The sequence below is a fragment of the Acinonyx jubatus genome, chromosome B3 (genome assembly GCF_027475565.1).
Source record: "Acinonyx jubatus isolate Ajub_Pintada_27869175 chromosome B3, VMU_Ajub_asm_v1.0, whole genome shotgun sequence".
NCBI lineage: Eukaryota > Metazoa > Chordata > Mammalia > Carnivora > Felidae > Acinonyx > Acinonyx jubatus.
The window spans coordinates 30,797,609-30,937,662 of NC_069386.1; the positions used below are offsets into that span (position 1 = coordinate 30,797,609).

A 140,054-nucleotide genomic window follows, 5' to 3' on the forward strand; every position below is an offset into this window, starting at 1 on the left:
TGTGGGACTTGAGCTCACGAACTGTGAAATCATGACCTGAGCTGAAGTTGGATGCTCAACTGACTGAGCCACCCAGGCGCCCCAGTTTTTTTTTTTAAATTTTTTTTAACGTTTTATTTATTTTTGAGACAGAGAGAGACAGATCATGAACGGGGGAGGGGCAGAGAGAGGGAGACACAGAAGTGGAAACAGGCTCCAGGCTCTGAGCCATCAGCCCAGAGCCTGACGCGAGGCTCGAACTCACGGACCGCGAGATCGTGACCTGAGCCGAACCGACTAAGCCACCCAGGCGCCCCAGTATACGGTTTTTAAAAACATAAATGATAACAAAACTAGATATTCTGTCCTGGAGAATCTTCCATATCATGCATGTTGTCTTGTATGGGTCTATTATAATTTATGTAGTCACTTCCAGGTTATTGGGATTAATGAGATGCTGCAAAAAAAAAAATCACTGAACATACTGTCATTTGTGTCAGCTTAACTGAAGCATGAGTTTCTAGAAGTGGCATTTCTGGGTCAAAGGTATACACTTTTTTCCCTAAAGATTTTACTTTATTTTATTTTAATTTAATTTAATTTGTTTTAATTTATTTTTTAAGTTATCTCCACACTCAATGTGGGGCTCAGACTTACAACCTTAAGATCAAGAGTTGCTTGCTCTGTTGACTGAGCTAGCCAGGTACCTCCAAAAGTATATACTTAAAAATTTTTTTTTAAGATTTTTTTTTTTTTTTGTAATCTCTCCGCCCAATGTGGGGCTCGAATTTACAACCCTGAGATCAAGAGTTGCATGTTCCACCAACTGAGCCAGCCAGGTGGCCTTATGCTTTAAAATTTTTGACAAATATTGTCAAAATTCATTTTTAGAGATTTATTTTTTAACTAAAATTCACGTTCACCAGTAATGAATATGAGTGTCTGTTTTTAATCCCGTGGCCAACACAGTGTTATCAAATATTTCATGTTTGCCAATATGATTGGGGAACAAATGTCTGTCATTTTAGGGTTTTTTTTTGAAGTTTTATTTACTTAACTAATCTCTGCCTTCAATGTGGGGCTCAAATTCACAACCCAAAGATCAAGAGTCACACGCTCTTCCGACTGAACCAGCCACGTGCCCCTCTGTCATTTTTGTTTTAAGTTATATTTTTGGGGGCACCTGGGTAGCCAAGTCAGTTAGCGTCCAACTCTTGATTTTGGCTCAAGTCACGATCCCAGGGTTGTGGGATCAAGCCCCGCAGTGGGCTCTGTGCTGATCATAGAGCCTGCTTGAGATTCTCTCCCTTTCCCTCAACCCCTGTCTCCCGCTTGCATTTTGTCTCTCTCTCAAGTAAAAAAAAAGTTATATTACAAGTGAGGCCAAGTATCTCTTTATAGTTTAAAATTCATTTGTATTTTCCTGTTCTGTTAACATCTCATGTTCTTTGTCCATTTTTATTAGATTGTTGTTTTTCTGTAGGAACTCTTTGCATATTAAGGAAATTAACCTTTTACCTATGTATCATGTACGTACCTAGGTATCATGTACCTATGTATCATGCAGGGTTCTGACAGGAAACAGATGGCATTCTTTTTTTTTTTTATTTATATAAATAGATATCTATAGATCTATATATATATAAAGAGAGAGAGAGAGAGACAGAGAGAGACAGGGAGGGAGGGCGGAGGGGCAGATAGGGAGAGAGAGAACCCCAAGCAAGCTCCACACTGTCAGGGTGGAGCCTGATGTGGGGCTTGAACTCACAAACGGTGAGATCATGACCTGAGCTGAAATCGGGTGTTAGACGCTTAACTGACTGAGCCACCCAGATGCCCCCAGATGGCATTCTTAAATAAGTTTAATTTGAGGAAGGTTTAATACAGGGATTATTTACAAGGGCATAGGCAGGGAATAGGGAGGAGCTAGAGGGATAGTTCAGTTGTCTGAAGGACGCTGCTGGAGGGAACAGCTGAGCCCCAGGGAGAGAGCTGCATGGGGAGGGAGGTCTGAGAGGACACATCCCCCATCTTCCATTACAGCTTAATTTCCATGTACCCAGCTAGAAAGCAGAGGGCAAGCGAGCCTGTGGGGGAGGCTCCTGCAGGTCGCCTTCCCATGACAAAGAGCAGCGTAGAGAAGGGTAGAGAGGGGGATCTGCAGGGGCAAAATGGAAGACACATTCATTGCATGTCTTTTGACTTTATGATTCATTTACATGCAGAGATGATTTACTTTGGGGGCGCCTGGGTGGCTCAATCAGTGAAGCATCTGACTTCGGCTCAGGTCACGACCTCACAGTTCATGGGTTCGAGCCCCGCATCGGGCTCTGTGCTGACAGCTTGGAGCCTGGAGCCGGCTTAGGATTCTGCGTCTCCCTTGCTCTCTCTCTGCCCCTCCTCCGCTCATGTTCTGTCTCCCTCTCTCTGTCAAAAATAAATAAACATTAAAAAATTTTTTTTAAAAGAAATGATTTATCTTTATTGTAGCAGAATCAATCTTTTAGAGCTTTTGGACTTGTGTCAAATTTAGAAAGGCTTTTTCCACTCTCAGATTATTTTCAAGAATCCATTAATTCCATTTTCTTTCGGCCTTTTACGGTTTTATTACCAACATGTAAATTTTTGATCCGTTTGAATTTATTTTGGTGTTAGGACAGAGGGAGGTATCTGGTTTTTTTCAACATCATTGATTCAATGGTTGAACCATTGATTCCCACACTGGTTGGAAACGATGCTTGGTAATAACTTGTATGAATGAGTGAATCGGTAGTATTGCTGAAAGCAAAAACTCATTGTTGTATCACTTGCTACACAGCGCTAGACCTCCGCCATTATCCCTTGGCTCTGTCTGGGGTTCATCTCCAAAGCCCTTTTACACCCCTAGTGTCCTCTGAACCTCCAAAGTGGACATAGTGTGGGGTCCACAAGAAGATGTAGGTCCGGGGGTGGCCCAAGAGCACCAGTGGGCCAGTGGGGAGTGGCGGTAGGCATGGGCACGCCTATCGAGCACTAGTCCTGGGGGGGTGTGTAAGAGGCTGCGGATGGGGTGGGGGGCACCTGCTCTCGGTGGGTGGGTGCACGCGGGAGAGTGTGGGCCTGGAGTGGCCAGGTAGATTTACGTGCGTGAGTTTGCCAGGTGTGTGTTCAGGCGAATCAGCACACCAGCCAAGTATGTGCGTGCTTGCAGCCAGGCGTGTGTTCGCAGGTGTGCCTGCCATCTCCTGTGCCCTCCGGGCCACAGGAGCTGCCCGCTCGCGTGCCTGAGTCCTTGCCTTGAGAATCGTGAGAATCAGGAATCTCTCAGTCCCCAGATTAGCGCTTCCTCCGCAGTAGGGGTGGCCGTGGGGAGGTGGCTGGCAGGGTAATTAGGCAGGTTTGGGAAGGATGTGTTTGCTCCTCCTGCTCACAAGCAGTGGTCGCACCTGAGAACCTGGAGACCTGGACCTGTTGGCCAGGGGAGCTGAGACCCGGCCCAGAGCTCTGGGCGGGGGCGACACGGGGAAAACAAGTAGCTGGGGCGAGATCCAGGCGGACCTCAGCTTCCATCGCACATCAGACAAGGCTGCGCTCTGGGCCGCAGCATCCGCACACCCAGGCCAGGAGGGCCCCGCCGCAGGGATGGTCTCATGCAGTCCACACCTCATGCACACACGGCTTCTCGGTGGGGAAACCGGTGCCTAGATGGGGGTGCTGTCCAGAGCCTCAGGTGGCTAGCCCCCCTGGTGTGAACCCTCTGACACGTGCTGCTGGGTAGGGACAGGCAGAGTGGGAGAAGAGCGCCCCCCTTCCCTCCACCCTCCTCCCTGGCCTTAGAGAGCCCCTAGTCTGAAGGAGGAGGCACTGGACCCACCCGGAATGAGGGGGATGTGCGTGAGAAAGTTGGGGTTGTAGGTGAAGGAACTGCTCTACAAATGAAACCCTGTATGGTGGAAGGACTTTTGAGGGAGAGCGAGAGCACCCTTGGCCCCCCAGCAGTGGGCGCTATGCTCTCTCGAGGGATTTCTGGGGCGCTGGCCTCATCGCTATCTGCAGTGTAAGTTCTGGCTGAGCTGGAGCCTTCTCTCTCTCATCTTTCCTGGCTCAGCCCTGGGCCCCCGACTATCCCTGGACTGGCTTCCTGCACTCAGTCGCTCACTTAGTTGGTCAACACTCATGGAGACTGCTCCAGCCGGGCCACACACTAAGGGACACAGGGATGAATGACAACGGAGTCCTGGGCTCCTGTGGAGGGGGGCAGGGATGCCTTGGCCAGAGCAGTACAGGAAGCCAGTCCAGGTGGTAGGGACAGAATGCACCCAGAGGAAGAGGCCTGGAGCACACAGAGGCCCTCCCCTTGAGCAGCATGGGGGTCTCCAGGCTTCCCTGGAGCAGGCGTCAGGGTGGTGGCGGCCTGTCCCACCGGGAGGTGAGTTTCCTTCCGGCAGCTCCTTCTCACGCAATGGGCCGGAAGGGGTTGGGGGCCTATTGTTCCCTGGCACGCCAGCACCCCCAGCCCTTCCCAGCTTCTGGGCGGGGAGGGGGGGGGGAGCAATGGAAGGAAGTGGGCTGAGCCCAGACCCTGGCAAGACCCCAGTGAGAGGGTGTAGGGTCCCGGGAATGCTGGCTCACACATGTGTGCCTGGCATACGCACAGCTGCAAATGCAGCATGCGTGTCATGGTTTAGGTCTTGCCCCGAGACCTCACTTCCCAGCATTCCTGGTGTGTGTGTGTGTGTGTGTGTGTGTGCTGAGCATTGCCTAAATAATACCTGGCACTTTACCCACTGTATCTCATCAAGCCTCCCAGCAGCCCTGTGGGGTAGGATTGTCATCCCCAGTCGCACCATGGGAAAAGCTACACTCAGAAAGGTTATACAACTGGCCCAGGGGTGAGCTGGGATTTGGACCTCTCCTTGTGAGCCAGCCTCCTGCCTTATCTCCTTTCCCTTTCCCAGGCCCTGCTGGGGATTGGACTCCCATCATCAATTACCTGCCCAGAAGGAAGTGGGAGGTGCAGACATGAAGGGGCAGTGTGGGGAAACGTATGGAGTATCACTGTGTTATCCTTCTAAAACCAGAGAAATCTGCTGGCCCCCAGGGCCCCCAGGGAGAGTGCAGGTGGCCTCAGAGAGGACCAGAGATGGCCCCCCTCGTTAGTGCAAGGTGAGGGCTTTGCACAGGGCAGTCTCCTTCCCCCAAAGTTCTCCTACCCTTGCACATCTTTGAATTTTGGCCCCAACTCCAGGGGGACCCTGCGAACCTGGTGTTATGTCATGGTAGAGGCATAACCAAAGTGCAGGGGCTTGGGGGCTAATTTTGAGGGAGGGCATCATTGCAAGGTGGGGCACTCAGGTGAGGGTGTGATGAACTCTGCTGGCAGCCCCCTCTCGGGCACAAGAGCCAATAGCAAGGATGAGGCGGAGGACAGACTCAGGGACTGACTTTCTGAGCCAGATAAACTTTGGAGTAGGAAAATCTAGCCTCTGCTTGGTTTCCCAGACGTGCACCCACCACCCTGGTTTCAGTCTGCCCTGTCCCTCAGATTTCTTTGTCAACTGGAAAATCTTTCCTTGGGGAGCAAGTTGCCTTAGGACTGAGACTTATCTGGGCAGATCTGGGTTCATTTGCATCGGGACCGAGGAGATCCTGGGAGAGAGGTCACCCTGCTGACAAAAGGATCAAGGCAGGACCACCTGGCTCAGCATCACTATAGCCCCTTCAGAGATGAGTTGAGCTGCCTTGGAGTAAGAACAGGGATGGTCCTTCTCCTTTCCTAATCAGAAGGCCCAGTCTTGGAGTATCAAGGAGAATATGGTTGTTCTGCACTGAGGGTGTGAGGAGGGGTGGGCCAGGCAGGAAAGTGACAGGTGGGAGTTCTTGTGCCATCGTCTCTCCAGCGTGCTGTGACCACTTGGATCAGACGTGAGCAATTGCTCCAAGGTGACCCAATCACTGGCTAACCTGTGACCTCTCACCCATAAGGCCTCGGTGGAAAAGATGGCTTGAGCCCATCACATTCCTCTCCAAGAACATGAACTAAGACCTAGTAGGTGGATGATACTTGAGATAAAAGGAGTTGGGGATCTGACTGGACATGCTGGGAGGCCGAGGAGTCATTTCACTTTCCCCCTGAGGCAGAGGCGGGGTTCCCACTGTGTTCACCAGAATTAGCCCTCCCCTGTGCACTGCCCCTCCAGGTGTGCCGGAGACTCATGGGATTTTGCCCACAGCCTGAAGTGAGGCTGGCAGAGCAGGGATATTGTTCTTGGCCCTGGCTTCAGGTTTACGGTGCTGGAGAAGACATCAGAGGTGGTTGAAGACAGGGGTCTGAGGCCCAGAGATGGGGAGGGACATGCCCAAGGTCACCCACACCTGGAACCTGAGCTCGGGGCTCCAAACCGTCCCACTGAGTGCCCTTTCCAACTCTCCACGGGGTTCACTGATCAAACTGCATTTCGAGAGCCACCCTGTTCCAGCCAGACAGTCCTGGCTAAGTTGGGGGCGGGGGGGAGGTTGAAGAGGAGCAGGCAGGGAAAGAGGCTCTGCACAGGTGACACAGCCCTGAGTTCCTCTCCCACCGGTTCCAGCACATGCTTTCCCAGGCGTGGACTCCTTGTCTCCAAGCAGGGTATAATGGTGCCTACCTCCTAGAGTTGAGAGAACACCTTGCGGTGATGTGTGTCCCACACCTGCCCAGGAAGGGGCAGGACATGACTGTTCCAATCGGCCTCCAGCCTGCTGTGGGGGGCAGGGATGATTAGCAGGGGTGAGGGGTTGTGGAGTCTCTATGTCTAATTCCTCCAACTTTGGCTCTGGCCAGAGGTGAGCCCTAGGCCAGCCTGGGTGAGTTAAAGATTGGCCAGGCATGCGTGAGAAGCTCAGGCCAACTCCTGACCACAGGGAGCAGGACAGGGTGGTGACCGCTGAGTGACCTGTGAACCTGAAAGTCAGCTGGGACCTGGCTGGAATCTCAGATTGGCAAAGTATGGCACTGTTTGTTGCTTGATGGGGTCTTCATGTGTGCCACAAGGGTGCATCCATGGAGTTTTCCACGAGGGAGAGGATCTGAAGGATTGGACCATGTTACCCTCAGACTGGGGCTCCCAGAACAAGGCAATGTTTCCTTCTTTAGACAAGACCATGCTTCTTGAGATTCCAGGGCTGGGCTCCACCCCCATCCTCAGACCCGGACTCTCAGGGCAGGCTCATTTCCCCCTCAGAGTGGAGCGCCCCCCCCCCCCCCGCCCCCGCCCCCGGGGCTGTGTCTCCTCCCCTCAGTTTGGGATGTCCAGAAAAGTCTCAAGTCCCCAGGGCAGGACTTTGTAGTCCTCCTCAGGCTGGTGTTCCCTAGGGCAGAGCTGTGCCTCTTCCATCTGATAGGTGAACTGAGTTTTCTCTCAGATGGAGGTTCCTTGGAGAGTTTGCTTTAGGTTTGAGGACAGGTGTGGGCACAGTTGGCTGGAACCCAGGTGGGGTGCATCCTCCCTTCAGGCTTTTAGCACAGACTCCAGCTGATTTTCCTTCTTAAAATGTATTAACCTTTTCAAAGCTACAGATGACCACAATTGTTTCCAGAACGTTGGGGGCCGTTGTGCCATTGGATGAACACTTCAGAAATGAAGGTCTGGCTCATTTTCATCTCGTCTCATCTCGGAGAATTGTAATTTGTAGGACAGATGAGGCTGAGTTTATTCCAGAAAGCAGGGGGTCATAATAGCTGGAGGGGCACAGCCATTCTTTCTGTGTCCGACCTCCTTCAGGGGCCCGCCCTGAGGATTCCTCCATGATTTTCTCTCTTCCATCCCACTCACACCTGGGTGGGTACTCTGGAGTCAGTTGGTCCCTTCAGGCATAAAGGCGCGTCCCTGGAAAGAGCCTGGGGCCAGAGGGGCATTAAAGAGTCAGGTGGCCATTCAGGTGTGTGGGGGAAGGGGGAAAGCCCAAATCTCAGCATCCCCTAGTTTCCTGTTTCTGTTTTTCAATGGGGAGGGGATAAGAGATGATGAACAGCTTTCTCTTTATGTAAAGAACAAAGCAAACTTCTTATACACTTAGAACCTAGGGCTCTTATGAGATCAACTAATCCAACTCTGCCTCCATTCTGCAGGTGGAAACACTGGTGGTGAAATCAGGGGGCACCGGAGTGGAAAATGGGGGCTCCACCCCCAGAGCTATGTGGAGAGATGGAAAGGCCTGGACCTTTGTTTAATGTTCTGGCAATATATTATTGTGTTATTTGTCTTTTTTTAATTGATAAACTTTCATTTTTTTATTTCAGAGAGAGAGCTGAGAGGGGCAGAGAATCTTTTTTTTTTCTTTAAATGTTTATTTTTGAGAGAGAAAGACAGAACATGAGTAGGGGATGGGAGAGAGAGGGGGAGACAGAATCTGGAGCAGGCTCCAGGCTCTGAGCTGTCAGCACAGAGCCAGCCACGGGGCTTGAACTCACAAACCATGAGATTATGACCTGAGCCAAAGTCGGACGCTTAACCGACTGAGCCAGCCAGGCGCCGAGAGAGAGGAGAGAGAGAGAGAGAGAGAGAGAGAGAGAGAATATCTTAACCAGGCTCCATGCTCTGCACTGAGCCCAACGCAGGGCTCAATCTGGGATGAGCCTGGGATCATGACCTGAGCTGAAATCAAGGTTGGAAGCCCAACCAATTGAGCCACCCAGGCGCCCCAGATAGGCTTTAATTAATTAATTAATTGATTAAAGCAGTTTTAGGTTTAGAAAATGAGCAGAAAGCATGGAGAGTTCCCACATACCTGCTTGCCCTGCTTCCAGTTTCCCTATTATTAACATCTTGCATGAGTAGGCACATATTTTGCAATTAATGAACCAGTATTGATTCTTATTATTAACTAAAGTCCATAGTTTACATTAGGATTCACTTTATGTTGTACATTCTGTGAGTTTTGACAAATGTATAATGCCATGTATCTGCCATCATAGTATCACATGGAATAGCTTCACTGCCCTAAAAGTGCTGTGTTCTACCTGTTCATCTCTCCCCCACCCCCACACCTCATCCCTAAACTCCTGGAAACCATGGATCTTTTCTTTGTCTCCACCATTTTTCCTTTCCCAGGATATCATACAGTTGGAATCATAAAGTAGGTCACCTTTTCAGATTTGCTTCTCTCTCTTAGTGATAGGCATTTAAGCTTCCTCCCTGTCTTTTTGTCACTTTGGTAGCTTATTTCTTTTTACTGCACGCAATATTTCATTGTGTTACTTGCTTTTTAGAAAAATTGTGGTAGGAGGGCCTGGGTGGCTCAGTCGGTTAAGTGTCCAACTTCAGCTCAGGTCATGATCTCATGGTTCCTGAGTTCGAGTCCCACGTGCTGTCAGCACAGAACCTGGAGCCTGCTTCGAGTTCTGTGTCTCCCTGTCTCTCTGCTCCTTCCCTGCTTGTGCTCTGTCTCTCTCTGTCTCTCTCTCTTACTTAAAAATAAATAAAACATTAAAAAAAAATTAAAGTCCCCTAGTATTGTATTACTGTCTATTTTTCTCTTTAGGTCTGTTAGTATTTATATATTTAGGGGTCTCTATGTTGGCTGCATAAATATTTACAAGTGTCATATCCTTTTGTCGGAATGACTTCTTTATCATTATGTAATGACCTTCTTTGTCTCATTACGGTCTTTGTTTTAAGCTCTTTTTTGTCTGATGTGATCCCAACTTTCTTTTGGTTTCCATTTGTATGGAATATCTTTTTTTCATCCCTTCACTTTCAGTGTGTGTGTCCTTACATCTGAAATGAGTTTCTTGGAGGCAGCATATAGATAGTTATTGTTTTTTTTTAATCTGTTCATCCACTCTATGTTTTTTGATAGGAGAATTTAGTCCATTTACATTTAAAATAATTATTGATATGTAGTGATTGCCATTTTGTTAATTGTTTTGTGTCTCTTTTGTATTTCTCCTGCTCCTCTTCTTCTTTTGTTCTCTTCCTTTGTGATTTGATTATTTTCTGTAGTGGTGTATTTATTTTTGTTTTTGTTTTGTTTTTAAATAGGTTCCACACCTAACATGGGGCTTGAACTCACAATCCTGAGATTAAGACCTGAGATCAAGAGTTGGATGTTCTACTGATTGAGCCACCCAGGTGCCCCTTTTGTTTTTGTTTTAATTTTGAATATAACATTTTATTTAACACGCTACACCAAAAATATAATTTCACCAATATACAAAATTGAGATATTTTACATTTTTTGTACATCTTCAAAATCTTGAGTGTATCTTACACTGACAGCACATATCAATTTGGATTAGCCACATTTTAAGGGCTCAATACCCCCATTAAACTAGATTGTATGAAAAGAAATTGGCCTGTACCTTTCTTTTTTTTAATGTTTTTTTAAATTTACTTTTGAGAGACAGAGAGAGATAGAGTGTGAGCAGGGAAGGGGCAGAAAGAGAGGGAGATGCAGAATCTGAAGCAGGCTCCAGGCTCTGAGCTATCAGCCTAGAGCTTGACATGGGGCTGGAACTCATGAACTGGGAGATCACAGCATGAGCTGAAGTTGGACACTTAACCTATTGAGCCATTGAGGTGCCCCAGCCTGTACCTTTCTATTGTCTGGTCTTACTAATGTACTTGTGGACAAACATTCGAATGTCTGCTACTCTCCAAACTCTATATTCTATCATTACAGATTTGGACCAAGATATATTACTAGCAGAATTTATATATTAACAAAATTAAACAGTGTGAGACCAGTACCACATCTGATACTAGATAAATTGCAACAAAAATGTCTACCATGTGAATGAAGTTTCTTTCAATTATTTATCCATTTATAGGTATTAGCACAGCTAACAGTGAGTGGACAGTCTTGTTTGTAGTACTTACCACAATTACTCATTTTCTGTATTTTTTTTTTTTTTTTACTTATAAAAAATGTGTGTTGTATGTGTGTGCATCTGGTTGTGGAGTGTTTAGATTCCTTTCTCTTTATCTTTTGTGTATCTACCATAGGGTTTTGCTTTATGGTTACAATTGAATGACCATTTATATTTATATAACAAATTATTTTTATAACCATCTAGGTTTCTAAAAATCATTATTATAGCCATTCTAGTATGTATGAAGTGGTATCTCACTGTGGCTTTGATTTGCATTTCTCTAATAATTAATGATGTTCAGCATCTTTTCATGTACTTATTGTTCATTTGCATGTTTGCTTTAGAGACCTTTATTCCAGTCTTTCTCCCATTTTTAAATTGGGTTGTTTGTTTTCTTGTTGATTTGTAGGATTTCCTTGTGTATTCTGGATATTAATCCCTTATCAGATATATGATTTGCAAATGTGATTTGCAAATCTTTTTTCCCATTCTATGGCTTATGTTTTTACTCTTTGATAATTCCCTTTGATGAGACCTGGGCTCTTGCAGATAACCTGAGGACTTCTGGGGAACTTGTCCTCCCCTAGCTGTAGATGAACAAATGAAGGTCTTGTGAGAAGTCAGATGTTTTGAGGATGGGACATGAAGTTCCCCCCATTCAGCCATCTGGGTTTGGTCCACAAACCTGGGTCCCTTCCTTCATATTCCCTTCAAGTGTTCAAAGACTTGGGTCAAACAGGAAAGGAGAGAAGAGAGCAGTGAACAATGTACCCTCAATGATGGAGGAAACAAACCTGGGCCTACTCATAGTACTCAAGACATTTGATACTGATACATGCTATAACATGGATGAACCTTGAAAACATTACACTAGTAATGTATAGTAAAGTGAAGAAGCCAGTCACAAAAGACCACTTGTCACAAAAGTCACAAAAGACCTCTTGTTGTATAATTGCATTTATATGAAATGTGCAAAGTAGGAAAATCTATAGAGACAGAAAGTAGATTAGTAGTTGCCTAGAACTGGTGGGACTCGGAGGAGGGTTGGGGAAAATGGGGAGTGACTGCCAGTGGGTATGAGCTTTCTTTTCCAGTCAATGAGAAGTTTCTAAAATTGATTATGGTATGGTAGTACAACTCTGTTGCAATTTGTGGTTTATGAGAAATAGATGTTGGTCATATGAATGACCAAACATATTTCTCATATATATTTGGTCTTTGTCCACAGATCCTGGCTCACAGCTTCTCAAACCCTTGGAATTTCCTAAGTGTCGAGAGTGATGAAGGTGTCTTTTGTTTATATATATGTATATATTAAATGTATATATATTATTATTGTATATAATATATATTAATATATATTTAATATATATAAAAAGTATATATGTATTTTAGAGAGAGTGAGTGAGTAGGGGATAGGGGCAGAGAGAGAGAGAGAGAGGGAGAATCTTAAGCAGGCTCCATGCTCAGTGTGGGCTCAACCCTGGGATCGTGACCTGAGCCGACTGAGCTACCCAGGCACTCCATCTTTTGTTGCATTAATGAAGGTAACTTTGGGAGATGGTTTCCAGGAGGTCCAACCATGTGATTAGAGTGTTGGATCAGTCTCACTCCCTGATCTCTGGGGAGGGGAAAGGGGCTGATGGTTCAATGAGACAGTGGTCAAGGACTTAGTCAGTCCTGAGTATGCAATGAAACTTCCATAAAATCCCAAAAGGACTGGGATCAAAAGCTTCCATGTTGGTGAACACCCAGAGATTGGGGAGAATGATGTGCCTGGAGAGGGCATGGAAGTTCTATACCCCTTCCCCAGACCTTGCCCTGTATATCTCTTTGTCTGGCTGCTGATTCCTATCTTTCATCATATCTTTTAATAAACTGGTAAACATAAGTAAGTGTCTCCCTGAGTTCTGTGGGCCACTCTAGCAAATTAAAGAACCTAAGGAGGGGGAGGTCATTGGAACCCCAGTCTGAAGCTGGTTGGTCAGAAGCACAAGTAGCAGCCTGGGGCTTGTGACTAGCAACTAAAGTCAGGAGTGGGGGATGGGGGGCAGTCCTGTAGGATTGAGCCCTTAACCTGTGAAGTGTAATGCTATCTCTGGGTAGACAGTGTTAGAATTGAGTTGAATTCTTGGACACCCTGTTGGTGTCCAAGAATTGCTTGGTGTTGTATGTGTGGGGACCCCCCATGTTGAAACTGGATCCAGGAACCCCCTGAGATCTGTGAATATACTAAAAGCCATTGGATTGTCTACTTTTAAGAAAGTGAATTGTATGGTATGTATATTATACCTCAATAAAGCTTTCATTTAAGAAAAAGGCAAAAAACAAGGGCTGGGGACCCATGGGTGATCCTCACCCCTCCCTCTGCCTTGGCATGCTGGTGTCTTCACTTGATGGAGAAACGTGGCCGGGCCTGGACGTGCTCACAGCGGACGTGCTTCATGGTCAGTCCATAGATGGGAGTTAGGTCTACTTTCACACCCGCTGGCACGCTGAACTCCAGCTGCTGCAGCAAGATGGCTAGGAAGAGGAAGACCTCCCACTTGGCCAGGACCTCCCCTATACACCGGCGCTTGCCCAGGCCAAAGATCATCACCTTCTCACTTAAGATCTTGTTGATGGCAGTGCCATCAGCAGTGAGGAATCGCTCTGGCCGGAACTCAAATGGATCTCCCCACACCTTTCTGCAAGAGGAACAGAGGAGATGGGATTTCTGGGTGGGGGAAACCCTGGGAGGAAAGACCTGGGGGAGACTTCTGTTGATGATACAAGTGTTAAAATAGGTCGAGAGTGATGAAAAGAGAGTGGAGAAAGCGGCCAAACCGTATTTTGATGCTTATTTCTTTTACAAATCTCTCTCTAAAATGATTGGCCTTGCAAATGGTGCTTTTTAATATTAGTTTGTTATTTTAAAGAAATAATGCTTCAATTACAAGAAATTAAAAGAAGGAAAATGTTATCTCCATCCTACTCAATATATAAGGGGAATCAACAGTACATCCTGGTTTATGCTTATTGCTTTGGAGGAATTGTTGGTAGTATCCCTTTTCACACTCAGGAGCGCCCCCGTTTAGATGGTAAATTATATGGTCCCCCTACCTACAGGCTAGAGTGGGATTTTCTAAAGAGAGGTCACCAGGCCATTGCCATCAGAATCACCTGAGGTACTCCATTTTACCTACCAAAGTGGAATCTTGGGGGATGAGGCACCCTAATCTAACCAACCTGCTGGTCATTTCCTATGTGCACTATAGTTTGAGAAACATGGACCTAAAGTCTGTTACTTAGAACAGACTATGTATAGCAATCAAGGCCCCATTCCTCTATTATATAACCAGTTCCCAGGGGGACAGACAGCCTTCCTGACTGCTGAGCCTCACGTATTTTTTAGTGGGAGATGTATACTCACTGGTCATGATTGATCTGCCACTGGTTTATGAAGACAAGGTGTTTCTCTGGGATGTAGAAGCCATTCAGTGTCGTGTCCCTTGTTGTGCTGAGGAAGGAAGAGGGGGCATTCAGGCTCAGGGCAGGAAAACTGGGGCATGTCTTTGGGAACTATTCTCTCCTACTTCCGCCCCAGCCCAATAGCTTGCTCACCACAGTCTCCATACCCCACACTGGGAGGGAATGTCGGGTGCAGGGAAGTGGTGAAGTTATCCTTCCCCTTCCTCAGCGCCTGTTTTTCACCTTCAGCCGAGCAAGTGTTTACTAAACTTTTTTGTGCATCTGGCTGTGCACTTGGCCATCCTCTGGAGCCAAGAAGAAGGCAGTCTGGGCCAGCCCTGCAGGAGTTCCCAGCTTGGCTGAGGAGTCAGACCTCTTGCTCCAGGAATGACTAGACCAATATATGGGTAGAAGTAAATGTTCACTAACTCTCTTGACATTGTGAAAAATCCCGGGACATTATCAAAGACAAATGGCTGAAAGTTCTGCAAGATATCAGAGAATGAATCTGTGCCAGCCAGTTGAGTCAAGAAAGCCTGCTAGGGAAGGGGAAGTTTGTGTCAGGATGGACCTTGGGCAAGCACAGGATTCTGGTAGCCAGAGAAGAGGGTAGATGGCATTCCCGGCCCAAGGTCCAGCATCAGCAGGATTGGAGGTTGGCTTCATCGTGCTGGTGAGGTCCAGTGAGGCCAGCCTGGCAGGGCTGAGAGTACTTGCAGGGAGGGAATGTGAGCAGAGGTGAGTGAGAGCTGAGGTCAAGAATGTGACTTTCTCCTGAAAGTGGGGTAGTTTGATCAGGCTTGGACTGGCTGGGGGACAGACTAGAGGCTGAGGGTCTGTGAGGAACTTGGTGACATGGCCAGAAATGAGATGCCGAGATCTGAGCCAGGGCCAGGGCTGAGAAGATGGGAAGAAGAGACATGGTGAGGACTTCAAAGGCGGCAGGGCAGAATAAACAGATCTTACCTGTGGGGGACAGTGAAGGGGATGAAGGAGGAGTGTCGGAAGATCTCCAAGATGGAGGCCTCCAGGTAGGGCAGCTGGAGTCTGTCAGACAACCGGGGCCGCCGTGCCCTGCCAACCACTGTGTCTGTAGAACACGGAAGACCAAACAGGGCTTAGGGCCGTCCTGATTGCTCCATAGCATCTGCGTCCCCTATTATGTCCCCTATTACATCCCGTTAGGCCCATAACGGCCACGTGTAGATCGAACAAATCACCTGGGGATCCCAAGGCTTCTCTCAGCCAATGCATCTCTGCCACGTACCCAGCTCCTCCTGGATCTTTCTCTGTTTCTCAGGATTTGTCACAAGGTACATAAGGCTCCAGGAGATGGCTGTTGTCACAGTGTCAAATCCTGGGCAGCATGGTGCAAGGTAAGGAAGTAACAAAGCCAAGAACAAGAAACCGGCATTCCCCAAACACCCAGCATGAATGTACCAAGCATTGCTTTCTCTGCCTTCTTCCCCCCTACCTTCTCCACCCCCTCCATGAGTTTTCTGAGGGCAGAGACAGATCTTCTCACCGCAAATTTGGTCACTGGTTTTAGAATTCGTTTCTGGAATTACAGGGACCCAGACTTCCAGGCTAGAGAACCCTTTATTATTCAGGTAGGGAAACTGAGGCCCAGAGGCAGAGAGGGGTTTGGTTGAATTTCCACTGACAGTTGTTGGCATGGCCTGGACTCAGACCCTGAACATGGGCCAGGTGTCTGCGTGTCCTGCACCCATCTGGTATGTGGTTGGCAAGTTATCTGATGGACTCAGGGGCTGAACAAGTCTGTGGGTGGACAGCAGGCAGTGATGGATGGAGGAGCAAGGGTCTGACTCCTACCGGCCCCAAAAATGTCGTTGATAAGGCTGACGATCTTCTCGTGAGGGATGTGGCCACCATTAGCTCTGGAGCCCTTCTTACAGTGCTTCAACAGGGCGCCTGCGATGTCCTGGATGTTGTTCTGTGAGGACACAAGCTTAGGGACAACCCTGGCATTTCCAGGGCCAACCACTGAACCTTGCCCCATTCCACATGGCACCTCCCCCTGGCCTCTAGGCAGTAAGCTGGGCTTACAGTGGGAGCTGGTGGCAGCCCTGGGGACCCTTCCTCCCAATAACCCCAAGGGTCCAGTTTCCAAGGAGGAGGCTGGGGTGAGTACTGGGAAGCAAAGTGCCACCTGAGCTGGGGATTAGCCTCTGTCAGCATTCAGATTCCTGCAGAACAAAAGCCTTCTTAAGACAACAACCCCCCACATTGCAGGACTCTGCCAGGGGCCCATTCACAGCCAAATATCTCTGGGGCTTCAAGCCACCCTGAAAGAGAGGCAGGAGGGATGAGGAAACTGAGGCCAGAGAGGGAAAGGGATTGTTTCCAGGTCCCACAGCTAGTCCAGGGTGTTCCAGAGCCTTCCTAGGCCTTGGCAGCAGCATATCAGCTGTGTGTGTACCTTGAAGCTGAGTGAGAGGCACGGCACCCAGGCCCTGCAGCTCCAAAACCCTGGGCTCACCTCGTCAAAGTCCTGGTAGTGCTCCTGGATAATTTTCTGCAGGAACTGTACCAACTTCTGGTTGAAGGCCTTGAATCTCTGCAGGCCTGGGGTGGGGATATATTGAAGGATGGGGAAGAAGTCCACAGGGTTCCCGGAGGACGCATTCTCCACGAATATATTGCTGCTGTGTATGAGGCTGAGCTTTTCCTCACTGTCCTGAGGAAAGTGCTGCCCAAAGCACATGGCACCAATGACATTGGCCACTGACAGCACCACTTGGCTATGGGGATCGAAGCTCCCAACCTCTGCCATCTGTTCCTGCAACCTGCTGAGGAGGGCCTCGGCCTCCTTGCTCACGTGGTCTTCCAGGTAGCAGGAGGATGCGGAAGCCGGGTCTGAGGCAATGGAGAAGGTGTTGAGAGCGCTCTGGGCCAGGCGCCTGCGGGCGGCCCACACTGGTCCAGAGTCTGGGCTGAAGGTCATGCTGTGGCCATCAGTGACCAGACTGAAGCTGTAGAGGTTGGGCCGGCCCTTGAAGTCATCACCCTGCTGCACCAGGGCCTGCCGGATGGTGTCCAGGCCACTGAGCACCAGCACGGGTGTGGAGCCGATGCGGATTTGCAGCACGTCCCCGTAACGCTGGCTCAGCCTTGCCAGCACCAGATGTGGGTTCTTCCTCAAGGTCAGCACGTGCCCGAGCAGAGGCCAGCCCCAGGGCCCTGGTGGACTCTTCAGGCCTTTGGGAACCTGAGGCTGCCAGGCCCTGACCACCCAGAACACCAGGCAGAAGACAAAGGAGGCCAGGAGAAGCTCTGTGGCCGTTGGGGATATTGCCATCTGTATCAACTACTGGGGAAGAAGGAGGAGCCAGGTTGAGCATCAAGATGGAGCCGTTCACTCGTTCATTCACTCACTCAGTCAATAAACACTGGCACATGATTGGTACTTGGCTCCTAGCTAGATGCCAGAAAGACTTAAGTGTATCCACCGTAGGTCCCGTGTCCCAAAAGCTCACTCTTAGAGCATCACCGAATCTGAGGCCTGGAAAGGAGACTCAAAATTCCCAACCTAAGTGTCTGAACTCTTACCCCTGATGCTCCCATCTGCCCATCACCTCAATTTCCAATTCTGAGGCTGGAGTGGAGGCAATTGACGACTTCAAAACAGGGAAGCACCCTTGCCAGCCCCCAGTTCAAGGTTATGCTGGACATTATGCCAAAGGGTCCCTGCCGATGCTGACTTCCTGCCAATACCTCCTCCTACCCAGGGAAAGGGGAACAGCTCCCACCCAGCAACAAACACTGAGGGGGCCAGGGTCCCAGGGCTCATGCAAATGACTGGTGATGCTTCCTCCCCTGGGGCATTCTTTACCAGATCAAGGAGAGTCCTTCCTCTGAGGATGAGTCCCCACCCTCTCACAGTCTTGGAGACTGAGATTGGGCTGCAACCAAGCCACAGCCAGGGCTGCCCTCGTGCCAGGTGGGGACCCCTCCCCATCTCTCCATTCTAATCAGAGATGGCCCAGTCCAAGTTGCTAATTTAAAAATGGAGACAGAAAGAAAATTTAAAAATAAAAATGGAGAGGGGCTTTTGGGTGGCTCAGTTGGTTAAGCTTCCAACTCTTGATTTCAGCTCAGGTCATGATCTCAGGGTCGTGGGATTGAGCCCCGTGTTGGACTCCACACTGAGAATGGAGTCTGCTTTGGATTCTTTCTCTCTCTCTCTCTCTCTCTCTCTCTCTCTCCCTCTGTACCTCTCCCCCACTCTCTCTCTCTCTAAAGATAAATAAATAAATAAGTAGAAACTGAGGTCTGGAACTGGTCAGGGTGGACCAGAACTCAGGCCTCCTACACCTAACTCAGGGTCTATTCCTCTCCATTCATTCCCAAGATATTTCCCAGGGACTGAGAAATGAGCCCAAGAAAGGTACCTGTAGAGGCAGGTGCTTGAGATCAGCAGGGTTATGGAGTCTGGCACGGAGCTTCTGTTTCTGGGTGAAGGGCCTTTTATAAACATCACCCTCTGTCAGATTGGCCTGGCCATCCTGGTCACCTGATATCAATGTCATCAAATGAAGTCAGAAGGGTCAGCCCTTGACCTTGGGCAAGGATCCCTCAGCTGCACCGACTACCCAGGGCCCAAGGCAGGTCTTGTCATGTCCCTGGGGAGGAATGTCCAGCTCTTTTCAGGCTCCAGGGTCAAAACGCTTTTTTCTCTCAAGGGCAGGTCAAGGTCTAGGAGCAAAAGACCCCTGGGCTGTTTCAGTCTCCTCTCCCACTGCACCCATGAGGAGGCACCCTGCCTGGGCACTTGGTCCAGGCTGATCTGCTCTTCTCAGGAATGGTGATCTGTAGCACCCTTCCAACAAGCTGCAAAACCCCGTAAGAAATGGCCGTGTTCCGGCCAACTCCGAGTTTCAGCCCAAATCTTTAATCTGAAAAACATTTAGGACCCTGCATTCTGAAGGGTGACCCCTTTGCCCTCCTCCCTCCTGGTAAGAGATGATAAGAAATTTAAAATCAAATGAAGAATATCCATGCTGTGGGCAGTTCCTCATGGCAACTGGATTCAAAACAGTCAACGCCATTTAAAAAAAGGTCCTTTTCTAGAGTGAAGAACCTGAAGAGACAAAGCAACCAAATACAATATGTAGGGGCATCTGGGCGGCTCAGTTGGTTGAGTGTCCAACTTCAGTTCAGGTCATGATCTTGCGGTTCATGAGTTTGAACCCCACATTGGGCTCACTGTTGTCAGCCTGTCAGTGTAGAACCTGCTTTGGATCCTCTGTCCCCCTCTCTCTGCCCCTCCCCCACTTGTGCTTTCTCAAAAGTAAATAAATACTTTTTTAAAAAACAAAAAAAATGCAATATGTAAAATTTCACTGGACCCTGGATTTAAAGGAAAAAAACATTTTTTAAAAATTTTACAGAGTGTGTGAGTTGGGAAGAGGGGCAGAGGGAAAGACAGAGAGAGAGAATCCAAACAGGCTCCACGTTCCGTCTCCACGCCCAGTGCAAAGCCTGATGGGGGGCTCGATCCCATGACCCTGGGATCATGACCCAAGCAGAAATCAAGAGTCAGACACTCAACTGTCTGAGCTACCCAGGCCTCCAAGAAAAAAATTTTTTAAAGCTACAGAAGACATTTTTGGGACAACTGGAGGCACATGAACATAGATTGGAGATTAGAAGATATTAAGGAATTAACGTTAATTTTCTTAGGTGTGAATGTAGCATCGTGGTTGTGTGGCAGGGTATTGTAGGAAATTTTCTTAGGAGATTAATGTTATGGTGTTTGGGGGTGAAGTGTCATGATTTTTGCAACTTAAAACATTTTTTTTTTTACATTTATTTTTGATATAGAGAGACAGAGCACAAGTCGGGGAGGGGCAGAGAGAGAAGGAGACACAGAATCCAAAGCAGGCTCCAGGCTTCGAGCTGTCAGCACAGAGCCCGATGTGGCGCTCAAATTCACAAACCTTGAGACCATGACCTAAGGTCAAGTCGGACACTTAACCAACTGAACCACCCAGGCGCCCCTGATTTTTTCAACTTTTAAGTAATTCTGTTAAAAAATGTCTAAGGGGCCTCTGGGTGGCTCAGTCGGTTAAGCTTCCAACTCTTGATTCTGGCTTAGGTCATGATCTCACACGGTTTGTGGGACTGAACCCCACCTTGAGCTCTGTGTTCACATCAAGGAGTCTGCTTGGGATCGTCTCTCTGCCCCTCCCCTGTTTATGCAGTATCTCTCTCAAAATAAAGAAATAAACATTAAAAAGAAAATGGGAAAAAAATGTATGTCTCTGGGTGTATGCATATAGAGAGGAGAGACAGTAGATATGGCAAATGTTAGCTATCCAAGGTCCTAGGGGAAGGTATGTGGGTGTTCACTGACTATCAAGGAGCTTTAAGGTAGCAAGAGGGCTGTTGCTTGGTGAGGATTTCCATCGTGATTCGCTCTCCTTCCCTGGGGAAGGCAGGAGGAACTCTCCATCTCAGAGCGCTAAGTGAGGAGGGTCCAGAGGACCCAAGGTTTGAAAGTTGGATACCTGTTGGGGTCCCTGGGTGGCTCAGTGGGTTGAGTGTTTGACTCTTGATTTCGGCTCAGGTGGTGATCTCACTGTTTGTGGTTTCGAGCCCCCGCGTCCGACTCTGTGCCGATGGTTCAGAGCCTGCTTGGAATTCTCTCTCTGCTCCTCCCCACCTCAAAATAAATAAACTTTAAAAAAAAAGGAGGGGAGAATGGCGTCTCCTTCTTGGGCCAAGAGTCCAGGTGGGTTGGACAGTGGTGAGAAGGACTGTGCCATTTGCATATTTATCACATACTTTATAGAGCTTGATAGTTATGGACTCAGTTGTTCTAAGAGCTTTTCACCTATGAACAAAAAACATTCTCAGTCATCCCATGGAATCGAAATTAATACTGTTCTCGTATTACAATGGAGTAAGAGAGGCACAGACAAGTTGTGTAATTTGCTCTACGTTCCAGAGGAGTGTATTAGAGCTGAGACCCAAACCTTCAGAAGACTGTACTCTGGACCAACATGTTATACACCTGCTGGAAACGTGTCCCTGGATTTGGGGGAGCAGCTGTGATGGTGAGGGCAGCAGAGGGCAGTCTGCATGGCCAGAGTGGGGTGCAGTACCAGGATATGAGTCTCCTGAGGGCTGGGTAGACATCCTGAAGGGATTAGACATAAGCTGCATCATGGGACCTCACTGCAGAAGGGAGGGGACCTCAGCAGCCACAGGCTGCAAATGTACCCTGTGAGAGTGAGCTGGGGGCGGGCAAGAGGTCAGCCAGAGAGTCCATGCACTACTTAGGGACTCTATGATATGGAGGACAGTTGGGACTCTAAGGCACCCGATGCAAAGCTGGCAGTGGAGTATCTGCTACAGATAAGGGCGTCTTTAGCCAAGAGAGAAGATAAATAGCACCCAGCAAATAAAAAGAGATTGGCTTCTCTTCCAGCACTTTCCCTCTTTGCCCTCCCTGGTGGAGAGGCCAGTAAAGAGCAGGGCAGGGGAAGGAAGGAGTACAGAAACAGAGCAAAACTCTCTCCTTCTCATGGGGTCTGGCCAGGTCCCCAAGAGGCTGGGAACACACCCTAAATTGGACGTGAGAAGCAAATTTTGATTTAAAATTTTTTTTTAATGTTTATTCATTCCTTGAGAGAGATAGACAGCATGAGCAGGGGAGAGGCAGAGAGAGGGAGACACAGAATCCGAAGCAGGCTCCAGGCTCTGAGTCCAATGCAGGGCCCAAACCCACAAACCGTGAGATCATGACTCAGGCCGAAATCGGACGCTTAACTGACTGAGCCACCCAGGCGCCCCGTAGCAAATTTTGATTTAGATTGAACTGGGGAAAGCTGTGTGGTCAAGCTGGGCCAAGGTCAAGAAGTCTGATACAACTGCAGAGAGGGTTTGAAGATCCATGGCTGAGAGAAAGGAAAGCTGTTTTCTGTCTGTATCTCTACTGGGTTTAGCTTGCGCAATAAAAACATCAAGGTTTGGGGCACCTGGATGGCTCAGTCGGTTGAGTGTCCGACTTTGGCTCAGGTCCTGATATCAAGGATTATGAGTTCGAGTTCCTCATTGGGCTCTCTGCTGTCAGCGCAGAGCCCTCTTCGGATCCTCTAGTCTCCCTCTCTCTCTGCTCCTCCCCCATGCTTTCTCTCAAAAATAAATAAACATTAAAAAGAAAGATTAAAGTTTGAGGTTAGGCTAAGTTTTACAGAAAATTAAATATTTCTCTCTTTCTTTCTGTGGGTGTCTCTCCTCCTTCCCTCTTGTCCTTCCTTCTTCCTTCCTTCCTTCTTCCTTCCTTCCTTCCTTCCTTCCTTCCTTCCTTCCTTCCTTCCTCACCCCCTCTACCTTTATTTCCCTCTCCATCTCTCTCACTCTAATTCTTTAATTAAAAAGTCATACTTTATTCGGATCTCCTTAGTTTTTGCCTGATGTCTCCTTCTGTTCCACTATCCCATCAAGGAAGACCCCATATTACACCGAGTCATCGTTAAGCTCCCCTAGGTTGTGACGTTTCTCAGAGTATCTTTTGTGATGGCCTTGACAGTTCTCAGGAGTACTGGTCTGTTATTCCACAGGATGCCCAGTGTTGGAATCTGTTTGATGCCGGGGTTATGGGTTATTTGTAGAAGACCACAGAAGAAAAGTGCCATCTTTGTCACATCATGTCAAGGCTACATATTTTCAGCTTGGCTCAGGATGGTTGATGTTGACTTTGATCAGCCGGTTGAAGTGGAGTTTGTCAAGTTTTCCATGGTGAGTCACTCCCCCCCCCCCCATCTGTACTGTGCTCTTTGGAAAGAAGTCCCTGTGAGCAGCCCACACCTACAGAGTGGAGAGTTATGCTCCCCCCCAACCTTGAGGATGGAGTATCTACATAAAATATTTGAACTTCTATGCAACAGGCTATCTTATTTTTAATGAAAATCTTAGAACTTTTAATTAATTATAAGATCCACACTGAAAAGTGTAGATATTGTGTACAGCTTGATGAATTTTTACGGATTTAACAAAGCCATGTAACCAGCCCTCAAATCAAGAAACAGAACGTTACCAGCACCCTAGAAACCCCCTTGTGCTCCTACCCCGAGGGAAGCCATCACCCCAACTTCTAAGACTGCAGGTTAGTCTTGTCTGTGTTTGTTATTTTTTAAAAAAATTTTTTTAATGTTTATTTTTGAGACAGAGACAGAGCGCGACTGGCGGAGGGGCAGAGAGAGAAGGAGACACAGAATCTGAAATAGGCTCCAGGCTCTGAGCGGTCAGCACAGAACCTGACACGGGGCTTGAACCCACAAACTGTGAGATCATGACCTGAGCTGAAGTTGGACACTTAACCAACTGAGCCACCCAGGTGCCCCTGTGTTTGTTCTTTATAGAAATGAAATTATGCTGTGTCTACTCTTTTTTTTTTTTGTCATGGAATATTTAAAAAATGTTTTTAAATGTTTATTTTATTTTTGAGACAGAGACAGAATGTGAGTGGGAGAGGGGCAGAGAGAGAGGGAGACACAGAATCTGAAGCAGGCTCTAGGTTCTGAGCTGTCAGCATGCATGAACCTCGAGATCATGACCTGAGTCGGATGCTTAACTGATCGAGCCACCCAGGTGCCCCTGTCCTGGAATATTTTTAGTTAATAGATTTTCTTTAGAGAAAGGGAGAGGGGCAGAGGAGAGAGAGAAAGAGAGAGACAGACAGACAGAGAGAGAGAGAGAGAAAGGAGAGAGAGAGAGAGAGAGAGAGAGAGAGAGAGAGAGAGAGAATCCCAAGCAGGATCCACGTTCAGTATGGAGCCCAATGTGGGGCTCGATCCCCCAACCTTGGGATCGTGACTTGAGCCGAAATCAAGAGTCTGACTCTTAACTGACTGAGCCCCCAGTAGATTTTATTTTTTATAATAGTCTAACTTTATGGAAAAATTGAGTGGAAAGTAGAGAAAACTGCCATATACCTCCCTACCTCCACTCCCCCTTTCCCCTATGATCAACACCTCCCATTAGCATGATTTGTTACAACTGGTGAATGAATACTGATACATCAGTATTAACTAAAGTCCATTGTTTACATTAGAGTGCCCTCTGCTCTATGAATTGTATGGTTCTATGAATTTGTTTTTACTTTTTCTATTATGGTAAAATATAAAATAAAAAACCATAAAACTCATTCCAACCACTTTTAAGTGTCTAACTGAGCAGTCAGTGCGTACTCCTTTGTATCTACCTTGGTCCCTTTCCATTCATTTATGAGATTTATTCACAAGTTGGATGTGGCTGTAGTTCGTTCCCCTTGCTGTATGCTGTCCCATTATAACATGAACATGCAATTTATTTATCCATTCAACTGCTGATTGATGTTTGGGTTGTTTTCCATATCGGACTATGATGAGCCTGAATGTTGAGAGCGTTCTTACACATATTTCTGTATGTATTTCTGCTACGTATAAAGCCATAAGAGGACATGCTACATCATAGGCTAGACATAGGTTCCGTGCTAGTGGATTCTACCAAACAATTTTCCAAAGTACTTGAACCAATAGGTACGTCCACCAGCTGTGTGTGAGGGTGCATGCTTCTCATGCACACACCACCATGGACTACTGTTCACATTTTTCATTTTGTCCATTCTGGAGAGCGTATTGACTACTTCCCTTTCTAAAATCCCTTGATGTTTCTCAGATTTCAGGATAAAAACCAGACTCCTTTGCTTAGCACCGAAAGGCTTCAGGGGCAGCTGTTGCTCACCTCTATGGCTCTGTTTGCTGTCATGAGCCCCCAGCCTACCCCCAGCCCACCTCCATTGTCTTTCTCCATATGTTGATCCCTTTGCTCGAAACTCACGGCTACCCCGTGTTCTCTGGCCAGTTCCTGCTCATCATTCTATACCCTGCTGAGCTGTCACCACACTGCTCCTCTGAGTTCCCCCAGGTCTTACACTGCTCTCCTTGACAGCTCCCTTCATGCTGTCTCCCCTTTGGACTGTGAGCTTAAGGGTCGAGGTAGCCTCTGCTTTTCTCCTTACCTCTAGTTTCCGGCACCAAAACTGGCACACAACATGTATTCAGAACAAGATTTGTTGAATCCATTAGTGTTCACAAGTAAGAGTGCTAACCTGCACGAGAGCTTTGTGAACACTCTGCTTTGGGCATTTCCTGCATCAGTTTTATGGAAATTTCAAGTAATAATCCTGACAGTTAAAATTTGCCGAGCACCTACTATCGCCCAGGCTCTGTGCTGCATACTTAATGTTGGCCGTCTCTGTTTTAGCTTCACAGCAGTCCTATCCTGACGAAAGGATTCCAGGAAAGTGCAGAGTGTGGCTAAGGTTAAGGTGAGGGGAAGGGTGAAGGGCACTCCTCCATCACTCAACAAATTTGTTCAGTGCACAGTCATCAGCCTGGTTGGTGGTCAGGACTTAGCAATTGGCAGCCTCTTTTCTGCTCCTTGTGGGATGAGTCCTTCTCTGTGCCTTTCATCATCCCATTCTCACTTCTGCCATGGCTCTGGCCACAAGGAGCTGTAGTTTTTGGCTGGCCCGTCATCTCACCCAAACTCCAGCAGAGACTGTGGGCCCCTTGAAGGCAGGGGCTGAGTCCCATTCATCTCTGCACCCAGACCTGGCAGAGAAGGAGACCTTGCTAGACATAGGTGGATAATGAAATCTAGGGAAGGGGTCTCACGATCTATGAGATATGGATCTGGAGCTTCAGTTCTGGACATCTAATCACCTGCTGCATGGGTCCATCCAGGGGCCCCCGCCCACAGCACCCTTATCATGCCCACATGAATCATGTCACCTCCCTGCCCACACACCTTCCCTCTGGATCATCAGCCCAGCCAGAAACTCAGGAATCCTTCACCACCAGCTGGATTCTCAAGATCCTACTGCCTAAATACCTCTTAAGCCTTGCTCCTTTTCTCTGTTACTGTGGCACTGTCTGCAGAAGGCTGTCCACACCACTTCCTGCCCTCGCTTTTGCGGGAATCTCCTACTTGATCTCACTGCCTCTAAGCCAGTGCTGTCCAACAGAACTTTCTGTGGTGGTAGAATGTTCTGTGTCTGTGCTATCCGATAGGGTAGCCACGAGCCACATGCTGCTATCAAGCACTTGAAATATGGTTAGTGCAACTGATACTGAATTTTATTTTTTTATTAAGTGTTTATTTATTTGAGAGAGAGAGAGAGAGAAAGAGAGAGAGAGAGAGAGAGAGAGAGAACGCAAGCAGGGGAGGGGCAGAGAGAGAGGGAGAATCCCAAACAGGCTCTGCACTGTCAGTGCTGTTACTGTAGAGTCTGATGAGAGGCTCAGTCTCATGAACAGTGAGATCATGACCTGAACCAAAATCAAGAGTCTGACGTTCAACTGACTAAGCCACCCAGCACCCCTAACATACTGAATTTTAATTCCATTTAATTTAATTTAATTTAATTAATTTTTTAATTTCATTAAATTAAATTAATTTATTTTAAAATTCCATTTAATTTAATTTAATTTATTTTTTAAATGCCATTTAATTCTAAATGGAAGTAGCCGCATATGGCTCAGGGTTGCTGTATTGGCCAGCACCCTTCCTAGCTCCCTCCTCGACTCATCCCTCCAGTCTGAGCTCCATACCACCACCCAAGTGAACTTGTTGAATTGCAGGTCTGAGCGTGTCACATCTCTATTCAATTTTTTCTTTAGTAATCTCTCCACCCAACATGGGGCTCAGACTCACGACCCAGAGATCCAGAGCTGCATGTTCCACAGACTGAGCCGGCCAGGTGCCCCCAAAGCCTTTAGTAATTTCTTAAGACATTTGAAACAAATTTCAAACTCAGTTCAGCATGTGAGCCATTTTCTGCTCACTCCTCTCCTCACTTCCCACCGTCCCCTCCTTCTTAGGCGTCTTTCCCACCAGTTCAGAGGGACCATTTATCCTTCTTGTTGTCTGCCTCTGTGCTTTCACACATGCTCTTCCCTCTGCCTGGAACACCCTATCCTCTTCCAACCACTTCTTCCCCATCCAACAAACACCCTCCAGGAAAAGCATTGCTTCCAGGTTAGAAATGCTTACTTACATTACGATATTGTGATGCGTTAATGACGAAGGATTCTCATCTCTCCGGTAGAGCAAATCCTCCAAACCTTAGCTCCAGCCCCACCTCCTCGGGGCCAGCCTGACCCCTTACTCTGGTTCGGATCCTCCTCTTTTGGGCCAAGCTCTCCATGGCACTAATACCCCGGTGTCACATTGCTTGGTTTCATTCTTCCTTTCTAGACTGGACAACTCAGTTTTTAGTACAGTGTCTGTCATTAGCGGATGTTCGGCCATATTTATTCAGCATAGATCATGCTGCCGGCTCCTGTTCTGGGAGAAAACGTACAGCAGTGAAGAAGACAGGCCCCCTGCCTTCACAGAGGAGACTGACAACAAGCAGGCAAACAGAGGAATGAGATCATCGCAGACTCACTGAAACTCCTCTTTGTCCTCCAGACCCACCCCCACCCCCTTGTTCTGTGCACGGAGAGGTTAACCACTGCAGACTATATCAGTGCCCCCCTCCCACCACCATCCTCTGGCTCCTTGTTGGGTTCAGTCAATGGGAGGCGCTGGCCTGAGATGGGAGGGTGGCAAGAGAGTGAGGCTGGGGTGTTTTTTCTCACACAGCCTAGCAAAGTCGCTACAGTAGGCCACAGCTTGACAGCCACCTCTACTGGACCTTGTTTCATACACGAGACAACACAAATGGTCCACAAAACCTTTTCCTTTCTTTCTGAAGGTTTTATTGAAGATGCGTTGTTATCGTTCACCAGTCTTCCTTCACCAGATGGAGTCCTAGAATTTACCAGATTTCTCCAGATCTCATTAGCCAGAATCATAGCACAGATCTGTGTTTAGTCCAGTCACCAGCAAGGCAACTGGAGCCACAAGGAGTGGTTCAAAGCAGCCAGGACACAGTACCCGCGGCTGGGGGGCTAGGGTCAGCCTCCTCCAGACGCACATAGCTCTGGAAAGGAAGAGGAAGGGTACTTGCACAAAACTGGGGCTGGGGGCGGTGTGAGAAAGGAGGAAAACTCAAGGTGGGAAGAGTGGCTACTGGGCGCCTACAAGAGGCGGGGCAGTTGGGAAAGGGTTGCTAAATTGGTTGAGGGGCCTCTCACTGGCTAGCGGTGCAGCCGGGCTGTGCCCCATAGGTCTGAATGAGACCTCCTCCTTGGCAGAGACAGTGAGAGGTCATCCAGGAACATCTGGCTGACAAAGCAGAGGCCTTGCTTTGATAAGAGGACAAGAACATTAGCTCTCAGCAAACCTCTGTGTTTATTCAAAGGGCATCTCTAACGGGAGATCAGAGCATTTCCCTGAGTGTGCTGAACATGCCCTTTAGCTAGTCAAACATTTCCCTGCAAGGCTGTTTTCACAATGCACTGGCTTGGCAAACATCCCCCAGCAGTAAAGGCAACTGCCAAGCTGAGTAGAATTAGTCAAGCTCTGCTATGTAATATGGATCTAAATTAATCATATCAGATGCCATTGAAGGAAGAAGAGAAAAAGGCGAAAAGAAGGGCTGCCTTAATCTCCACTGCCCTCCAGAGTTAGCCCGGAACCCCTGGGCACCTTCCCCCACCCCCAGCCTTCTCTGTGCAGTGTCACAGGGTCCGTACCTTCCCAGCCTTTCCCCATCTATCAAAACATGGAGATCTCTTGTCCCGATCCTGTAGAGGTCTATCTCTGTGGAGGGCCCCCACAGAGCCTGCTTTCTGCTGATTATTGGGGGGGGGGGGGCCTGGTTGTGGCCCTGTTGAGAGGAGCCAGGAGGCTTTGAAACTGAAAGAAAGTGAGGACTTCTGGTGATCACGGCCCTGTGGCCAGCAGTGTGGCCTTGCCCAGATGCTGGCCCTGGACAGAAGTGAAGGGAGCATACAGTAGGATGCCTGACCTGGGCCATCTCTCCTCATCTCTCAGCTTTGCTTTCCCCTGAATGGACGTCATTCTAAAGTAGGCCTTCTTTAAACATGGCCACTGGTAGCCCCAGACTTATTTTCTAACTAGCTTGGCCACCCCTGGCAGAAAGAGAACTTCTCTTTTCCAGCAATTTCTTAAAAACATCTGTAACGCTCTCACTGGCCTCAGTCATGTGCCAGACTGATGGCCAAACCTACTGGCTAAGAATAGAAGTGAGGTAGTCCTCAAGGGACAATCAAAGTGGTACTTCCAGAAGAAGAGAGAATGGACGCTGGGCACACAAAACCCCTCAGATATCCGCTAACACTGGGGTAATCACATGACTTATGGTCCAAGCCACGAGTCTCTGAGAGGAGAGTGAGAGAGGGCACTTTTAATAGTCATACCAGTTCAATAGGTTTTGTGGGAAAGTGTTGTCACCCAAACTAGAGTAGCCAAGGGCCAGGGAGCCAGGGGGCACTGCCCCATCTGAGACCTGGATCCTGCAAACCAAGTCTGTCTGGCTGTCGGGGCACAGGTAGGAGAGGTGAAGGTGCTTAGGGTTCAGAGCTCAGTGTGGTCGAGGGCGAAGACACACTGGGAGGCAAGTCCCGGTGCTCCACATCCACTCACACCCTACTCTTGTTCCACAGCCTCACCCCAACCTCCCGCTACTGTGCCTCGTTGGTACTATGTCCCCTCCGCAGGCCAGGAATACCCCTCCTCTACTCTTCTTATTCTACCCTCCAGCAGAGTCCCCTTACCGGCCCCCCACCCCAGGGTCTCAACTTTTTCTCAGCTCCTGGAGCACTTCCAGATTCCACACAGGCTATGTTTGGGGCATCAACCTCGTCTCCACCGTGGGGTAGGGGTTTCTTGTGAGTCTTGCTGTCCCATCCCCCTACTACACTGCCTTCAGCAGTGCTGACCAAACACTCTTGGCTGGACCAAGACCCTCAGCCCAGAGCCCTTTCCCTCTCCTCACTGCCCCCCCTGCCCCCATGTTCCTGGTATCAGACCAATCGATTGCTAGGGAATCCTAGCCAAAGATCTTCTCACGCAAAGGCATGTAAACTTTGACCCAGGATGGGCTGTTCAGCTCCATGCCAAGGCTCTCTAACCACCTGCCTTGCCTCCCTCTTTCTCTGCCTGGTGATTTGGAGGCCCCTTTGTCTTGTGGGCTATTCACTGAGACAGGGCTTGCTGATGAGAAGTGCAATGCCTCCTGTCACCCCAGTGCTCCAGACTCTTGTCCAGGAGTATGGGGAAATGGGGGCCCCTGATCCAGGGGCTGAGTCTGTCCACCTTTGGACCCCTGAGGCTTTGCTGGTAATCTGGGATAATAAATCATGGTGGGTAGAGCCCTGGCCAGGAAGGAAGAGGCCAGAGTTCTGGACTCTGATTTGCCACATGTCCTTGGGCCTTCGTTCTGGTGTCAGTCTCTCCAGCTCAAAGTGCCTGAGAAGTGGGAAAGAAATTGGCTTAATTAGCTAATGAATTTCTCTGGGGTCAAGAGCCCCTTAGAGAATGTGAGCAAAGCATCTTCTACCAAGAGGAGTTTGCTGGCTCCCTGGTCAGGAGCCCCAGCAGACAGTCTCCATCCCTGATGAGCAGGCTGCCATGATTTTCTAGAGCTAGGGCATTGGTGGGGATTCTGGGAAGCCAAAGGGAGAGACTGGGTTGCAGAGCAGGATAGGGATCTGGGGGTGCCTTGCTCTTTGCTCCCTTGTCAAAGTTTCCACATGGGTTCTTTCCACTCTCTGTTGCTCCAGCTCCAACTGAGATTAAAGGACAGACCTTTACTGGGTGCCATGAAGCTCCTCAGGCTGAGCCAGCGGTACAAAGGTGGAATGAATGGAAGGATGCTAGGCAGAATGGAAGCCCATACCTCCCTTGTCTCCTGCCTGTCCTTTTGCTTAAATTCCACTATTATAGCATTAGGGCTCAATATCACCCAGGTAGGGGCGTCTGGGTGGCTCAGTCAGTTAAGTGTCTGACTTCGGCTCAGGTCATGATCTCATGGTTTGTGGGTTCCAGCCCTGCATCAGGCTCTGTGCTGACAGATCAGAGCCTGGAGCCTGCTTCGGATTCTGTGTCTCCCCCTCTCTCTGCCCCTCCCCTCCTCATGCTTTGTCTCTCTCTGTCTCTCAAAAATAAATAAACGTTGGAAAAAAATTTAAAAAAATATCACCCAGTGGATCTAACTCCTTTACCAATTATTAATATCTTGCAAGGCCTTGACTTAGCAATCTGTTTCTCCCAGGTTGGTGTTTGTCTTGTGTTAGGGCATGGAGGCAGGAATGACGAGTTGGGTTGGGGTCCTAGCAGGGGTCAAGTGTTCTGAGAATCACCACGGGGGAGGGGGAGTGTTGGAAGCACAGATCAGGAGACCCCAAACTAGCTGTGGGGAGGATTTGGGGTGGGGTAGGGGCTTCCCAAAGAAAGTGATGTTTTAGCTGAGATTTCAAATAGGGGAGATTAGAAGTAGAGGTGGTCAGGCCAGGTAGGTTCTGCTAAAGATTCTGGGGTTTGTTCAGATGGGGGCTACTGAAGGGGCATGGTTGTGACAGAATGAGATTTTCCATTTTTGGAAAGACCATTCTGGATCTAACAAGCTAGAGAAGGAATCGGAGGGAGCCACAGGCAGGTGGGAACCAGGTTTGGAGGCCATTTTAACAATAGAGAGCAATGCTGGGGTCCTGGCCAAAGACACACAGCAGGGCTGGACAGATGTCGAGGTGGAGAAGTGTGTCCTCCACATAGTCTATTCTCAGTACAGTAGCCAGAGCGATCTTCCTTGTCTCAGACCCCACAATGTGTCCATCTCACACGGAGGAGATGTTTCTAGTGCCCCTGGTACTGCTCCCTCCCAAAGACCACCGTTAGGGTCCTTTGAACTTGCTGTTTCCCCAGCCCCGTGCACTCTGCTTCCAGATACCGGTGCGTCTTGAGCCTTGATTCCACACACCTGTCTCTGCTCAGTGTCATTCTCTCAGTGAGGCCTTCTCTGATCACCCTATTTTTCTTAAAGTGGGTTCCACGCCAAACATGGGGCTTGAACTCTCAACCCCCGAGATCAAATGTCGCATGCTCCACCAACTGAGCCAGCCAGGCGCCCCTGACCACCCTATTTTGAATGGCAATTTCCCCCAACGTGATTCCTACCCCTTCTCTTACTTTTCACCCTCTGACATTCTTTGTGCCTTACCGACCCCACCCCACTCCCGGGGCCACCAACATAAGTTCCATGTGAGAAGGAGCGGTGTCAGTTCTGTTCACTTTTATATCAGTCGCCAGCATCCAAAACAGCGCCCGCCACATAGTAGGGGTCTGGTAAATATTTGTCCAATGCGTGCGTGAGTAGAGCGCAAGGTGAGGGAACCTCAGAGGGGAGGAGGCTCTGGTTTTGGTTGGGCCAGGGGATGGCGGTGCCATTGGCTGGGTTCGGGAGCACGACGGGGAGGGCGGGTGACGTGATTAGTTTGGGACAGGTTGAGCTAGACACGCAAATACAACTTTTTCTCCCTGCACATTCTATGGAGGGAGGCTTGGCAAGGGCGAGGACAGCGTTCGAGGCAGCCAGCCAGGCGTTGGGTCTGCGTGTCTGCCCCCAGGCGTGGGCCACAAATACGGACACACGCAGGCGCCTGCTTGGAGGCGAAAGCCCAGCTCCGCACGCAAACCTGGGCCCTTTGCACCGCACCCGCCCCCCAATCCGGTCGTGCACCCGAGGCTTCGCGGCTACTCCCGCTCCACCCTCACCTCCAAGCTCGCTAGGGACTGGCTCTTTAAGAGCCCCGCCCTCGACTCCCCGCCCCCTTCGCGTGACTTTGCCGGTACCCGAGCTTGGGAATTGGGCTGTTGGGTGGTTGCGCAGGTCTCCGAGCCCTTCTCACGCAACTCCCGGGCATCGTGCCCCCGGCCAGGTGGGGCAGGGATGGGCCGCGTGACCTCTGCCCCCTGGAGGGATGTACCAGACACGTGCACGCTAGCCTGGGGAGGCATCTGCGCCTGGCGCCCGGCTCCTCGGTCCCTGGGCCCCCTCCCCTGCCCGGCCCGAGGGTCCTCCTTTCCTCCGCCATCGGGAGCTAGCCGCGCAGCCCCAGTCGCCTCCCGATTTCTCCGCCCCGCCAACATGCTAGCAACCCCGGGAGTCAAGAGGGAACCTCGAGGGCGGGTGGGTCCCGGCTGGAAGTACCTCTGGTTTACAGTATTCCAAAGTGGCCCTAGAGCTAGTGAGAGCCAGTGAGCCCTCAGCGAGACTGACACCGGTTTCCATGCATTCCTGCCGGTCTGTCCGGGAGCTGAGACTTCAACTAGTCGCCCGGGCTCTGGGGGCTCTTGGCGAACGGAGCCAGCCCATCGGCGCCTCTGGCCTTCCGGCCCCGGTAACCTCGAGGCTGGGGTCGCCGCGCTTCTCACGCGAGCCCGAGCCCGGACTCAGTAACCCGGGGGAAAGAGGTCATCACACGGCAGCCTGGCCCCGCCTGCCGGGCGCCTGTCAACTAGTAGCGAGGGGAGGCACTTGCAAGCACTTGCAAGTTCCAGTGCATGCAAAAATTAGGGTGAGGGGTCCCCGCGCCCGGGGATGGAGGTCTCCCAATACCGTGTCTTCGGGGTGTCCTGGGACTTCTCCTTCAAATTCCCACCTCAGCGGGGCTCTGTGCTGTCCATGGGGTACCTTGGAACTGGGGTCCCAGGTGTCCCCAGCCCTCACCCCTTTACGTGCTGGCACTAGGATGAGGAGTGCCCATAGTGGGTTCTTACCAGTCCCTCTGAGTTCCCCCAATCCTGTCTTCTCCCCCACTTATTATCCCCCTTTCCTTCCCTTTCCCTCCCTCCTTTCCCTCCATCCTAGAGAGACCACTCCCCCCCCCCTCAGCCCGCCCTTTCCTCTGTCCGAGCTCCAGAGGGCGTGGCCAAGCGTGCAAGCTGTTTTATAAAGGTCGAAGTGACTTCACCCTCATCCTGAAGGTGACAGGTCTAGGAGTCTTCCCTGATCTTCTTTGGGGTCCTGGCTTAAGAGACCACGCATCTCAGCTGAGTTCAGTACTCCTCACAGCCACAGGTGAGTGCTGGGAGCTTATGGCTTTCCCTTTCCCAACAAAAAGAAAATTTTGATGCCTCCAGGTTTTCCTAGGTGGCCACCGGTCTAGCAGCTCAAAAAAGGAGGCTAAGAGGATCCTTGGTGACCAGGCTCTCCAGCTCCGTAGTGGGAAAACTGAGGCCAGGGGGAAGGGCAGGCATTGCCCAAGGTCCCACAGCTGGTGCCAGAATTCTAGATATTAGATGGCCCCCCTCCAAGGACTCCAGGATTTAGTCTCCAGCTCCATTCCCACTGACTCCCTGAATGCCTTGGGGCTTCCCCATTAGGGTCACCTGGGAGGCTGGGATACGGACACAACTGTGAAAAGCTGGGATCATGTGCAACCCTTTTGTCAGGCAGTGTGATGAGAGGGCTTCTTCATGGGTGGTCAGAGTGGATGGAGGGGAAGGTTGGGTTCTTACCAGCTGTACCTTGCCTTGTCTGTAGGCTACGCCTGGCTGTCTCTACCCTCCCAAGGCATGGCTTGTTAGAGCCAAGATGTGCTGGCCAGTACAAAAGATGCAGATCTGAATAGGAGTCCCGGGCACTGCCCCGGGCCTTCCCTATCTCATTCATTGACTGCCTTCTCTGGCTTGTACTGGGCAGGGGCAATCAGTGTGAAAGACTGCCAGCTGTAGAGAGCTGGACTATCAGTCCCTGAAAACTCACCAATCACATCTCTCTTGGCCTCTTACCATCTCACTAAGGCTAGAGGTCCTTGGGGCACCTGGTGAGCAGAAGGGAACACTGTGGCACACCAAGGCTCGTCCCTCGTTCACTCAGAGTCAGGGCTTGAGTGTGCTTTGAGATCCAGCTTCTCCAGGGGGCTGCCCTAGAGAGATGGCTATATGGGTAAGGTAGGAGCCAGACAATCTTCCCATCCTGGGTAGTTCTCCTGTGGGGAAACCTCACTAGTCAGACCGTGAGGTTCCGCAGGTCAGATGTGGGTTTTCTTTCTCTGGGATCTAGCTGGGCACCCTGAACCGGAGATCATATCCTACCCCCTCTCTCAGGTGATATAACTGGAGCCCAGAAAGACAAAATGACAAGTCCAAGGCCATGCCATGGAACCTGGAATACTCAGTCTCCTCATCTCCAGTTCAGGGCACCTGGCAGTTACCCCAGTCAGAGGCCAATATCTTGAGGAGAATCCTCCATGAATTTGCACACCCTTTCTAGAACAAGCCTAGAGAGAAAGTATTATCTCCACCTCTGTTAAATCTAGATTGATTCCTAATTTCCCTTATTCCAGTCTAGCATTTTCTTGCAGCCCTTATCTGGTGGGGGCTTTCCATTTTATTCTCTGCTCTCTGGTGACTGGTAAGTGGGGGAGGCTGAGACTACTCATTTATTGAGAACTGAGCCCAACAAAAACCCTGGCCTGGACCTCTGTGACCAGCAACCTCAATGTAGCTTGTCTCCAACTGCTTTTAAACTATGAGTCAGTTGAACTCAGAGAGCTGAGGCTTAGTAGTGTGGCTTAGGCAGTGGTCTTCTAGTCCCTTCTCCCCTCCCAAGGTCTGGTCTGGCAGGATTCCCTAGACCCTGGGAGTGAGCAGTAAAAAAACTGAGGGTTCTGAAAAACAAAACAAAACAAAACAAAATGAAACAAAACAAAACAAAAACACCTTTTCATTGATTAATCTGGCCACTCTTCAAAGGGAGGTTTCTGTCACAGGAGCTGAAAACTTCCCAGGGAACTTTCCATAAGAAGTCTGAGTCCTGGCTCTGTCGGTGAGTGCTGGGTGACTTTAATCAAGTCAATGACCCCTCTGGAGGTCAATTTCCCCAAATGTGAAATGAGGCAAAAGAAGCCCACGATCTCTAGCTCTCCTGATGGCAGTGTTTCCCCAAGTGTGGTGGGTAGTATTCAAGGGGATTGGGGGTGACGTATATTGATTATGCGCTTAATTAGGGGGAAAAATCAAACCTGTTCTTTCATGCAGATGTCTGTGTGTGGAATCATGCTCAGTGGGTAGATTTAAAGTTGATTTTAGCGGGGTGTCTGGGTGGCTCAGTCGGTTAAGCATCTGACTCTTGATGTCAACTAAGGTCTTGACTGTAGGGTCTTGATCTCACAGTCGTGAGTTTGAGCCCAGCGTTGGGCTCCACGCTGGGCATGGAGCCAACTAATAAAAATTGTTTTTCTTCAGTTGGTCTTAGAAAAGCACAAAATAAATAACAGTACAGGTGCCATATGGGAATCACAGACTGATGTTTGGAAAACCCATTCAGACTGGTGCAGCGGGATTCTGAAATTGGGAACTTGGGAGTGTGGATCCAACACTTCCTGACGGTGTGACCTTGTACAAGTTACTTACCTTCTCTGAGCCTCACTGTGGTCTACCTTATAGGTGGTGGCCAGGACTGAATGAATGGCAGTGAAATTCTTGGCACATAGTGGCAGCTCAACAAACAGCTTCTCTCCTCTCCTCCTTTCCTTCATGTCCAGTTGGCTGTTCTGGGTAGGAAGATTTCCCCTCTCTTTGACTAGCATGCTGACACTTTCGGACGCTGGTTCCTCACATCCCCCCTTCTGATATCTTCATCTTTTCTTCTCGCCCCACCTCTCAGCAGCCATCTTGAGATCTCTACACTGATGATGTTGTCTGTGTTTGGACTCTCCGTCCCCATCTCGGCCACAGAGCTTCTCCTGGCCTCCTTTGTCTTCTGCCTGGTGTTCTGGGTCGTCAGGGCCTGGCAGCCTCGGGTTCCCAAAGGCCTGAAGAATCCACCAGGGCCCTGGGGCTGGCCTCTGCTCGGGCACGTGCTGACCTTGGGGAAGAACCCACATCTGGTGCTGGCAAGGCTGAGCCAGCGTTACGGGGACGTGCTGCAAATCCGCATCGGCTCCACACCCGTGCTGGTGCTCAGCGGCCTGGACACCATCCGGCAGGCCCTGGTGCGTCAGGGTGATGATTTCAAGGGGCGGCCCGATCTCTACAGCTTCACTCTGATCTCTGAGGGCCAAAGCATGACCTTCAGCCCAGACTCTGGACCGGTGTGGGCTGCCCGCAGGCGCCTGGCCCAGAATGCCCTGAAGAGTTTCTCCATTGCTTCAGACCCGGCTTCCTCATCCTCCTGCTACCTGGAAGACCATGTGAGCAAGGAGGCTGAGTACCTCATTGGCAAGTTCCAGGAGCTGATGGCAAAGGTTGGGCACTTTGACCCCTACAGATATGTAGTGGTGTCAGTGGCCAATGTCATCTGCGCCATGTGTTTTGGCCGGCGCTATGACCATGATGACCAAGAGCTGCTTAGCTTAGTCAACCTGAGTAATGAGTTCGGGGATGGCGCTGCCTCTGGGAACCCTGTGGACTTCTTCCCCATCCTTCGATACCTACCTAACCCTGCCCTGGATTTCTTCAAGGACGTGAATGAGAAGTTCTCCATCTTCATGCATAAGATGGTCAAGGAACACTACAAAACTTTTGAGAAGGTACAGGCTGGGGAGAGGTGGGTGGATGGTGGGGAGCAGGTAGGGTTGGGGCCAGAAGGTCAGAGATAAATGGAGCAGTGGGGGGGGGGTGTCTGGTAGGCTCTCAGGGACCTTCCTCCCTGGGGTTTTGAGGCCAGTGGTACAGTGGACTCCATCCTTGGTGGGGAATTGGAACTTTTCCTTGGCTAGCCTTTCTTTCCTTCTGTCAGACAGCAGTATTTACTGAACAGCCAGTCTGTGCAGAACCCTAGGCCAGTTGTTCTGGGGACCAGGGAGAGTTAAAAAGTTGATCTCCTGGCCTCATGGGAGAGAGAAGGTTAAAGAGCATGTCCAGAGGACACCTCTGTCTCAAGTGTCTCTTGAGTGGGGGCCGCCAGTACTCTGGGCAGGAGGGAGCCTTGAAGAGGTGTGGGAAGCTGGGACGGCAGCCTAGGAGTACAGAAGTCACCTCTTGAAGGAACCAGGCCCAGATGGAGAGGTAGCTCTGGGTTTGGGATCTTGTTCATCTGTGGGCTTTCCCCACCCAGGGTCACATTCGGGATATCACAGACAGCCTGATTGAGCACTGTCAGGACAAGAGGCTGGACGAGAATGCCAATATCCAGCTGTCCGACGAGAAGATTGTTAATGTTGTCTCAGACCTCTTCGGAGCTGGTATGAGCTACCCCATTGTCATTTCCTGTGCCCAACTGCCCTGACCTGCCAAGCACTTTATTTTTTTCCCCTTTGTTTTTCCCTGGTCAGGATTTGACACAGTCACAACTGCCATCTCCTGGTGCCTCATGTACCTAGTGACGAGCCCCAATGTACAGGAAAAGATCCAGAAGGAGCTGGGTAGGTGGTGGCTTCCTTTAACAAGACAGAGGGTCTTGCCTCTTCCAGGCAGCCCCTTCATCCATGGTCCTTTATGTTCTACAGATACAGTGATTGGGAGGGAGCGGCAGCCCCGGCTCTCTGACAGACTCCAGCTGCCCTACATGGAAGCATTCATCCTGGAGATCTTCCGACATACCTCCTTCGTCCCTTTCACTATCCCCCATAGGTGAGGCCCCATGCATCCACTCCTCTCTGATCCTGGCCCTTCCTCCAGACCATGTACCTGATCAGGGCTGGTGGAAAGGACATGTATGGGGGGCAGGGAGATCTCTTTGTAGCCCTGAGCTTGACTGAGCTTCCTTCCTCCCCAGTACCACAAAAGACACAAGTCTGAGTGGCTTTTACATCCCCAAGGAGCGTTGTGTCTTTGTGAACCAGTGGCAGATCAACCATGACCAGTAAGTTGAGAGGAGGCAGGGGAAACCCTACCCTGTCCCAAGCTGTCCCTGGGCCACTTGCCCATCTCCTACTCTTTGGGGCTGGGGTTCAACCCACTTGATGCTTCGGAGCCCCCAGGCTACCACTTCAGCTGCCTGTCTCTGATTACAGGAAGCTATGGGGTGACCCATCTGAGTTCCGACCAGAACGATTTCTCACTCCTGATGGCACCATCAACAAGGCACTGAGTGAGAAGGTGATTCTCTTTGGTTTGGGAAAGAGGAAGTGCATCGGTGAGACCATTGCCCGCTTGGAGGTCTTTCTCTTCCTGGCCATCCTGCTGCAGCAGGTGGAATTCAGTGTGCCACAGGGCACGAAGGTGGATATGACCCCTATTTATGGGCTGACCATGAAGCATGCCCGCTGTGAACACTTCCAAGTGCGGATGCGCACTTAGGGGTCTGAGAGCCCTGCAGCTTAGACTCTATCTACCTGGCCTGTCTGGGCAGCCAGGCCAGGGGGCTGACCTGGGGTCTGGGGGGGGGGGCGGTCTAAACCTTGGCCTGAAACTCACAGATATTGGTCTGGCTGAGTTTTGCTGTCTGGGCTGCAGGCAAGCATGAAGGATCATGCCTGCCCCCCACCCTGGACTTGCTCCTTTGCATATTGACCACAGACAATGGACACAGCAGGGGCCAAAAAAGGAGCAGATGGAGCCTTCCAGAGTTGTGCTTGAGGCAGGAGGCTTGGTAGGGTTAGGAAGTCCTCAGGCCCCTGGAGACCTTGAGGGAATTCTCTAGAATCCTCTAAACCCAGTGGCTGGCTGGCTTTCTGTGGGGACTGACTGGTTTGAGAAACATTTAGAGCAGGCAACATCAGGGCCTGTCTAATCTCTTTGACAATTGGGAGCTGCCAAGAGTGAAGGGAAGAGGCAGCTTAGGCACAGAGGTGGTCTCCCAGATTGAATAAGGCTGAGCAGTCTAACCACATGGGTCTGGGATACTGCGATGCCTTCTTCTGTTCTCCCTGCAGGCAGGAACAGGGCTGCATCCTGGCCTCGCAAGGACCCTGTTCCTGTCCAGGAGGGGCTGGGGGCTTGTGCCTAAGAGGAGCAGAAAACAGAGGGAGTGCCCAGATTCAGGCACCTGAATCAGGTCTCTATGCCCAATATTAAAATGCCTTTAAAAAATGTTTATATGCAAGAAGTTTTATATTTTAGCCTGCATTGTACTGGCATGCCTTCATTTATCACACGTAAGAGCTTAAGAACAATTTATTGAGTGCAATAGAGAACATTGTAACCCAAGTATCCAGAAATGTGTAAGAAATTTCTACTTAAGCTAAATAAAGATATTATGCAGAAGTCCTATGGTGGAAATGTTTTGAATCTGGAATGAAGCCATCACTCCTCTATATGCCCACTTTGAGCCCAGGCTCATGTTGGATTTTAGTGTGGGAGAAAGAAAAGGAAAAGGAGTCAGTGAAGAGGTGAAACCATGGCTCTCAGGAAGCTTGCAATCCAGTTGGGGCACAGGACTCTATCCCTACACTGTCTTCCTCCTTCTCTAACTGATCACACGTTGATGAAGTACATTCTGTAGACCGGGCACGGGGGGTATAAAGCAAATAAAACATGGTCTCTGCCTTCAAAGTCCTCCCAAACTGGTTGGAAGAACAAACTGACAAACACATCATGTAATTCATTGTGATTTGGGCTCTATCAGACAGATTACCCAGGAAGGTAAGGCTCAGAGCTGGGGCTCGTTGGGTGTGGAGAGGGGCTGCTGCACATCTTGGGGCTATCTACGCAGATCCCTCTTCAAAGAACGAGAGGCAATCTCACTTGGGTCTCATGGCATTAGATTCCCAAGTCCAACAGGGAAGACTCTAGTCACAGTGTGGGGGGAGAAGGAAGGTTCTCAGCTCAGAAGCTGTGGTCTGCTCCTCACTTAGTCATGCCCAGTTTAGGTCCTGCTGCCTTATTGGAACCCAAGGCTGGTCACAGTTGGAAAACGAGGCCTTTGGTCATTGGGCCCCACAAGCAGGCTGTGGCCCAGATTTCAATACTGAAAGTCCCTGTCCATTTGGGATGTCAGAGTAGTTAGTGGTGCCCAGTATGGACACAGGCTGGACCCACATAACCAGGAGCTGTTCTGACTGACGGACTGAGGGATAACACATCTTAGGATGTGACTTCCAGCCTAGCTTTTGTCCTCAAGCAACCAGCAGTTGCTATACAGTAGATAGAGCCAATGTACCAAAAGCTTCAGGCTACTGCAAGGGACAAGCTGAAATCAGCTGGAGCGAGCCTGCTTATGTAGGGAAATGAGGCATTTGGTGTCCAATCTTACTTGTATTGACTCTTTTTTTAATTTTTATTTTTAACATTTTTATTTATTTTTGAGAGACAGCATGAGCGGGGGTGGGGGCCAGAGAGAGAGGGAGACACAGAATCCGAAGCAGGCTCCAGGCTCCGAGCTGTCAGCACAGAGTCTGATGTAGCCTTGAACCCCCGAACCTCACAGTTAGATGTTGGACACTTAACCAGGACTGAGCCACCCTGGTGCCCCTTATTGACTTATTTTTTACTTAAAAAATAACTCATATTGTATGCTATAACATAGATGAGCCTTGAAAACATCACATTAAGTAAAAGAAGCCAGACACAAAAGACCACATGTTGTATGATTCCATTTATATGAAATGTCTAGAACATGTAAATCTATAGGGACAGAAAGTAGGTTACTGGTTGCTGGGGAGAGGGCTTGGGGGAAATGGAAGGTACAGGCATTTCTTTTAGGGGTGATGGAAATATTCTGGAAATAGATAGTGGTAAGAGTTGTATAATGTTGTGAATATACTAAAAACCACTGAATTGTGCAGTTTAAAATGATTAAAACAGTAAAAAAGAAAAAGTTTTCTGACTTTTGTTCTAAAAGAAAAGTGAGAGACATGGGGATAGCATATGAAAAACAATTTATGTAACTGTTCTCAGTAATCATATTGCTAATGGTAATATTAGTATTTCTTTTTGAGACTATAGTTTAATGGGGGGGGTAAAATAAATGAGTAATTAATAATGAAGATATCTAAATTCATCATCCTCATGCATTCTCACTCGTCATGCATTATTCATGTACCCTCAAGACTTAGTATTTTTGGCATGAAAAAAAGAAGGTAGAGATATAATATAGAAAATGTTAAGTATACATATACGTATATATGTACATATACAAGTGACTCTTGAACAATGTGGGGGTTCTGGGTACTGACTCCCATGCAGTAAAAAATCTGTGTATAACTTTGACTTCCTCAAAATTTAACTACTGATAGTCTACTGTTGACCAGAAGCCTTATCCATAACATAAACTGTCAACGTATGTTATATGTATTATATAGTGTATTTGTACAATGAAGTAAGCTACAGAATAGAAAATGTTATCAAGAAAATCATAAGGAGGAGAAATACAGTACTCTACTGTATTTGTAAAAAACAAAACAAAACTATGTATAAGTGGACCCACACAGTTAAAACTCCTGTTGTTCAAGGGTCAACTGTGTGTGTGTGTGTGTGTGTGTGTGTGTGTATGTGTGTGTGTGTGTGTGTGTGTGTGTGTATTTCTACGTGTTAGAATCAATGACCAACTCATAGCAATGAGCATCCCCGATGCTTAGATTACCATTCAGGTAATCTCCACTTCTTGGAGAAATGCTGGTTACAGATTTGAGGCAGGAAACAAAAAATGAGCCCGGAACAGCTGCTCATACCAGACAGCAAAAGCCATAAAGACTACCAAGAGTGGATCATTCTATTCAGGAGCCAACTGAAAAGGCTCCAGCAAGCCAAAGATAGGGCAATTTGAGTGTCAACAACAATAATGGCCATTGATTAAAATCTATCAGATGTGTTTGAATCCACGAGTTCATAAGCATCTATGTATCTATTTTTTAATTAGCTGGCTACCTTCAGAGGAACCAATTCAGTATTTTAACAAGAGAGAAACAAAGGCAAAATATTAAGTATTTATCCTACCTTTCCTATATGACCTATACCTACAGACAACCAAATAGTAGATAAGAAGCATCTCTTAAGTATTCCAATTGATAAATGAAAAAGAAATAATAGATGTCACTACTTTACAGCCACCAACAAATTAATGGACCTGGGCATTGCACCGAACAACTGCTAGCATCCTAAAAATGAAAGAAAACCAGAATATGTGCTTCCTGATGAAAGAACCCAACACTGCTAACCGTATTGCCAGAGGGATTGAACAAAAGTCTAATAACTTAGCTTTATCCAGCTTCCAGCTTGCAATTAATATAGAAGATGAAGAAACATGCTAGACAGAAACATAAGTGTGCAATCAGTAAATTTCAGACCTTGGGATGCTACAGGTCTGAAGGCCTGGGGTATTCAACAGAAAATTTGTAAGGGAAAGAAAGAATTGGAGGGAAAACTTGTAAATTAAAAGAGACTTCAAAGATGTATAGGGGTGTCTAGGTGGCTCAGTTGGTTAAAGGTTAAGTGTCCTACTCTGGATCTCAGCTCAGGTCTTGATCTCAGGGTCCTGAGTTCAAGCCCCATGTTGGCCTCCATGCTGTCTACTTAAAAAAATATAAGTGTATAGAATTTTAAGAAATTAACAGGGATGCTTGAGTGGCTCAGTCAGTTAAGTATCTGACTCTTGATTTTGGCTCAGGTCATGATCTCACAGTTTGGGAGTTCGAGCCCTGTGTTTGGCCCTGAGCTGGCAGTGTGGAGCCTGCTTGGAATTCTCTCTCTCTCTCTCTCTCTCTCTCTGCCCCTCACCTCTCTCTCAAAATAAATGAATAAACTTAAAAAAATACAATAGGATCTGTTAGTTCCATTTATGGGTATTTGTTTGAAGAAAACAAAACCCCTAACTCAAAATATACATTCCCATGTTTGTTGTAGCATTACTTAATAAGGGCCAAGATATGGAAGCAACCTAAGTGTCCACTGACAGATAAATGGATAAAGAAGCATAGTTTCACCTATAAGCAGAATCTAAAAAACAAAACAAGCAAACAAACAAAACAAAATCCAGACTCATCTGTTCTCTCCAGAGAGAACAGAGTAGTGGTTGCCAGACAGGAAAGGGGTGAGGGGTATGACGTGGTGAAGGAGAATATAATCAATAACATTGCATTGACTTTGTATGGTGGCAGAAGGTAACTAAACATTGTGGTGACCAGTTTGTAATGTATACAAATGTTGAATTACTGTCTTTTACACATGAAACTAATACAATATTGCATGTCAGTTATACTCCAATTAAAAGAAAATAAATAATCATACATTGCTGTGGAAATGCAAAATGATGTTGCCACTTTGGGAAATAGTTCCTAAAAAGGTTAAACACAGAGTCACCATATAATCTAGCAATTCTATTTTTAGGTGTATACCCAAGAGAATTAAAACATATATCTACACAAAAACTTGCATATGGATGTTCATAACAGTGTTATTAATAATAGCTAAAAAAAACCCTGGAAATAATTCAAATATTCATCACCTGGGGAGTGGATAAATAAAATGTGGTATATCCACGCAATGGAATATTATTCTGCCATAAAAAGGATTGTATCAGAAGCATTTATACATGCTGTAGCATGGATGAGCCTTGAAAACATTAAGTCAAAGAAGCCAGACCACATATCACATACATGCCACATATTATATGATTTAATTTATATGAAATGTCCAGAATAGGAAAATCCATGGAGACAGAAGGCAGATCAGTGGTTGCCAGGAGCTTAGGGGTGGGAGGAATGGGGTGTGACTGCCAATGGGTACAGGATTCTTTTCTCATGGTTTGTAAGATCGAGTCCCACATCAGGCTCTGCACTGACAGAGTGGAGCCTGCTTGGGATTCTCTCTCTCTTTCTCTCTGCCCCTCCCCTGCTCATGCTCTGTCTCTCAAAATAAATAAATAAACAGTAAAAATTTTTTAAGAAAAGGAAAAGAAAATAATTATCAATAGGGATTTAGTAATGCCATCTTCTTAATTGGTTTCTGACTATTGTTTTTAATGTTTATTTATTTATTTTGAGAGAGCGAGGGATGGGGGGGAGAGAGAGGGAATCCCAAGTAGGCTCCTCGCCCACCGCAGAGGCTGACTTGGGGCTGGGTCTCATGACCTCAAGGAGATCACGACCTGAAATCATGGCCTGAGCTGACATCAAGAGTTGGACACTTAACCAGCTGAGCCACCCTGGCACCCTTCTGGCTATTTTGTAGTTCCCTTGTGTTTTTCTTCCTCTGTTTCTGCCTTCCTTTGCGAATCAATGATTTTCCATAGTGGTATGCGTTGATTTCCTTCTCTTCATTTTCTGTGAATCTTACTGTAGGTTTTCGATTTGTGGTTACCATGAGGCTTACATAAAACATCTTGTAACAGTCTATTTTATGTGGATAACAATTTACTATTTTTTTAGCGCTTTTTCTAAATTTATTTTTTGAGAGAGACAATGAGGGAGAGAGAGACAGAATAATTGGGGGAGGAGCAGAGAGAGATGGGGACAGAGGATACAAAGCGGGCTCTTGCACTGACAGACTGACAGCAGCAAGTCCGACATGGGGATCAAACTCACGAACCACGAAATCATCACCTGAGCTGCCCAGGTGCCCCTACATGGATAACAATTTAACTTCAACCACATACAAAATCTCTATTCTTTCTTTGACTCCCTGCTTTTGTTTTTTTATGTCACCATTTACATCTCTTTATATCGTGTATCCATTAACAAATTATTGTAGCTATAGCTATTTTAATCACTTTGTCCTTTAACCTTTTTCTTTCTTTAATTCCAGTAGAATTAAATGTAATTAGTGTTATATTAGTTTCAGCTGTACAATGTAGTGATTCAACCATTCTATACGTTACTCGTTACTCGGCAGTCATCACGGTAAGTGTATGCCCTTTTAACCTTTATACTAGAATTAAGTGGTTGACACATCACCATATTACAGTATTAGTGTTCTGAATTTGACTATGTGCTTACCTTTAACCAGTATGATGTCTATTTTCATATGCTTTCATGTTACTAACTAGCATTTTTTGTTTCAGCTTAAAGACCTCCCTTTAGCATGTCTCGCAAGGCAGGTCTAGTGGGGGTGAATTCCCTCAGCTTTTGTTTGTCAGGGAAAAATCTTTACTTTGTACAGGTTTAACTTAAAGTAGCAAAGCTGGGGCGCCGGTGGGGGAGGAGGGGACTCAGTCAGTTAAGCGTCTGACTCTTGATTTCAGCTCAGGTCCTGATCTTATGGTTCATGAGTTGGAGCCCCACATCGGGCTCTGCACTGACAGTGTGGAGCCTGCTTGGGATTCTCTCTCTCCCTCTCTCTCTGTCCCTCTCCCACTCATGCTGCCCCTCTCTTTCAAAATAAAAAAAGTTAAAAAAATAGCAAAGCTAATGTGATATACATTACTTAATAATATGTTTATAAAATCAATCATATTTTAAGATTAAAAATGGAAACTTTAATATTGTCTTCCAACATTGTAGGGTATGACTAAATCTTTATTTTTTTAAAATTTTTTTTTCAACGTTTATTTATTTTTGGGACAGAGAGAGACAGAGCATGAACGGGGGAGGGGCAGAGAGAGAGGGAGACACAGAATCGGAAACAGGCTCCAGGCTCTGAGCCATCAGCCCAGAGCCTGACGCGGGGCTCGAACTCACGGACTGCGAGATCGTGACCTGGCTGAAGTCGGACGCTCAACCGACTGCGCCCCTAGGTTATTTTAAATAAAACAACAAGGAGGGCGCTTGGGTGGCTCAGTATGTTAAGCATCTGACTTCTGCTTAGGTCATGATCTCCTCGCTCGTGAGTTAGAGCCCTGCCTCCGGCTCCGTGCTGACAGCTCAGAGCCTGGAGCTTGTTTCAGGTTCTGTGTTTCCCTCTCTCTGTCCCTCCCCTGCTCACACTCTGTCTTTCTCTCTCTCAAAAATAAATAAATATTAAAAAAAAAAAACAGTTGGGTGCTCAACTGACTGAGCCACCCAGGCACCCTTCAGCTTTACCCTTCTAGACTTCCATAACACATACTGTCAAGTCAAAAACTGCAGATTAGTGCTGTGCTGTTCTTGACCTAAGAGTTAATTCTCTACTGGTTGATGCCTTTATTAGAGATTATTAGTGTGGCCCACAGGGCAATAAGGCAAAGTAAGTCTTGTTAAAACTCCCTTCCATATGTTGGGAGAGGCAAGTGGGTGCTGCCCACTGAGCCATCTACAATGGCTCGCAGAAATTTGACTCTGCTGGTCAGGTAAGGTCTACCCAGTTCAGATAACTCTCTCCAACCAGCAGCAGTATCTGGTGGAGTTCTATAACTTGGGAACTTGGGAAGTCTTTGAGAGGATTCGGTGAGTAGTAAATTCTGTCGCTGAATGATTATTATTTTCAGTTGCCACTACTGTTATTGTGTCTACTTCTTACCTTCATAGTTAAATTTCCTGAAATTGTCCACACTCACTGCTTCCACTTGCTCATCTCCCATTCTCTCCTGATCCACTGACATTTGACTTTTGGCCCCTTCACTCTCTCATAAAGCCCCTGTCAAAATGACCAGGGACCTCCTAGTTACTAAATCTAATGGACATTTTCAGTCTTCCTCTGATTCAAGCTCGTTGCAGTACTTAGCACTGTTAACTATTCTCTTAAAGTTCTCTCTTTTCAAAAAAAAAATGATCACTTTTCTGGGTCTCTTTGGCATTACCCACTGCTGAGTTTTCTTTTGTATTCCTAGTTGCAGCTTCTCAATTTCCTCTGAATCATTCTCTCTTTATGTGTATCTCTTAAATATTGGTGTTCGTCAGAGTTCTGTCCTTGGCCCTTGACTATTCCCTTGCTGTATGCCATCCCTGGACCACATCATCCATTATTGGGTCTTTAAGTACCACCTGGTTATTGATGACTTCCAAATCTTTTCTATCTCTCCCGAGCCCCAGATCCACATTTCCAATTTCCTACCAGATGCCTCACAGCAGGCCCACTCCTAACACACATGGAGATCCCTGAGCTGTTTCTCTTTTCTTCCTATCCCTATTCTACCCCACGCTATGAGGGGTTTCTCAGATCCACATGGGGGAACATTCCAGCCTGAATTTCTAAGCTCCATCCACACCCCTCCCAAGCAGCCACATTTTTGTCTACTCCTTGGGCCTAGGGGTATTGCACAATGGCAGTGAGGTCCACCATCAGGATGACCTGGGCAAGATGCTTATCTATGGGCTGAAAGTGGACTCAGGCCATTTGGAAAGGAATTTGGGAATCTTAGGAATGTGAAATACAGCAGGGCTGAAAGAGGGGTGTGTGAGCTCTGGGTAGTCATGCCCTCTTAGCCCCAGAGAGGAAGGTTTGGCTTAAGGAGTTCCAGAGTGTGGACCATCTAAAGCGTGGAGTCTAGCGCAAGGCTCCCAATTTCCCAAGTCTCAGGATTTTCACTGCTCCCACACACCTTAAACTCAACATATGCAGACCTGAATTTATCCTCTATCTTTTCCCCCTTTTCTCTTATCGCCTACCCACAACCTCTTCATCCTCTTCGAGTCCATATCTGAGCAAATAGCACTGCCAAACAATCTTTTGCCTTACCATAAAGCTGGCGGTTGATCTATCTCCTGAGCATCTTTATAATTTGTCTGTGGTCACCTCATCAGCCCCACTTGCTGGTGCTTTACCATGGCTTTTCAACATTTCTTATCTGAGTGTACCCAGTTTTCATTCAAGTCCATGTTCCATAATACAAGCCTGACTAGGATACTCTCTTGCTTCAAATTCTTCATTTGTTTCCCATTGCCCTTAGGATAAATCCAAACTCCTTATGGCATAGAAGGCTCCTCGGAATCTGGCTCTGCTTACGTTTCCAGATCAATCTGTCATCACTTCCTCCCTTTACATATACGTTCCATTCAAGTTGAGCGACTTGTATTTCCCTGGATGGGCTGTGATTCACTCACATTTCCTTGGCTTTCTATACAATTCTCCCTTTACTGGAATGAACTTCCTATATCACCTAATAATTCCCTTTTCATTCTGTATATCTCAGCCTAGATATTATATCTAGAAAACCCCATGCTTACTGTTAGCACCCCCTCCCCTACTTCCTTGTTTTGGGGAATTATACAGTATATAGCCTTTTGAGTCTGAATTTAAATTAACATAATGCATTTGAGATTCATTCATTTTGTTCATATATTAATTTTTATTGTTTGCATGGGTCTACCATAGCTTGTTTATTCATTTCCCAGTTGAGGGACATTTAGGTTATTTCCAATTTTTGTGTACCAGTGTTTATGTGAATACAGGCTTTAATTTCATTTGAGTAAATAGGAGCGCCAGGTGTGTGGTTAAGTATGGTTCCAATTAAGTTATTCAAAATTATCATTAGTGGGGCTCCTGGGTGACTCCGTTGGTTAAGAATTCGACTCTTGACTTCAGCTCAGGTCATGATCTCACAGTTTGTGGATTCAAGCCCTGCATTGGGCTCTGTGCTGATAGTGCAGAACCTGCTTGGGATTCTCTCTCTCCCTCTCTGCCCTCCCATGCTTGCGCTCTCTTTCTCTCTCAAAGTTAAGTAAAACTTGAAAAAATAAAATTATCATTAGTAACACACAGATTTTAATATATTCGATGAATTTCCATTGTTCTCATCGATGCTCAGTTGTCCTACTTTTGACCAGTTGGAGCTTCTTAAGTTAGCTTCCAAGTTCTTTTAGCAAAAACCTAGTAGTCTGACACCTTCCGTGCTTTCTTGTACCACAAGATGTTCTGGGTATACGGTATTTCTTGTCCGAACTAGTGTTCAATTTAACACATGGAGAGTTAATCTGTATAGCTGGTGGTTGTAGCAAAAACAGGGTGTTTGGAACAGTGTTACAGCAGGACTTCCCCTCTCCCCTAATTATGTAAAATTATAATCTTTAATTTGAATTTATTGTATAATTAATGAACACCCCCACTTCTAGATCCTATTGAGAGAACATACCTCTTGTGTAAAACTGGATATGCATTAGTGTACGAACCATCAGAGCAGAAGGAGAAAGATGAAAAAGGAAAGAACTAAGTTTGGCTTTGGAGGAGTAAACCTTGTCAATTTCTGTGTGATTTGGCTTCGGATGGTGGTCGGAGGCTTGGGGAGGGAATGGTGGTCCTAGGAGGCTTTGCTATCTAACATTAAGCAAAGAACTTAATGTGCCTCTAAAAGTATGATATTTTAGCCACCAGCATCAGAACTCCCTGAGGAGTTTGTTAAAATACAGACTCCTGGGGGCACCTGGGTGGCTCAGTGGGTTGAGCATCCCACTCTAGATCTTGGCTCAGGTCTTGATCTCACTGTTTGAGATGGAGCCCCGTTTCTGGCTCTGTGCTGACAGCTTGGAGCCTGCTTGGGATTCTCTCCCCCTCTTTCTCTGCCCCTCCCTGGCTCAATTGCACACACTCTCAAAATAAATAAACTTTAAAAAAATCTTTTAAAATACAGACTACTGGATCCTACCCCAGAGTCAGTGAATTAGACTGAGAGTAAGACTTAGGAATGTGTATTTTAAACAAACTTTGCCCAATGCCACTGGTTTGTGGTTTCTGAAAGAACTCAATGAAAGCAACTTCTCTGTGCTCAGGTCAGGAAGGGAAACAATCCCTTTCTCAGAGAGAATCTTTGTGGTTCTCAGACAACCAGCCCTAGAGAAAGAAGAATGAAGACATAGTTTAGAGAAAACAAAGTTCCCCTTTACAATTCTGAATGTATCTGCCACTCCAGTTAGGCCAAATGAGAAACTCAATGTGTAAAAGCATTAAAAGATGGGTGACTGATCCCTCCATGAGGTTAAAGTTCAAAAACAATACACTGTTTTTGCTAAGCAGAGCAATTCAGCAGAGGAATTAAGGCAGTTGATCTCATTTCCAAAGTTTAATGGCTGACCAACTAGGGCTTCAGATCTTACTAAAAGCTTCCCAGTTTGAGCTCTAGGCAGTCTATGCAGGGGGTCTTGGGACAATTCTTTCATTCAACAGACACTTATTTTAGCACCTACTCTTGGCAAGCACTGTGCAAGATGATGGGGCAGCAGAGAACAACCACATGACTGAAGGCTGATGTGGGGCCTCCAGATTGGGTGGAGGCTGGTAGTGCAGGAGGTGAAAGAATTCACCCAAGGCAGAACAAAGGAGATAGACATTTATTGAATACACTGCAAGAGAGCAGCGGGCAGGACAGCAAAGGAGAGACTGTCCGTCAGAAGGCAGTGGAGGAGGGCTGTACTTAAGGGGGAGGGAGTGAGGAAGTATGGCAACATATAGAATTTTCCCTTTTTGGTACCTGTGCCTGGTTGCAAGTAGCCCATTAGTCAGCTAGGGTCTATGGCTGTTTTGAGGTTGGTTGCCTAATGTGCCTGTTTGCATTCAGCTGGGTGGTCACCTTGTACCTTACTCAAGTTTCCATTGCTCAAGCCTGTTGCCTAAAAGTGGCCTCTAGGACTGACTTCACCTGTGAATTTAAAAGATGGTTCTAAGTGGACTATAGAACACTTAACCAAAAGAAGGCACAAGAGAATTAACCACCTTTTTTTTTTTAGGAATACCAATCATGTTCAGGTGCAATTTTACAGCAATTTTGTTAAGTTATTATCTCCAGTTTATCTCAAGTTACACAGCTGTCATAAAAAAACACAAAAGGTAGGGGCATCTGGTTGGCTCAGTCAGAGGAGCATCCAACTCTTGATCTTGGGGTCATGAGTTCAAGCCCTACCTTGGGTGTAGAGATTACTTAGATAAATAAAACGTTAAAAAATTATATATGTAAAAAACAAAAGGTAGAGCTAGAACAAAACTCAACCCTGAGTTTCATACAGCAATGGCTCCCAAATCTGGGATGTGCAAAGAATTGATTGTAAAGAACGTTTAAAATAATATATATACACATGTCAGAGCTCCTCCAGACCTATGAAAACTGAATCTCTTGCGATGGGGGGAGGGGAAGGCACTCCCTGGAGAGAGAAAATTTTATTAAATTCCTCAACTGATTTTGTAGAGCCGTGTTTGGAACCACTGTCCTACTCTTTGCTACCTGCCCAAGCAGTGGTTCTCAAACGTGGCATCAGGTTTTAAGATGACCTTGCAAACTTGAAAGGTCTAAAATCCCTCATTATACTCAGTCGTGGTCTTAAACGCCTACTTTTTTTTTTTTTTCAAAACCAATACCAATGCTCTAAAACGCCACAAGGAGAGTGGCACTTACCCATGTACCAAGTACTGGGATGTGTGTGTGTGTGGGGGGGAGCGGCACTCAAGTACACATTGGCTAGCACTAACTCCCAAATGAGTTGAAGCAGATTCCACTCCGAAGATCAACCGCAAGGGGAATCGGTTTCCTTTAATCCGTTGCGGGGGCCTACTTATTGCGTTCCACAGTTACAACTGATCAAACGCCGACGTCCACGCCACCAGGCACCCCCTCCTCCCCAAAGTCCTCAGCTCTTCTGCGGCGATAAGCCCGAGGGGTCTAGAGGGAAAGCTGGAACTTTTCATCACAACTGGGCCGGAAAGTAGGTCAGGGCCCCAACTCCAACCAGGCCCCTACCCCGCGTGAGCAGGCGGGGCTCGCAAAATGGACGCCCAGGCGCGGTTCCGGAGGCCGCAGCGCGGGAATTCGCCGAGTTCTTCCAGGCTCTCAAATTTCCCGGGAGCTCCGCCCCTCAACTGCCTGCCCTCCGGTTTCCAAGGCGTCGCGCCGGAAGTGACCTCACGGCGGTGGCGTGGAGACGCGGGGCGCTTCCGGCGGCGGCCGCGACTGTGGGGGTGGGTGTGGAGAAGCCCCTTATCAGCCTCTGGGTCTCCTCGTGTTGCGGGGTCTCCTTGGCGCGGTGTGCGGAGGCGGCGACAGGCAGACGGCGTTGGAGGTGGGAGCGGCGGGGCGGCGGGGCGGCTGGGGTACGGGCGCTCGCGGGAGGGGGCTTCCGGGGTTGCCAAGCGGGTTTGCTTTTAGGCTTCGGGGTTCCGGGCCTTGTAGACTTTTATAGAGGCGGGCGCGAGCCGGGGGCCAGGTCCTAGGGGTTGCCTCAGGGGGTGTGGTTTGAGGTGGGCGGCGGAGGGCAGCAGGATTCTAAACAGCCCGGGAAGCGTGGGAGGGGGGAGGCATTAGCGGCCTAGGCTGTTGGTTTAGCCTCGTTGATGGCCGGGGCAGCTAGCCCACTCTTTGCTCCATGCCTCAGTGTCCTTTTGCACAATGGAACAGCGCGGGTGCAACCTCCGTGACTGATAGCCTGAGGACAGAGGTGAACTGGGATCTGAGAGGGAAAGGTGGCCGAGAAGTTAACGATACCCGCCGGGGCGCAGCCTCTTGATTCTTTCCAGCTGTAGGTGTTAAGCCTGAGCTTCTTTACCCTTTGTGTGCTGTTGATTGAATTTATCAACATTTGGCTTGTTAAGTGGTTCAAGTGTTCCAGCGTGTGCGAGGCGTAGTCCTCGCCTGGTTGGCGAGTTGGCTTTCAATGAATCTTCCAATTCCAGAGCTAGGAGGAGTCCTAACAATCCTCTCCTGTGGTTGCGGATGAGGAACTGGAATGGTTTTTCTACTCTTCCCTAGCCACAGACTACAGTGATTTCGGTCCGCTGTCAGGTATCGGTCTAGTAAGACCATCAGAACATAAATGACTGTCTGTGAGCAGGTCACTATTTCAACTGGAAACCTCAGATGGATTCTAGTCTTTTTTTTATGAATGGCAGATTAGGGGTACTGAGTTCAAAATTCCTATCTGTTGGTTTCTCTCAATGAAATAAAGATGGTTACAAATAACGTAACTTTTTTATCACTTAGAATTTTTTGGTGGAACTTCCTTGTGGGGGTAGGGCTGTGGGACTAGCAAAGGGTATTTCAAACTTTTTTGACCTGGGACCCACAGTTAGATACAGTTTACATCATGACTCCGTGTGTGCTCCCAGCATGGGCACAGTACACACGACATACCCCTCAAAAGTTTACCCTTTCTACATATGATGCCCCTTGACATTTTCTATTTCATCGAAAGAAAAAGTTGATTGCTACTCACTAAATTGACTGCCAACAGGTCTGACCGCCAAAGACCTGTAGTTTGAAAAATACTGGATTAGAAAATGTTTAAGATATTTGTGACTTCTGAGAATTCAAAGTGGAAATGTATCCTAGCCAGAGGAGCAGGGTTGCTAGAGTTATAAGTTCATCCAGAACAACAGGACAGGAACTTCAAATTGGTGTCTCAAAGGAATGTAGTGATAGTGTTTTTCACTATTTTAGAGGGCATTCATTACATCTTTTTTATGATGACCTGGTGGATGACATAGGGGAATTTGCCAGATTGTGGTAAAGTTAGATGGAGTCATGACTTTGAGCCTCTAGGTCTGGAAAGGTTTGATTTATGAATACAACTTACAGTTGGGATTCTGGCGAGTTGAGGCTATATCACTTTCTTTATATACAGTGTGTATTTCAAGCCTTATCTGAAAGGTGTGCTTATCAGATTTTTTTACCTTTTTGAAGTGAAGAGAGAAAATATCATCTGGTTAATCTCAAGATTTTCCCAGTGCAGTTTAATGAAACGAAATGGTCATACAAATGTGAGAAATTTCAGTTAGGTTACAAAAAATACAATTATACCAGGTAATGAAGGTAGATGTAAAAAAAAAAAAAAGAAGGTAGATGTAACTTGGAAGGGGTTCATGTGATAAAAAGAAGTGGAGTTTCAATCATCTGAATCAGTGGCATGGTTAGGTTGTGAGAAAAACTCGTGGGACTGTGGTGGCAGATTGCATTAGGAGAACATAGAATCTAGGACAAGAAAGGAAGATTGACCTTAGCACTGATTAGCTCTCTCCTGGAATATAAGGTTTATGTCTGGGTACTCTAAAAGAGTAAATTAATTTGGGGGTACAAGTTAAAAGTCGTTGGAATTTGTCAAATTTTCAAAAGTAATTTTTTGTTGCTGGTCTGAAGTAATTTTTTATTGGTTGTCTGAGTTGCATTGACGTGAGTGATTCTTTTTCCCTTGTTACTCAGGGTCTTAAAACTTTTTTTAGTGTCCAAAACATTAGAAAGTCTATGTATCTCTTACACATTTAAGTTGGCATCTGAAATTGGTCATTGTAAATTTCAGTAGTTTAAACATTTTAAATAATTTAGGATGTAAGTTTTGGCATGTAAATACTGACTTCTAGAAGATCCGTACAAAGTTATCTAAATATGCAATTTGATGTTCTTATTTTATTCTTTTTTTTTAAGTGGGCTCCACACCCTATGTGGGGGCTTGAACTCAAGACTGTTGAGATCAAGAGTCGCATGCTCCACCGACTGAGCCAGCCAGGCACCCCTTGATGTGTTTAAAATATACAAGTAACCTTTTTTGTATTAAACCTCTGAGATATGTGTAAGATATGTATAAATGGTGTATTACATTACTTGAATTTTGGGTGTTAAACTAATCTTGTGTTCCTGGAATGAACCCCACTTAGTCATGGTGTATAATATTTTTTTATATGTTGCTGAGTTTAGTTTGCTAATATTTTGTTAAGAATTTCGTGTCTATGGGGTGCTTGGGTGGCTCAGTCGGATGAGCTTCCCACTTTGGCTCAGGTCATGATCTCACTGTTAGTGAGTTCGAGCCTCGTGTCAGGCTCTGTGCTGACATCTCAGAGCCTGGAGCCTGCTTCAAATTCTGTGTCTCCCTCTCTTTCTGCCCCTCCCCCTGCTCACGCTCTGTCTCTCTCTCTCAAAAATAAACAAACTTTAAAAAAAATTAAAAAAAAAAAGAATTTTCATGTCTGTGTTCATGGGGGATACTGAAGTTTTTTTTAATGTCTTTGGCTTTAGTATCAGAGTGATATTACCCATATAAAATGAGTTGGGAAATGTTACTTTCTTTTCTGTTTTCTGAAAGAGTTTGTGTAGGATTGTTTATTTTTCCATATGTTTGATAGAATTTACTAGTGAAGCCTTCTGGGCCACCCAGGCAACCCTGCCATTCCCAAGATTTTGATTAAATAGCTTTCGAGATAAATGCATGGAAAAATACCTAGTTTTTCAGAAGCCCATAAGTAACCACTTACTCATCCTCAGCTGTTGGTTATAACTGTCCTTAGTTGACCAGAGTTGTTGTTTCAATCTGAATAGTGTGAGTTCTGTCTGATGTGGCAGAGGAAATGGAAGTTAGTTGGTTTGTAACTGGCAAGTTCTTCATTTGTAGTTTATAAATTGTTTTGGCAGCTGCCTCAGTTGCATAATGGGTGGAAGATCATTTAGGGCTACCTGAATTTATTATCTAAAGGTCTCTTATTAAGAGAAATGATATGGAAAGCCTCATACTTAATGGGGAAAAAGTGATAGTTTAGCGTTTGAGCAGATTAGTCCATACATATTCTAAGACTTTGTAATTGGCCAGCATAAATGGGCACATTTGTTCCCAACAAAGACAAATACAAAAATGTTAAATTCCTTATACATAATAGCCCCCCAAACAGGATGGGTAAATACACTGAGGCATAGTTATATAATAGAATAGTATATAGTCATGACAAAGAATGAACTATTGCTACATACAACAATAAGGATGAATCTCACAGATGTAAAATTGAGCAAAGAAACCAAACACTTCAAAAGAGAACCTTTATAAATAAAAAAATAAATAAGAATCTTCATGATTCCATTTATATGAAGTTCAAAAAGGCTAACCTAGGGGTGCCTGGGTGGCTCAGTTAAGCATCCGACTTTAGTTCAGGTCCTGATCTCACGGTCTGTGAGTTCAAGTCCCGAGTTGGGCTCTGCTGACAGCTCAGAGCCTGGAGCCTGCTTTAGAATCTGTGTCTCACTCTCTCTCTCTCTGCCCCTCCTCCGCTCGCACTCTGTCTCTGTCTCAAAAATATTAAAAAAAAAAAAAAGGGCTACCCTAATCCTTTGTGTTAAATATCAGAATAATGGCTACCTTTGTGGGGACACAGTGGAAACTTCGTGGGAGTTCAAAGTATTCTGTGTCTTGATTTAGGTGGTGGTAATGTGGGTGAATTAATATGCAAAAGATCATGCAGCTGTACACTTAAAATATGTAGGCTTACTATGTATATTAGGCCCTGATAGAAAAGTAGAAAGTAAAAGACATCAAAGATTGGTCTCCTTGTGGCTTCTAGATCTCCTTCTGCTTCAGCTGTTGCTCTTCTTTTGACACGAAGATGTTAGCCCTCTGATTGATGAAACCCCCTTCCTTAGTGTGTTCATCTGATTCGGAACCCATATGGCACTCACTGGTTTTAGATTTACTGGTTTAAATTAATAGAGCAATTTTCTTTATAGAATGAGCCTATTTGATGAGTTTTGGATAATGCATTAATGTATTTTACATAGAGGGAAGTTTGTGATAATAGGGTAATTTGTTACACGTCGAGTGGTTACTTTTTAAAAAGTTTCTGTTGTAGAACTGGCAGTCCACGTTTTAAAGCTATTAAAAGTTCTCAATTATTATCAATATAAACTTGAATGTACAACATCTTTTTAAATTATAGTTGCTGTACAATCTTATATTTGTTTCAGCTGTAATTCTGTACATCACACTGTGCTTATTACCATGATGGATATGGGTACCATTTGTCACCATACACTGTTGTCACAATATCATTGACTATGTTTCCTGTGCTGTACTTTTCATCTCTGTGACTTATTTTGTAAGTGGAATTTTGTACTTCTTAATCCCCTTCACTTAATTCACCCATCCCCTCAACTCCATCCCCTCTGGCACCCACCATTTCTCTATTTATGATTCTTTGTTTTGTTTCTTAGATTCTACATATAAGTGAAGGCATATGGTATTTGTCTTTATCAGACTTATTTCACTTAGCATAATGGCCTGTGGGTCCATCCATGTTGTCACACTTGGCAAGATCTCATACTTTTTGACGACCGAGTAATATTCCTGTGTGTGTACCACATCTTATACATTTATCTGTCAGTGTGCACTTAGGTTAGCTTTCATTTCTTAGCTATTGTAAAGCTACAGTGAACATAGGGGCACACCTGTCTTTTCACACTGGTGGTTTTGTTTTCTTTGGGTAAATACCCAGTAGTTGAATTACTAGATTGTATGGTATTTCTTTTCTTTTCTGTTTAATTGATATTCAAGTTAGTTAACACACAGTGTAGTCTTGGCTTCAGGAGTAGATTCTAGTGATTCATCTCTTACGTGTGATACCCAGTGCTTGTCCTGAAAAGTGCCCTCATTAATGCCCATCACCCATTTAACCCATCCCCCTGCCTTCCCCCACTCCAGCAACCCTCCATTTATTCTTTGCATTTAAGAGTCTCTTACAGTTTGCTTCCCTTCTCTTATGTTCATTTGTTGAGTTTCTCAGATTCCACATATGAATGAAATCATATGATATCTGTCTTTCTCGGACTGATTTTGCTTGGCATAATGCCCTCCAGGTCCATCCACATTGTTGCAAAATGGCAAGATTTCATTCTTTTTCATTGCGGAGTAGAATTCACTGTATGTATGTATGTATGAATGTGTATATCTTTTTAATTCATCAGTTGATGGACATTTGGGCGCTTTCCATAATTTGGCTATTTTTCTTTAAAAAATATAATTTATTGTCAATTTAGCTAACATACAGTGTATACAGTGTGCTCTTGGCTTTGGAAGTAGATTCTCATGATTCATCGCTTACATACAATATCCAGTGCTGATCCCAACAAATGCCCTCCTCAATGCCCATCACCCATTTTCCCCTCTCCCCTAAACCCCTCCCATCAACCCTCTCTTTGTTCTCTGTATTTAAGTCTCTTATGGTTTGCCTCCCTCTCTGTTTTTTCCCCTTCCCTTCCCCCATGGTTTTCTGTTAAGTTTATCAAATTCCACATGAGTGAAAACATAGGATATCTGTCTTTCTTTGACTTATTTCATTTAGCATAATACTCTCTAGTTCCATCCACATTGCAAATGGCAAGATTTCATTCCTTCTCATTGCCAAGTAGTGTTCCATTGTATATCTAAACCACATCTTCTTCATCCATTTGTCAGTTGATGGACATTTGAGCTCTTTCCATAATTTGGCTATTGTTGAAAGTGCTGCTGTAAACATTGGAGTACATGTGCCCCATGAATCAGCACTCCTGTATCTTAGTAGTATAAATTCCTTAGTAGTGCTATTGCTAGGTTGTAAGGTAATTCTATTTTTAATTTTTTGAGGAACCTCCACGCTGTTTTCCAGAGCAGCTACACCAGTTTGCATTCCCACCAACAGTTCTAAGAGGGTTCCTGTTTTTCCACACCCTTGCCAACATCTGTTGTTTCCTGAGTTGTTAATTTTAGCCACTCTGACTGGTGTGAGGTGGAATCAGACTGATTTTGATTTGTATTTCCCTGATAATGAGTGATGTTGAGCATCTTTTCATGTGTCTGTTGGCCATCAGGATGTCTTTGGAAAAGTGTCTATTCATGTGTCTATTCATGTCTTCTCATTTCTTCATTGGGTTATTTGTTTTTTGGATGTTGAGTTTAAGTTCTTTATAGATTTTGGCTACTAACCTTTTGTCCGATATGTCATTTGCAAATAACTTCTCCCATTCCATTGGTTGCCTTTTAGTTTTGTTGATTGTTTCCATTGCAGTACAGAAGCTTTTTATCTTGATGAGGTTCCAATAGTTCATTTTTGCTTTTATTTCCCTTGCCTTTGGAGATGCGTCGAGCAAGATATTGCTGCACCTGAGGTCAGAGATTGTTGCCTTTTTTTTCCTTTAGGGTTTTGATGGTTTCCTGTCTCACATTTAGGACTTTCATTCCTTTTGAGTTTATTTTTGTGTATGGTGTAAGAAAGTGGTCCAGTTTCATTCTTCTGCATGTTGCTGTCCAGTTCTCCTAGCATCATTTGCTAAAGAGATGTCTTTTTTCCATTGGATACTCTTTACTGCTTTGTCAAAGATTAGGTGGCTGTACATTTGTGGGTCCAATTCTGGGTTCTCATGCACATTGGTCTGTGTGTCTGTTTTTGTGCCAATACCATACTGTCTTGGTGATTACAGCTTTGCAGTAGAGGCTAAAGGCTGTGATTTCTCTCACTTTGGTTTTCTTTTTCAACATTACTTTGGCTACTTGGGGTCTTTTGTGGTTCCATACAAATTTTAGGATTGCTTGTTCTAGCTCTGAGAAGAATGCTGGTGCAATTTTAATTGGGATTGCATTGAATGTGTAGATTGCTTTGGGTAGTGTTGACATTCTAACAATATTTGTTCCTCCATTCCATGAGCATGGAATGTTTTTCCATTTCTTTGTGTCTTCAGTTGCGTTCATAAGCTTTCTATAGTTTTCAGCATACAGATCTCTTACCGTTTGGTTAGGTTTATTCTTAGGTATTTTATGGTTTTTGGTGTAAGTGTAAATGGGATTGATTCCTTGATATCTCTTTCTGTTGCTTCATTATTGGTGTATAGAAATGCAGCTGATTTTGTGCATTGATTTTATATCTTGTGACTTTGCTGAGTTCATCTATCAGCTCTAGCAGTTTTTCGGTGGAGTCTTTCAGGTTTTCCATATAGAGCATCATGTCATCTGTGAAGAGTGAAAGTTTGACTTCTTCTTTGCCAATTTGGAGGCCTTTTATTTCTTTTTGTTGTGATTGTTGAGGCCAGGACTTCCAACACTATGTTGAACAACAGGGCGAGAGTGGGCATCCCTGTCATGTTCCTGATCTTAGGGGGAAAGCTCTCAGTTTTTCTCCATTGAGGATGATTATTAGCTGTGGGCCTTCGTATATGGCTTTTGTGATGTTGAGGTATCCCTTCTATCCCTACTTTCTTGAGGGTTGTTATCAAGAAAGGATGCTGTATTTTGTCAGGTGGTTTTTCTGCATCTATTGACAGGATCATATGGTTCTTATCCTTTCTTCTATTAATGTGGTGTATCCTGTTGATTGATTATGAATATTGAACCAGCCCTGCAACCCAGGAATGAATCCCTCTTGATCATGGTGAATAGTTCTTTTAATGTACTGTTGAGTTTGATTTGCTAGTATCTTGTTGAGAACTTTTGCATCCAGCTTCATCAGGGATATTGGCCTGTAATCCTTTTTAGAGGGGTCTTTGGTTTTTGGAATCAAGGTAATGCTGGCTTCATAGAATGAGTTTGGAAGCTTTCCTTCCATTTCTTTTTCTTTCTTTCTTTCTTTTTTTTTTTTGGAATCTCTATTTTTAATTTTTTAGGAAGCTCCATACTGTTTTCCACAGTGGTTGTATCAGTTTGCATTCCCACCAACTGCACAGGGCTTCCTTTTTGTCCACATCTTTGCCAACATTTATTGTTTCTTGTCCGTTTGGTATTGCTTATTGTGACAGATATGAGGTGCTATCTCATTGTAGTTTTGATTTGTATTTGCCTGATGATTAGTGATATTGAGCATCTATTCATGTGTCTGTTGGCCATCTGTATGTCTTCTTTGGAAAAATGTCTATTTGGGTCCTCTGTCCATCTTTAATCAGATTATTGGGGTTATTTTTTTGTGTTGTGTAAGTTCTTTACAGTTTGGATATTAAACCCTTACTGGAGAGGGTACCTGGGTGGCTCAATCAGTTAAGTGTCTGACTCTTGATTTTAGCTCAGGTCATGAGCTCATGGTTTATGGGATCGAGCCCTGCATCAGGTTCTGCACTGTGTGGAGCCTGGTTGGGATTCTTTCCCTCTCCCTCTCTGTCTGCCTCTCCTCTGCTTGTGCACATACTCTCTCTCTGTCAAAATAAATAAATAAACATTAAAAAAATAAACCCTTATTGGATATATCATTTGCAAATATCTTCTCCCAGTGGTAGGTTGCCTTTTCCTTTTTTTGGTTTCCTTTGTTGTGCAAAAGCTTTTTAAAGACAACATCAGTGTCTTAAATATATATATATTGGGTAAAGAAGAAATAAAAGTCTTTCACATCTCATGAATTTCTGGTAGTTGAAAAAAATTCTTGTTACTACAGCTTTTCATTCTGCAGCTAATAATACAAGCATCAGAGTAGGATTATGACGGAGTATAAATGATGGGAGAGGACATTCATACTTCTGTGATACTAAAGTAGACAAAGGCTGGTCAGGACATGGGAAATAAGCCTAAAGTATGTGTATTTTGTGCCTTTTACCATCATCAGTGTTGTGGAAATTGGGTTGCATCGGAAATTCACCTGATTTCTTAAATGCTTATATTGATAATTGTTGTAACTCAGTGATGGGTATGTGGGGTTCATTATGCTGTTCTGTCTACATTTGTGTATGTTTGAAATTTTTTATAAAATGTAAAAAAAAAAAATCTAACAGTTGATCCTGCTAACACATTATTTTCTGTTCTGTCAGCATAGTTTTCTGATACTTACTTAGATCACTGGAAAATTCCCTGAGTTTTTCTTTAGGTTTTGTGTTTCTGATGGGACATATTCTTTTTACCACACGAGTGTTTTTTATTTTTCCTTTTTTAGGCTTTTATTTATTTTATTTATATATTTTATGTAGGTGTATTTCTGAAATTAATACTTGAAAACAGCTTGAAATGCTCTTTCTTTTCTGTTTTTTCATGGAGAATGCCAAGCAGTATTTCATTTTGTACTTAGTATTGTATGTTATGTTTATACTCATCTGCTGTTTCCTGACTTTCTTCTGTATGTAGGGCAATGCTGGATTTCATATCTTTGTAGGATTTTGCACCGAGTATGCTTAACAGGTATTCTGATTTTAGAACTATTTCCAAGAAGGGCCAAGGCATCTAAATATAAATATTTATATACTCTAGATTTTGAGTGATTAACTTCTGTCAGATTTATGACATGTAAATTCATTCATTGATTAGATAAATATTTGAGTTTCTTTTTAATTCTGGACACTCTTACTGGCTGAACAAGGCAGAAAAGGTCTCTTGCCCTCATGAAGCTTACATTTTAGTGGGGTGATACAACATAAACTAATAAGGTAATTCGTGTTGTGATTAATTTTGAGACCATAACAGAAGATGAGGTGTTGAAGAGTGATGGTGAGTAGTGACATTAGATTGGGGGTAGCCAGGGAAGGCCTCTTTGGGGTGGTGACATTTTAACAGATACCAGAAAGACAAGGTAGAATTAGCTATTCATAGTTTGGTTGTAGCGTAAGTTTTTTGTTCCTTTTTTTTGCTGAGTAGTGTTTTGTTGTTAATACCATAATTTATCTCTTGTCCTTGTTTCTAGTTTTTGCTATTATGAATAAAGCTACTGTGTACATTTGTGTACAAGTTCCTTTTTGAGCATGTTTTCATTTTTCCTGGGTAAATGCTGGGAATGAAATTTGGGGTCATAGGTATGTGTTTAATATTGTAAGAAATCATTAAACTCTTTCCCAAAGTCGTAGTATCATTTTACACTATCAGCAGTGTAAGGGGGTTCCAGTTGCTCCATATCATCACACGCATTTGGTGTCACCTACCGTCCTTTAAATTTTAAGCCAAGATACCAAAATGGTATCTTATGGTGGTTTTTTTTCCAACATACTGATTTTTTATTGTTGTAAAATACATGTGTATAAAAGTTACTATTTTAAGTGTATAGTTCAGTGGCATTGAGTACAGTCACATTGTTGTGTAACCATTACCACCATCCATAACTTTTTCAGACTCCCAAACTGAAATTCTGTGCCCATTAAACAATAACTTACCATTCCCTGTTCCCCCCCTGCTGGCAGCCACCTTCTACTTTCTGTCTCTGTGGTAGAATAATCTCTTGTGTTGGGTAGTCTCTTGACTGCTGTAGGAGACTCCTGTCTGGCTTATTTTACTTAGCATAATGTCTTCAAGGTTCATCTGTGTTGTAGCATATATCAGAACTTCTTTTTAAGACTGAATGATATTCCACTCTAGGTATATACCACATTTTGTTTATCCGTTCACCCAGCATGGATGTTTGAGTTGTCTCGTTGTGTTTTAATTTGCATTTCCCCAGTAATTAATGATGTTCAGCAGCTCTTCATATGTTTATTGGTCATTCAGATAACTTCTTTTGCCCATATTTAAAAAATGTGTTTTTCCTTTTTTATTGCTGATTTGTAAATATTCCTTATGTATTCTGGATACAAGTCCTTTATCAGATATATTGATTGTGAATGTTTTCTTCTTGACTGGCTTTACCTTTTTTTTCCCCCTCTTGTTTTGGGGCGATAGTAGAAGAAAGAACCATTGTTTTGCTTCTTGAAATGCTTGGCTTGGCCAAGTCTGGGAGGTAGCCTCCATAGAAGTGATTTTGGGATGTGGCTAGACTATGTGGAATATCTTCTTAAATATTTTATTTTGTTACCATTATTTTAAATGTATGACTAACCCCATTCAGAGAATGATTTGGTTTGAAAAGAAGTTGAAAAAATATGACGTGGAAAAAAATAGTTTTCTGTTCTGGGACATTGTAATCAAAGCTAGATGACTTTACCTTTTTACTGATTGGGGCGTTATCCTAAGAAAATAATTTAGGACAAGCACTATATGAAATTGATCATTGCTGCATTAATTATAATTGTGAAAGATGGAATTCTCTAAATGTTCAATAAGAAAACTAAGTGGGGTGCTTGGGTGGCTCAGTTGGTTAAGCATCTGACTCTTGATTTCCGCTCAGGTTATGACTCAGGGTTCTTGAGTTTGAGCCCCATGTTGGGCTCTGCGCTGTCAGTACAGACCCTGCTTGGGATTCTCTCTTCCTCTTTCTCTGCCACTGCCCTGCTCATTCTCTCTCTCTCTCTCTCAAATAAATAAGCATTTTTAAAACTCTTTTAAAACATAAAATGGGTTAGTAAAGTAGCTACCCCGTAGAATTGTCATGAGGATTGAAGGGAAGAATGCCCCTGAAGTTTTGGCTGAGTCATACTAAATGTGCAGTAAATGCTGGCTGCTGCTGCTGCTGTTGCACAACATGATGGTATGTGTTTAAAGGCTGTGGGATTATGTGTGTTCCACTCACCTTTTATTTTCTTAGCAGTAGTTTTTTTCTCCTTCCTTTCTGTTACCTATCATATTAAATCATCATTAGATTCAGACCACCTATATGAAAGGTCAACTTCTTTCCATCTCCGTTGATCTGTTACAGTTTACCATCAGCTCTCAGATGCTCTGCTCTAGTTGCCTCCCAGCTTGGACAAAACACAAATAAGTACTAATCATAAAAGAAAAAAAAAATCTGATGAATTAGATTTCATCAAAATGTAAAAGTTCTAATTATCAAAAGTCACCATAAAGAATATAAATTGGAAGAGATGCAAAATATACTTTTGATAATTAGAACTTTTACATTTTGATGAAATCTAATTCATCAGATTTTTTTTTTCTTTTATGATTAGTACTTATTTGTGTTTTGTCTAAGCTTTTTCTCACCCAAGGTCACTAAGATACTGTTTTCTTAGTAGCTTTAATAGTTCTAGCTTTTATGTTTAGATAGTTTGTTTCAAATTGATTTTTTGTATCTGGTATGGGATAGGAATACAAGGTTATTTTTCCTCCTGTGTATCTAGTTCTAGCACCATTTTTTGAAAAATACTTGAATTTCTTTCTTGATTTATCTTGGTACCTTGCTTGGAAGTCAGTGTGGGTCTGTTTCTGGGCTCTGTTCTGTTCCATTGATTTCTTTGTCTAGCCTTGCACCAACACCACAGATTTTCTATAGCTTTATAGTAAATTTTAAAATGAGGTGGTATAAAACATGTAGCCTTGTTTTTTATTTTCATGATTATTTTGGCTGTTCTAAGTATTTTGCATTGCCATATGCCTTTTAGAATCAGTTTTTCAGTTTCTTCAAAAAGACCAGTTGGGATTTTTATTGATATTTGTATTTGACTGGGGAGAATTGACGTTGAGCTCTTTGACTCATGAAGGTGGTACATCTCTCCCATTTATTTAGATCCTCTTTTAATTTTCCTCAGTGGTCTTTTATATTTTTCATTGTAGAAGTTCTGCATGTTTTTCATTAGATTTATCCTAAGTAATGGTTTTTTTATCCTAAGTAAAGTTTATGGTTTTTAATAGTACTACAAATAGTATTTTAAAATTTTATTTTCAGTTTGTTGCTAAAATAAACTGAGAGTACAGTTTATTTTAAATTGAGCATGTATCCTGTGACCTTGCTAAATTAATTTATTAGTTCTAGTAGGATTTTTTTAGTTGGTACATTTCTTAGGGTTTTCTACATACACAGTCAATCATATGGTTTACAAGTAAAGACATTTTTAGTTCTTCCTTTCCATTATTTGCGCTTCTTATTTCTTGTTGCAGTGTAGAACCTACAGTATGGTATTGATTAGAAGTAGAAATGATGTAAGTGGATATCCTTGCCTTGTCCCAGTCTTTGGGGGTAAAGGATTCATTATTTCATATGGTGTTCACTATAATTGTTTTGCAGATGCCCTCACTCCCCCCTTTTTGATTTCATGAATGGATATTGAATTTTGTCTGATTATCTTTCTGTATTTATTTATTTTTTAAAGATTTTATTTTTAAGTAATTTCTATACCCAATGTGGGGCTTAAACTTAACCCCAAGATCGAGAGTCACATGCTCCGCCAACTGAGCCAGCCAGGCACCCCTGTCTTTCTGCATTTATTGATATCATATGTGATTTCCTTGTTTATTTTGTTAATGTGGTAGAAGACATTGATGTTTTAAAATTTTTTTATTTTTTAGTTTTGTAATGTTTATTTTGAGAGCTAGTGTGTGTGCTAGTGCAGGGGAGGGGCAGAGAGAGGGAGGGAGAGAGAATCCCAAGCAGGCTCTGGGCTGACAGAGCCCCCCCCCCCCTTTTGTGGGGCTCAGTCTCACCAAGTGTGAGATCATGACCTAAGCTGAAATCAAAAGTCAGATGCTTAACTGACTGAGCCCAGGGGACCCTGATTTTTTTTAATTAAACCTTTTATTTGAGATAATTGTAGATTCTTATGCACTTGTAAGGAACAATACAGAAACATTCCATATACCCTTCCCGGTTTTCCTCATTGGTAATAACATTTTCAAAAACTGTAGTACAGTATCACTACTAAGATATTGATATTGACATTGATGTGGTCAAGATACAGAATATTTCCATTATTACAAGGATCCCTTTTATAGACCTTTTGTTGCCCTTTCATAGCCACCCTTATTTCCTTCCTGCCTCAGCCCCTCCCTAAACCCTGGGAACAACTCATCTCCATTTCTGTAGTTTGTCATTTCAGAAATGTTAACACAAATTGAATCAGATGGAATGTAACTTGATGGGGTTGGCTTTTTTTTTTTTTTTACTTTTTCTCTATGGTACCGCAGTTTGTTCAGCCATTCACCCATTGAAGGTCATCTTGGTTTCTAGTTTGGGCCTATTTGTGTGAACTTAAGTGTTGCTTTCTCTGGGATAAATGACCAGTTGTGCAGTTGCTGAGTCAAGTAATAGTTGCATGTTTTTAATATTTAAAAAAAAAATTTTTTTTTCAACGTTTATTTATTTTTGGGACAGAGAGAGACAGAGCATGAATGGGGGAGGGGCAGAGAGAGAGGGAGACACAGAATCGGAAACAGGCTCCAAGCTCCGAGCCATTAGCCCAGAGCCTGACGCGGGGCTCGAACTCACGGACCGCGAGATCGTGACCTGGCTGAAGTCGGACGCTTAACCGACTGCGCCACCCAGGCGTCCCTTAATATTTTTTATAGATTGCCAAATTGTTTTCCACAATGGCCATACCATTTAATAATCCCGCCAGCAGTGTGTGAGGAATCCAGTTTTTCCACATCCTTTCCAGGATTTGGTGTTGTCACTAGTTTTTATTTTAGCCATTCTGGCTGATGTGTAGTGATCTTTCATGGTAATTTTAAACTGTATTTCCCTAATGGTTAATGATGTTGAACTGTTGAACATCTTTTCATGTGCTTGTTTGCTGTCTGTATATCTTCTGTTTTGAAATGTCTTTCTGTGTCTTTTGCCCATTTTTTAATAGATTTTTTTTCTACTGGGTTTTCAGAGTTCTTTATATATTCTATATACTAGTCCCTTGTCTCTTTCCGATATGTGGTTGGAAAAATATTTTCCCCATTCTGTAACTTGTCTTTTTTATCCTCCTAACAAGGTCTTTTATAGAACAAAAGTTTTTAGTTTTGAAGAACTCCAGTGTATCTGTTTCTCTTTTTATAGATTGTGCTTTTGGGGTCTAAGAACTCTTTGCCTCACCAGATCCTGAAGGTTTCTCTTATATTGTCCCTAAAAGTTTTATAGTTTGACATTTTACATTTAAGTCTATAATTATTTAAAATTTTTTTTTTAATGTTTATTTATTTTTGAGAGAGAGAGAACAAGTAGGGGAGGGGCAGAGAGAGAGGGAGACACAGAACCCGAAGTAGGCTCCAGGCTCTGAGCTGTCAGCACAGAGCCCGACACAGGGCTTAAACCCACAAACCATGAGATCATGACCTGAGCCGAAGTCGATGCCCAGCCGACTAAGCCACCCATGTGCCCCAAGTCTGTAATCATTTTTAATAAATGTGTACATTATGAGACTTAGGTCAGGGTTTGGTTTTTTACTGATGGATATCCATTTGCCCCATCACCATTTGTAAAAACTATGTTACTTTGGTTGAATTACTTTTGCATTTTGTCAGAATCATTTTGGGGCATTTTTGTGTGTATCTATTTCTGGGTTTTCTATTCCATTCCATTGATTTATATATCTTTCCTCCCACCAATACCACATAGTTTTGATTACCATACCCATATAATAAGCCTTGAAATTGGGTAGACTGATGCCTCCCATTTTCCTGTCAAAGTTGATTTATTTATAAAAAGGTTATAGTTTGTGTGATTTGATGTCTAGGTAAATATTATCTTTACTGTTTTTTCTTTAAAGCAATTATAATATTTTTATATAAATTAAATTATATTGCTTATTCATTAATATAACAAAAAAAAGTAATTCAAGTATAGTTAACCTACAGCATTATATTAGTTTCAGGTGTACAGTATAGTGACTCATCAATTCTATATATTACTCAGTGCACATCAAGATGAGTTGTACTCTTAATCCCTTCACGTATTTCACCCATCCCCTCACCCACCTCCCCTCTGGTGACCATCTGTTTGTTCTCTATAGTTAAGAGTCATTTTATTTTATTTTATTTTATTCTATTTATTTTATTTTATTTTATTTATTTATTTTATTTTATTTTTTGCATATATATATATATATATATATATCCCCTCAGCATTTTTTTTTTTTTAACTTACATCCAAGTTAGTTAGCATATAGTGCAACAATGATTTCAGGAGTAGATTCCAGTGATTCACCCCTGTGTATAACACCCAGTGCTTGTCCCAGCAAGTGTCTTCCTTAATGTCCCTTACCCATTTAGCCCTTCCCCCCTCCCACATCCCTCCAGCAACCCTCTGTTTGTTTTCTATATTTAAGACTCTTATGTTTTGTCCCCTTTCCTGTTTTTATATTTTATTTGCTTCCCTTCCCTTATGTTCATCTGTTTTGTTTCTTGAATTCCTCATATGAGTGAAGTCATATATATGTCTTTCTCTGACCAATTTCAGGTAGCATAATACCCTCTAGTTCCGTCCACATAGTTGCAAATGGCAAGATTTAATTCTTTTTGGTTGCTGAGTAATACTCCATTGTGTGTGTGTGTGTGTGTGTGTGTGTGTGTGTGTGTGTGTGTGACATCTTTATCCATTCATCTGTAGGGTCTGTTATTTGACTTGTCTCTTTTTCCCTTTTTGCTTGTTTTATTTCTTAAATTCCACATGTGATCGAAATAAGATATTTGTGTTTCTCTGGCCTGTTTTGCTTAGCATTATATGTTTTAGCTCTATCCATGCTGTTGCAAATGGCAAGGTTTCATTCTTTCTTTATGGCTGAGTAATATTCCATTGTGTGTGTGTATGTATGTATGTAAACATCGCATCTGTTCTTTGGGTAAATACGCAGTAGTGCAATTACTGGATCATAGGGTAGTTCTATTTTTAATTTTTTGAGGAACTTCCGTGTTGTTTTCCATAGTGACTGTACCAGTTTGCATTCCCACCAAAAAAGTTTTTTTTTATTTAATTTTTAAATGTTTATTTATTATTGAGAGAGAGAGAGAGAGAGCATGAGCATGGGAGGGGCAGAGAGAGGAAGAGACACAGAATCCGAAGCAGGCTCCAGGCTCCAAACTGTTAGCGCAGAGCCTGACGTGGGGCTTGAACTCACAAACCGCGAGATCACGATCCGAGCCGAAGTCGGTCGCTTAACTGACTGAACCACCCAGGCACACTCCCCCCGACAGAAAAGTTTTATTTTTTATGCTTTATTACTTCATTTAAGGATGTGACAGAATATGTATTATTAAGCAACACCTGGTTCAGAGCCTGACATAATATTTGCTGATTTTAATTAAAGATTTGTCTGTTTCTCAAGATTTGAATGGCTCATTCTCTCTACAGTGGTCTCACATCAGCAACATGGCTACGGATTGGCTGGGCAGTATTGTGTCCATCAACTGTGGTGATAGCTTGGGGGTCTATCAGGGAAGAGTGTCAGCAGTGGATCAGATCAGCCAGACCATTTCTCTCACCCGGCCTTTCCACAATGGAGTGAAGTGCCTCGTGCCAGAAGTCACCTTCAGGTGAGTGTCCTGACTGATTTCTTCAAATCTAGTCTCGTGGTCTGTGGAGCTTGAATCTAGGTCCGATTGCCGACGTTCTCTTGTATGGGGCTGCTTTTGAGGAGAGTCTTGTCGGGTGAGATTTTGCAGTCTTAACTCTTCTAGTCTAGCTGCTGTTTCAGCATAGAGTTTGTGTTGTGTCATGATTAACTTTTAGCCAATGAATCGGGGTTTGTCAAATATTTTTCTCATCTCTGTCAAGCACTCAATATTATTTAAGTGGGTCAAATTCAGAATAATCTTTCTATTTTCTTTCTCAGATTTTTATTATTTGTGTTTTCTTATATCTAAGGCCTTTATTGATCCTCCCCCCACTGCATAAATGTATCTCTCTTTTAGATTTGTATTGTAATTTATCTCCAGAAGCACACTGTCTCCAGTAGCTGAGGTCCTTAGTTACTGAAATGTATTTTTCTTTCTTCTTTTTTCTTTTTAATGTTTATTTACTTATTTTGAGAGCGAGAGTGTGAGCAAGCATGAGTAGGGGAGGGGCAGAGAGAGAAGGGAAGAGAGAATCCCAAGTAGGATCAAGCTGTTAATGCAGAGCCCAACACAGTGCTTGATCTCATGAATCACGAAATCATGACCTGAGCCAAAACTATGAGTCAGATGCTTAACTGACTGAGCCACCCAGGTGCCCCCCGGAATGTATTTTTCTTAGTGTTTGTCTATGGATTGCAAGTTCAGTTGTTGTCTTCACATCCCTCTTTTCACCAGTTTGTCATACAGTCTCCCTTTCTTAGGTTAGAGCAACAACAGAACGGTCAGATGAGAGCTTCCTTGACTCTCTAAAAAGTACCTTCACATAATCTTTAGGAGTATTCAATTCTTACTTCTAACCCCTTCTAAAATCTCAATAGAAGACATACCCTGTGTGTTCAGGGCTACCCTTGTCCTGTACGCCTCACATACTATCCTTTTCTGTCTCCTTTGACACCCTACTCCATGTCTTTTGTGTCTTCATTATCAACCTGTATACTGTCTTTCTCCTCTTTGCATTCCAACATTCCCAGCCTTCCCCCACAGTTCACACCCTCCAACACCCACGTCCACCCACAGCTTGCATGTGCCATTAGGTATTGCCCACCCTTTCCTTTCTCTTTATACCCACGGTTCTTTTCAGAGCAAAATAGTCTGTTTTCATTCCCTTTGTGGCCTCATTCTCTAGTTCTTCTTTTCCCCACCATTGTCTTTTTTTTTCTAATTTTACCGTCTTGCTAAACTAGCTCTCGCTAGTTCAATGTTACAAATGAACTAATTGCCAAATTCTGCAGCAGTGTCTTTATTCTAACCTTAACTCAGATGCCGCCTGTTGAAGTGTTGTCTTTTAGTTCCTCTGTCACTCCTTTGGGTTTTCTTTCCATGTATTCTTCCATTCCTTTACATCCCCGACACCGCGTTCCTTTTCTTCTACTTTTTTTTTAATGTTTGTTTATTTTTGAGACAGAGTATGTGAGTGGGGGAGGGGCAGAAAGAGAAGGAGACAGAGGATCCAAAGTGGGCTCTGTGCTGACAGCAGAGAGCCCTATGAGGAGCTTGAACTCACTGTGAGATCGTGACCTGAGCCTAAGTTGGATGCTTAACTGACTGAGCCACCCAGGCGCCCCTCTTCTACTCACTTTTTAAGATTGATTTACTCAAAGTTCTGTCTTTGATTCTTTTCTTTGTCTGTAATCTCTCTCGACCACTTCATGTGTACCTTCGTACACATTGAGACCCCAGATCTTTAATTTAGACCCATTATCTGAACTCCTGACACTTACTTTGTCTATTGGTCATCTCCAGGTGGATATCCCACAAAATATCTTTCTGTTTTTACACGTGGTGTAGGGCTGGACCCTGAGATCAAGAGTCGGATGCTCTTTCAACTGAGCCAGTCAGACACCCCTTGCACAGAATATCTTTTTTTTTTTTTAATGAATATGTGAAATTTGCTCACATATTCTTTTTTTTTTTTTAATTTATTTGAGAGAGAAAGCGTGAGTGGGGAAGGGGTAGAGAAAGAGGGAGAGAGAAAGAAAACTAAAGCAGGCTCTGCACTGCCAGCATGAAGCTTGACATGTGGCTCGAACCCATGAATTGTGAGATTGTGACCTGAACTGAAGTCAGACGCTTAACTGACTGAGCCACCCAGGTGCCCTGCTCCCACAAAATATCTTAAATTTAAGATTTTCAAAGCTGAACTCATCATGTTATCTGTAGGTTTCTTCTTTCAAAGGTCTACCCTTAATCGGTAACTAATTATACCTTTCCGAGTTAGAAGCTTAGGAATCATTGTAAATTCTTTCTCTTTGATCCTCATGCTTAGTCACCAAACCCTATGGAGTCCAAATGTCTCTTGGTTTCATCCTCCCCTCTCCATTTGTATTGTCACTTGCCCTGTTCGTTGCCTCTATTTCTTGCTTGATCTCCTCACTCAGTGTTCTTCCCGCTAGCTTTTCCACCTTCCCTACAGCCACTAGAAAAATGTAATATGAGTATGATCTGGCCCCCATTACCTCCACAGCTTTGCCTCCTGTCACTACTATCCATCTCCAGAACTTTTCCATCACCCCACAGTGAAACTTCATACCCTGTAAACACTAACTCTCCAATCTCCTTTTCCTCCAGCCCTGGTAACCAATTTTTTACCTTCTTTTTCTATGAATGGGACTATTCTAAATATCTCATATAAGTAGAATCATTTAATAATTGTCCTTTTGTGATGGCTTATTTTACTTATTAGCATACTGTCTTCAAAGTTCACCCATGGTATACCATGTGTCAGAATTTCCCTCCTTTTAAAGGCCTGGTGGGGTGCCTGGGTGGCTCAGTCAGTTAAGTGTCAACATCAGCTCAGGTCATGATCTCACGGTCTGTGAGTTCAAGCCCCTTTTCGGGCTCTGTGCTGACAACTCAGAGCCTGGAGCCTACTTCGGGTTCTGTGTCTCCCTCTCTCTCTGTCCCTCCTCAACTCACACTCTGCATTCCTCTCTCTCAAAAAATAAACATTAAAAAAAAATTTTAAAGGCCTAGTAAATATTTCACTGTAAGTCTGTACCACCATATTTTGTTTATCTGTTCATCGTACAGTGGACACTCGGGTTTCTACCCTTTGGCTCTTGGGAAGAATACTGCTATGAACATGAGTATGGCACTATTAGTTTTGAGACTTGGATTCTTTTGTGTATTTCAGGGCAGGTGACATTACAGAATTAAAAATTCTGGAGATACCAGGTCCTGGAGAAAATCAACATTTTGGAGACCTTCATCAGACAGAATTAGGCCCCTCTGGTGTTGGGTACCAAATGGGTATCAATCAGAATGGCACAGGCAAGCTGGTGAAGAAGCCAACCTCTTCCAGCAGTGCCCCTCAGAATATCCCTAAGAGGACAGATGTGAAGAGCCAAGATGTTGCCGTTTCCCCACAGCAGCAACAGTGCTCAAAGAGCTATGTGGACAGGCACACGGAATCCTTGAGTCAGTCCAAAAGTTTCCGTCGTCGGCACAACTCTTGTAAGTTGGATCAAGTTGATGTTTCTTCTTACCCTTGTGTTTCAGGGCTATAAGGTTTTATCCACTGCTGTTCTGTAAACAAATTCTTTGTTACCCTAGTGAAAGGGATGCTGGTAAAGCTTCTCAAAAATACAGCATGATTCTCTTATTGTAGGTCTACCCCTTCAGGAGATTAAGGGAGAGAAAATAAGCTGTTAGGGACTCATACCAGCTCCTTACCCTCTCCCCCACTTAACTTCCTTCAAGAAGAGTCAGTAACCTGCCTGGAGTTCACGTGGACGAAAGCGTGAACTTTATTGTCTTCAATCTGGTAACAGATGGTGGTGGTGATGTCTGAATTGAGTCTACACTTGACTGTTCCAGGAAATTCTTGGCTAACTTGTGATTTGGCTCCCATCCTCAGAGGAAAGAAAGGGATTGGCTTATACATGTCTGTGATCGTACGGTCTCTGACAGACTACAATTTTTTTTAAGTTTATTATTTTTTTTATTTTGAGAGAAAAAAGTGTGAGTGGAGGAGGGGCAGAGACAGAGGAAAGAGGGAGAATCCCAGGTGGGCTCCTCACTGTCAGTGTGGAGCCTGACGTGGGGCTCGAACCCATGAACTATGAGATCATGACTTGAGCAGAAATCAGATGCTCCACCGACTGAGCCACCCAGGCACCCCTTCCGACAGACTACAATTTTAAATTTGCTATATTCACTGTCCTTACTAACACATAAAGGAAAATATGCACTGGTGTGTTGATAGCCTAGTTGTGTTTGACACTAACAAATTGTTGAATGCCATGTACTCACTATGGAACCGTAATTAATTCACTAGAATCTGGTATGCTTTTTAACGCATTCACTAGAATAATGTTATAAAAATGAATTATAACAGATTCACCAGAATCTGTGTGGCATCTGTGTTAGGGGCCAACATTTTTACATTTGAAAATGCCCTGATTTCATGAATAAACTCTTGAAATTTTGGAACTTAAAAAAATGTATTTCAGGACTCATTCCTTCATTGCTTAAGTAACTGTCTGAATTGACAGTGAAAACCTGAGACTAAAATTGAATTGTTACTTCCACATCTTTTGAAAAACGAAAGAATGCTTGGATAGGAAATTTACTGTTTTCATTTAGACTTTAACCTTCTCTGCTTTGCTTTATTCTCACTTAAAGCCCTTTTTTCTTTACTGAAAACACTGACTTGTTTGTTTAAAGTTCATGTAGTCAAGCAGCTTATAATCTCATGTGCTTAGAGATAACCTTCATTAGCATTTTCCTAGTATTTTTTTCTCTGATTATTAACATCTTACTAAGGTAAATTTGTTACAGTTAATGAACCAATATTGATACATTATTATTAAGTAAAGTATTTTCTTTAGATTACCTTAGTTTTTACCTAATGTCCATGTTACAGACGCTCATCCAGCATACCACATTACATTTAATAGTCATGTCTCCTCTTACATCTTACAGTTTCTCAGAGTTTCATTGGTTTTGGTGACCTAGACTATTTTGATGAGTACTGGTCAGGTATTTTGTAGAATATTCTCAATTGGGATTTGATGTTTCTCTTGTGATTAGATTGGGGTTATGTGTTTAGGGTGGAAGACTACAGTGATAAAAGTTATTTTCATCACTTCATATCAAGGGTATGTACTGTGAACATGGTTTATGACTTGATGTTGACCTTGATCACCTGGCTGAGGGAAGTGTGTATGTCACATTTTTCTGTAGAGTTCTCCCCACTCCTCCTATATTGGAAGGAAGTCAGTGTGCAGCCCACACCTCTAAATAGAAAGTTATGCAGAGTATCTGTATACATTGTTTGGAATTCTTCACCAGAGATTTGTCTCTTCTCCCATGTTTATTCAGTTATTTATTTTTATCAGTATGGACTTATAAGTATTTATCTTACACTTTAGGTTATAATTCATCACTGCTTTATTTTAGTGCTTGGCATTGGCCACTGGGAGCTGTTTTGGTTAGCTCCTGTTTTCCTTGGACATTTCCCCCATTATTGTGGGTAGGTTTTTTTCCCCTAGTACTTCTTTACTTTCTGGCCCTACAAGATGCTCCAGGTTTATCTTCTAATCACTTTTTGTTATAAATGTTTATTTTAGAGAGAGAGTGCAAGCATGAAGGTGGGACAGGGGCAGAGGGGAGGGGGAGAGAGAGTCTTAAGCAGGCTCCACACGTAGTGCAGAGCCTGATGCAAGACTCGCTCCCACAGCCCTGTAATCATGACCTGAGCCAAAATTGAGAGTCGGACACTCAACCAATTGAGCCACCCAGGAGCCACATTTCCTTCTATATTTTTTGCCCTAGCCCTAGAATCAGCCATGTCTCCAAGGATCCTTGTTTATTTTATTGGAGAGTGGTATTATAAGCCATTACCTGGGTGCTAGCTATGCTCATTGCTGCTGGGTGTTGCCTTTAAAAAAAAAAAATTTTTTTTTAATGTTTATTTTTTGAGAGAGACAGAGTGTGAGCAGGGGAGGGGCAGAGAGAGGGAGACACAGAATCTGAAGCAGGCTCCAGGCTCCAAGCTGTCAGCACAGAGCCTGATGTGGGGCTTGAACAACTCACCGACTGCGAGATCATGACCTGGGCTGAAGCTGGCCGTCCAACAGACTGAGCCACCCAGGTGCCCCTCTTTTTGGCTGACAGAGCAGGGAAATAGATATATGTATACTTGACCAGTGTATATACATGTATACTATTTTTATATGTAATCTTCTGTACCATATGAAGCTAAGCATGAGTTCATACTGATGTCTCCAGCTTGAATCCATTACTACCTGCGTCACTCTAGCCACCTCTATTTTCTCATCTGTCACCTTTCACTCTAACAGTGAAAGACTGGTCTCCTACCATCTGTTGTCCATGGGCTTAAATCATTCAGTTCCAGTGCACAGGTATAGCACTATTGGAATTACTAACCTGTACCACACTCCCTTCATTGACTTGTTTTATGCATTTGTAACAGATTGTTTTGTCACATTCTGCCTCCCATTCTGGGATCCTCCCACCTCAATGAATTTTTAAAAATTTGCGTATTTTAAGGCTTATTCTTTGTGCTCTAAGGTTCTGAGTTTTAACCTGCAGTGCCTTGTATCCATCATTACAGTATTATACAGAATCCCTTGTTTCACCAATTTAGTCTTTCCACTTTTTCCTCCATGACCTCTCCCCTGCCTCAGCAAGTACTGATCTTTTCACCATTTTTGTAGGTTTCACCTTTTCCAGAATATGACATAATTAAAATCACACGGTAGGTAGCCTTTTGAGACAGGCTTCTTTCACTTAAAGTGCATTTAAGATTCATTCATTCATGTTGGGGTGTCTGGGTGGCTCAGTCAGTTGAGTGTCCGAATCATTTTTTTTTTTAATTTTATTTTTTATTTTTTAAAATTTACATCCAAATTAGTTAGCATATAGTGAAACAATGATTTCAGGAGTAGATTCCTTAATGCCGCTTACCCATTTAGCCCATTCCCCCTTCCACAACCCCTCCAGTAACCCTCAGTTTGTTCTCCATATTTATGAGTCTCTTCTGTTTTGTCCCCCTCCCTGTTTTTATATTATTTTTGTTTCCCTTCCCTTATGTTCAACTGTTTTGTCTCTTAAAGTCCTCATATGAGTGAAGGCATATGATTTTTGTCTTTCTCTGACTGATTTCACTTAGCATAATACCCTCCAGTTCCATCTACGTAGTTGCAAATGGCAAGATTTCATTCTTTTTGATTGCCGAGTAATACTCCATTGTATATATATATACCACATCTTCTTTATCCATTCATCCATCAGTGGACATTTGGGCTCTTTCCATACTTTGGCTATTGCTGATAGTGCTGCTATAAACATGGGGGTGCATGTGTCCCTTCAAAACAGCACACCTGTATCCCGTGGGTGAATGCCTAGTAGTGCAATTGCTAGGGTTGTAGGGTAGTTCTATTTTTAGTTTTTTGAGGCACCTCCATACTGTTTTCCAGAGTGGCTGCAACAGCTTGCATTCCCAGAGTGTCTGAATCTTGATAGAGTCGTGGGATTGAGCCCTGCCTGTGTTGGGCTCCACATTGAGCATGGAGCCTGCTTAAGATTCCCTCTGCCCCACTCTCCCACTCGCACTCTCTCTCCCTCAAACTAAAAAAAAAAAAAAAAAAATCATTCATGTCTTTGTGGCTCGATAGTTCATTTCCTTTTATTGCTGAATAATATTTCATTGTATGGATGTATCAAAGTTTGTCCATTTACCTATTGAAGGGCATCTTGGCTGATTCCAACTTTTGATGATTATGAACAAAACTTGCTAGAAACATTTGTGTGCAGGTTTTATGTGGACATAGTTTTCAGATCAGTTGGGTAAATACCTAGGAGTATGATTGCTGGATGTTATGGTAAGGCTATCGAATTTTTTTCCCCTTACCAACAATTATAGCAACTCTCTTGAAAGAGTGCAGTTAACGTCAAGCAAGTAATTTATTTGATCTTTAACAAGTCACTCTGGTAAAAAAGTTGGGTCACTCTCAAAAAGTATCCCCTGGTGGATGATGCTTCTGCTTTTGCTGTTTAGTCTGTTCCCTAGATTATTAAGTGCACATAAATAGGGTAAAGGGATCATGGCAAAAAAAAAAAATGTTATCCTCTTTCAGAGAACTTCTTCTGAATCCAGATTAGTTTGGAAAATGTGTGTGACCTGGGAATTTGATGATGAGATGTGGCTTGGAATTGGTTTGTGATAGGTAGAGTTGCATTTATTTGTTTTTATTATTTTTTTTGATGTTTATTTTTGAGAGGCAGAGCGCAAGCGGGGGAGGGGCAGAGAGAGAGGGAGACAACAGAAGCAGGCTCCAGGCTCTGAGCTGTCAGCACAGAGCCTGACGTGGGGCTCGAACTCATGAACCGTGAGATCATAACCTGAGCTGAAGTCAGATGCTTAACTGAGTTGCATTTATTTATTTGTTTAGTGAACGCTGTAAGATGAGTAGAAAGGTCTGCCAGAGGATTTTAAGGATTCCAAGAAAATAGATTGGTTTCTTCCCACTGCAGTTGTAATGTAGATTATCATTGTTTTTTTCATTGATAAAGAAATAGAGATTAAGTATTTTTCTCATTAGAGATATGTAAATAGAAATTTTCCTGGTATATGTTTATTGATGTTGAAACTAGTAGATTGATAAAGTATAGGAATATAATCTCCAGTTCTGTTTATTTAAAATTAATTTATTTAAAAAAAATTTTTTAACGTTTTTATTTTATTTTTGAGAGACAGAGACAGAGTGCTAGTTGTAGAGGGGCAGAGAAAGAGTGGGATACACAGAATCTGAAGCAGGCTCCAGGCTCTGAGCTGTCAGCACAGAGCTCGACACAGGGCTTGAACTGACGAACCGTGAGATCATGACCTGAGCTGAAGTCAGATGCTTAACTGACTGAGCCACCCAGGCACCCCTCTTCAGTTCTGGTTTTTAAGTATTCTGTTAAGGTTAGTGATGATTGTTGAGGGATTTGTTAGTTATAGTTACCTAATCCAACATTTGTGAGAGATTTAGCACAAGCAGATTTTATTTTATTTACTTTTTTTAAAGGTTTATTTATTTTGAGAAAGAGAATGTGTGCACATGCAAGTGGGGAAGGAGTGTGTGTGTGGGGGAATCCCAAGCAGGTTCTGTGCTGCCAGCAAAGAGCCTGACGTGCGGGTCCATCTCACGAACCAGGAGATCATGACTTGAGCCAAAATCGAGAGTCAGATGCTCAACCAACTGAGCCATCCAGGCGGTCCTAAGTTAATTAATTATATATTTTTTTACAGAGAGAGAGTGCAAGTGTGTATGTGGCAGGGAGAGAGAATCCCAGACAGGCTCCATATTTGTCAAGTAGATGAATGGAATATTAGTCCTCGGAAGCTGAGGGAAACCATTTGAGACTGGCTAAGGATACAGGTCTGTGTATGGTCTGTTCATTTTACCAATGATCCCACCATCCGAGGTCCTACTATAACTTCTTAACCTCCTTGGATGTGCCCTGGATGTGCCTTCTTGGTGCTGGAGCCCAAGAAGTTGAATTATTACCAAGGCCTAGAAGTTGGGGAGTTGAAAAGAAGGTTCCAGATGCTCTCAGTTATCTCTTCATGAAGCCCATTGAGTCTGACATTAAAACATTTGCCATTGACCTTCAGGTGCCCTTTAGCGTGCTAAGTGCAGGACAAAGTTCCCTTTTACAATGTGTGTGTGACAAAAACCAATAAATAAGTGGCACTGAGGGTTACACAACAATGGGTTTGTTGTAAGTTATCCTGGCCAAAGGGCTTTTGTGCCAAAGGCTGGCAGCAAAATGGCACAGGAAGGCAGCCAGCCTCTAGTCTTAACACATACTTGGCCTTTGTAATTGAAAGGTAAAGAAATCTATGAAACACTGTTTATCTTTTCCAAGGGAAGCGCTTTTCTCTCCTAGTGGCCAAAGTCCATTTTATTTTTTTATTCCCCCCCCCCAATATTTTATTATCTTAAATTCTAAACAAGGGCTTTGCTGTTTAGTTTTATATATATTATATTTCAAACAAACACGTTTTAATTATTTGCCAAAGGCCATTTTAAACATAGAGCCAGGCCCTTGGGCTGAGTAAGCCAAGTATTGAGACAGCTGATTCACTCAGGACTTCCCAATATTTGTATTAAAGTATGAGGAAAAGGAAGAATCAGAGACAACTGAGCATATTGGCTTGCTTTTCATTTACATTATAATCTCTTATCTTTTTCTTGCTGACCTATGATGTCAGTATTTCCTCTTGGAAACCTTTTTTGCTGTCTACTTTCCTAGCAGTGTTTGGAACATAGCTATCCTTGGTGTATATTTGTCAAATGAGTGAATGTAAGCTCTGTATTCAGAGTGTGAGAAAATACCTGATACCTTCTAAAGACACAACTCTGGTTTGGTTGCAAGTGATGTTTATAGAGTCTTAAGGCTGAGCCCAAAGTGGCTTCCTATTTTGCTGCTTTTGCCCTGTCTTCTCTCAAGCTGATAATTGCTTGTCTTCATCTGTCATTGTGATAGATTCAGGATAGTTCATTGTCCGTTCATACTGGGCATGACTGAACTCCTTTCCTCTGAAGCCCTTGCCTCATACCCCCTCTTTTATTATTGTTGACAGCTTCATCTTCCTGTCTTTTTCAGTCACACAAAGATTTGATAGCTGCCTTTCTTTCTCATAGTTCATCTCAAGTTGCCTTTTCTTTAGTGACTTCTTTAGACTCTTTTGTTGTTTGTATGGGGTGTTTTTTTGTTTTTTTAGATGGTTGTTTTTATGAATTCAGAGATTTGTGTATTTATGGTAGACAGGGCATAGAATTGGGTGACAGGTCTGAATGACAAATTTCTGCCCTCTGTTTGCTTACATTGTCCTTGAGTTAGAGTAAAAACACAGATAACTGCAGAACAAAGTAGGTAGTATGGGGCAAGTGCTAGATGAACGGTACCCACACTGCTGCAGGTGGTCAGATGGGGGTGATCTTTCAGTTGGAGTAATCAAGATGGTGTGTTTGGGCTGAGTCTGTAACAGTAAAAATGAGAAATAGCTTAAAAGTTCATCAGTAGGCATGGTATACATCAATAGGGTATAGTCTATAAAAAATCTTCAAAAAATGTTTTTTAATGTTTTATTATTTATTTTTGAGAGACAGAGACCGTGTGAGTGGGGAAGGGGCAGAGAGAGGGGGAGACAGAATCTGAAGCAGGCTTCAGGCTCTGAGCTGTCAGCCCAAACTCACAAACCATGAGATCATGACCTGAGCTGAAGTCGGACGCTTAACCGACTGAGCCACTCAGGAGCCCCTATAAAAAACTCTTATAAAAAGATATTTGGAGAAATCATTCATGAAACAGAAGCTCCTAAGCAAGATAGCAAGGTACAAAACTTTATAAGATGGATGCATTATTTTTTGACTAGAAGGGAACATGTCAAAACGTTAAGTGAATATCTGCAATTTTCGGGGCACCTGGGTGGCTTAGTCAATTAAGCATCCAACTTCAGCTCAGGTCATGATCTCATGGTTCATGAGTTTGAGCCCTGCATTGGGCCCCCATGCTGACATTGCAGAGGCTGCTTGGGATTCTCTCTCCCTCCCTCCCTCCCTCTCTCCCTCTCTCTCTGCCCCTCCCCTGAGTGTTCCCTCCCTCCCTCCCTCTCTCCCTCTCTCCCCCCACCCCAGAATAAACTTTAAAAAAGTTAAGTGAATATCTGCAATTTCCTGTATATTTTATGCACTATTAAGAACATATATTAACAAAAAGTTACTTCTAAAAAAGGAATACTTGTTTCCTGTTGCTTTTGAATTCCTTTTTTACCATTGTGCTGTACTGAATAGGTTTTTTGCTTTTGCCTTCTATGCTCATTTTCTAGACATGATCCTCTGCTAGTTCTTTTCACTTTGCCTAGGTCTGTCAGAGTTACATGGTTTCCTTATTCTTGTCTCCACAAATACCATGGAATTTGGAATCTGACCGATCAGAGTTCAAGTCCTAACTTAGACATATCGGTTTGGAACATCCTTAGTTTCCTCATTGGTAGAATGCTAAGGTTAATTGGGTTGTCTGAAGATAGCTGAGATAATGTGCATATCAAAGCCTAAGATGGTGCCAGCTGCATAGGTTCTGCAAGTTGACAAGCGTTTAGCAGCCTCCCTGGACTCCACCTTCTAGATGCCAGGAATATTTCCCAACCACCCCCACTTGTAACAACCAAAAATGCCTCCAGACATTGTCAAATGTCCCACTGGGGCATAATAGTGCCCCTGATTGAGAATCAAAAGTTCTTCAGGAATGAGGAAACCTTGTTATCAGAAACTGCTGTAAGATCTACTCTCCACCTTTCACCCCATTCTGTCTTCTTGACCAGTATTCTTCACGTGCCCATGCTTAAATCAGTTGTTGGCATGAGAACCACCATGATTGATTTAGAAATTTACCTGTTCCCTCCCCTGAGAGGAGGGTATGGTATCTATCTGAAGAAAAATGGGTATTGTTCTGAGGAAGAGATCTGGACATTAGATAGGCAACAACAGAATCTGCTTACAGGGCAAAAAACTCTAAAATTGCTTACCTGTGGCAAGGGCCTATTGAAAGTGTCATGGTGGAAGATACAGGCAGTTTGTTGGGTCTGCAGAAGTGATTGGGAATGGTAGTAAAGGGGGGTGAGAGTAACTTCAGGTGAGGACTGGGGCTATATTGCTATTGTTCACCGTTGACTCTCCAGCACTTAACACAGATCCTAGTGGATAGCAGATGCTTAATGAATATTTTAAAAATGAATATAGAAAAATACTGATCAAAATTCTGTCCTGGTGAAATGTGAAATGTGTTTTGGGTTCAGTGAACAGTGGTATGATTATAGGTACAGTTGGCTGACATGAAGAGACTCCTGGAGACCACCCCGATTCCTTTCTTTCAGATAAACTATATTCAGCTTCAGGGAAATTGTGCTTTGGCCTAAATAGTGCCTTAAAATAAGCATGAAGTATTTGACTCCTAATATTGATGTTATTAGTTCATTAGGTTTCTTTTACTTCCTTTTGTAAAAGTAAACATTTCTGTGACACAACCCCTGATGGGCTCACCAATTGATTGGCTTTTTTTCTACGATACATACATGCTATATACATGAGATATGAGAAACAGAGGAACAAATTAAAAAGGACTAGATAAACACGAAGTAAACTTTCACAGTAATACTGGTTTAAATTTGGTTTACTGGTTCAAAATGTTTTGCTTATTGAAAAATTAATATTTGGTTTTTCAACAGAGTGAATAACTATGAGTCATGGACTCTTTTGGAGGTGGTGGGGAGGTGGAGATATTTATTACCTTGATTGTGGTCGTGGTATTACAAGTGTTTTGCATATGTCCAAACTCATCAAATTGTATACATTAAGTATGTACAGGTTTTTGTGTACTGATAAAATCTCAGTAAAGCTGTAAAAACAAAAATCAGTGTTGTACCTCTGAGGAGATGAAGCCCAGGTGCATCTTCTCTTGGCTCCCAGGACTGAATCCAGGGCAGCAATAGGACCTTGGCTGACTTTGTTTCTTTAGTATTTTACCTTACTAATTTTGTGGTTTTGCTTTGTCTATAGCTAAGGTGTTCCCCATTGGTAGCAGCAGTGATTAGGGGTTTGGCTTTATGGTTTGATCACTTGATCTGTTTAAGGGGATTAATGTTTCTAGATACCTGCTTTCTGTTGGGTGAGAGACAACAGCAAATCTGGTTAGTCTGTTCTATTTGTCTACTTTGAGCTCAAGTCAATTAAGATTTTCATCCCCACTGGGAGAAGATGGGCCCTTTAACATCTATACTGGTCTGTGTTTAATCTTGGCCCATGTCTGAGATTTTAGGGTTGGAGCTGTAAGCACTATTTCTGTGTATATCTGTGTGTCTGTAATTCAGAAAGTTCTTTACCTTTACAATTTACAAGGGATGAAATAAACATGAAATATTTTTAAAGGAATATTTTATTAATGGTTCAAAACTTTCTTGCTTATTAAACATCAATACTTGGTTAGAACAGAGTGATTAGCTGTGAGTCACTCATTTTCTTAAATCTTGGTATACCACTTAAGAAAATAGTAACCATACTAGTTATTTCAGAAGAAATTTAATAGAATTGGTTAAGTAGGTGTTAGAAGACCAAAAAAGCAAAAAGAGACATTGAGGGAGGGGAAATAGGGAACAGGCTGCTGTTATCAGAAACTTGAAGTTCAGAGAAGAGGCTTCTCAGAGCTGGTGCCATTAGTTCCAGGGAGCTGCACTGAAGCTTGTTCTGTCTGCATGAGGCGGAAAGGAAAACGGGAGACCGGAACCGACTGCCAGGGCAATGCTGGTGTGAACAGCAAGCGAACAAGGAGGAGACAGTCCCGTGTCACTCCTCCTTCCTTGTTCCTTCCCCTCTCTTCACATGTCTACTACTGGTAGTGGGACCTGACAGGAGGAGAAATGCAGTTGTGGAGTCCCAGCCCAACACCGCAGAGACTGAGTGTGGAGTTGAAAGACTAATAAGTGACACCCTGAACACTTTGAATGAAACAGAGGTTCAAAGAACCAGTCCTGGGTTCAGTTAATTAAGAAATTAAAATTTTTTTCATCTCTGGAAAGGTAGTAGCTGAAAAAAAGGCAAAACTGGAAAGAATACCTCTCTCTGAGAGGCCTACTTTTCCTGTACAGGGTCAGATGTTAAATATTTTAGGCTTTGCCGGTCATGAAGTCTCTGTCTCACATACTTAACGTTGCTTTTGCAGCACAGAAGTGGGCTTAGACAATATGTAAACAAATGAGTGTGACTGTGTTCCAAGAAAACATATTTGCAGAAACAGCAGTGGGCTGAATTTGGTGAGCGCCAAACAGTTTGCAGACTCCTGATGTAGAATATACACTTAGGGTGAGGTTAATCAGTGATAGTCCATATGGATTCATGTTTGGAATAACCTTGATACTTTTTGAATTTGGGAGACCATCTTCTTAGATCGGATCAATTTTTTAAAAATTTCATTCTAGCTAAAGAAGACCTGTAAGAGGAATCGGAGAGGTGTTAGCTCTGCCATTCTTTTGTTCACTTATGATTGCATTATTAGTATTATCTTTAATGCATAGTTTCTTTATAGGAATCTTTTTTAAGCCACTTACTCATTTTAGTATGCTTTAGTAGCTAAAAATGTATATAGTTGCACAACAATGTGAATGTACTTAATGCCATTGAACTGTATACTTAAAAGTGGTTAAAATGGTAAATTTTATGTTAACGTACATTTTACCATAAAAAAATTGATGCAAGTCCATTTGCACGGATACACGTCCTGTTATGGAACATCACTCTTTCTTCCAACATCTCAAGTACTGGCAGTGATTGGCTGGCATGAAACCTCATAAGGGTGCCAATTTCTAGCTGAACATTAAATTCATAAAGCCTAATTTCTTATTCTTTTTAGTTGACAGAAAAAATAGAGTATGAAATATCTTCTCCCTTCATCCCAGTGGATCATCCTTTACACTCCTGGGTATGCCGAGACCACAGGGCCAGAGACCTGTTTTCTAATAGTATGCTTTGATTTATATTGAGGCAGAACATTAGTCCTGTATACTGGACTTTTTTCTCGTTCTTCCCCTGCCTGCTTCTATTGCTGAGGGTGTTACCCTGACCTTGTGTTTTCATGCCTGCTCTCCCATTCCTAATCCAGCTCTGCTTTTTTCATCCACATTTCTGTGATACCTCATATAAATTTCTGTTATAATTCTTACCACGTTGTATTTTAGTTGCTTGCTTATATATCACTCCTCCTTTAAAAAAAAAGTTTATTTATGTTACAGCACGAAGCGGGGAAGGGCGGAGAGAGAAACAGAATCCCAAGCAGAAGGAGCTCGATTCCACCACCATGAGATCATGACCTGAGCTGAAATAAAGAATCCCTTGCCCCAATAATGAACATTTGTGCTTCCTACAGTTTTTGCATGGGAAAAGGTCTCATGGCAACTTGTTGCCAGGGTTTTAATTTAAGAATTTATTTTTTTATTAAAATTTTTAAAAATTTATTTATTTATTTTAGAGAGTGCAAGCAGAGGAGAGGGGTAGATGGAGGGGGAGAGAGAGAGAGACAGACAGACAGACAGACTGGGAGAGAATCTTAAGCAGGCTCCACACTCAGCACAGAGCCTGACACAAGGCTTGATCCTACAACCCTGGGATCATGACCTGAGCCGAAATCAGAGTTGGACGCTCAATTGACTAAGCCACCCAGCTACCCCTCTCCTCCTTCCTTTTTGAGTAGCATGTCTTGGTTATTTACCTGGCTGTGGCACATAGCATGCTCTCACTAAATGTTTTTGTCAGATTATTAGAACTAGAACTTAACCCACATTTTGACAATCTTGTCATTGTTTTATAATCCAAGCTGTTGATGGTGGCTCAGCTAGATCTTCCTCTCCTTTATAATTTTGGCCAAGTTTAGTTATTTTCAGAGGCCTAAATCTCACCTTCCAGCTCAGCCCTTTTCTATACCAATATTTGGCAATAGGAAGACTTGGGGACACGAGTTATATTTGCACAGTACACATCTTTCAGAATAATTATTGCAATTGATCTTGCCAATGTTGATTAATTTGTTAAACAAATATTTATTGACTGCCTGCTGTGTGCTAGGAACTCTGCTGGGGATAAAACAGTGAGCATTTTACATACAAGGAAATTGAGATTATGTAACATGTTAACGAGAACTGCAGCTAGAGCCTAGGTGTCCTGGCTCCTCCATGGGGTAGAAGGGAGTTGCTGTGAGAAGTTAGAGCAGTATAGTTGGGATGCTGTATGTGAGGGAGTTTGCTCGTGATCATTCTAACCTCTATTTAAGTATTTTCAGTAATTAAAGATCTCAGTCTTTCAAAAGGAAGCACATCACATTTATTTAAACCATATTGGAGGTTCAGTTTGGCATACCATTAGCCTGGTCCACCCTTTCAGGATGGTCAGAGTATAAAGTCAATTCAGGATTCTCTAGGAGTGGATGGTCTGGAGAATTCTGTGGGATTTTCTGTCTTGGCTGCTAGAAGAGTAGTTGACTGATGTGTGGTGGCCAGATAGAGAGTGTCTGCTGTTCTGGTGTTGATGTGCATCTTGGTGTGGTCACTGTAGAATCAGGTCAGTATGATCCTTGTCGGTTGATGGTTCAGAAATTGCTTCCCTACAAGTATTAAATTCTGAGAAAAGATCACATTAAGAGATCTAGGGGTGCCTGGGTGGCTCAGTCAGTTAAGTGTCCAACTTCGGCTCAGGTCATGATCTCACGCTTGTGAGTTTGAGCCCCAAGTCAGGCCCTGTGCTGACAGTTCAGAACCTGGAGCCTGCTTTGGATTCTGTCCCTCTCTGTCCCTCTCCTGCTCGCGCTCTCTCTCTCTCTCTCTTAAAAATAAATAAACATTAAAAAAGAGAGAGAGAGATCTAAAAACAGGTTTATAAGTCAAAATACCAACTTACAGTGGTAGATGTATATCTGGCTCAAGATCTGGAATCTCTCTAAACCAGAGATTCCCTCCTGCTGGGTTCTAGGCTAAGACCACATTAAAAATTAGAAGGTTGTTTGCTTGGGAAGCATAGAATTCGGAGCCAGTTGAGTAGTATTTTTTTGTGAACTTCAGGTTATGAGGAGTTGATCTTCTTTTACTCTGGGGGTATTTCTCTCTTTACTCCTGGACATTTGGGGTCAAACCACTCAGACCTGTGGGAAGAGACTGCTGTACCCTTGCCCTTCCACTTTTCATTTTTTTTTTTTCAGATATTAATTTATTTTTTTAATTTACATCCAACTTAGCATATAGTGCAACAGTGATTTCAGGAGTAGATTCCTTAATGCCCCTTACCCGTTTAGCCCATCCCCCCTCAACCCCTCCCCCAAACCTCTGTTTATTCTCTATATTTAAGAGTCTTTTGTGTTTTGTCTCCCTCCCTGTTTTTATATTATCTTTGCCTCCCTTCCCTTATGTTCATCTGTTTTGTATCTTAAAGTCCTCATATGAGTGAAGTCCTATATTTGTCTTTCTCTAATTTCGGTTAGCGTAATATGCTCTAGTTCCACCCACGTAGTTGCAAATGGCAAGATTTCATTCTTTTTGACTGCTGAGTAATACTCCCCTGTGCGTGCATGCGTGTGTGTGTGTGTGTGTGTGTGTGTGTGTGTGTGTACCACATCATCTTTACCCATTCATCCATTGATGAGCATTTGGGCTCTTTCCATACTTTGGCTATCGTTGATAGTGCTGCTATAAATGTTGGGGTGCATGTGCCTCTTCGAAACAGCACACTTGTATCCCTTAGATAAATACCTAGTAGTGAGTGCAATTGCTGGGTCATATTGTAGTTCTGATTCTGTAGTTCTGTAGTTCTGATTTTTTGAGGAACCTCCATACTGTTTTCCAGAGTGGCTGCATCAGTTTGCATTCCCACCAGCAGTGCAAAAGAGATCCTCTTTTCTCCACATCCTTGCCAACATCTGTTGTTGCCCGAGTTGTTAATGTTAGCCATTCTGACTGGTGTAAGGTGGTATCTCATTGTGGTTTTGATTTGTATTTCCCTGATGAGTGATGTTGAGCATTTTTTTTTTCATGTGTCGGTTGGCCATGTGGATGTCTTCTTTGGAGAAGTGTCTATTCATGTCTTCTGCCCATTTCTTCACTGGATTATTTGTTTTTTGGGTGTTGAGTTTGGTAAGTTCTTTATAGATTTTGGATACTAACCCTTTATCTGATATGCTGTTTGCAAATCTCTTCTCCCATTCCGTAGGTTGCCTTTTAGTTTTGCTGCTTATTTCATTTGCTGTGCAGAAGCTTTTTATTTTGATGAGGTCCTGGTAGTACATTTTTGCTTTTGTTTCCCTTGCCTCTGGAGACATGTTGAGTAAGAAGTTGCTGTGGCTGAGGTCAAAGAGGTTTTTGCCTACTTTCTCCTCTGGGATTTTGATGGAACCTCTAGGATCTGTTGGAAGTGCTGCTAGGATTTTGATGGCTTCCTGTCTTACGTTTAGGTCTTTCATCCATTTTGAGTTTATTTTTGTGTATGGTGTAAGAAAGTGGTCAGGTTCATTTTTCTGCATGTTGCTGTCCAGTTTTCCCAGCACCATTTGCTGAGGAGACTGTCTTTATTCCTTTGGATATCCTTTCCTGCTTTGTCAAAGATTAGTTGGTATTACGTTTGTGGGTCCATTTCTGGGTTCTCTATTCTGTTCCATTGATCTGAGTGTCTGTTCTTGTGCCAGTACCATACTGTCTTGATGATTCCAGCTTTGTAGTATAGTTTGAAGTCCGGGATTGTGATGCCTCCAGCTTTGCTTTTCTTTTTCAAGATTGCTTTGGCTATTTGGGGTCTTTTCTGGTTCCATACAAATTTTAGGATTGTTTGTTCTAGCTCTGTGAAGAATGCTGGTGTTATTTTGATAGGGATTGCGCCCTTCCACTTTTTTGACATTCAGTTGTTAAAAAAAAAAAAAGCGTCTGTCATTACCAGTTTCCTTGTGAAGGGTAGAACTGGTTAGGATTTCCAGGAGTTGTACTTATTTTATATTTATTATTACTTAGGTAATATATGAAATCTATTATTCCAGGAGATTTGTGGTAGTTTGTGCTACTTAATACGATCTAGGAATAGCTTACCTTTCTTTACAGTCTTCACTTTGATTCCTGTAACACTCTCCATAAAGCACTAATGTATTTTCCACTTCCACTGAGCACTTACTGTCGGCATACTGACCTTAGTCCCTGTTTTTCCCTCCAGGGTCATCTAGTAGCAGACACCCAAATCAGGCAACTCCAAAGAAAAGTGGATTAAAGAATGGCCAAATGAAGAATAAAGATGACGAGTGCTTTGGGGATGATATCGAGGAGATCCCAGACACAGATTTTGATTTTGAAGGGAACCTGGCCCTTTTTGACAAGGCAGCTGTGTTTGAAGAGATTGATACCTATGAGAGGAGAACTGGTACCCGTTCCCGGGGCATCCCAAATGAAAGGCCTACTCGGTACCGCCACGATGAGAACATCCTGGAGTCGGAGCCCATTGTCTACCGGCGGATCACTGTGCCCCACAACGTGAGCAAGGAGTTCTGCACTGGTGAGTTGCACCAGGTCCGCTTTCCACCGGCTGCTCTTCCCTCTCCATTATGCCTGAAACACAGTGACCTAGATTCTGAATCAGAGGCTTGCAGTAGGAATTAACTAAAGTGGCTTTGCGGTTGGCTTATTATCATTGTCTCTTGGGAATTGTGGCTAATGTAGCATCCTAGCTATCACAGCATAGGGTAGGGGGCTGATTTCATGTCCATTTATATCCTACATCTGACAGGATCTGGTCTGCTCTTTATTTAGTGTGTTGTGATTAACAACTAAAGGCATAGGAGCCAACTAATCAGATCTTTGACTTTTCACTTTGGCTTGCCTATTACTGCCTTTACATTTTACCAGAGGTTCAACTCTGATTCACTAGTTGTTGGGGTAAAAAACAGTTGGAGATGGATGGTTGACACCATTGGCTAAAATTAGGGTTTTAATAAATTACGTTTGTTTACTATGCTGTCCTTATCTCCTGAGAGCCCTGGTCATCTGGAAGTTTGGCTAGTCCTAATTCTCATGTAACCAACTAGTGCCCAGGTAGTCACCTAGGTCACTATATTGGGTAGTCTAGTCTATTACCTCAATGGTTTTTAAGTTCCTTTTTCTTTTCTTTAAATGTTTATTTTATTTTGAGAGAGAGCATGAGCGGGGGAGGGGCAGAGAAGGAGACACAGAATCCCAAGCAGGCTCCAGGCTCCAAGCACAGAGCCTGACGCGGGGCTCAAACTCACAAACTGAGATCATGACCTGAGCTAAAGTCAGACGCTCATCCCACTGAGCCACCCAGGTGCCCCAAGTTTCTTTTTTTTATATGAAATTTATTGTCAAATTGGTTTCCATACAACACCCAGTGCTCATCCCAACATGTGCCCTCCTCAATGTTCATCACCCACTTTCCCCTCCCTCCCACCCCCCCTTCTCAGTTTTTTTTTAAAGGTCTCTTATGGTTTGCCTCCTTCCCTCTCTGTAACTTTTTTTCCCTTCCCCTCCCCCATGGTCTTCTGTTAAGTTTCTCAAGATCCACATAAGAGTGAAAACATATGGTATCTGTCTTTCTCTGTATGACTTATTTCACTTAGCAAACACTTTCCAGTTCCATCCACGTTGCTACAAAAGGCCATATTTCATGCTTTCCCGTTGCCAAGTAGTATTCCACTGTGTATATAAACCACAACTTCTTTATCCATTCATCAGTTGATGGACATTTAGGCTCTTTCCATAATTTGGCTATTGTTGAAAGTGCTGCTATAAACATTGGGGTACAAGTGCCCCTATGCATCAGCACTCCTGTATCCCTTGGATAAATTCCTAGCAGTGCTATTGCTGGGTCATAGGGTAGATCTATTTTTAATTTTTTGAGGAACCTCCACTCTGTTTTCCAGAGTGGCTGCACCAGTTTGCATTCCCACCAACAGGGCAAGAGGGTTCCTGTTTCTCCACATCCTCTCCAGCATCTATAGTCTCCTGATTTGTTCATTTTAGCCACTCTGGTGTGAGGTGATATCTCAGTGTGGTTTTGGTTTGTATTTCCTCTTTTTTTTTTTTTTTTTTTTTTTTTTAGTATTAGGATCTTTTCTTCAAACGTGGCATTTGAGGCAGATAAATGCAGCTGTGGAGAAGTGGTCTTCTTCACCCCTCTCCCTGTCCCTTCCACCCCAAACCACATTATTATCTGGGCTTCTGGGAATACAGTTTGAAAACCATTGTTACTGAAGGATCTTAAAGAACAAAGGAGGAATCATAATCATTTTAATTAAGTAGAGAAGGAACTAAGTACAATATTCATTTTGGTTTGAGGGTTTGAATATAGGGAATATAAATCTAGAACAGTAGTAGCAGTTATAGGAAGTATTATGGAGATGACTTAATTACATTTGGAGCAAAATCAGATGTGGTGTGGCTTTTTTGTAGACAGTAATAGGGTTTTGATGTATTTGGTTTGCTGAGTATAGAAATTTGCATGTGCTTTCCACGCTAAAACAAAAAGTAAGCCGACTCTGAGGCTAAGAGAGATTACCAAGTTATTTTCCATCGGTCACTGGCAGATTCTGGTGGGCATGCCTCTTTACTAAGGTAGTTTCCCTAAGTGGCACTGACAGTGTAACTTGCTGAACTCCTTTGATTTTTACCACCTATGCATAGGCAAACAGCCTAGCTCAGAATCAGGCTTAATTTGCCAGATTTTAAACTTTTCAAAGGCAGCTGTCATCCAACAGGTCTGATAGTACAGATTCTGCTATTTACCCCTATGGCTCCCCTTTTTTACTGCCCTCATTTGTAAAATAAGCTGCCTCTGCTGGTGGCTCTCTGAGCTGAGGTGGTTGGGCCATGCGGTTGTCATTTCCCTGAAATCCCTGAGCTTGGGGAGATATAGACTGCCTTGGAATGAAGTGGCTAAAAGGGAGGGAATGATAGACTCAGGAAAGATTCTCAGATCTAAAAAGAACCTGAGAAAACATTGCTAGAGTAGGCAAAGGGGAGGGGTGGGAGTTTTTTCCTACTATACATTCCACCTCCCTAACTTGCTTTTTGCACCTAGTTTAATTTAATGACCGAAGTAAAAAGTTCCCTCTCTTACGTGAAACTTTTCCAGAATTGCCATTAACAAACATACTACAAACCCCATGAGCTGGTCCTCAGCCAAGAACTCTGGTATGGCGGCTTGTGTATAGTGACCAGTTGTACCTGACTGAGGCATGACAGTGAGAGGAGGAGAGGCCCTGCAGCTTCATGCCATCTGGTTTTCCTCTTTGTCATCAATAGTGATCAGGAATGCAAATGAAGCCCTTTTGCCAAGCAGGGTCTATGCTGGAAGTAGAGCAAGCAAGCTGTTGCCTTGCGGAGCAGCTTCTCCTACAGGTGGTTTTCAACTCTGCTCCAGGAACAAGAGACAAGCCTCAAAGTAGGTTTTTACTGTTATTCAGATAGTGCACGGCTGGGGGCACTTTTCCACTTGGGTTTACTATGCAAATGTTACAGTTAGAATAAGGCAGACTATCTGGAATAGGTGGGGGAATAACCTAAGACCATCAAATGTTAGTGTTAAGTTACTCGATCACTTAGTATGATTTTCTCATTTTACACATGAGGACATTGAGGCCCAGAGAGATAAAGGCTCTTATAAACCTTATCTGTTATATTTCATTTTATCTTCCAAATGTGGATACGTTAAAAAGGAAGAAGAATATAGTATAAGAAGAGAAGGGCATGTAATAGCAAAATAGACTGCAGTCGTTTCTTTTTAGTATTCCCTCAGGAATGGGCCAGCTTAGATCAGCCTCTGTGGGGAGTGACTTGGCTGGCTCCCCAGCTAGCCTTTGAGCATTCGTGTCCTAGAACCCCAAATACCTTGTTTTCTGCTAATCCCCAGGGTAGCAAAAGAGCAACAACATGTTTACTACCCATTTGGTGATGACTTGGGTTTTGGGATTCTGACAGCTTGCTGCTGGTATCCAGCACACTGACTGCATGCTAAGTGGTGTCAACTGTTTCTAAGCCGTTATGTTGTCATTGCTTACTTACACTCCTCTTGGCAATCCTCTGCCAACTGTGTGTGTGTGTGTGTGTGTGTGTGTGTGTGTGTGTGTGATGGGGGCAGTGTTCTAAAAGGTCTGTTGATTGGGAAAACACGTTCAGGAAGCAACTAAATTTAGCTCTTTGTTTAACCCAAATCTTTTCTCTCTGGAAAGCCTTTTTGAGTCCTTTGATAGTGCTGTTTCCAACAGTCACAGATTGTCAGATATTCCTCCACTTGGACTTACCCTGCTAAATAACGATATCCAGGAGTCATATACTTGTGTGTTAAGTTTGGCTATAAATAGTGTGAGATGCGTGTGCGCTCTCTGTGTTTAGTGGTAAGCGGTCCCCAAAGAACACTAGTTAGGAGAGAGATAAGGCTTCGAAGTAGAATCTTTGCTCAACATTCATAATACTCTAAAAGAAATATTTACGACCATTTGGTCAGAATACTGTGCTTATTTTGTGTAAGTGACTCTAAGACCTTGCATTCGTTATTAAAATGTATCAGAAAATGGAAAGATACCATATATGCCTAGAGTCCTGTGAGCGTGGACATTAATTGCACTGGATATTGAGAAGCAGGAGAGGTCCTGAAGGCTGGGCTGATGAGGGACGGCTTCACAAAGGGAGCAGGACAGAAGCCTTGAAGCACTGGGCAATCTTCGCTAGGCAGAGAGGAAGAGGAGATGCGTGGGTGGGCTGGTAGGTGCTGGTGAATAGTGTGAAAGAGCCATGGGAGATTGGCCATTGTCTGGTTTGGCCAGGGCACTGAGTTTGCATGGGGGACTAACAGGAATTAAAAATACTTTGGACCGGAGCACAGAGCCTTGTGTGCATATGCTGTCCTTGTCCTGTGCCATAGAGAGCAGCTTAAGGGTTCTGAAAATGACATTATCTCAAATCTCTTTTAGGAAGACTTTTAGTCTACGAAGACTGGTCTCATGATAGAATTCAGCGTACAGTGGGAGGACAGAGGGATGAGAGCAGCAAGACTGGTTGAGCTCTGGACATAACTCATTACCAGAGGTTTGGGGCTCTGAGTGGAAGGAAAGAGCTGTGAGAGAAATGGTACAGAGGAGTGTGATGGTTGGAAACAGGTAGAAAAGGGTTGAGTGGGCAGGAGTATTGAAAGGCATCAAGCCCGTGGGGCAGGAAGAATGGCCGTGAGCGTCTAGTGGTAGTTAGACTGCGTAAGTCTGCAGTGGGCCAAGTCTGCATGGTTTTGTGATTTTTCTGCCCGCAGTGCTTTGTGGCTGAGCTCAGAAAAGACAAGCAGTAGAGTTACCTCACTGAGAGAGAGGTCAGGGAGTTAATGCAGGCTTCAGTGAGGAGGCATCTGTAGAGTCAGAGAGCAGAGTTATAGAGCCAAATTGGGGCTGCTGAGCCTATTTCCTTCTCTGTAAAGTGGGATAAAATTGTCAATTAAATGAGATCATGTGGAAAAGCAGCTAGTACAATGCCCAGCTTGTGATCGTTAGTCAGTATTTGACTTCAAATAGAATTGCAAAGCCTGCCTCAGTAAGGTTATTTCAAAGCATCTACATTTATAAAATTTCTACCACGTGCCAGGCACCGTTCTAGACCCTCTGGGTAAGTCATTAGTCATTGTCTGCCACCTCAGGGGCTTCAGGAGTAACTAAATGTGTAAACAAATAATAGAACTGTGTACAAGGTTTAGAGGCGGCAGAAAGGGGATGGTGGGAACCTGTTTTAGGAGAAGCAACATCATTGTGATCAGTGTTATAGTATTGAAAGTTCATTGGGTATTTATGATGACTATGTCACGGGCACCATTCTGAGTACTTCACGTGCTTGTCACAGTTTTCACAGCACATCTGTGAGATTGCCCTGTTCTCCTTGTTTTGTTATTCCCATTTTGTTGGCATTAAGTGGTCCAGTAAACCTTTCAGTCAGGAATGACTTTAAAGTGTCTCGAATTCTTCATTTCCTGAGTTCTAATAAATTCTTCTTGGGTATATTTATTTAAGAACCCTTCCTATTGGGTAGAATTCTTGTTTAACTTCTGCCATTTGTTTTCCACTGTGTAGCCTTCTTCAGCCCTCTAGTATTTAGAAGCCCAGATGGGAGGCAGTGGGGGGGGGCTGTTGGTGCAGGCCCCAAATCTCTGCAGTTGTCCCATTTGCTTTGTCTGAAGGATGTTTCTTTGCCACCATACTATCTGCCCACTGAGATTTGAGGAGCAGCAAATGTATGAGGAGGATGACCGGAAACGAGTTACTATTTACTGTCTTGCAGAACGATCAAGTCAAAGTTGAAGTGGGGCTCTCTGGTCTGAGCTCCCTTTGCGTCCATTACCACTTACCCATGCCCATTTGTCTTGGTAAAAGTAGTTCTGGTTCCTACTTCGAAGGGGAGCTGCTGGTGAAGCCACAGTTGGTTTGTTCCTGCTGCTTTATGGCTTGCCTCTTTATTCTTCCCACCTTGGCTAACTGAGTCTTTCAGCTTCAGTGGGCATGTGTCTTGCTGTCAGGACAAGCTTGACCTTCGGCATTTCAGGCTGGCAGTTGTCTTCCACACTGGCGTTCCATTTCTGCCTCTGAGCTCTGGCTGCCTGCTTCTGCCTCTTGTCACTGAGAGTCCCTTAAGAAGTATTCTAATCCTTTCAAGACCAGCAGTGTTCTTCTCTCTTGAAGAACAGGTAAACAGGAAATCTGCTTTGGGTTTCTATGTGTGTTCAGTAGGAATTCAGAAAGAAATAAATCTCTGAGTTTAGAAGTGGCCACTGAAGAATTTTACCGTAAGGGTAGTGAGACTTCCTTCAGCGCTTGTGCTCCTGAGAGCTACAGGGACACATCAGGAGGTAAAGTCTAGGAAATGTTCTGGATCAAAACGCCTGCACTAATACACCTGTGCTGTGCCAAGTGCCACCATAATTTTGCACTGAACAGAGTTAACCTAGTTTTTTAAAATTGTGTCTCTGCTAGCAGACTTCCTCGACAGTGACCTGGTTGATTTTAGGAACCTCAGATTCTAACAGAGTTGGGGGAGTAGTCAAACCCTTTAGTATGTTGTCCTTCAGAGTTTGGGGGCCTGGGTAATCAGGTAGATACTTGTCTTAGGCCTGAGGGGCTTCGTTGTAGTCATTGGCAATCTCATGAGGTTTTAGAGCAGTATTGTTAAGACGGTGTCTTGGCTAGACCCTTCCCCCAGTAATGAACATTTGTGCTTCCAATACAGTCTTTGCATGGGAAAAGGTCTCATGACAACTTTTGCAAGAGTTTTAATTTAAGAATTTATATATTTTTAGTTAAATTTTTTTAAATTTATTATTTTTTTATTTTAGAAAGTGCAAGTGGGGGGGGGTGGAGAGAGGGAGGGAGTCTTAAGCAGGCTCCACATTTAGCGCAGAGCCCGATGCGGGGCTTGATCCCATGACCCGGGGATTATGATCTGAGTTGAAACCAAGCCACTTAATTTAATTTCACCAGGTGCCCCTTAATTTAAAATTTAAAATTTAAACTAAGGCCTGGAGGGTCCGGAAACTTGGTATATATTATGATCTCACAACTGAGCTTTGATATATCAAAAGCTGCCAGTTGGTCATTTTATTGTTTTTTTTAGAAAATGATTTGGTCTTTGTGAATGTGACCACTTTGCCAATATGTATCCTCTTCCCATTTCAGAGCCACAGGTGTCTAGCCAGAGTGAAGAAGGAGTTTGATTTCAACATATGCACCATCCACCATCCTCCTTAAATTCGACATACCGCAGCTAAGTCAGTCGTCCCTTCCCAGCATCCTTGCCTCTTTCCCATTCCTTGTTCCTTTCAGTGCAATCGCCGTTCTTTAGGTGCCTGGCATAAAATAGGCAGCCACCTTTGCCTCTTCCTTCTCATAAAAATTCATGACTAGAAAGGATCCTAGAGGCCATTTTTCTTCCTCCCCTCCCCTCCCCTCCCCTCCCCTCCCCTCCCCTTTTTTCTTTCTTTCTCTTTCTTTTCTTTTCTTTTCTTTTCTTTTCTTTTCTTTTCTTTTCTTTTCTTTTCTTTTCTTTCTCTCTCTCCCTCTCTCCCTCTTTCTTTCTTTCTTTCTCTCCCTCTTTCTCTTTCTTTCTTTCTTTCTCTCTTTCTCTCTTTCGCTCTTTCGCTGTCTTGCTCTCTCGCTCTCTCTCTTGCTTTCTTTCTTGAAGGCAGACTGTAACATGCAGCACCTCATTTGGTCTCGAAAGCTTGACTCCCCTATGTTCTCCTACAAATAGACCTTGAGAGCTTGTGTGGAGGCTCTAGCAGGGGAGCCACCTGTATACCCTTGACCCAAGAACGGCCCTCCTCTATTGGGGAAGGTCGTCCTCTTCACCCAGCTCGCAGCTTCGGGAGGGATGCACATGGAAAGGTGAGGAAGAAAGGGGACACCTGCCTAGCCAGCCAGACCAGCCAAATCAACCCTGGAGATCTGTGGGGTGACAGATGTCGTAGCCCGCGTGCCCTCACATCCTTTTTTTTCCTAATAGCAGATGTAGTGATTCCTTCTGTAGCAGCCCTGGCAAGGAACTTTTGTTTATCCTCAGTATTCATTTTGGCTTCAGGCTCTCCTATTCCTACAGAGTCGCCCATTGAAATGGTCATGGCTTTTTAGTTTCTTGTGCTACCCCACAGGTTCCCTGTGTCATCTGATACCAGTTCATAGTCTTTCTGTCTTCGTTAACTTCTCCCTGCATAAAACAACTTGGCCTTTAAAGCCTTCTGAACTCTGGGCCCGCCTGCTACTCTAAGCCAGCCTTCATGTCAGCACCGGGGCTGCAGGAAGGGAAGTTTTCATCTGCACGTGTCACACAGATTCCAGCCTCTGGACTTTTGTTCATGGCTCCTCCCCACCGCATCTGGAGTACTCTCTCTCCTGTCATTCTGGCTACAATCCTGCCTGTCTTTCAAGGCATAGTTCAGATTGAGAATTGATACCTACCGTTTGCAGCCCCTGATTTGAAATCGATACATGACACTTGTGCTCAAGACCACAGTTCAGTCTGTGTATTCTCTGGTATCTGCACATATTTTTTGTTTTCAGCTAGATCATAAGACTGTGGGAACAGGGTCTTTTTTCATGTTCTTTGTATTTACTCTGTCTTTTGCCACTCCCCACCCCACCACTGGCTTGAAGCGTTATTACTCTGCCCACATTCGTTGGTCCTATTTGAAGGCACTTAATTAACTTTCTCTTTTCTACCCCCCAACTTTTTTACGTTGGAAACAATTTCAAACTTTCAGAAAAGTTGCTAGAATAGTATAACGAACACCAATGCGCTTTTTGAACACCATGCGCTTTTCCTTTAGATTCACTTAACATTTTGCCACATTTACTTTGTATATAAATGCAAGTACACACCTGAACCTTTGAGGTTTAGTTGGAGCACTCCTACTTCCTTCCATTACCCCTGCTTGCTTCCCTGTGCGCTCAGCACGGTGCTGTGTGTACAACCACACGGTGAGATGGCTCTCAGGAAACTTTAAAAAAAAATTTTTTTTTTCAACGTTTTTATTTATTTTTGGGACAGAGAGAGACAGAGCATGAACGGGGGAGGGGCAGAGAGAGAGGGAGGCACAGAATCGGAAACAGGCTCCAGGCTCCGAGCCATCAGCCCAGAGCCCGACTCAGGGCTCAAACTCACGGACCGCGAGATCGTGACCTGGCTGAAGTCGGACGCTTAACCGACTGCGCCACCCAGGTGCCCCTGGAAACTTTTAACCCAAATGTGTCCTCATGTTCACTCCATATCCACAACTTTCCAGTTGTCCCAGTAGTGTCCTTCGTAGCTGTGTTTATAGTCAGCAGTGGTGCATTACAGTTAGTTGTCATCTCTCGTTTGTTTCCTTTTAACCAGGACGATTCCCACAACTTTTGTTGTCTGTTGTGATATGGACATTTGTGAAGAGTCTAGGCCAGTTGATTTGCAGTATACTCCTTAGTTTTATTTACTGATTGATTGTTTCCTCTTGATGTGATTCGTGTTAACACATTTTTCCCAGGATTTTGGTGGGGCTCTGTTCTATTCAGGGTATCACATCATAAGAATAGACAGTGTCAGTTTGTCTCACCACTGGGGCTGACTTAATCACTTGGTAAGGTATTGTCCACCGGATATCTTCTTCATAAAGCTCCTTCTCCCCTTCATAATTAAGAAGTAATCTTGTCAGGAAGTCCTTTACACCCTTGAGTCCAAGGCTTGTTCCAGTGGAGCTTTAACCTGAAGGAATGAGGTCCATTGTGGACAGGGCGTTGGTCTAGTTGTTGTAAATGGAGGAAGGAAGACGTGAGGAGAGAATCCAAAACCTCTTACCCACACTTAACCTTTGGTTACAGCTGGGCTCTTGTCCAGCTGCAGAATGGAAGGCGCTGAGGCTGTTTTTTATAGGTGTCCTTTCCCATTCATTTGTTAATTCAACACCTATTGATGTAGACCCTCCACCAGGCCCCGTGCTAACACTGAAGGTACAAAGAAGAACAGGTTACAGCAGCAAATGAGACATACATGGTCCCTGCCTTCATGGAGTTTACAGTCTGGCCAAGTAGATAGTCCAAAACAAAAAACAAAACAAAAAACAAAAAAAAAATCCCCAGTTGTTTACAAGTTGTATTCAGCACAGTGAAGGAAATAAGCAGCATGCTGAGACTGAGGGCTCTTTAAGCTGAGACCTGAAGAATGAGGAACCAGCCTTGAGTGTGGGTAGAGCATTGGAAGAGAGAAGAGAGGCCCCAGAGAGGGGACAGGCTTCCTAAGGCCAGAAGGGAGTTGAGGTGTTTAGGAGCCAAAAGGCAGCCAAGGTGCCTTGGAGCAGGCAGCCAAGGTGCCTTGGAGCATGGTGGGAGTTGGGATTTAAGGTGAAAGGGGTAAAGTGAACAGGGCCCAGATCATGGGCCCTAATAAAGAGTATTAAGAGTATTTAGGCTTCCTGTAACACATTCTTCTTTCAGGGATACACTGGACACCAAATTTCATTTTGTGGTAGCTTTAATGTAAATCTACAGGGGCTTTCTTGTACATTGGGTCTGAGGGTATTAACTTACCAGTGGTTTTTACTCCAAAGAAGAACCAGTGTGTTTAACTACAGAGAACAAACCGATGGTTATTAGAGGGGAGGTGGTATGGGGATGGGTCAAGTAGAATGACGGGGATTAAGGAGTGCACTTGTTGTGAGGAGCACTGGGTGATTAAAATAAAAACTTCAAGGGCGCCTGGATGGCTCCAGTTGGTTGAGCGGCCGACTTCGGCTCAGGTCATGATCTCAAAGCCCGTGAGTTTGAGCCCCGCGTCGGGCTCTGTGCTGACAGCTCGGAGCCTGGAGCCTGTTTCGGATTCTGTGTCTCCCTCTCTCTGACCCTCCCCCATTCATGCTCTGTCTCACTCTGTCTCAAAAATAAATAAATGTTAAAACAATTAAATAAAATAAAATAAAATAAAAACTTCAAAACAAAACCCAACCAGTGTGATGATATTGCCCCACAGTTGAGTGACCACCACAAAATGGAATCAGCATTCATAGCCCCGGAGAAATCACCATGCCCGTTAATGAGCTGTGCTCCTCATTGATAAGACCTGGGATGCACACAGCCTTTCTAACCAAAGGGCCATGTCTGTGTGAGGATTGAGTTTAGATCTGAGATGACACTTTGTGGTGGGAGCCTTGTTACATAACTGAAAGGCTGGGAGGTTTGAGGGACAGGGAGGGATGTACATGCAGAGGCCGCTGGAGAAGGTTTGGACATGGTGCTTGAGGGTGTGAGAGTGTGTATATATGTCCATAAGGGAGGCAGAGGCCTGAAATAGTATGTAGTGGAAGGAGCCGTGTGGAAGTGACAAAGGCCTGAAGAAGGGGAGGCCACAGCAGGCACCGGGCTACTGGCCAACGAGGCTGTATTGCTCTCGCAGCTTTGTGCTGCAGAGTGAGCTCCTAGCCTGTATGGGGTGTGCCTGAGTCGTTTTCCTTGATACCTTAAGGTTAATTAGATCCTAAGATGTGCTCTTCTTGTCACGAACTGGCTATAATCCTGTCCCCCTTTCTGGTTTCGCCGACAGCTGTAAAATACATACTAAGAGAAACCTTACCAACTGATCTTACTGCTTTGGTTCCTGAACAATAAGGATCCACCTTCCAACCCAAACATAATTAGGCTTGGCTCGTGTTCAGGTTTGGCAGTGTTATTGTTTGCAATTTACACGCTATGTTCTTGGTTCCCTTCCTTTGGAGTTTATTTTATTCCCTCTGCCTGTTTCTGATAAGCCAGTCTGACTGGTTGGACTTTGTGTGTGAATGTGGAAAAGGAACATTTTGTGGTGCTTGCACATTCCTTTCAGAGAAACTGAGTAGGGTATGGTGGAATCCTAGACCCTGTAACTGGCAGACTGAGCAGGAAGGAATCCCGGCCTTGTCTTTCCCTAGGCTACAAAGTGTGCCGGTTCGTCAACGGTGACCCCCTCACCCCACTTCCCCGGCCCAGATCAGTGAGAGGCTGGTCATTGATGTGCAGCTCTCTGCTGTAGCATTTAACCAGCCAGGGTTTGGGGTAAGCTCTCCTCTCCCTGTACTGTGAGTTCTGTACCCTTAAGTGCCGAGGAGACAGGTAGCAGAAAATGCTCAGTCTGCCTCCAGAGAGCCCTCAGAATGGGAGAGGGGGTGCACATGCACGCAGCACACGACGTAGACCCAGAGAGAAAGCTTGATTTGTAGGGTGGCAGGCTCAGACTCACTGCCTTGATCCGTTTCAGATCCAACAGCACATAACTGGGTGAAGAAGTGCACAGGCTCGAGGGAAAGCTCTCTCTTGCGTGACTTTGCAGGTAAAGAGGGGTTTGTAGTAGGCGGGTGCATGGCTTGTCTGACAGGTTAGGGTTGTTAGTGACTTATGACTCCCGAGAGTTCCCTGGACCTTTTCCCACCACTATCAATGGTTCCTAATTAGTTCTGATAATATGTGCGTGTCTGGAGCAGGCCGTAAAAACGACTGTTTTAATCAGCTGTTGACATGCAAGGTCAGGCTGCAGCCTCCCTAGAACTGACATTTCAGAGAGTGGGAGAGGAGACAGCCTGTGTTCCTAATGGCGCTGTTTGTGCCAAGGCGGGAGTAGGACTCAAGCAGGTGGAGGGGTTCGGGTAACCCGCAGGATAGTGTCAGTGTGGATGTGTAGACTTCTTGTATTATCATCATTATATAAATTATTATTATTTCACCTTCCCTTGAGAGGATGTAGACCTTGGTGCTTTGGGTTCAGTCTTTGTGCTTGGGTTTCTGTTGTTCAAATGTACCAGTCTCATTCTGTGTGGTTTTAAGAATCTGTGTAGGGAGGACTGGATCCCTGGTAGAACTTCAAGAAATTATTCCTGAAATGATCAGTGAGGAAGACAAGTTTTTCTATAGAGGGTTCTGGAACCAGTAGGATAATGATGAACTTCTTGACAACTCCTACCATAGAGTTAAGCCAGACCAGAAATAGCACCAGGATTGCATCGTGTGTATGTTTGAGTACTTGATGAGAACCCACCTCTGTTGATGAATGTTGCTGAGACAAGTTGAAGAGGTGGGGGGCCAAAGAAGTGAAAGGTTTTATTTCCCTGCTTTGAGGAGTTTACAGTCCAGTATAGATGAAGACACAGGATCTAAAAAGGCACCTGATCCAGCCAGACAAAACTAGTTACCTGCAATCCCATGATGCCTTGCCAGTTGGAGTCTGTGTGTATCAGTCTGTTGGTCCGTAAGGCCAAAATGGGACTCTTTGGCAAAAGTCGAAAGACTGCTCCCTTGGGGCCAGTCCAGTGGCTTCTAGTATTTGTAAGGTGGCATCGGTTGTCAAGATGAGCTGCCCATTACAGATCACAGTTTTTTACTTCGGCATTTCTTTCCTGTCCTGGTTTTCCTGGGCCCTGAAACAGCTCCTGGTGTGTTGGAACTGATGCAGGTAAGACTCTTTCAAGTGTACCAGCTACTGCAGACCTCGGCCTCACGAAACCAAATACTTTCCATGGTGTGCTTTCAGTGACTGTGATTCTCCCTAACATTTATTGAATTTCTTTCTTTCTTTATGGCAAATAAAATGTTGAAGATTCTTCTCAGTAGCTTGCTTTTTTCTATGTACTCTTTCCCTGAGGTAGAAGTGTTAGGTTACACTCAACCCCAGATGGGGAGAAAACGACAAATTATTTGAGGAAACAAGTTGCTCGTTGAATTTCTTAAGCAAAGAGGAAGGACAGGGTAGAAGAGAGGAGGAGGAGGAGGAGGAAGAGGAGGAGGAGGGAGCAGATGGGAGCAAGTCATCCGGCCTAGACAGTGAGCAGCAGGGAGCAGAGTGTCAGGAGGCTTAGTGTCTGTTCCACTTCTGGGGAAGAAGTCCTGCTTGTGAGGACTAGCCCCACTGCCACGGATGGCGTTCCCCCCACTTTGGGAAAAGCGTGTTCCCTTCTGACGTGGCTGATAGGTTGCTGTTACATGCTGTGCTGCCTTTTCTGGGTAGTAACAAAATTGATCTTGGTAGACTTGGCTTTTATGGCTAAAGCTAAATTGCTAAGAGCGCTGAAGCTCGCCTCTGCTCTTTGGTAACGTGAACAAGTTGTTACTCCCTTCCCGTCCACTACTTGAGCCCTGGAGGGCTGCATAGCACACCCCGGTCCCGATCAGGCAGATGGGCCAGGGGAGGGTTGGTCTTACAGTCTTGGCTTTCACAGAATTCTGGATTGAGTACACCCACTTGTGGATCTGGTTTCCTGTTATCACTTACCCTTTCTCTCCTCACCTCCTTTTGAACTGCAGACTCGGGCCTGGTTGTCCCAAGTGTTTCCTATGAGCTGCATAAAAAGCTGTTGTCTGTGGCCGAGAAGCACGGGCTGACTCTGGAGCGGAGACTGGAGATGACAGGGGTGTGTGCCAGTCAGATGGCATTGACCCTACTCGGAGGACCCAACAGGTAAATAAATGCCTCCAGACTGGCAGGAGACAGAATGGTGGGCAGGTGCTGCTCGCCGAGGAGTTTGTCAGTGTGAGTCCCTCTGTGAAGTCACTTTCCTGGGTGCTGCGAGGGGTTTTTTGCCCCTCTTAACCCTTTGACCCTTTCTCTCCCTGGTAATAGCTGGTTCATGACACTCCTGCTGGCCACCAGAGGCCTGCCTTCTGTGAGCCTTCAGAGATGCAGCCTTTGGCACTTGTCATTCACTTCAGACAGGCTGGGATACAAATCAACCCCAAGTTCCATATCTGAGAACTTCTGGAGCCACCCTGACAACTGGGTGTGAGAGCTGGAGTTCGGTGCCTTCCTACCTGCCCTTGGGCCCAGATATCAAGAGCAGTGCTTAATTTTATTTGTGGTCATTTACTGAGATCATGCGTCAATCCTTGTGCTAGGACTAGGGACACAAAGAAGAACGAAATACTGCTCCTGCCCTCTGGAAGGCTGCTGAGGTCTCCAGAAAGTACGATGCTGTGGTAGAGGAAGCAAGAACGTACAGGAAGCCACAGTCCTACTCCAGGCTGGGCAAGTCAGTTGTCCTACCTGGAGCAGCAGCATCTAAGCTGCGTCCTGCGGAGAAGGGGGAATTCACCAGGGCAAGCAGGAAGGGAGGGCAGGAGCAGGTGTCGGGAGGGAAGGCGCCGAGGGCAGAGGGAATTGAGGGCATGGGAGTGGCCGGGATCTGGAAAGTCACTCTTGTGTGCTGGAAAGTAGGGCTTTGGACCAGCTGAGCAGTTGGGAGCTGCCGAAGAAACAGCAGTGTGGGGGCAGGGTGCGAATGTCCTCACCAGGTCACATTCCTCTCCAGCTGGCTTCTTGGGGCCGGTTGTCCTTGTGCCTGTCTTCTCCCTGCGTTGGAACTCTCAGGAGGCCACCTCCAGCTCCTTTGCAGCAGTTGCTGGTTTTCCTTTGAGAAAGATCACCACAGCCAGTAATCTTTGTCATGTGTGTGGGGTCCCATATGGTTTATCACCGTGCTTGCACAACAGTGTTGAATTTGATCTTCATAACTTCACTTCGAAGGTAAATCTAGCCTGGTGTTTGAGGCTGAGCAGGCTGAGGCTCACAGAGCTGTAAGACTTGCCACGTTGACACTGCTGGTACTTGGTGGAGCCGGTCTCCCGCCCAGATAGGCCTGGACTCTGCCCCCTGCCGTGGGGTAGGCGGTGCCATGGTCTGCTTTGAGTCCTGACAGGGTGCCTCTGTGAGAGGAAGAGTCCGTTTCAGGAACAGACACGGGTGAGTCAGACGCCACAGCGCAGCAGTATCTGTCCGAAGGGAGAAGTACTTGTCGTATTTCCTTAAGATTCAAACGTAGTGGGGGAAATGAAATGGTTTGGTGTATAGGTAGGGTGCATTGCTAAATTCCCTAGAATTTATTTGGAGGACAGAGGTTTCCTTTTTGACTTGAACAGCATCTGTCATCTTCCTCCCTTTGGGAGAGTAGGTGACGGTCACTGCTAAGCAGGGACCTGAGCCTGTTTTTTGCTGTCCGTCTCTAGTTGCCTTCTGCCCTGGAGGCAGAGCGTACTGTCTGTGGGTTGGGAACAGCTCCAGAGTTAATCCTCCAAACCTCCTTACTTGTGGCTCAGCTTTGAATGGCAGGAGCTGGAAATGACTTCGTCAGGAAGTGGGTATCCAAGGGAGCTGCCAGCCTAGGAGACCAGGAAGCCCCGAGCCTGCTGCCTCCTCTGTGACCAGTGCTATAATGTGCCAGGCCCTGTTTAAATGCTGTCTATACCTCCATTGATCCACACAGCATTCTAGGGAAGAGGTACCATCCATACCTACAGTGTTGCCCTTATTAGCTTACTGGCAGCTTGGTAAAGAGAACTTGGTTTGGCAACTGATTGAGGACGATTTAGAACTGCCATTTTCAGTACTTGCTCTGAGCTTCTTAGGAGTTGAGCCAGAGTAATCCTGGAAGACATGAGCCTTGAGCTGGATCTCAAAGAAAACGTGGGTCAGAATTTGACAAGGAGAAGCAGGAAGGAGCCTTACAGGTACAGGACACAGCGGGGCCAGCCTTGCTTCAGTGGAGCAGCATGTTGGGGAAGAAGAGTGAAAGCTGTAGAGGTAGAGAAGCGTCTTTGCTAAGCAGGATTTGGACCTCACAGGACACAGAAACAGTTCAGTGGTTTGATCGGAAAGCAGTGTTCTGGCAACCGTGTTATATGGAACAAGATCTGGGTGAACTGCCTAGTGAGAGGACCCAGCAGATGAAATGACACTGATGTGTGGGACAGGGCCAGTGCCACCCTGTAGACCTGGGATGCTGTGGATTCTGGCCCCCTCGGGGCCTGGGACTGTCAAAAACTCTGAGAGCAACGGGTGCACTCGTCTGGTTTAGGGTGCAAGGGATTGGCAGGTCTGCAGCTGATAGCGCTTATTTACCTTCTGTTCCAGGTTGAATCCCAAAAATGTTCACCAGAGGCCTACAGTGGCCCTGCTGTGTGGCCCCCATGTGAAAGGGGCTCAGGGGATCAGTTGTGGAAGGCATCTAGCCAACCATGATGTCCAGGTCATCCTCTTCCTGCCCAACTTTGTGAAGATGCTGGAGTCCATCACCAACGAGCTGTCTCTCTTCAGCAAGACCCAAGGCCAACAAGTATCTAACCTCAAAGGTGAGCATTTGCTAGGGCTGGGCTAATATGGCAAGCCCCCGCGCACCCACCCACCCCCGCCCCGCCCCCTCTTGGAGCTTGGTGGTCTGGTGCTGCCGCCCAGTGGTGGCATGTGGAAAAGCACCACAGGTGTAAAGTCTGTTCTGTCTGTAAGTTTTCGTGCATAAAGGAAGTACTTAGGGTATTGACCTGCCTACTTCCCATCCCTTCACTGTCCTCCCTCTCCCACTTCTCATATGGAGAGCTGGGGACCCATTTGTTCATTTTACAGAACAGGCACTACTCCTGACACTGAGGATGGTGGATTTTTTTTTTTTTTTTTTTTAAATCCATGCTTCATGGACTTAGGTTCTGGTTAGGACAGACAAAGAGACAAATAAGTAACGTTTCCATTAGGTCAGATGGTGGTCAGTGTTACGGAGACAAAGCAGGGAAGGGAGCTAGAGAGTGTTGGAGTGTTCGAGAGCTGGGTAGAGAGTAGCAGAGACCTTTTAGGGTCTGGTTGTAAAGAAAGGACCTGTGGATCACTATAAGGGTTTGAATGTTAACCCTGGGTGAGATGGAGAATCACTGGAGGAATAAGTAGAAGGAAGATAGAATCCATCTCAGGTCCCAAATGATCATTCTGGCTGCTGTTTGGAAGTAGACTAGAGGTTTACAAAGAGAGGTGTTAAGAGGCTCCTATGATACACTGGAACACAGACTGGTGATTCTGGTAGAGGAGGTGAAGGGTGGTCGGTTTCTAAATCAGTTTTTAAGCTAGAGGCTGCAGATTGGATATATGCAATGTGACAGGGAAGGGTTAAGAACGACTCCAAGGTGTTTGGAGCAAAGTGATTGGAGAGGGTTTCAGTGTGAGCTGGGGTGGAGTGGAGAGAAGAAATAGGAAGAAAGGGCTTTGCCAGGGGTCAGATGGCAAGTTGGGGCCAGACCCTGGGCCAGAACCTCAGTCTCCTATCAGGCCAGGCTCCTGTGTGCACATAGAACGTAAGACAGCACTCTTACTGTTGTTGAGAGCCTAATGGCCCACAGGGACATCCCCCGACCCCTCATCATGGTGGCTTATTCTAAGTAAGGAAGCCCTGAGTCCATAATTGAGAAATATCATTTCTTTAGGCCAAGAGCCAGGAAGGGGGCCTGCTGTGGGTTCCCCCTCTTGAGATCTGTAACATGATGCCCTTTTCCAGGTAGTTCTTCCTCTGGCTACCCAAAAAACCTTCCTTTTTCAACTCTAGACGCTAAGTCTGAGAATGGTCTGAGTTTGGTCTGATTTCTTCTATTCTCAGTTTATCCTCTTAGGTTGGTCAAGACTTAACATACTTGTTGAGACCTCTGTTTTTATGCTGTCCCAGAGGCTTGGTTTGAGCAGGGAAGCTTTTTTAAATGCATGGAGAAGTGATAGGTTTCCCTCTCCATTCTTAAGATTGGGCTGGAAGGACGGCCCATTTCCATGAGATGGGAGGGCGGGATGAGCAAGGCCCAGCTGGTTCCTGAGGTGTGAGTAGGCTAGCCCAAGGCAGAATAAGTAAGCGTGTGTTCTCTTCTGGCCTGCTTGCAGTTCTGGGGCCAGTCAGCCCATTTCTGCTGGGCTCTGGGCAGGGCTCCCCCTTCTCAGAGCTTAGCGGATGTGCATTCCTGTGCCCAGAGGTGGCCTGCACAGCCATCAGGACAGTGCTTCGGCCTGGGGGTCTGTGAGAGGTCAGTGGTCCGTCGGGCTGACGTGCCCTTGGTCTCTGGTGCCCAGCCCAACTAGGCCTTGGAATTTCCGGAGCCTGACCCAGTCTTGAGAAAGCCAGCCTGTGGCGAGGCTCGGAGTGGTGTCAGAACAAGGTACCCTTGGGGCCACGTGGGCTCTAGTCCCTACCTGGGCTGCTCTCTACTTAAAGCGATTCCCAGATGGTGCTCTTTCCACCTGCAGATCTGCCCACTAGCCCCGTGGACCTAGTGATCAACTGCCTGGACTGCCCCGAGAATGCCTTCCTGCGGGACCAGCCCTGGTACAAGGCAGCTGTCGCCTGGGCCAATCGGAACCGGGCACCGGTGCTCAGCATAGACCCTCCTGTGCATGAAGGCGAACAGGGCATCGATGCCAAGTGGTCACTGGCTCTGGGCCTGCCTCTACCACTGGGGGAGCGTGCGGGCCGCGTCTACTTGTGCGACATCGGCCTCCCCCAGCAGGTGTTCCAGGAGGTGGGCATCAGCTACCACTCACCCTTTGGCTGCAAGTTTGTCATTCCACTGCACTCTGCCTAGAGGAGCTCTGGGCGCTGCAGTCCCCTGCTGCTCCGGACACACTGAACTTGACAACGAACGCCTTAAGGATGTGAAGCTTCATGGACCTTGTTAAATTTTTTCGCTTTTGGATTTGTTACTTCTGTGAGAGAACAGATCATATTTAAAAATGACCTGTCACCTGCCCTTAGCCGGGGAAGGCTTTCCCACTGGGTGTGCGCTGTGGGTGGCAGGCTGAGTGGCTCTAGGCATCTCTACACTTGGCCCCCTTCGCGGCTGGGTGGGGCTTTGTTTACAGACTTAGGCAGCTCACAGACCCGTGTTTCAGGTTTACAGTCACTGGGGCCTGGGCAAGCACCTTGTGGGATGGGGTGGGTCCTGTTTGGGGGCCCATCCTTGCCGGAGCTTGCGACTTCATCTCCCCTGCTTCCCTAGCCGGGCAGCCCCACCTTCTGATCATGTCGAAGTGGCTGTGCTGCAGTTGCCCGCTAGAGGGCAGACTTGCACTCTGCATTCATTTTGAGGGCTTTGAGGAGGCTTCCTTCCCAGAGCCCCACCACAAGTTGATTTGGGGGCTTTTGACCCTTTCTCCTGAGCTGATGCAAGTTTTATGCTGGAATTTCTTTCAGGGGTCCTTCCTTTCCACTCCCATCGCTCCGAGAGGCAGGGAAGGGGGTGACATCAGGATGGTTTTACTGTATTGGGATTTTATACTGTTTTTCTGTTTTCAGCGTAGGTAGTATAAGGTTATGTTACTGTAGAACCACAGTGCCCATCTTGCCAGCCGTGCCCCCCAGCCCCATACTCTCTTTAGCTGGGGGCAGAGCCTTTGCCTAGTCTGGGGCCAGAGCCCTCAGGGTGCAGCTTTAATGTTCAGTATTGGGGAGGTCCCTGGGGGAGCCTGGTGCTGAGCCAGAAGAGGCTCCCTGGTGCTTCTGTATTCGGCTACCACTATCCCACCCCAACTTCCTTGCCTGCATATGTACCCCAACTTCCTTCTGCCCCCCCCCCCCCCAATCTTTCCCCTGAAAGGGTCCTCTGCAGCTGTCATCCCAGAGCAGGGCGCATGCCCCTCCCCTGTCTGGGCTCCACCCCAGTTCTTACAGTGTCTGGGCTTTCAACCCTTTATGGTTGTCCACTCTAGATGAGTAGGCTTGGGGCCAGCCCCCTATCTCAAAGATGCCAAAATGAGTCTAGTTCTAGATGAGCTAGCTGGTGGGGCTCAGCCATAGGAACATACTGCTGCTCAGGTCCTAAGGCAGTAAAGCCCTTGGACCTTCACAGGCTTAGGCCTTGGAGGCTGGTTTCAGAACAAGAGCTGTGCCCTGGAGTCCCTGGCAAGGGCCCTTGCAAAAAGCTCATGCTTTTAAAAAGCCTCTTTCAGGAATTCAGGCTTCCTTCTGTTCTCTGCCCACCCACTCTGGTTAAGGCGGAGAGTGGGAGGGCTCGCCAAGGATCGTGGACACAGGGTAGGCCCTGGTACCTTGGGTTTCAGGCTACTTACACTTTTCTTATAGGAGCATAGCCAGGAGCAGATGAGGCAGGGCAAAGGGCTGGTCCCTCCTTTCCTCCCATCCTCCCTCAAACAAATGGTCTCCAGTAGTGGGAGGAAGCCAGACTATGAGCCTTGTCGTGTGTATCCTCCCTGAGCTTCTGCTCACTCTCAGGGCCAAGAAGCTCCCAAGATGGGGCCCTCCCTTTAGAGGCAGGGCCATAATCTGAGGAGCAGTGCTGGATTACAGGCATTGTATGTTGTAAGCAACCATTAAGCAGATTTTGGGTGCCTGCCTGTTAATGCAGTTAGGCCCCCCCTTGGGTACAGTGGAAGGAAGAGCTCGAGGAACCCCAGCCCAACGGGCCCTGCTTGCTCCGGTAAGTTGCAGTGGCCCTGGGGTGAGGACCGTGTTAAGGGACCACTGGGAGCTTATGCCCAAGCCTCTCCGTCTTCTCCCTGCAGGTGGCTCTGGAGCCTCTTCCTGCCTTCAGCCCGGGCCTTCTCCAGTGGTATTAAAGATAAGCATGATTCCTCTACCTTCGGCTCTTTTCGGAGGCCTCCTGCCCCCCAGTGCCCAGTCCCCAAGGGGCCCCAGTCAGGTGGTCGACTATCACTCCTGCAGTTCTTGGGGAACTAAAAACCAGCACTTAAAATAAAGCTAAATGACGGAGTCCTGCGCTCTGTGGTAAATTGCTGCGTAGGCTGCAGTGAGGTACCGCCACTCGGGCCATAGGAGCCCAGCTTGATCATTTCATGTCTGACAGCCTCCAGGAAACCAGCTGTCAGGCACATGGGGCCTCAAGTGCCAGCCGGTGACAGGGCTGGAAGAATACTAACACTAGGCGCCCCTGCCCAGGTGCAGTAGGCCACTCCCCCTAGGTTGCGCGGGCTGAGGGGAGCAGGTGCCCTCCAGCAGGTTCCCCCCACTTCTGAGGCTCTTCTTCTGGGCCCAGAGGGACCCCTGGCTTCTGTCTTTCCACTGGCTAGCCCTTCCGTGCCCAGTTCACACTTAGCTCTCCACAAGCTGAACTGCTAAGAAAGACTTTATTAATCAGGTAGGGGGAGGAGAAGGCAAGGAGCCTGGAGACGGACACACCGGTACCAGGGGTTACAAACAGTAAGAAACACTTTATTATAACTTTACAACATATAAATAGCTTGGGTCAAATCTGTGCTTTCTGGCAGCCGGGTATCAAGTCCCCTCCCCTGCGGGCTCCTGCCTTCCTTCACATTGCACTGTTCGTTTGGTGGCTCTGGCCCTGGGGCCCGGTGGTGGTGGAGGTTGGAGAAGAGGGGCCGGGCAGCCCAGTCCCGCTCTCCATCGCACGTGGTGGCCTGCGTCTGTCATCTGCTTGGGTTGCGGCTGGTGTGGAAGGACCGCTCCTCGGGGGTCAGGCCGGCAAAGAAGGGGTGCAGCAGGGCCTCCGCCAGTGTGATGCGCTGGGCAGGGTCGAATTCTAACATCCTCCTCATCAGGTCAAACAGCTGCACGTGCTCCAAGGAGTCCTGGAGCATGTAACTCTGCTCAGGGACACAAGGTGCCTCAGTGTGACGGCAGGGTTGTGGGAAGCCTCGCTGCGGGGGTCAAGGAGGCAGTGACGCCTCCCCGGAGGACTACGTCTCCCCTCCTGGACAGTGAGCAGCTCCTTTCCTCTCATGCCCGTGTAGAGCGTTTTGCTCTGAACTTGTCAGGCTACTGGGCTTCTTGCTGGCTTGGTGCCTCTGCCCCCACATGCAAAGTCCTGACAGGTGGGTAGAAATCACCTCTGCAGAATTCGCTTGTCCGAGCACCAAATGCAGTTGCCAGAGGCTTCCAGGCCGTGTCTACATGTCCCCTCCCCCTCCCCTCTGTCCTGCCTCGTTCTTCCCAGAACTGAGAGGAGAGAGGGACAGGAGGCAACAAGGTTTCCGACATCTGGCTCTTCTGCTGTTGCCCAATTACGTCCATAGCCACCCTCCGGGGAAGGGGTAGGGCTCAGGGCCCCTCTGGGGCAGTCTGCATGGAGCCCCGTGCCTGCGCCCAGCAGCCTCGGGTGCGGCCCCAGGCAGAGCCCAGGCGAGGAGGCCGCCTTTAGCAGCCTGGCCTGTCTCTGCTGTGTGTGTGCCTGGTGCCTGGGGTCTCCCTGGCCTGAGGGGAGCTGGGGGAAGCCCGAAACTGACCTTCAGAGGCTTGCAGTTCTCCTTCACATACCGGCCATCAGAGCTGTTCTCATCCCAAACCAGGCCCCCCTTGTAGAAATATTTCTGCTTCCTGAAAGTGAGGGAAAGGTCAAGTGGTAGGGGGTGGGGAAGGGGCCACAAGTCTCGGGTGGGGGTCGGGGTTCCTAGCCGGCCTGACCCAGAAGGGCAAGCGGTCCGCCGAGTCTCTCGGTGTGTACGGCAGGCAAGGCCGCCGTGAGCCCGGAGGAGCCAGGCTGTCCCGGAAAGACAGGCTCGTGACCCACTGCCAAGACCGGAAAGGCCCCAGAGGCCGGCCCCAAGGGCGCTACCCGGCTCCTTACCTGGTACGGTGGATCATGTGCGAGGGGATGGGCCCCAGGATCTTCTCCATCATCACTAAATGTTCTCGGTTCTCGTGGGTCTATTGGAAGGTTGTGGATAGAGCAAGCAGGGGTCAGTACCAGCCTCAGAGAAAATAAGGGACAGAAAAGATGGGCAGGTGCCCTCCCTGCCCCAGGAGAGGCCAGTCCACCAGTGGAACAGCAGCCCCGGTCTGTGACCCGGCGGCAGCCTGCCAGCCTGTTCCCTCAGGGTCAGGCTCACACCCCTCAGCCTTTCGGCGGACTCATCCATCACCACACACCTCTTCCCAAAACGCGCCCTGCCTGGGCCCGTCTCTGCCCTTCACTCCTCCTGCCCTGGCCCTCCATCCCGAGGCTGAGCACCAGACTCCCCGACTGGTGGGGGGTTGAATTGAAGGGCTCCCCGCACCGGCCCCGCCACTTGCCAGGGGAGCAGGGCGCGGGGCAGTGCAGTGACGCGGGATGGGCCTCACCTGGAAGAGGGTGAAGCCCCGGTAGTACTCAAAGAGGATGCAGCCAATGCTCCAGACGTCACAGGGCTGGGCCCAGCCCAGCTCTGAAAGCCAAGATGGGGAGAAACCATGAGATTCAGCCCTGTGCTCCCAGCCGAGAGGTCAAAGGGCAGCGGCCACTCCGGCTGGCGGGACTCTTGCCCAAACCTCAACAGGAAACCCTTTCTCGGGAAGGCCAAGTCGGCAACCGCAGTGACTCTAGCATCCGTCCCTGGTGGCGGGCACTGTCTCTATCCGTACCCTCCCCCAACGGCTGTCCACTGGATCAGGGCCGGGGGCTGTACAGTCACTCACCAAGGATCACCTCAGGTGGGCGATAGTGACGGGTGGCCACGATGGTCGTGTGGTGCTCATGGTCAAAGGTGGCACTGCCGAAGTCAGCTACTCGGATGCTGGTGTTCTTCACTGACTTCTCCTCACAGCTCTGACAGGCAAGGGGGGCGAGCCAGGTCAGGAGTCCGTGCCATGGGCGACCCACCCCAGAGCACAGCCTCGGCCTCGCCCTGACCGATACCTTGTGCTCATTGTAGAGGGTTTCAAACTCAGAATTCACAAACAAGATGTTCTCTGGCTTCAAGTCTGTGTGGGTCAGTTGGTTTTCATGTAGAACTGAGAGAGCGGGAGGAAAAAAGCAGAAACTTGAGAAGCCTGGCCGCCTCTCTGGTCCTCCTGCCAGCTCTGGGCCGGCTCCCTCCTCCACAACCGGCCCGCCAGAGCCTTGCCCACCCCTAACCTCAGCAGCGGGCCAGGGATACCAGACTGTGTCCACACCGGCTTCCCTCTCCACAGTCCTCTATGCTTGGGGCCTTGGAAGGTCCTGACACTCTATGAGAGGGGCAGGGGAGACTCTTCCCACTTAGAAAACCTCCCTTCACCTCCTCTGTGGGGGCCTGGCCTCCTGAGCCTCTCTCACCAAAGCTGCAGCACCAGCCCTGGCATGGGTCCCTCTCCCCAGCGCAGCTACGCGATCTGCAGGGCCCGGGGCAAAATGAAAACGCAGGTCCCTTGATTCAAAAGTCATTAAGAATGTCAAGATGGCGGGAACAACGTTCAACTAACCACGGGGCCACCCGTGAAGCACAACCTAGGCCTGAGCGGACATACCTACCATTTCCTCCAGCCCCTGCCCCACCGACGGTGGCACCCGCCACCTCTCACTTTCTGGCTCCAGACCCCCTTCAGCACGCTGTGACCCACTTCTCCCCAGCACGGGCCCCTCTCTTCTTCAGAGTGAGTTTCAGCATGTGCCGGGCTCTGGGCCCTCACTGCGCCGCTCACCTTGCTTGGAGTCTCCGTCCCCGTCCCCACCATCTGTGCGGACCGCATACAGCCTAGCCCTAGGCCTGTCTACCTCCTCTCTGAGGAGCCTCTGTCCTGCGCTGCCCACAAATCCTGCAGTGCTGAGCACGTGTGCCACCAAAGAGGCTCTTAAAGGCTGGCGGGCAGAGGGGATGTGATGGCCAGACAGAGGGTGTCCGTGTGGGCAGCGCCTGGGGGTGGGATCTGCCAGGGCAGGCTTTGACCTTTCATCCTCTGCAGGAAGGTGAGAAGGTACTAGTAGCCGAACTGATTACAGCCGCTCTCCTTCCTTCCCGAGTGCCCGTGGCACAGGTGGGCTCAGGAGGCCCCTGGAGGGGACTGAAGCTTCTCCATCCTCCCAGAGATCCCCACCTGAAGGCTTTTCAACTAAAGGGGCCCTGGTGTCTCTCAGGCCCCGTAGAATGGCGTGCTGGTGTGAACGGGGGAGCGTGAGACCGCCGGGCGAGTTTGCCACCCTACATGCCCCGTGAAGTGTGGTCACTTACATCTAAGGGCGTGGCAGAGCTGGTAGGCCATGTGCCGGACGTGTGGTAGGGGGTAAGGCTGGAAGTTATTCTCCTTCAGGAACTCAAAGGTGTTCTTGCCCAGGAGCTCAAAGGCGATGCACATGTGACCGTGGAAGTTGAACCAGTCAGACATCAAGACACACAGGCTAGAGAAGGACGATGGGTGGGGCTCAGGCTCTGCTGGAGGGCGGGGGCTGGCTCCCCGCCCCTCCCTCAGGTGAAGCCAGTCCCCACTCCGGGCCACTGGGGCACGTCTCCCCAACAGAAGTCCCCCAGACCAGCTCAGGGCAAGGACTCAAGTTCTGTTGCTGTAGGGGGAATTCCGGTCCTAGGTGTTCTGCCCCATCTATTATGACCTGGGCATAATCCCTACACCTCAGAGAGTGATGGCATCACACACTTTTTCCAGCTCCCTTAACCGAGCTTCTCGAGTCTGCAGGGCTCAGCGCAGTGCTCGTGGGAGAGGAGCTGCTTAGCCTGTGTGTGCGGAGGTGGCTCTCCTTCGGAGCTCTCTGACCATGCCGGAGCCCCAACGGCCTCAGGCGTGTGTCTTGTCTACACCTGCCGTGACCCCCAAGGCCCCTATTCACAGAAGTGGGCTTGGGGGACTGCCTGGGAACACAGAAATGTTTGGGGTGGAGGCTGGACTGAAATCCAAAGGCTCCTTTGGCGAGACTCACTGGCCCAGCTCCCCTGGCTCTGGGAACTGGGAGCTGGGAGCAGGCCCGGGGCCAGTGAGAGGACATGGCTCTGCCCCCGGGTCTAGGCAGCCGGGGCTGGAGGGGACGCCATCCCCACTGAAGGCTTCCCTCCTGCTCCCGGCCGACACTCACAATTTGTTCTCTTTGTCCTTCTCCTTGATTTTTTTGAGAACATTGATTTCTAGTCGGGCGGCCTCCCGGTACTTGCCCACGTTGCGGATGATCTTCAGGGCAACCTGAGACTTCCCTCTGGGACCAGGGAAGGAAGTGCAAGTTCTTGTGAGAAGCGCCCCGGCCCGTCCCCCCACCCCCACCCCCACCCGGCACCTCCTGGCAAATACCATCCAGGACTCCAGGAACAGGGCCTGCTCTGAAGACAGCAGACACCGGACACCCCTGCCACCCAGGTGACACCAGACCTCTACTCTCCCCTGGCATCTGTGAGTTAGCACTCTTGGCATCCGTGCCAGCCTAGGCTTATCTGATGTCAGCCAGCTGCCAGCAACCAGAGGGCAGTGGGCAGAGGAGCAGAGGCCTAGCCCACGGACCAGCACCAGCTCACTCAGTAACCCAACCTGTAGGCCCATCAGCCCTGACCCTGGCCAGGCCATCCCACCCAGAACTTTCTTGCAGCACCTCCTGACCTTCCTAATAAGCACATCTCCAAACAGCTCCCCCTGGGGTGGGGGTTCTAGGGGGGAACGAAGCCTTGGCAAGAAGGTTAAGGGTGCCAGTAGAAGGGCGCCCCGGGGAGCACCTCATTGGGAGCCCCAGGATCACTCCCTTTACCACACTCCCTGCAGCCCCACCAGCCTGCCTACCAACCAGCCACAACATTTCTCAGAGACCACCGAGCGCCGGGAGTCCTCTTTGGTGTCCAGTGAGGATTTTAACAATTCCTGCCCTGCATTTCCTAGCCCCTAGCCCTGCCCCGCAGGCCGCCTGCAGGATGCCAGCAGAGCAGGAGACCTGCTGAGATTTGGCGGCCGGGCCCAATGGCTATCAGGGAGGGACAGCCAGACTTCAGAGGCCTGGTGGGGGACGGGAGTGACACAGCCCTGGTCCACGAGGACGTGACCCCGTGAGGTGTCTGGGAGGCTGGCCATGGTGCCTAAGGAAAGTCTCCCTGGCCCCAGGGCAGAGGCATGTTCTCGAGAACACCTGGTTTTTCTCTCCCTATCCCGTTTTCCTGGATTTCCAGGGCAGGGAAGGACCTCAGAGGAAAGGCTACCCTGCTCCAGGCTCCTAGAACAGGACCCCTCAATGGCATTCTCCTCTGCAACACAGGGAGCTCATCATTTCCACAGGCAGCCAGCATTAGGGCTGGAGGGCTCTGGGGATAAGGCCCTTTGCTGAGCTGGAGGTCACCTCCTCATAACACCCCCACTGGCCAACTCCCTTTGGAGCCCCTAAAAGTTCCCTGAGCCTTGTGCCTTCCCCTTTAGGGACTTGGCTCAGTTTCCCTCTGGCTGCTCAGAATGCCACAGCCCAGAGAGCTCAGCTGCGCCCATGTGCCACAGCTCTCAGATCTGCCACATGTCTCTCTGGCCAGTGTGGTCTACCCATCCCTAGGCCCACTGGTCCCAGCCCTGACCTTTTGGGCCCTGCTGGGTCCAAGGGGTTTTTAAACAGGAACTGGGAGCCCAGGGAGGTTTCCTCGCAGTCACCGTCACCACCTTACTGGGGACGACAGGGCTAACTGGATTGCTGGCTCTAACTGTCCTTTCCGAGCTCCCCGTGTGGTGGTTCTTGGTGCCAGCCCTCAACAACTGGGGGTACAGGTAAACCCCGAGTGCGTCTCTTCACCTCTAACACCGTGGAAGGGTCGGGACGGGTGGCACGTGGCTCAAGTGAGACAGCATGGACACGGGCACTCTGTAGCCAGCGCACCAAACCAAAGAGAGTGCCATTAAGGGAGGTCACGGGCTCCAGGGAGGTGGCCTCCCAGCCTAAGGTAAGAGTTCTGGCCTTGAGGAACGGCAAAGGGACGAGAGCGTTTCCCTGTTCAGCCTAGAAGGCGGCAAGGTTCCCCCGAAGCACCCGAACACACACAGATATACCCCCAACTCTACCTGAGCACACTCAGAGGGACCCGCAATCAACCCTGGCCACCTCCGGGGAGGCAACGGCCTGTGACGTAAGAGAGCCCAGGTCTCTCTCGACTGGGACGTGCGTGGCCTCTCAGGCAGGCCTCCGAGGGTGGGGGCCTCCGAGGGTAGGGGCGCAGCAGTATGTCAACCCCCCCGCCAGGCCCAAACCCTAGAAGAGATCGCAAGACGCGGCCCCAGACCACGTAAGGGCCAGGGCCTTGGGCCTGCTCCAACACCCACCACCACGGCCCTGGGGACGTGGGGCAACGCGGGCAGCCCCGCTCACTGGCCGGCACTACCTGGGCAGGGATGCACGTGCCTGCGGAACCCCAGGAATGTCTCCCGACCTTCAGGGATCAGAAGAACCCCAACACGTGCAGGTCAGCACCCTGCTATGGTGCTACCCTTCAAAAAGCAAAAGGATAAACCGATCACCGCCACCCTCGGGAGCCCCAGGCTAGCTCTTCCCAGGAGGAAGGCTCACCTGGCGTGGTCCAAGCACTCCACCACCTTGCCAAAGGTGCCTTCACCCAGGTTCCCCACGATCTCATCTAGGAGAGAAAAGAAGCAGGGCGTGAGGGTCTGGAGGGCAGAGGGTCGGCAGCTCCTGCAAGTTCACAGCATTCAAATTCTCAAAAACAAAAAAGGTTTCTCTCTCACTGCTACACTCTTAAAAACAGAAGTTGCTAGCGTCTGTGTCATTCAGGCAATTACTGGTGGCCCCGCTAAGGCGCCACGCGCAATAGAGGCCCCTCCGGGCAGGAGAGGTCTCGTCTAACAAGGGGGGTAGAAAGTAGAGAGGTAAAGTTTTACGAAAGGTGGCTGTACATCGCTCTTGGAGCCAATCGCCGATCCGGCACACCAGGTGGCCCTCCTTGTCATCTTCCACACTCCGGCTGCTGCGCTTACTGCTCTGTTGGCTTCTCTGCATGCACCGCCCCCCGAAACGCCATCCGACCAATCGCATGGTAGGCGGTTCCGATTGACAGATTGAGGTGTCAGTCAAAGGCAGAGGTGGAGACGGTGAGGAGCCGGTGGGTTGGTTGGTTGGATTTTCCAGATCCCAGCATTTCATAAGGCACACAGCATATATAACGATAGGGATATTGCAAGGGACACGTCAAGACACAAACTGACTTCAAAAACAGAAAAGTAAAAACAGCTACAGGTATGTAAAGAAAACTCGGACATTATCTAAGAGAAGGGCGCCGCAAACGCTCAGAAAGACGACCAGCCTCTGCTGCCGGGGGGCCGGGCCACGCAGAGAGCCACAGCCCGACTCCCTTCTCCACTGAGTGTCCCCCTCCCGGGCCCTCCCGTGATGGCTCCGGCCGGGACGAAGACGCAGCGAGAACGGCGCAAGAAGGTGGCTGGCTCAGCCCAGGTCCGATCGTCCAGCGTGGGTGGCAGCTGCAGAACGCCCAGCCCGTCCTTGCCTGCCTCTGTTTGCACACGCAGCCCTGCACGTGCCCGACAGCTGCCACTCAGAGCCAAGCTGCTACCTGCCCCCAGACAGCATCCGAGGCCAGACTTCACATCGCCACCAGAAATGGCCTTCTGTCAGCAGCCCTTGTGCCACCGGCCTCGAGCGGGGAAGGAGCCCGGGATCCTCTGGGCCAGCCGGCCTCCTACCACGATGGCCCACACAGGCCCCAAGCCAGCTCCTGCCCTGACACCCGTGATACTCACAGGCCAGGCCATCCTGAGCCTCGTGATGACAGAAGGCACCAAAAAGAGAAGCAGCAGAGCCACAGACCCGCACCGCCATCTGCAGCAGCGTGTGGCAGTGTGCGGGAGGCCACCAGGCCACGCAAGGCACCTGCAGTCAACCCTCAACCCGTGGCCACTCAAGGAAGTCCAGGAAAGCTGTGCAGAGAAGATGCCTGGCTGCCTGTCCTCCGCCACTACTCCTCAGGCCGGCGGGAGGGAAGAGGGGTGGGGAGGAGAAGAGAAGACAGCACGTAACCTGAGAGACACACGAGTGGCCTTCCTCGCAGGGGCCCGAGTGCCGCAGGGGCTCCCAGTCTCGGCAGAGAGCTATACAACCTCCATGCTAAGAACACCGCCAGGCCCCGCTCTTGGCATGCGGCCCGCGAGCAGACAAGGCCTGGGGCTGCGGGCCTTTCTGCCATTTCTTCCGGTGCGCGATCACACAGGCAGCCCGTCCCCCTCATCCTGACCGCCTCTCACAGGACGAGGCTGGTCTGAAGAGGGCCTGGCTGGAGGTCGGAGGGGAAGCTCCCGGTCTGAGCTGACTGACAGGCAGACGTCCCCTACCCGCGGGCACTCCAGCCTCCAGGCCTTTCAGGAGGGGTGTTGACACGAGACCGAGGAGGTGGGTGCCGTCCACACCAGTCAGAACACGCGGCTGCACGTGCGGGCAATCTCTGGGTGGGAAGGACCAGGCCACGCAGCTCCAGACCAGCAACCCTATCAGGTTCTCTACGTGTCCCTAGCCACTCGCACCATGTGGCCTGTGCCTGGAGCCGTGTGGAGACATAGACAGGCCGGGGGCCAGCCAGCGCCGGAACCAGAGCCCCTATCACTGCCACTGCCAACGGGCCAGAAGACAGAGGAGCCGGGCCTGCTGCTCAGCCCTGCACCTGGACCAGACAACACACACACACACACACACACACGCACACGCGCACACACACCAAATGCGCGTGCACGGGGCTGGCAGTACTCACCCACACCAGCCAGCCTGAGAGAAGGCTAGAAAGAGGTGAGGCCTTTAAGCCCCAGCCGGCACACTCTGGCCACCACTCACCGAGGAGGCGCTGCTACAAGACCTGGTGCGGCGTTTGTGGCAGTGGTGGGCGTGCTTGCGGGTCCGGTACGGCTCCCTCTCCCGCGACCGCCGACGATGATGGGAACGGGAAGATCCATAGCAGTCCTCTCCAAAGGATGGGCTCCGCTCTTCACACCGGTATGTGTCACTGTCGCGGCGCTCCCGGTATCTCCTCTGGTAGGGCAGGCGGTCGTGGCTGCCAGAAGGGGGACGAAGACACTGGTGAGATGGGGACCTTCCTCCCACCGGCCAGGTTTCTGCTTCTGGGCCAAAGGCATGTGGGGAGACCCCTACACAGAGCTCACAAGGGCAGCCTGTTGGAGCTGAGGGGAGGGGAGAGAGGGTGTATGTGTGAAGTCCAGCCTCCAGAACCTTGGCCGCTGGTGGCAACTCTCCAGTGCAGGTGGCAGGGCACCAGGGCAGGTGAGCAGCGAGAGGGCTTCAGAGGGTCCCAGTGCCCCAGAACTCCCTGTGGCTGCTAAGACAAGGCAAAGGGACCAACCTCTGGAAAGGACAAAGACTGTGTTCCTAACCCCATCGAGGAAGGCTCAGGGGTCAGCAGGGGAGATGCTGGCTTTGAAAATGGGGGGACGTGGCTGGAGAAAAAAAGGCTCAAGGGTAGAGAAAGGGGCAGCAAGGACGGCAGCGAATACGGAGGCCCAGAAACGCATGAGGTCAGGGGCAGTAAGCAAGGTGCCGCAGGGCAGAGGCGGCAGGCAGCTGATGGGACCCAGGGCTGCCACACGCCTCCAGGCCGTCTCGCTGGTCCCAGTGAGGGAAGGAGCCCTTTCCTCCCACCTAATCCCCTGTCACCTTCTGGACCGAGATCTCCGGGGCGGAGGCTCCCTTCGAGACGGATACCGCAGCCTCCCTTCGTGCTCCCGACTGTAAGACCTCCTCCTCTTCCATCGGTAGCTCAGGTACGGGTCTGGCTCAGGGGAGCGGTATCGCTTACAGTGATGCATCTAGGCCACAAGGAACAGAGAGCCCTGCTAAACACGCAGCCAGCCACCTCTAGCCACAGGGCTGCTCGGGAAGCCTAGGAGCTCCTGAAGAAGAGGCCCATTGTTCTGTTTGGGGGCAGCCCCTCCCAGGGGTTTATGAAGTGAAGAAGAACTCTGAGGTCACACTGGTCAAACAGCAGACAATGGGCAACACCCTTCTCCACCAGTGAACAAACAGCTGCCTCCCCAGCACAGCACCGTCGTCCTGAGCACTTGGGGCACCAGGGGAGCCAGCACAGGTGCGGAGATAGAATGTGGATTGGGGGGGGGGTGGGTAGGGGGTGATGGTGAGCACCATCACAGGAGATCAAGGCCAGGGAGAAAGGAGAGCCTCCTGGGTTCAATTCCCTCCTGTCTGTGGGGTTGTATGAAGCGACTGGTCTGCAAGCCAGAGGCCAGAGTCAAAGGGCTGTTGGCAGGAAGCCAACACACAGGAGCAAAGGGTGAAAGCCCTCAAGTTTAAAGCCAAGTTGCCTGGCTGAAACCCTGAACTGGACCCCACTCAAGGGAGCAAAGACCACACACCAATGGGAGGAGCCATAGGCAGAGACAAGAAGACCAGCCCTTGGAGAAGGAGGTGCACAGGGTCTCTCCAACATTCCCTAGGCCATCTGAGGGCCTGGCCAAACAGACGTGGGGGTCTGGCCAGCCCCTGCTGCTGCTCTACGCTCTGTCTCAGCACCAGTAAATGATGCCAGCTTCCTCAGGGCATCCAAGTTTCTTGCCCAAGGCCCCTCAGGCCACCTGTGGTGCCATGCTAAGCAGTGCCTCCCCTCTAACTGTACCACTACTGCCCCCTTCCACATTCCCTGTTCCAGTACCTTCTCCTGTGCTCATCTCAGGAGTAGCCGGAGGGCTGAGTGCCTGGCAAGCTTGTGAGCTTGGAGTGGCAGGCCAAAAGGGCCCCACCTCACTATCCCTGTTCCGCAGGGACTTAAATCCACCACAGGAAATTGCCAGGCTAGATCAGACACCAGCTGGGAAAGATGGATGTGTGAGAGCAGCTCCCTGTTCCACCCACACCCAAAACTCTGACATTGGCTCCACTGGAAGGCTGGGCCAGAGACCATGGCCAGCCTTCCTCCCAACCCTTTATTTGGCCTTAGCCAACCTCCAATGGTGGTCAGTCCTGGGCTTGCCTGACTAAGCACATTTGGACAAACCCACTGCGGCTGCCCGATCTCCTGAGAAGGGTCTATCAGGAGAGCAGAATGCAACCGCTCCCCTTGGATGAGCAGGGCAGCAAGGCATATCTGACTAAAGCCCCAGAAGCTTCTCCATGATCCTGAGAAAGTCACTGCCCTCGATCTCCCCCCCAGCAGGTTTCTTCTCCTATCCACCTGGAAGCCCAGGGCGCAGCAACTCTTAGAGGTAAATACTATGTAAAATTACCAGCAGCTCCCCCAAGCCTAAACTGCTGTTCTGTTTTGATCAGGTGACTAATGTTTCACTGCTTTCCTGCAATCACCCTGGGTCAGGTGCCCAAATTATGGAATGAAGGCAGCATCTCACACCTCACTGAGTGACATGGAAGATGCTCCAGTGGCCAGGCAGAGGTCTGCCCATCCTCGCTGGGTGCACAAGGCGCCAGAGCTGGAGGAGGGACGTGGTTCGGTCTGCACCAGGCCAAAGACTCCCTCCCGAGACCTAGAGGATTCTTAGGTCTGTGCGTGTTCATGTTAGTAGACCGAGCACAGGTTCAGAGTCAGACAGATGTCAGGCTGAATCCTGACACTGTGCCACTTCTAGCTGTGTGCCTTCAGGCAAGTTAACAAACTACTCTGACCTTCAACGTCCTCTTGCAACAAGGGGATAGTAATTTCTTACGGGGCTCTGCAAGGATTAAATCATGCCACTTCTTTAACATGCCTAGCACATGCCTTCAGGTCAAATGCTTTACTGAAGTCAACTTTTTCATAAAAAAAAAAAAAAAAAAAAAAAAAGTTCAAGGTAACACCTCTGGGTCTATGTTAAATGCCTTAGGGCATAAAGGATTTTTTTTTCCTCCCCAAGACCCTTCCTCAAGGAGAGAGCGAGCTCTGGGCAGAAAACCCTGAACTAGATCCCAGTGCTGCCACTTACTGGCCTTGTGACCTTACATAAGTCACTCTAGGCCTCGGTTACCATACCTGAAAATTGGAGATAACACCTCCCAGCCAACTTGGCAAAGGAGATGACAGGTATGAGAGCTATTAAGTACCACATAAAGTAATCACAGCAGAGATAACTTCTCCCTTAACACATTCTGAGCAGGTGAAATTTTGGAAATACCAGATATCCCTCATTATCTTCCTAGTCAGGGCTCTAGATCCCATTTCTCATCAATTACCTCTGATTCTCTGAAACGCCAGCCTATGGATTATTTAAAGAGGTTAAGGGTCACAATTATGTTCAGGAAGGCTCTACCCTTACACAAAGAAGAAAGAGATAACGTAAAGGAAACCAGGCCAAGGATGCCAGCTTTTCTCTAAGCATAGGCCTAGTCGGCTTCTCATTTGCTGTTCCTGGCCAGAGAACTGGGTTGACGAGAAGAGCAGCCAGCCAGGTCAGCGTCTGCCCTCCCGGTTCCCAGCCACTCCAGCGCCCCATGGTTATTTTTGGCTGACGCTGCCCCACCACTGCAACCTCAAACCTGCCACCTTACAAGTCGCCACCACCGGGTGAAACGCTCCTCCTTTTCAAGGGCATGGAGGAGGGAAGCTGGAAGATCGCCAACTCCGCCTCGACGGGGGCCTGGCTCAGGCAACTCCCACCCCAGGTCCACACCAGGGCACCCGCACCCGGAACTAAAGCACACAGGGACTCCCGGACCAGGGAGCAGCCCGGGCATTTGTACTGTCAACTTGGGCTGGCCCCTCCCCCGGGCTGGAGCGGCTCCATCATCACAACAAAACGCGTTGGAGGCCCGCGGCTCTCGCTCGCGTCCCTTCCAGACGTGCCCTGGGTCTTAGAGACCTGAGCCCCTTCCCCCATAACCGCCGCCAGTGGCGGCCAGGGGAGACTCCGGGGGCAGGCGGATGGCCAGCCTGAGCCAGAATCAAACTCCAGGCCGTGCGGGGAGGAGGAGTCTACAGACCCAGCCTCGAGCCAAGGGTATGGGAGGGGTCTGAAGGCCCCTCCAGGCTCTCCCAGGTAGGACCCCGACCCCATTCCACGGGAGGTGCAGGGCCGAAACTGAATCCCTGCAGGGGCCTCAGAGGCAGCTCAGATTCCGACACCGCGGGATCCAGAGGTTGGGGTCTGTGGTGACCGCCCCTCCGGGGGAGAAGCGGCGGGTCAGGGGTGAGAGGTCGGGGCCGCGGCCAGAGGCGGGCCGAGGAGGAGAAAGAAAGAGAGTAGGCCGAGACCGAACCGGCAACTCGGGGACCCGTACCCAGCACGTCCTCTTCACCAACTCACCCCCCGCCGCTGCCGCCGCCGCCGTCGCGGGCCCGGGCCCACACTCACCGTCTCCCAGGATCCGGCTGCGGCTAGGCCCCACTCCCCGCTCCGAGCGCCTCTTCCGCTTCCGGCTCCGGCCTCCGCCCGCGGCGGCCCCGCCCCTCGCGTGACGCAGCCGTCCCCAGTCCTCGCTCGACCTCGCTCGGTGGTCTGGTCGCTCTAGCCCCCGACTCGAAGGCTCTGGAGGACCCGTCTTCGCCGCCCCGGTCCAGGCGACAGCAGTGGAGACTGGTTCCGGGAGGGCAGAGGGGACGTCCCCGACTGCGGCCCGCCCCCCGCCGTGTCGCGACGCACGTAGGCCCCAGGACTCCGCAAGGGTACCGTCCCGCGCTGCGGGCTTTGGGAGCCCCGACCCGGCCGGGGATCGTGCCTGCTTCTCGGACCCGACCCCCACCCCCCCGTGCCCGCCAACCCTTTCCGCGCGGAGAAGCGGGCATTGTTGCGCTGACGCCTCAGTGAAAATCGGACGGGCCTTGAGCGCCCGCCTGGCCCGGGGACCCCGGAGGGCGCCAGAGATGACGGAAGTCTGTGTCCCGAGGTTCAGGAAGGCGGTCGCGACTCTCGGTTTTGTGGAAGAAGCAAATGAGACCTTATTCTTTGTGTGTGTGGCGGGGCGGGGGGGGAGGTTAAAGACATGCGGCACGCCCACATTCCCATGTGCATGCAGAGCAGATTCGCGGAAGATACCCGAGAGCCACGTCGGCGGGGCTTCTGGAGGCACGGGGTCTGGGGGAAAGGGAGTCTCGTTCTCCCTGAGCGGCGCAGTGAGCGGACTCGCAGTGTGTCTCCGCTTAATAGACCCCCGCCAGAGGAAAGCCCGCGCCCGGCCGCGGCCAAGCCCCGCTGGCCTTTTTTTGCGAATCACTCGACGCCCCCTTTGGCCGAGGTCGCGAGGACAGGATCGCTGAAGCCCCTCCCACCCGCTGCCCCGCCCCTGGTGAGGGCGGGACGACGAGACCCCACTTTTCCACGGGAGAAAAACCGAGGTGTGGTCCTTTGTGGAGACCTCACGGTTTGTGAGAGTTCGCGCCCCAGGGCCCTCGCTAGCGTCGCCCGGCTAAGCGGGAGGCTGCGGCCCCTCACTGCCCCCACCCCACGCCAGGGCCCGAACGGCACGATGCCCCGCCCCTCCCGGGACGGCTCTGTGAGGGCGGGCCGCCCGCCTTCAGGCCGCGCCCACTCCCCAATGAGGGCTGGGCACGCCCCTGATGCGAGGCGTCGTGCCCCCGCCCCCGCAGGCGCCGTGCTTGCGGAGCCACCCCTCCCAGAGGCGCGGTGCTTCACCTCGCCTTCTGTCTCTGGCGTTCCCTTAAACTGACGGCGTGGCTCGAGGGGCTGCTTAATTCCCCCAATTCTATGTTAGATGCTCTCCCGCCCCCCATCCGAAGTAAACAACGGAAGCTAGGGGAAAACGGGAGGCTTGCTACGCTAACGCAGCCTCAAGAACGGCTCCCGGTCCCCTTCCAACCAAAGGCACCCGCCCCCCAATACAGAAATTCAGGAGGTGCTTCGATTGTGCTGTGGGTGACCGAGAGCCTTGCTGTCCCCATTCCCTTAGAATCCTGCCTCAGGGCTGGAGGCAATGAGTTGCCATTCTTGCCCGGCCCCCGTGCTTGGCCACAGGCCGCGGCCACACCAGCCTGCTTTCATCTGGGGTTTCATCCACTCACACGAGGTGAATGGACTCTGTGTCTCCTCCCCGCATCGCGTCGCGTTGCCCGCGTTTTCCAAGGCTTCCGGAAGCCAGGACCGCGTGGGCCGCTGAGGGTGGAGGAGCTGAGAGGGGAACTCCCGTCTCCAGCCCTGCCCTGGGAGCCAGGTTCTTAAGGGTTAAGCCGGCCCATCTTCCCACCATCCCTTTCCATATTAGGAACCCAGGAGCCCTGCCTCCCAGTAAGGAAGCCAATCTCATTTTCTGAAATGGAACAGGAGCCATCTCCCAGCCCCTTCTCCAAAATCTAAAGTTCAGTAGCTGTCCGTGCCTCAGATTCTACCATCAGAGCTTCATTTTTTTCATTAGGGCTTGTCTTTTTGTTCCTGAAAGAAATAACACCTAGAAGAAAAAGAGGCAGAGTATCAGGCACTTGGAAAAAGATCTGACCTGAGGTGAAGTAAAGGTAACTCTCCCACCCCCAACCCTCTCACCTCTTCCCTCCAAGGCTGAGATTTTGGGAACTCGCCTGGGGAGCTCAAGCGAGTGGGTCGTCTCCAGGAGCCTTGCTCCATGTCTTTCCAGGAACCTTGTTCCACATCCTCTGACCTTCAAGGACCAGCCTCTTTCCCCAGGCCTCTACCCTTGTGCGCACCAAGTCTTTTTCCGTGTGGGCTGAGAACTGCAGCCTGGTTCAAAGGCCCCAGGGAAATGCCCCTGCCCTGTGCCGTGCTGCCAGTCACCTGACACCCCCAGCAACTCTTGCCCCTCTTGATGTCCCTTTTGCCCTGCTGGGCTCCTAGCTCAGCGTGCTGCCCCCTCCCGGCCCCAGCTCCTCTGATCCCCTCCTTGTCCTGCCCACCCTGACTACCACATCCATCTTTGTCTTCTCTGGGGCTGTTAATTCATCTTTGAGCCTCGGCTGTAGGGTCACCTGTCTGGAAAGCCTTCCTGGGTGCTCCAAGGGGGGAGTCAGGCTCCCCTTCCCTGCGCTCCCACAGCACTGAGGGCCGTGCCTTCTGCTGCACAGGCTCTGCAAGTTCAACATCTGGTCTGTGCCACTCCCTACTCCGGCAGACCACGAGCCCTTCCACGACCAAGCCAGGCAGAGTTCGGGTTCTCAGGGGGTGCTGGGGGCTACCGTGGGGAGCGCCTGTTTTTAGTGGGAAGACAGAGCACCCAGCCGGAGGGGAGTTGTGGGTGCTCCCCAGGGCCTGGGAGAGCGGGGCGGTGGCCAGTCCTCATGGTCCATTTTGGAGAGGAAATGTGGAGAGACAGCTCCGGAGGGGCTGCAAGAATGTGGGTCTGGAGACGGGAGAGGAGAGCGGCAAGGTGTCTGAGGGGAGAGGGCTGGTGGGTGGTAGTGCCATCCTGAACAGGGGGCGGGTCTGGGAATGTGAGGAGTGAGCAAGTCACTTAGGGGGTGGGGGAGCTCAGCCCAGTGATGCTGTCCTCAGTGAGCACCTTCTCCCTGTGCCTGCACAGAGCTGGGGCAGGGTGCCTGGTGCCCAGGGGTGTGGGTAGAGAGACAGTGCTAGGATTCTGAAGCCCAAACCCTGGAGGTGAAGTGGGTGGGCATAAGGACAAGTGGAGTGTGCAGCCGCTATCAACCCCACGAGGCCCCTTAACCAAACTGGTGGGGCCTAGGGCTCAGGGCCCCCACCTTACAGCTGAGGCTATAGAAGCCAAAGAGGGCACTGAAGCAGTAATTTGGCTTAAGGGCTCTGACCCCCACATTAGAGCTAAACTACCATGTCCCCCAGATGTTCCCCTGTCCCCTACCATTTCCAGACTCCCACACTGGGAAGGGGAGCAGCAGGGGTGGGGGAGTGTGGGCCCAGTTCACAGTGGACTCCCTTCATGACCTTGGGGCAACAGGTGAGCCCTTCTGAGCTTCACCTCCCCCTGCCCAAGATGGAGAGCGCCAGATGAGCTTGGTTGTTTAGCAAGTGGCCAGGCCGTGGTCAGCATCACAGCTCATAGAAGCTGTTGGAACGGAAAACTTCAGGGGTGCTGAGGCTGGTGTTTATTTGTAGTCTGAATCATCAGGGAAAGGTCGAGGCCAAGTGGTTGGGGTTGACAGGTTTAGGTGCATGTTCAGCCCCGGGGCCTCAGTTTCCATGTCTGAAGAGGGGTCTCAGAAGCTGATGCTCTGGGAAGGCAGGACTGCCCCAACTCCAGGGCTTCCCATCTATCCTGCTCTCAGGACCCACACTGAGGCAGAGCCCCGTGGACCTGATGCCTGGCCCCTTCTGCTCTCCCTGGCACTCCCGTCACTTCTGGCCACTGGACCGTGCCTGCTCACCAAGCCCCACTGAAGGGTGCAAGTGAGTGTGGGGAAGGTGGGCACAGCAGCCCCTGAGGCCCGAGCCGAGGCTGGGCTCCTCTTTCCTGGCAGGTGCTCAGACAGAGCCCTGGAGCAGGACTGGAGGCCGTCAGAGAAGGACCTGCGGGTATGGCTGGCAGAGCGCATCTGGCAGTGTTGGCTGACCACCTGTGGACGGCGCTGGAGGCCCTATTGAGCGAGCACAGGGGCCGCAGATGCGGGGATGCGAGCTGGGACTCTGCAGGGCCCTGTGTGAGCTCCTCACTCTGGGGCACAGAGTGAGGTTCCCGTTCTCTCCCTGGTCTTCCTTGCTTATCTGCAGGCCCAGGGAGAACCCCTGAGCTACAAAATCCTCTTCCCAGGCCGAGAGCTCTAGAATGCTCCGGGCTGGTTGCCCACATCTGGGGTCAGGTTCTCAGGAAGGCTTGTCAAGGTCTGGGGCATCCAAACGAAACAGGAATCGAGTCCCCAACAGAGCTTCTGTGAATAGTGTCATTTCTGTGATGGCGCCCCTGGAGGTGTGCAGTGCATTATCTGGTGTGGCTGGGGGCACTGGATTGGAGGCAAAGGAAGGGCCAGGGCCCCTGTGACACCCACGCACCCCCCGGCCAGAGAGTCAGAGGGAGGGAGGCAGCTGGTTTCAGCTCAGTGGATAGAAAAGTTTCCAAGGCCCAGTTGCCCCTGGCGAAAGCTGCAATCCCCAGGGAGTGAGGAAGGTGAAGGCTCATGCAAGTTGAAGATTCTAGGGGAGGCCCCCAGAACCCCTGCCCCATGTGGGCAGCACCACACTGTGATGGCCTAGGCTCCTAAGCTTTTAGTCACCGGGGGTCTCAGCCCACAGCTGACCCTCCTAGAGCTCCTGCTCCCTACCATGCTGGGGGTGACCCTGGGGACCCACCTGTCTGCTCCTGCCTCCCACTCTCTAGCATTCCATGACAGCATCCCTACTCCTTTTGCTGGAGCTCCAAAGCCATCAGCAGCTAGTGTGGAGGAGTGCTGTATCAGGTCCAGCTGGAGGTGGGGGGTTACGTGTCTGGAGCCTATAGTGGTAACAGCAGCCCCTCAGAGCTGTGGGGCACAGTCCCAGGTGTACAAGCCAGGACTCGGGTCTGTGCTGGGCTAGCAGCCGGGCCCTTGGTGGGGCTTATCGCAGCGGTGGAGCAGGCAGGGCCTCGTGGAGTCTGCCTGCTTTATCAAAATCTACAGACACTGCCGTGCCTGGGGACAGGGATGGCCCTCTGCAGGGGCTCTGTGCTGCCTTCAGCCCTCCTGGCAACAGGTGGAAAGCTCCCTGGCCCACCTGGCGCAGGAGAGGCACCAGCTGCAGGGATCCCAGAGACAGGAGTGGAGGCCAGACCGGGACACACAAGACAGGTCAGGGTGCCCGGTTATGGGTGAAGGGCATGGTGGCAGAGGACGGGCAAATCGTGCTACTGCAGACGGAAATGGAAAAGGCCCAGCCGTGTTTGGACCAGAGGAGCCAAGGGCCCCATGGGCCAGAGCCCTTCTCTAAGTGGGTGCCTGGCAGGGCGCTGAACACCGGCCCTGCCTTCTACTTCATTCTTTGGTCTTCATTCTTAGAGCAGCAGCTGGCAGAGGAGGGCAGTGCGAAGATTTCTGTTCAGTTCCCTCCCCGTCAACATTTGGGAAGACGCTGCCATCACCCGGCCTACTCCCCTCCAGGTCCAGATGGGAAAACAAAGCCATCTTTGTAGGGAAGAACTTGTTCAGGCTCCAGACAGTGTGGTCTGGAGGCTGTGAGGAGACCTCAGGATCCTGGACCGAATGTACCTGCAGGAGATGCTGGTGTCAGGCCTGCAGGGCCAGGAGCTGAGCTGCGATGGGGACAGGGCCCGGGCACTTTAGGGCCCGGATGACGTCTTGATGGGGGCAGCCGAGACCCCTGCCCAGGCTCAGGATATAGCCTTCCTGCAGGAGCAGCTGTTGATCCTTGGGTCAGGTGGCCCAAGACAGCTGGCAGGATCGCGCCCGCCCCCCCCCCCCCAGGGGAATCCAGGGCACCAGCTGAGCCAGCCTGTGCCCACCTATACCAGGGGGGCAGAGAACCAGGGGATTCTAGGCCCTGACCTTGGGGATTCCAAAGTTGGATGAGGGGCCTAGGGACACCATGGAAAAGGGAATGCCCAGGAGGGACAGATTGGAGCAGGGCCTCCACACAACGCAACTCCAGCATGCACCGTTCCCACTGTGGCCCCAGAAAGCGCCCTTTGGTGGTACGCAGCCTGCCTTAACCCGTCTGGTCCAGATTGAAAGCTTGGGGTTTGGAGAAGTCCCTTGGGGGCTGGGGAGGTCAGAGGAGGCCTCTTGGAAGAGTTGAGTCCCAGAGGATGAGGGAAAAAAGGGCTCTGGGAGAGGGTAAAGGCCTGGTGGCTAGCCTGAGCAGACCGATCCCAGCCAGGTGAGCCCCACAGTCCGGTTGGAGGCCGAGCCATGAGTGGGGGGAAGGGGGGTCTTCACAAGTGAACAGGAGACTCTCAGAAGAGCTGGGCAGAACCCCCGGTGACCAGTGGTCTGCTTAGAGCAGCCTAGAGGCTGGTCTCCACAGCCTCTAGGAGAGCACATACGGTGTCAGAGGGCCCCATGCAGGCCCTGGGGGCAGAGCACCAGGGCTGCGTGCGGAGAGGGTGGTGTGGCGAGCAGCACTGGGGGTGCCCCACGGAGGCCTGGCAAGTAGCCACTCAGGCCCACCCTCAGATCGTCTCACACTGGGTGAGATGGCCCTGTTGGCAGGAGGCGGGCCAGCCTCTGTCCCCAAATCCTGAATCATGTGGCCAAATTCCCAGATTCCCTTCCCTGGGTATTAACACTCCTGGGTGTCCCATTCTGGCCCTTTTAGGGGAGCACGGGGGAAATCTTTCAGCTTCCACAAGTCCTGTCTCTGCCACGTATGGCCAAACCTTTCCTGCTGGCCCAGGGCCAGGCTGGGGGGAGGCAAGATGACCTTAGCTGCTGGGCTCAAGTCAGGATGCTTGGGAGTGGAAGTGCCCAGGACAGAGGGCTCTGTGTGTGTAGGGGCCACAGAGGAGGCGTCTCTGCCCCAGTCCCCATCCCAGCCGGTCAGACACCGTGAGGACGTCCACGCAACTTGCAAAGAAACCATTGAAAATGGGTTGGGGGAGATCTGGGGCCCATACTGTGTCCACTTCTACTAGCACACTCTAGGTCCAGGAGGTGCCAGTGCCCCTAAGGAAAGAGCTGGAAAAGGAAGAATCACATCCCAGGCTTCAAGAGAAGGTGGCTGAGTGCTGGAAGGCACACTGGCACCAGGTGGTAGTTGCCCTGAAATTTAAAGAACTGCAGAGACCCCAGACAGAGACCGAGGCCTGGTCTCCCCAGGTGGGCGCTCTCTGCCCACCTTCCTCTCCCTCCCCATGTGCCCCCTCTCCTCGTTCTCTTCCCCACTGCCCAGTCTTTCCTACTGCGAGCCATTTAGTGTCTTTCTGCTCTTAGGCTGCCCACTAGCTTTATCCTACACTTCCTTCCCTTCTCCTGCTTCCTCCTCATTACGCTCCACCCACCCACCCACCCATCCATCCTTCTTTCCATCCCCCCCCCCCCCCCCCCCCCGTTCATCCAGCATACCTTCCCTGAACATCTACTACATGTCTGGCCCTCTTCTGTGTGCAGGAGAACCAAAGTCAGATCAGACCACTCCTCGTCCCCAAAAGCTTATGGTTTGGGGCCACACAGTCATCAAGTTGGCAATTACAATTTAATACGTCTGATGAGGAGAGGGGCACCTTGGTGGCTCAGTTGGTTGAGCATCTGATTCTTGGTTTCGGCTCAGGTCATGATCATGGTTTGTGGGTTCAAGCCCCACGTCAGGCTCCATGCTGACAGCACAGAGCCTGCTTGGGATTCTCTCTCTCTCTCTGCCTCTCCCCTGCTTGCTCTCTCTCTTCCTCTCTCAAAAATAAATACATCAACATTTAAAAATATATGTCTGGGGCGCCGGAGTGGCTCAATTGGTTAAGCGTCCAACTTCGGCTCAGGTCATGATCTCGCAGTCCGTGAGTTTGAGCCCCGCGTCGGGCTCTGTGTTGACGGCTCAGAGCCTGGAGGCGGCTTAAGATTCTGTGTCTCCCTCTCTCTTTGACCCTCCCCCACTCACGCTCTGTCTCTCTCTCTCTCTCTCTCTCTCTCTCAAAAATAAACATTAAAAAAATTTTTTTAGGGGCACCTGGGTGGCTCAGTCGGTTGAGCATCCGACTTCGGCTCAGGTCATGATCTCATGGTTTGTGAGTTCAAGCCCCACATTGGGCTCTGTGCTGACAGCGTGGAGCCTGGAACCTGCTTCAGATTCTGTGTTTCCCTCTCTCTCTCTGCCCCTCCCCTGCTCACACTCTGTCTTTCTCTCTCAAAAATAAACATTAAAAAAAACATTAAAAAAATATATATGCCTGATGAGGGGAAAGGCGTTGTAGGAGTTGGGGAGGGGGGCAGCAGATAGGTAAATCCTCCTGATTGAAGGGGTTTCTGAGCCTCTGAACCATCCCTGAAGGATGAACTGGGCATCCTCAGTGAAAGAATGAAGGGCACTTCAGCAAGAGAGAGGGGCGCATGCAGAGGCCCAGAGAGGACAGATGTGGAGGTGGCAGAGTGAGAACAGTCCCTGACCCAGATGAGGAGTAGAGAGGACAAGGGGGTGAATGGTGGGACGGGGGCCAGGGCAAGGGCTTGGGTGTCCCGGGCCGTGTCCACCAGACTTCGAGTCCAGTTTGGTGATGGCCTCCTCCCAGCCAGTGTCCTCCCTTAGTGTCTAGGGCAAACGTGTACATGCACAAGCAGATAGACTGGTGGACACTCCCTCCCCCCCACCAGGATACACGCGAGACACTCACCCAGAGACACGCACATGTTCCCAGATGTGCGCACACAGACACAGACAGAGTCAGCAAGGAGGCGGCCTGGAGGCCCAGGGATGTGGAGCTGCAGGGACCCAGGAGGGGGGTCCTGCTGTGCCGCAGTGGGGCTCGTCTGCGTGAGATGAAGGAGCGTGAGAGCGGGTCTCAGCAGCAGTGCTTAGCTGGCCTTAAGCCTCACGAAAGGTGGAGTTGGTCTAAATCGGTGTCTCAAACTGGGGCCCAGAGCTTTGCTCCGAGAGGGCTGTTAGCTCCTCAAGGAAGCAGATTTGCAGTGATTGTCTGCAACTGCGCATTTGTACAGAAAGAAATCTCAGTTTTTGTCTGTTTATCAACCCAGACCCCTGTGGGTTGGAGGTTGTCTCCTCAGGGCCTGGAGAGACACTACTCTATATGGGGTGTGCACCCCAGTCAGGACGGGGGCCTGCGGGCGGACAACGCTGGCGAGAAAGCGTGGTGACTGAGGGCTGGGACCTCTGGGCAGATTCAGGTGCCGGGAAGGAAGTGGTGCGGAGTGAGCCCTGTGAAAGCAACATGCAAATGACCCGTAAACCAGTGTCAGTTTGGGCCCCAACCGGAGGGCCTTCCAGTCCTTTGCTTCTCGGGGACTGCCCAGGCCATTTCTCTCTCCCCAGTCCCCAGGGAGGCCCGGCCTGGACTCACCTTCTGTGAGCAAGTGGTGCCCCAGGCCCTGCGCCTGTCCAGGGAGAGTGATCTAGAATTCCACCCTGGGCCGTGGGCAGGGGTCCTCTGGGGAGCAGGGCCCGGGGCTCTCAGGGAAACTGGGCAACATCTGGCTGGCAGGAGGGTGCGAGGGGCTCCCGGGGCCTCCGGCGCTCTCCACCTACAGTCTCATCCCCAACCTCAAGCTCCTTCCACCCTGACCCTCTCCCGGTCTCTATCTCAGTCTCTCTTCCTCTGCGCCAGCCCAGGATTCTGTGCTCTGCACTGTCCCCAGATCAGTGGTTAAGACCGTGGGCCCCAGAGCCGGAGTACTGGGCTCCAATCCTGCCTCCGCAGTGTACTTGCTGCGTGACCTCAGGCAAGTTACTTTACCTCTCTGGGCCTCATCTGTAAGGAAGAAACCCCCAAACCAAGAACAGCTACGGTTCTCCCCCATCCGCTAAGAGGGGTAAACTGGACACGCATGTAGAAGGCTCAGAGCAGTGTCGGCATGCAGCCAGGAAATGTTCGCTCCCGTTGCCACGCACTTCACGCTGCTTGCTGGCGTGGCCGCTTGGAGGTGAAAATCCCCTTTTCCGACCGGGGATCCACCGGGGCTCCATGTCACTCGCCCTCTGGCAGTCTGCCAGGGCTGCCAGAGCAAAGTACCGCAAACCAGGGGGCTTCGGCAGCAGATACTTCCTGTCTCTCGGCTCTGGAGGCTGGAAGTCTGAGCTCCAGGTGCCGCAGGGGTGGTTCCCCCTGAGGGGGGGATTCTGTTCCTGCCTCTCCCCAGGCTTCTGGTGGCTGCTGGCAGTCCCCGATGTTCCTTGGCTTGCGGACGCATCACCCCAGCCTCTGCCTCCACGTGCACAGGGTGCTCTCCCTGGGCACATGTTTGTGTCCAAATTGCCCTTTTGTAAGAATACCAGCCAGATGAGATCAGAGCTCTCTCCAATTACCTCTGTAAAGACCTTATCTCTAAGGTCACATTCTGACGTACTAGGGGTTAGAACACAAACATAGCTTATACCTCCCAATTTGCATCCTGCTACCTTCCTGTCGGGTGGGCTGGGTAGGACTTGGGATCTCGGGGACCCAGCTGTTCCGTCTTCTCTTTCCCCTCATTTAGCCCCAAGGCCCTGACACGGCTGCAGAAAGGCTGGAGGGGCCACAGGAGGGGCCGCTGTGAGGAGGGGTGGGCACTGTTTAGTGAGCCCCCAGGCAGCCTGTCCGCATCCGGGTGGGAGAGGCAGGCGAGGGGCCAGGATGGAGATCACACACAAACGCGTGTGAGTGTTTGCGGGCATGAGAAGATGGGGTGAGGGCCGCCCTCTGTCTGGCCGGCGACAGAGCAAGATGCAGACTCTGGAGAAGGAAAACAGCCAGGTGGCTGCCAGGATGTAGAAGTGGCAGGTGGCGAGGAGCTGGAGGCTGCCTGAGGCTGGGGCAGCCCTGGGGCTGCCCACCTGGGATCGGGGCCCCCAAGGAGCCCTTCCTGATGACCCCAGAGTCTTTCCCAAACCCGAGATCAGGGACCTGGTGCAAAAGAATGGGAGGCCCAGGCTCTGCCAGTTACCAGCCACTTCCCCTCAAGAGGTCTCAGCTTCCCTGTCCCAAAGAGTCCCAAACTCCCTGCCCTGGCCCCTGTCGTGCCCAGGGGCTCAGGGGCGGGGCTGTGGGGCCCTGGGCAGCCCATCTGTCTACAAGTGGACAAGAGCCTTGCACTCCTGGCTGAGCTGGATGCTGGGGAGCTCTAGGACTTTGGGCGCAGCTGACACCGGAACCCGCAGGTCCAGGTGCCCTCGGGTCAGCGAGGCCTGGGCCTGCTCACACCCCAGAACAAGGACGAGAACCTGGACAGTTCAGCCAGCCTAGAAGGGAGGCCAGCAGTCCCAGAGTCCTAGCCGCCCACCCTCTTCCCCCAGCAGGGCCCCCAGGCAAGCTCTCGGAGTCTGCACGTGGAGGGTGGCTCCCCACCCTGTGGAAGTCTGGGGACCAGACTGCCACCTACTGAGTGGGCACCAGTCAAGCCCACTCCCTCGGCCTCCAGACACAGCCTGTGGGGAAGGCCACTGTGGAATCTTCCCTGGGCCTCTCAGGCAGCTGGGTTCCAAAGGACACAGATGGGATGGTAGCCTGGTGGCCCTTGCTGTTTTGGCTCAGGTCTCCATCTGTACACTGGGAGTGGTGTTGGCAGTACTCAGGGGTTCTGATCCTCATTGGTCCTATGACCCTGTTCGGTGTACCCACTGGGTTACTGTCCCTGGGTCGCACTCTCTCCAGCTTTTAAGAACTAGGCCGATGCCCCAGCCGAGTGGCCCATTCGCCTTGGTTGGGCTAATGATGTTAGAATGGGGGTGGGGATGAAGATACAGGTCTTGCTGTCCCCACCAGGCCCCAGGAGCTGCCAGAGCCAAGGACCACAGAGGAGCCAGAGGAGTGTCGAGCATGGGCTCGACCAGAGGCGGAGGGGAGAGCTCACGGGCAGGCAGGGCGGGAGCTGCTCCAGCCCCCACAGGAGGTGAGAGCTAGCTTGGGGTGCTGGCTGCCCTCCCTCAGATCAGGGTGGGGGCAGGGCTAGAGACCGGGCCTCCCAAGCAGAGGACAAGGCTCTGATCCCACACTGGGCCCTTGTGACCAGGGGTGGGAGGAACTGAGACCAAGGGCCCCCAGGGAGGTGAAGGTGGGGAGGGGAGGTGCCTAACTTGTTGGAGCCCGTGAGTCAGGATCAGGGTGTTTTCACTGAGGGCCAAGAGCAGAGCCTAGACCCACTCTAGGCTGGAGCCCCAGGCGGCCCTGACCTTGTACTATTGCAGGGTGGCCCTGGGAGGAGCCCAGGCACACAGGGCAGGCTCACCAATCAATGCAAAGCAAGTGCACAGGGATCCCATGCAGGGAGACAGGGGACGATCTGGAGATGTAAAGGGTTTGGAGACCTGGCCTGCCCTCGGGGAGCCCTTGGGCTGAGCAGCGTAGCCCCATAGGGAGCACTGAGGGAGTATCACCCATTCATAGTTTTGTATTCAGGGGAATTTGTAGTCACCTGTACGGTGTGGAGAGGCAGAGGCTGTCCTGCTCCCTCCTCCAAGTGCTGTTCTACCTGCCTCTCCCTGCCCGACAGCTATTATGCCCCTTGTTTGGGTCAAGGCAGAGTCCCAGGCAGGCCCCCGCGAGAACCAGGGTGGGCGATGTCCTGAAGCACCAGATCAGGGTAGGAGCCAGTGACTGACTCCCTCTCAGACTCTCCCCCCATTCCCAGACTTCCCTGAAGGAGGCAGGCTTGGAGCTGGCCCAGAGGCGAGCTGGGCTCCAGAAAATCCGGGACCCAGAGCTGGAGGCTCACCAGCCGGCCCCGGAGGTGCCCAGAACCAGGTGCTCAGCATCCCTCCGCCTCTGTGCCTCTGCCAGGTCTGCATGCCCCGGTGGGGGGGGGGGGGCACGGTCCCCTGTGCCCAGTCCCCAGTGCCACTGACCTGCCCTCCCCGGACTCAGTCAAATCCCTCCCAACCTCGCACTGCCCCCAGGAGGGCCCGGGCCCTACAATGTGCTCACTGTCTTTCTGCCTTCCTCCCCAAGGTGGCAGAGAGGCTTGCTGAGAAGCTGAGGCTGGAAGCAGCTGAGGGCTCTGAGCAGGAGCTGGCGGAAAAGTGAGGACCATGGAGTGAGGGGCACCCGGATCTGAGGGGCTCTGTGGGGAGAAACCACCTTCCTTCACAGAGACCCTCACAGCTCTTCCCCTTCCCGTGAGGATTTGGGGGTAGATGGGAGAGGGCATTTAGGGACATGCTAAGAGAATCCCAGGGGGGACACTGCCAGGCCTGGAACTTAATGTATCTCCTGGTCTGCCTTATTCTCTTGGAGGAACGGAACACGGGGAAGAAGCAGGAGGGGGCATGGCTGGGTGGGCTCTGGAGGCACAGGGATTAGGACCTCTGGGTTCCTGGGCCTGGGGTCATGCATGGAAGGAGAGTGGCCTTCTTATGCTCAAGTCACCTCCACCACTGACCAGCTCAGCGAGCGTGAGCAAGTCTGCCTTCTCTGGG

The 140,054-nt window shown here is 47.9% G+C and overlaps 4 protein-coding genes and 1 long non-coding RNA gene across 17 annotated transcripts; 3 read left to right on the top strand and 2 right to left on the bottom strand.

The window, feature by feature from the left end:
- Positions 1-13,076: 13,076 nt before the first annotated feature.
- Positions 13,077-18,825, bottom strand: LOC106979449 (cytochrome P450 1A2). Of its 3 annotated transcripts, none has more exons than XM_015077321.3 (7): positions 18,673-18,825; positions 16,761-17,588; positions 16,094-16,214; positions 15,528-15,617; positions 15,227-15,350; positions 14,223-14,309; positions 13,077-13,497 (listed from the first exon to the last, which is right to left on the bottom strand). In XM_015077321.3, exons 1-7 carry the CDS (start codon positions 18,808-18,810, stop codon positions 13,200-13,202), a joined length of 1,686 nt encoding a protein of 561 aa, XP_014932807.3. In that variant the 5' UTR covers positions 18,811-18,825; the 3' UTR covers positions 13,077-13,199. The 3 variants fall into 3 exon arrangements, with proteins under 3 accessions (XP_014932807.3, XP_053079694.1, XP_053079695.1); XM_053223719.1 differs by having other exon boundaries at positions 16,094-16,229; XM_053223720.1 differs by having other exon boundaries at positions 16,094-16,229; positions 16,761-17,591; positions 18,673-18,795.
- Positions 18,826-34,105: 15,280 nt separating this feature from the next.
- Positions 34,106-40,336, top strand: LOC106979443 (cytochrome P450 1A1). Of its 4 annotated transcripts, none has more exons than XM_015077314.3 (8): positions 34,116-34,262; positions 36,635-36,745; positions 36,855-37,719; positions 38,247-38,373; positions 38,464-38,553; positions 38,638-38,761; positions 38,907-38,993; positions 39,145-40,336. In XM_015077314.3, exons 3-8 carry the CDS (start codon positions 36,880-36,882, stop codon positions 39,428-39,430), a joined length of 1,554 nt encoding a protein of 517 aa, XP_014932800.2. In that variant the 5' UTR covers positions 34,116-34,262; positions 36,635-36,745; positions 36,855-36,879; the 3' UTR covers positions 39,431-40,336. The 4 variants fall into 4 exon arrangements, with proteins under 4 accessions (XP_014932799.2, XP_014932801.2, XP_014932800.2 ...); XM_015077317.3 differs by having other exon boundaries at positions 36,858-37,719; XM_015077313.3 differs by lacking the exon at positions 36,635-36,745 and having other exon boundaries at positions 34,106-34,262.
- Positions 40,337-52,743: 12,407 nt separating this feature from the next.
- Positions 52,744-110,276, top strand: EDC3 (enhancer of mRNA decapping 3). 4 transcript variants are annotated; one of them, XM_053223722.1, is made up of 8 exons: positions 52,744-52,902; positions 55,257-55,367; positions 70,436-70,617; positions 73,832-74,151; positions 90,444-90,779; positions 105,055-105,208; positions 107,654-107,871; positions 109,790-110,276. In XM_053223722.1, exons 3-8 carry the CDS (start codon positions 70,454-70,456, stop codon positions 110,122-110,124), a joined length of 1,527 nt encoding a protein of 508 aa, XP_053079697.1. In that variant the 5' UTR covers positions 52,744-52,902; positions 55,257-55,367; positions 70,436-70,453; the 3' UTR covers positions 110,125-110,276. The 4 variants fall into 4 exon arrangements, with proteins under 4 accessions (XP_053079697.1, XP_026923575.2, XP_026923576.2 ...); XM_027067774.2 differs by lacking the exon at positions 55,257-55,367; XM_027067775.2 differs by lacking the exon at positions 55,257-55,367 and having other exon boundaries at positions 52,781-52,801.
- A 2,347-nt stretch (positions 110,277-112,623) lies between these two features.
- CLK3 (CDC like kinase 3) lies at positions 112,624-126,640 on the bottom strand. Of its 4 annotated transcripts, none has more exons than XM_027067776.2 (13): positions 126,492-126,640; positions 122,854-123,005; positions 122,020-122,236; positions 120,078-120,174; positions 119,734-119,800; positions 117,292-117,408; positions 116,438-116,604; positions 115,147-115,241; positions 114,927-115,056; positions 114,594-114,676; positions 114,100-114,179; positions 113,759-113,849; positions 112,624-113,119 (listed from the first exon to the last, which is right to left on the bottom strand). In XM_027067776.2, the coding sequence occupies exons 2-13, from the start codon at positions 123,003-123,005 to the stop codon at positions 112,943-112,945; spliced, it is 1,473 nt and encodes a 490-aa protein (XP_026923577.1). In that variant the 5' UTR covers positions 126,492-126,640; the 3' UTR covers positions 112,624-112,942. The 4 variants fall into 4 exon arrangements, with proteins under 4 accessions (XP_026923577.1, XP_026923578.1, XP_053079700.1 ...); XM_027067777.2 differs by having other exon boundaries at positions 126,444-126,562; XM_053223725.1 differs by lacking the exon at positions 126,492-126,640 and adding an exon at positions 126,418-126,439.
- On the top strand, positions 122,999-134,029 carry LOC113601885 (uncharacterized). 2 transcript variants are annotated; one of them, XR_008299037.1, is made up of 4 exons: positions 122,999-124,415; positions 124,523-130,463; positions 132,044-132,173; positions 133,646-134,029. It is a non-coding gene; the product is annotated as an uncharacterized LOC113601885 (long non-coding RNA). The 2 variants fall into 2 exon arrangements; XR_003423207.2 differs by having other exon boundaries at positions 122,999-123,283; positions 124,480-130,463.
- The last annotated feature ends 6,025 nt before the right edge of the window (positions 134,030-140,054 follow it).

Bases quoted from the DNA above. Each gene is read 5' to 3' on its own strand.
- EDC3 (XM_053223722.1), top strand. From the start codon at position 70,454: ATGGCTACGGATTGGCTGGGCAGTATTGTGTCCATCAACTGTGGTGAT. The intron at 74,152-90,443 runs GTAAGTTGGATC...TTTTCCCTCCAG, and splicing joins CCGTCGTCGGCACAACTCTT to GGTCATCTAGTAGCAGACAC. The intron at 105,209-107,653 runs GTAAATAAATGC...CTTCTGTTCCAG, and splicing joins CTACTCGGAGGACCCAACAG to GTTGAATCCCAAAAATGTTC.
- LOC106979443 (XM_015077313.3), top strand. From the start codon at position 36,880: ATGATGTTGTCTGTGTTTGGACTCTCCGTCCCCATCTCGGCCACAGAG. The intron at 37,720-38,246 runs GTACAGGCTGGG...TTCCCCACCCAG, and splicing joins ACTACAAAACTTTTGAGAAG to GGTCACATTCGGGATATCAC. The intron at 38,994-39,144 runs GTAAGTTGAGAG...CTCTGATTACAG, and splicing joins TGGCAGATCAACCATGACCA to GAAGCTATGGGGTGACCCAT.
- LOC106979449 (XM_053223719.1), bottom strand. From the start codon at position 18,810: ATGACATTGATATCAGGTGACCAGGATGGCCAGGCCAATCTGACAGAG. The intron at 17,589-18,672 runs GTACCTTTCTTG...CTTCCCCAGTAG, and splicing joins TCAAGCACCTGCCTCTACAG to TTGATACAGATGGCAATATC. The intron at 15,618-16,093 runs GTAGGAGTCAGA...CATGCTGCCCAG, and splicing joins CAACGACATTTTTGGGGCCG to GATTTGACACTGTGACAACA.
- CLK3 (XM_027067776.2), bottom strand. From the start codon at position 123,005: ATGCATCACTGTAAGCGATACCGCTCCCCTGAGCCAGACCCGTACCTG. The intron at 115,242-116,437 runs GTAAGTGACCAC...CCGCTCTCTCAG, and splicing joins GCTCTGCCACGCCCTTAGAT to TTCTACATGAAAACCAACTG. The intron at 113,120-113,758 runs GTCAGTTTCGGG...GTCCCTGAGCAG, and splicing joins AGAACTGCAAGCCTCTGAAG to AGTTACATGCTCCAGGACTC.